Source organism: Crinia signifera, chromosome 6 (genome assembly GCF_055691185.1).
Source record: "Crinia signifera chromosome 6, ASM5569118v1, whole genome shotgun sequence".
Taxonomy (NCBI): Eukaryota; Metazoa; Chordata; class Amphibia; order Anura; family Myobatrachidae; genus Crinia; species Crinia signifera.
In genome coordinates, this window is record NC_139222.1 from 125,002,594 (window position 1) to 125,146,772 (window position 144,179).

The 144,179-nt window shown below is 43.9% G+C and overlaps 1 protein-coding gene, 1 long non-coding RNA gene and 1 pseudogene across 5 annotated transcripts; 2 read left to right on the forward strand and 1 right to left on the reverse strand.

Annotated features, from left to right (window-relative positions):
* Nucleotides 1-6,994: 6,994 nt before the first annotated feature.
* LOC146011761 (5S ribosomal RNA) lies at nt 6,995-7,113 on the reverse strand (annotated as a pseudogene).
* A 14,046-nt stretch (nt 7,114-21,159) lies between these two features.
* Nucleotides 21,160-97,531, forward strand: MATN4 (matrilin 4). 4 transcript variants are annotated; one of them, XM_083147033.1, is made up of 13 exons: nt 21,160-21,261; nt 62,263-62,364; nt 67,672-68,241; nt 70,479-70,601; nt 71,634-71,756; nt 74,815-74,937; nt 77,294-77,416; nt 78,833-78,955; nt 81,111-81,233; nt 88,462-88,866; nt 90,341-90,493; nt 92,672-92,774; nt 96,191-97,531. In XM_083147033.1, the coding sequence occupies exons 2-13, from the start codon at nt 62,292-62,294 to the stop codon at nt 96,249-96,251; spliced, it is 2,103 nt and encodes a 700-aa protein (XP_083003159.1). In that variant the 5' UTR covers nt 21,160-21,261; nt 62,263-62,291; the 3' UTR covers nt 96,252-97,531. The 4 variants fall into 4 exon arrangements, with proteins under 4 accessions (XP_083003159.1, XP_083003161.1, XP_083003162.1 ...); XM_083147034.1 differs by lacking the exon at nt 21,160-21,261 and adding an exon at nt 29,874-29,994; XM_083147035.1 differs by lacking the exon at nt 78,833-78,955.
* A 1,683-nt stretch (nt 97,532-99,214) lies between these two features.
* LOC146007054 (uncharacterized) lies at nt 99,215-102,299 on the forward strand. Its single transcript, XR_014444225.1, has 2 exons — nt 99,215-99,800; nt 101,474-102,299. It is a non-coding gene; the product is annotated as an uncharacterized LOC146007054 (long non-coding RNA).
* Nucleotides 102,300-144,179: the final 41,880 nt, after the last annotated feature.

Genomic DNA, 144,179 nt, shown 5'->3' on the forward strand with positions numbered 1-144,179 from the left:
GTGTCGACATTCGGATCAAAAAACAGTGAAAAACCCATGTCGACCTTATGACCAGTCGACCTTCCTCATGTCGACCTTCATGCAAATTCGACCTTAAGTCATGTCGACCTTGGCCCATGTCGACCTTAAGTCAGGTCGACCTTCCTGCCAGTCGACCTAGTGGGGTAGACCTAATGACTGTAGACCTAAATGCAGTCTGACGAATGATCCCATTCCGTTATCACACAGCTACTGTATGGTGAGGAAATCAGGTAAGTAAAAGAGACAATGTGGGACACAGATAAGCAAGGGGGTGGCTTGAGAGGAAAAGTAGTTAGTAGAGTGATGTGTGATTAAGAGATAGTGCGCAGAGAGACATGTGAGGGGAAATCTGAAAAGCAGTGGGGCATGTAACAAAAATATTGATGGGCAGTGTTAGGCATGTGGGAAAAATAATGATGGGCGGCAGTGGTGAAGGGATGAGTTGGCATGAGATAAAAGTTGGTGAGCAGTGATGACAGGTCAGAAAGCTTATATGCAGAGGGTATGTGAGATAGAATCTGGTGGGTTGGGACTACAAAAGAAAAGCACATGGTAATTTTCATGTTTTCATTCAACTTGTATAAAAATATATTACATTGCATGGATGGCAGATTTAAAATGTGCAAAAAGATTGAGGGCCAGATGCACCAAGCTTCAAAAGTGATACAATGGAGAGTGATAAACAACCAACCAATTAGCTCCTCCCTGACATTTTTCAAACACAGTCTGTGACATGGCAGGTAGGAGCTGATTGGCTGGCTGTTTATCACTCTCCATTTTATCACTTTTGAAGCTTAATCCATCTGACCCTTAAAGCTTGGAGGGGTGTGTCCTAACTTAGCAGAGTAAAAAGAAACCTTCCCCTCATATTGGGCTGTGTGCAACTGCTTACAATATTTACCCTGCTGACAAAAAAATAATGAAGGTACTTGTTTCCTAGCACGGCCACAATCTTAAGTAATCGTGTCCCTTAATTAAGGGACATGATTACCCCGATGGACCCGATTTCTTTTGAAATCAGGTCCATTTTGCCGGCTAGGAAACAAAAATCGGGTGCATCGCGTCGGTCGGGACCATTAACATTGGTCCCGACGCGACCGACGCGATGCCCCCGATATTTCCATTGACTTCAATGTTAAAAAAAATTTTAACATTGAAATCTTGTCGGGAAGTTAAAATATCGGGGGCATCGCGTCGGTCGGGACCATTAACATTGGTCCCGACGCGATGCGACGCGATGCACCCGATTTTTGCATAGGATTCAATGTTAAAAAATTTTTTAACATTGAAATGGTGTAAAAATGTCAAAAAATGTGAAATGGGTCAATATGACCCATTTCACATTATAAATGTCCCCGTCGTCGCCCCACGATACACGCCAACCCGAAGCGTGGCGAGCGCAGCGAGCCCGCGAGGGGCGGCGGTACGCGTCCTCCGACCTTTTCATGCCCTACTATCCACTAGGGCGTGGAGTGAGAATAGAATAGTGTGGCGAGCGCAGCGAGCCACCGAGCCCGAAGCGTGGCGAGCGCAGCGAGCCCCGCGAGGGGACGCGGATATCTTCACAGTTATACGCGTCCCTTCGCGGGCTTCACAGGTGTCCGTGGCGACGCGGACAGCTGTGAAGCCCGCGAAGGGACGCGTTTACCTGTGAAGGTATCCGCGTCCCCTCGCGGGGCTCGCTGCGCTCGCCACGCTTCGGGCTCGGTGGCTCGCTGCGCTCGCCACACTATTCTATTCTCACTCCACGCCCTAGTGGATAGTAGGGCATGAAAAGGTCGGAGGACGCGTACCGCCGCCCCTCGCGGGCGCGCTGCGCTCGCCACGCTTCGGGTTGCCGTCTATCGTGGGGTGGGGTTTACGCGCTTGAATTTGGGGGGGTTGGGAATTTTTTTCATTCAATCCAATGTAAAATTGGGTCCCAGGGACCCAATTTACATTGGATTTAATGAAAAAATCGGGTGAAAAATCGGTCGGTCGCGTCGATCGCATCGCATGCGACCAAATCGCATGCGATGCGATCGACCCGATTTTTTTCAGCACGATCACCCCGATCTTAATCGGTGTGGCCGTGCTAGGAAACAAGTACCATAATGAATGTATTGGCTCCCTGTGCCTTGCAGCATGATTTGTCCAAGTAAAAAGCTCCTTTCTTTCTTTGCTCCTAATTCTCAATATTCATTTGTGTATTGTGTATATACAAAATTACATAATTTATAGATAAGGAACAAATTATCACAAGTGTCTTTCACTGGCTGATGGTGAACAGAGGCAGATTTCCCAAAAGGCAACGTAGGTTCCTACATAGGGCCCATCTGGTATCAGGGGGACTTTAAATTGCACACAAGGACACTAAGCAAGTTACCAAAATGTTCTGAACACATAAAATATATAAAATATGAGAGTCTGTCGTATTTTTATGACATTATGGTGAATATCAGGAATTGCCTAAGGATGTGACTACCCCAGTATTATCTGGGCAATATTTGTTGTACTCATTTATAAAAGAAGGCATCGTACAAAAAATTAGTCCAGGATAACCTAGAGGGCAAACTTTAGAAGCAGAAGGATGGGAAGATGATCAGCTCAATCTTAAGCCGCCCATACACGGTCCGTTTAACGGATCCATTGTGTACTTATATAGTACGCATCGCATTCCTTGTGCATGCATAGTGCATGCAATGCGATGCGATGCGATGAACAGCTAGCGATGAACAGCGGGAGCCCACATCTCATAGTACATAACGGACGGTCTGGGAACGGACGGTATGGGCACCATGAGGAATATTAAGTTCTAGAAAGCATTGAGATATCCAGGAAGAGAGAGCAGAGAGACAGTTGGAGATAAGAGAGGGACTGTTGTCTGATAAGAAGAACAGACTAAGGATTTGGCAAGATGGGAAAGGTAGCAGGAGAGAGGAGGTAAATAAAAACTGGAGAGGAGGGGAAGGGAAATAGAGGAGTGATTGTATATAGAGTGGGAGAGAGAGGATGCAGTGTAAGAGACTAGAGACTAAGGCTAGAGGTGGGAACCAGTGGCACAATGAAGGATTAGGAAGACACTGAGTGAAGTGGGAGGGGACAGATTATGGATGACATTAGTAGGGGGAGGAAACCTGTATATAAACTGGGGCTACTGGATATGAGAGAATTAGAGAAGATGATTTACAGAAATGCATGTGAAAGTACAATGTCGGTAAATGTGTATGTTCCATTATAATAATTTAGTATCTAGCACAATAAAAGAGTATGTGGATGCAGAACTGAATTTTAACCCCTTGAGTGGTGGGTTTTGCTGGGGCAGGACAAAGCTACCAGGGCAGGTTTGTCCTGCCCCAGCAAAACCCACCACAGAGCGATGGGCCACCCAACCCCCCCCCCCCCCCTTGCTCCCCCCTCCTGTCGCTCCCCCTCATCTCCGTTCCGGGATTTGTGTGCTGGAGCTCCCAGGCCCTGCCACTGCCCCAGCCACCGTTCACAATAAGTTGCAGGCTTAGGGATGCTTGGGGTGTCCCGAACTCCTGAGCCGTGTCGAAGATCCCCGCGCCTGACACCTGCTCCCTGCTACTAATGGTGGCAGGGGCAGGGGAGCTCCGGCGTATGACCGATAGAGCGGAGAGGTGAGGGGGAGCAATGGGAGGTGAGGGGGGGAGTGCCCAGACAGGTGATGCCCCAGTGGTGGACAGCTGCAGGTACCACTGGTGCACACCTTCATATTGGTGGTATGCCCGGAAATTTTACGGGACAGCCCGATGCAGCAGCACAGTTGATTCCGGGCATACCTCTCAAGTGGTTAAGATACACTGTTCTAGAAATGAGAGGATGTGAGGGTTGGCAAAAAAGCAAAGGTAATTAGGACAGGATTTTCAAACGAATAAAGTCAAATTTATATTGGTGCAGCTGTGCATTAGATATTTGTTCAAAATTGAAAGTATAAATACATGTAATTGCAGGTGAAGTGGAAAGTTCTTTCAGTGTCTAATACAGGCAGTACAGTGCTGGGTCTCCAGGATAAACAGACAGGAGGTGTTTGTTGTGAAGAGTAAATGAAGTCACATTTGTTGTTGTTTTTTTGCAGTATTTCTGTATTCCTGATAGAATTTTTCTTCAGTTTAACGCCAATTTAAGCCCACGCTTCCTATTGAAGCAAATGTTCTTATCCTTCAGTACTACTTTTATGTTTAGGATTTCCTTCTTTGTTCAATTGGGTATTTTGACCTCAGGAAAAAAAACAGAAACAGATCTCATAGTGCAGACTAAGGCCCTTATTCTGATTGACGCGGACTTTACCGCGTACTTACGGATCGCGTCTTTACGGCGTCTGCGCATGCGTGGAGAACGCTACGCGCATGTGCCACGCCTTGACTCAGTACCAGTTCGGGCAAATCCCGTCCAAAACTGTTCACCGCTATCAGTCGGGAAATAGGGGCGTATTATGGGCGTCATGCGGAATGACACATGGGCGTAGTTTCAAAGTGGGCAAAACGGGGCGGAAACATGGGCGGACACGGGGGAGTACACTTATGTTGGGGGGCGTACATTCGGAAACCACTCCGAATGCACGCGATCAAAAAGGGCAGAAATGTGCGGTGTCCACAAGTGTACTATTGCTTTGCGGACACCACTCGTTCATGCGGTAGGCGAACGTACGCCTAATGACTACAAGCATTAACACCTGAACCCAATAGAATCTACTCCTTTACTCATTACTCACTAATAGGACGCTTGTCAGTGCTTTAATTGAAACCATTGCACTTGATTTGCTGTAAGGGTTAATGTGTGCAATGCATGTGTTAGGCATGCTTGTAAGGATATATTGGCATCTAATTGATTCCAATTCCAAAGAAGCATTTTTTTATGAGGATAGGTAATTGAATAAGTGGGTCATGTGATGTATTGCAGAATTGACATAATAGTGGGTTGTTTGGCGTAAATACTCCGCTTACGGGCGGTAGCACCGCTTGGCTCCCGTTCGGATGCGGTATTTCCGAGCATACTCTGTAATACTCTGTAATACCGTGCAGAATCGGAGTGTTTCTCCCGCACACGCATGGTTTGTATGTCGTCCGTAAACACGCCCTGTTCTTAAAGAGTGAGTCCGTCCGAATGCGGAGGACACGTGGGCGTTTCTACGGACGATGGCCGCACGCGGCAAAACACCGTGGCGTGCGGACCGCACCGTAAGAATGCGGGAATATCCGCACCAACCAGAATAAGGGCCTAAGTGATATAGATATATTTATATATTTATGATAGGGGCCTCTTCTAGGCCAGAAATCACATGTAGATCGGGGGTCACACACTTAATAGACCAACTTTTCAGTCCCTTCCACTTCCCTCAGAGATAAAAATATAGAGGGGAAAACTCATAGCGTAAAAAGTACATTTTAATCAATACACATACATAAACAAAAAGTCACTCTTAATAAAAAGCCTGGTACCGTATCTGGCCTTATAAAAAGGCTAAGCTTGGAGCTTAGTGTGGGGTCAGATGTTAAGACCCGGGTAGACCTCCTCACGTCGTCTCCACAAAATAGTTCCAATATCAGGTGCAGATAAGGATCCCAGGTACCTCCAATCCACCAAAGCGTTTCGACTTTCCAAGTCTTCCTCAGGGTGTATGGCGGTAACCTGCTAGTATCCATATTTATACTGTCCTTAGGTCAGCCCCTTCACTTCCTGTTTCTGTGTGGGCGTGACCTAAATGTACTGTTAGGACAGTTCTATTCCTTAATCTCCCATTGTAACGGTTTCCCAGAATCCAAATACATTAAATGATTTAAATCTATGAAAATGTTCACATATCAAATGAACAGACACTTATAAATTACTAAAGCTGCCAGCTGGCAGAAGGCTGCCTCTGAGCTGTGCAGTTCAGACAAACTACGTCTCCCCTTGTCTCCCCTGTCCTTGTCCTCGTTCATCACCCCCTTGAGTGTGATGACCCTGTCAAGGGTGGTAACCAAGCAAAGCAGAGAAGCCCTTCTGAAATGGAGCTCACCCCTTGAACAGACCACCCGTAGCCTGATGGAGCAGGATGTGGGCAGATCGGCAGCCCTCACAGTCCACGCTGCCCTTGCTTCCCTGTGCAGTAAGGATGCAGCAAAGTTGAATGTCAGTTGTTGGAGAGTGGACCGGCGACCATTCATAGAGGTAGCAGAAAAGTAAACCCCCAGGGCATTGTGGCAGTGGTCCCAGACCGAGCCGCAGCCCATCAGCACCCCAACACTGCCAGCAGAGGCCAACCTGGATTAAGCCACAGTGTGTACCTGAGGGTGGGTTTGTTTTGTATTTGCAAAGGTGCAAAACAAAAGAAAGTAAACGCTTTTTGGGCGCACTCTTAGAAAATGTAATATGTATTTAGTTTAAAACATAACTTTTATTGCGGACTTGTTAAAATAAGGTGGCATAAAGAATAAATGAAATAAACATTACTCTGAGAATAATTGTTTTTGTTTTTGTTGTGTGGTACTGGTAAGTAATAATTCATAAGTCATATACCAAATTTTGAGTTTACCACACATATAATTTACCATTTGTTGCATGTAGTCATCAGAGGTAAAGGGGGAAATTTACTAAAGGAAATTTGTAAAAAATAGGTGTATTTGTATCCAGAAATACACTTATTTTTGACATTTACTATCCCGAAAATATGGCAATTCGTAGTCGTATTGCTGTGCTATCAATACGAATGCGAATTGCCGTATTTTCGGGATAATAAATGTCAAAAATAAATGTATTTCTGGATACAAATACACCTATTTTTTACAAATTTCCTTTAGTAAATTTCCCCCAAAATGACCAAAGTGACCGTAGGTAGCAAAAATGAGTTTGTTGTCCCAAACTGGCAAGCAGATTTACTGAATAAATTAATCCTGTAAAATACAATAATTAATGCCAATATTGGCGAGGGTTTAGAATCGAGCAGTAGGCGGCTCCTGGGCTGCTGGTCTGTTGACTGGGATACCTATCTACGATACCACACCTGGACTTCTCCAGGGGTCCCCCACCTGGATACTGCCCTGGCCCTTCACTGCTTGGCTTCCAAGTTCGAAAAGGGTTTGGGCACTCCAGTGAGGTATGGTGGTATACTAGTTGTGGATTAAGTCCCGACCAAGCAGCTCAGGTTAACTGCTGAATGTTACCAGATGTATTGGTTTGTAACCCAATTAATTTGGGGCAGAAGTAATATATCCCAACAGTAGCCCTGTAACAATGTGCATACAGTATTGAAGTTGAAATACTCTTTTTTTTGCAATGAGTATCAGGGTAACATTGGTGTATTTTGGTAAAGGCTATCAACATCACCATAAAGATACCGTTATAAGCTTCTGACACACACACACACACACTTCTTGTGAGTGTTGTATGTCCTATCCCAGCTCCACATTTATTGTTATTCAGATGAAATCTACAATCCTACACATTTAATCCTTCTCTTTGTTCCACATATACACCCCTTGTGAGAACGGGAGAAGAAGGAGAACCAGACACAGACAGTGCTTTGGATATATCCTAAACATTATTGCTGCATTTTACATGTGTATACCCACCAAGACCTACCGCATCTTCAACAACAACAAGCCCTGGTTCAACGCCCAGCTCAGACAACTCCGCCGAGCCAAAAAGGAGGCCTACAGCAATAGTGACAGAGCACAATACAACCGAGCTAAGAACTCCCTAACAAAAGAAATCAGGCTAGCAAAAAAGCGATTATCTGACAAGCTGACAAATGACCTGTCCACTAATGACCCTGTATCTGTTTGGAAAGGAATGCAATCTATAACCAGCTACAAGAAAACACCCAAACCTACCGCCATGTACCAAGACATAGCTGATGAGCTGAACAACTATTGCAGGTTTGAAAAAGTAGTCCACTGAGAACCAAACCATACCCTCTGTGCTGCCCCAACCGTGGACAGCCAACTCCAGTCACTCCAGGTTACCCAAGTAGAGGTGGAGAAGATGTTCAAGAGGGCCAAGCCAAGGAAAGCACCAGGTTCTGAAGGGGTATCACCATCTGCCCTGAGAGTATGCGTTGGTCAATTTGCCCCCATATTCACCAGGATCTTCAACAAATCTCTGGAGCTACACAAGGTTCCCTCCTGCCTCAAAAGCTTCACTATTGTTCTGGTCCCCAAGAAATCAACTATTACAAATCTGAATGACTACCGGCCGATAGCTCTGACGTCTGTGATCATGAAAACATTAGCGTGCCTGGTACTGAACCACCTGAAAGCTGTGACTGACTACCAGCTAGACCCCCTCCAGTTCGCCTACCGATCTAATCGATGCATTGAGGACGCAGTCAACCTGGGCCTGCACTACATTCTGCAGAACCTGGATTTGCCTGGTACCTATGCAAGGGTCCTGTTTGTTGACTTCAGCTCGGCTTTCAACACAATCATCCCCAACATCCTCCACCCCAAACTACTCCGCCTAGGAGTCCCTGAAGCAATGTGTTGGATTGTGGACTTTCTGAATGATAGAAAACAAGTCGTGAAAGCGGGGGGATTCACCTCCCAAGTGCGGTCCATCAGCACAGGAGCCCCCCCAGGGCTGTGTACTGTCACCCCTGCTCTTCTCCCTGTAGACCAACGCCTGCACAAGGCACAATCAGTAAAGATAATCAAATTTGCAGATGACACTACCGTCATTGGCCTTATCAAGGACGGGGACGAATCAGCCTACAGACAAGAAGTGGACCGATTGGCCTGGTGGTGCAGAAGCAACCATCGGGAGCTCAACCCACTCAAAACTGTTGAAGCATTTCTGCACATGTGCAGATGCATGGTGCAAATTGGCAAAGTGAACTACATGTTCACCATCCCGCTCGCACCTGGCAGTGCAGGCGGTGGGGCGGGGGGCATAGCCCATGGGAACGCCTAGCATTTCAAGGCCGTTCCCATGAAAATGCTGGATGTTCCCATGCAAATCGCCTGGTGTGAGGGGGCGGACAGCTGACATCAGTGGCGCATGTCAGCTGCCAGCCTGCTTCCCGCACAGGGAGCTCGCAGATCAGAGACACCATAGAGGTGTCTCAGATCTGCAAGCACTGGAGAACTAATTAGATGGGCGCCGATCATCGAATGATTTCTCCCCTGAACCCAAGGCTACAAATGGATGATTATGCAAATTGCATAGTGAGAGGGGCGGTGGCCATCCATGCAGGTGGCATTTAGTCCACACGCAATGCTGTGAAATTCGGAGGTCCCGGAGCGCAGGCTTCTTCAACTTAGGATGTTGGCGGACAATTAAAATGCAGCACCGGCTGGTGAACCAATCAGAGCTTGCATACCGGCAGCTGCTCTGATTGGCTGCCAGTATACAAGCTCTGATTGGTTCAAAAGCTGGTGCAGCATTTTAATTGGCCGCCGGCATCCTGGAAAGAATAAGCCTGCACTCCGGGACCTGCTTTGTTCAGTGCATTGAGTGCAGCAGAGCATACCTCCCAACATGACCCTCTCCAGGAGGGACAATATGCTCTATTTCTGGACTTTCCTCTTAATTATTGATCGCCATCACCTGTTTTAAACAGGTTAATTGATAAGAAAGGTGTTTCAACAGAGGTGATGGTAATCATAAATTAAGAGCGAAGTCCAGAAACAGAGCATTGTTGGGAGGTATGGCAGAGGCAGTCGAGGCAAAATTAACTGCCCGGGCGCTTCCAGAGGCCAGGGCCTGGGACAGCTGTACCCACAGCACTAACCTATTGGCGGCCCTGCTGGTGATATTGTAACATTGAGCTGCACGTACAAATGTCAAGGGGAGTTAGCATCCTGTGGCATTCTTCCAGCGCTTACAACACGCTAAATAATACTTCCCTTTGTTAGTGGGATTTCCCTTCTCATCAGATGGACAAGGCAAAGGTCCTTGTGGTGAATTTTCACATGAGTTTGTCCATGAAAAAAGAATAAGAAACAAAAAATGGCATATGGTGAAGTATCTCCACACAGAATCTTGATGACACCCGTGCAGGAGATGAGGGACTATGGTGATGTTCCTTCCACCTGATTGCTACTGAATAACGTACCCAACTCACATTAATAATGTGGCTGGTAAAGCCTATCAAGGTATCTTTAAGTAAATTTGTACCCCAACTCACAGTGTACAGATGATATGCTTGCACATCAAGGTATCTTTTAAACGCACCAAGGAGAGGGGGGGGGGTGCCACCAAAACTGGGAATACAATGTGTACCCCAACTCACTGATATCAAAGCTGTGACGTTCTTATAAAGGTTTCTTTCTCAGACCATACGATGGATTGATCGTAAAAAACTATTTTAATGGCTTCCACATCAAAAACAATCACATAAGATAAAATCGATAAAATAGTGAGGATAACACTTGGACTGCTGGGCGGTCTACGATCTACAACCTGGAAGGCTTTTCTGGATTTTCTGACCAGGGAGTGAAAGATCGGGGTCCCAAACTGGATACTAGTAGTCCAAAGTGCGTCCTCCTCTGTTCACACAACGTGTTTCGATCCTCTCTAGGATCTTCCTCATGGTGTCACTATTTTATCCATTTTATCTTATGTAATTGTTTTTGATGTGGAAGCCATTAAAACATTTTTTTTACAATCAATCTATCGTGTGGTCTGAGAAAGAAACCTTTATAAGAACGTCACAGCTTTGATATCAGTTGGGGTACGCAGTTGGGGTACGCATTGTATGGCATTGTATAAATACAATTTCCAGTCGTATGGCATACAATGGCATGCAATGCAATGCGATGCGATTTTAAATTGTATAAGCACCCTAATGGGTTTTTTCAATGTTAAATGGTCCCCCTATACGATTTTTAATTGTATAAGCACCTTAATAGGTGCTTACAATGTTAAATGCACCCCCACGCCACCGCCACTATCAACAGCAACTCTAAGTGTGGCGAGTGCAGCGAGGCCGCGAGGGGCGGCGGTACGCGTCTCCGACCTTTTCATACCCCCACTATCCACGTCGGCGTGGAGTTGATTTTATATAGTGTGGTGAGCGCAGCGTGCCACCGAGCCCGAAGCGTGGCGAGCGCAGCGAGCCCCGCGAGGGGCCGCGCATTACTTCACATGTATTCCGCGTCCCCTGGCGGGGCTCGCTCCGCTGACCACGCTTCAGGCTCGGTGGCTCGCTGCGCTCGCCACACTATATATCGGCTAACATCGCATCGCATACAATCGTATGCCTTATGGTATGCGATGCGATGGGCGCCGTGCTAGTAAACAAGTACCCATAATTTTTATAACCCTTTACTTTAATGCAATTATTGTGTAATTAAACTCCTATTACAGAGAATATCATCCTTTCTAAAAAAAAAAAATAACATTATAAATATGAAAAATGTCCTAATAACCTCACAGCTATGACCATAGAAAAGTAAATAATGCTATGTTGAAAAAAAAAACGTTAAGCTAAGGGTAATGCAAAGGCAAATGATCTGGCAACAAGAAAGGGAAGGATTTCTTCTTTTGAAAAAGCACAGTAATACCTTAATCTGACAATTTATGAAAAGCAGATGGAAGACTGAAGACTGGAATGTATATAAGCATAGTAGAGGTCATTGGTTAGACTGAGAAACAGGAATGGGGTAAATAACCTGGAGTCATATCCATGGCCCTCAAAAGAATTTCACCTAATTGGATTAAATGTACTAAATTAAATATTGGTGCAAAAGGTTGCAGATTACAGAAAGTGTATACAGTCTGGATACAAGAAACCTACTGGGGTATGGTGAATTATAAAAGCTTATGTTCAGAAAAATGAAATGATTAAGAACTTCTGTAATGGTGGAAACCAGTGAGGATGAGCTAATATTAGGGCAGGTGTCTTAGGGCCAGATGTACAAAGCTTCAAAAGTGATAAAATGGAGAGTGATATACAACCAGTCAATCAGCTCCTACCTGACATTTTTCAAACACAGTCTGTGACATGGCAGGTATGAGCTGATTGGCTGGCAGTTTATCACTCTCCATTTTATCACTTTTGAAGCTTAGAACATCTGGCCCTAAAGCCTTAAAAAAAAAAGAAAAAATCATGAGGGGGATAAAGAGTGCTATATGTCCAGTCAATCAGGCGCAAATTTATTAAGCTTGGTGAAGTGATCCCGGCCAATCGCTTCCTAACTGTGAAGTTATAGGCTTGGTTTGAAAAATCACAGGTAGGAGCTGATTGGCTGGTGATAAAAACCAGACACTTTATTACTTCACCAAGCTTAATAAATCTACCCCCAAGTTCCTTACTGCCATTACAGCCTGTTACATGGCAATTACGAGCTGATTGGCTGGACATTATCACTCTTTATCATCCTTGCGTGTATCTCCTTTTAAGACTTAATACATCTGCCCCACTGTGAGATCATGATGAGGGTGAGGAATCGGTTGAGGAGAATGGCATTCTCCAGCTGTAAAGAGAATTAGCAATGTTAGCTGCCCAAACAAACCAAGCACTACTGTACAGCTACAAAAGTAGCAGTCCCTATTGCTGAAATGATTGGTTTGTTAAACTGTGTATGCCCTCTAATATACAACATAAGGGCCCAAAATAGTTGATTTTAGCTGGGGGTTTTTAACCATAAAAAAACTAAAACTAAAACAACGGGCCTGCTATGCGCCCCTGTCCATTACCGCATCCCGGCCGCTTCATACATGGGGGAGAAGCGGTATCAGTGCACATAACGTGCGCTAATACCCCTTCTCCTCCATAACGACCGTTCATACATCTGCCCCATTCTCCCGAACAGTCTGGGACTTTGGACCTTATTCTAACTGCCCGGGTTCATGCAGGGGAGCAATGGGGAGTGACTGCGCATGCACATATACTGTTATGCACATGTGCAGCCGCTTGGTGTGAGCAGATACGGTGAACGTGCAGGCGGGGGGCAGGGAGCGGCGCCGAAGAGACGCACTTACGGGAATGCCCAGTGTTTCATGGGCGTTCCCATGCTAACACTGGGCGTGTGGGGCGTGGGCAGCTGACGTCAGCAGTTGTCAGCTGCCCGCCCACTTCCCGTTAAGGGTTCCCGCAGATGTAAGACACCAGAAAGGTGTCTCTGGGGGGGAGGTATTATTCTTTGTACTGTCTGTGAAATTTCAGGATGATGAAAAGCAATGTTTCTGTTATGAAAATGACTGTTTGGCAGTGATATTCTAACAGTGTTGTATTTACTACAAAATAAATGTTATCCCCAAAATTTAGAAAGACATGTCAATCAGTCAGTTACATTTAACTCTGGGTCTAATGTTTTACTGTTCCAAAATATTGCGGCTGTATAGATTATCGGCTATAAGGCAGAACCTGCTTACAGATTCTGGGGATTATTTTGGTTGGTTTGCAAAAGCAGATTCCTTCTTTAATGGACAAAATCATGTGCAATCCAGGTGGGGCAGATGTAACATCAGTGGCGTAACTATAAATTTTGCTCCCCCCATCCAAAAAATTTATTGCGCCCCCCCCACACACACTGCCCATACACGTCCCGATCCCGGCGTGCGTTCTGGGATAAAATAGCATTGCATCGCATTGCGTGTGCATGCAATGCGATGTGATAAAAAGCAAGTACAAAAAGTATGTGCAGCACATACTGCGCATCTCAAAGCACACATCGCGGCGCTGGGATCGGGATGTGTATGGGCAGCCATAGATTCATTAGCACTTCTTTAAGCCTCTACTTAGTTCTATGCTAAATTAGTGAATTACAAGAAAAAAAAACCACCAACCCCAAAACAAGCTACTGGAAAATATTAGAATAATACCAAAAACAAGCAACCCTAAAAAAAATAAGCAACTCACAAAAATAACAAGCACAAATCCGCTTGTTATAAACTGACTATATGGGTAAAGGAGTGAGCGCAGTGTTCCTACCTTTATTCTATCTGGATTATTGTGGAACTAATGCCTGCGTGCTCACTGCTCACCTTCCCAATCTCGGTTCCTCTCCAGCGTGGCCTCTGTTCCCAGCGTGTGACGTCTGACGTGATGACGTCACACGCACTCATGGACGAATGAAGCAGCCCGTGTAACCAGCAGTCACTGCTGCTTTTCTGTCACTACGTGACAGGCCACGCCCACACGCCCTCCCACCCTTTCATTTGACAGCAGCCGCAGCCGGCCCGCCGAACCTTCCACCCATTGGTCAGCCGCCCGCCCATCAAGAAGAAATGTGACAGTCTGACAGTGAATCTGTCAGACTGTCATGGCTGCGCCCATGCCGCTGCCGACTAGCCTGTGCGGTAGCGGCAGGCGGCGCGACATGCAGCAGCACATCATGTAATAAGTGCTCATTGCGCCGGGCGGGAGCAGGCGCCCACGCAGCCCCCGCTCCCCCAAGCGGTGGTGAGGGCTGCCTTACGCAATCTACGCCACTGCGTAACATGTGCAGAGAGAGTTACATTTGGATGGGGTGTGTTCAAACTGAAATCTAAATTGCAGTGTAAGAAAAAAGCAGACAGTATTAACTCTTCTCTCTGCTAATGTTACATCAGCCCCATCTGCAATGCACATGGTTTTGTCCATTAAAGAAGGAATTTGCATTTGCAAACCAACCAGAATAACCCCCTCTGTGTCTGTCTCCACCTCAGAGATGACATAATGACTCCGGTAAATAGTAAAATCAAGGCCTGAACAGTCTAATGAAAGCCTTTTAAAATATTTTCATGTTCCTTACCTAACAAGAAGTCCTTAATTGTTGTTAATGGGATACATAGCACGTTTCCATTACGAAGCAACAAGACTGTTTGGTCAAGAAACATATGAAATGACAACACTTATTTTCACAAAGATTATCAAGTAGAATTAAGTTGCCAAAATGACTTTTCCTAATGTGAGCATTCAGCTATGAGAGTATTTTAGACAACATATTAGGGATTTCTCTTTATAATGGTTTTTATGTTATTTGGAGCACCAGAAATAAAATAATCTTCTGTATTTTCAGGCACTGTATTCTTCGCCTCATTACCTTGTCTAGCCGTGAGTGCAGTAAGAGGACACCATAATCGGGCCAAAAGAAATAGCTCTCAGATCAGTCTCCACATATATCTCATTTCATACTGTAGGAACAGATCACAATGCAGCATTTTATAATACTCCAATGGTTCTGCTCCTTAATCCACTAAGATTGCACCCTGCCAGATCATCCTGCAGGAGAAGTGTGCATGTTGTCCTGTGATGTTAAGTGGCTTTATGATATGCAAGTTCTCAGCACAGGCATTGGGCAGAATGGTTGGTGCTGTGGTTAGCATTACTGCCTCACAGCCCTAATGGCATGGGTCCAGATCTTGCCCAAGCCACAAACTGTATGGAGTTTTTGTAGTTGTCCGTGGGTTTCTTCCAGGTGCTCTAGTTTCCTTCCACGTTCCAACAACATACGGGTAGGTGGTTACTTGGCTCATAACAAAGAATTAACCCTAGTGTGTATGTGTGTTATATGGAAAGTAAGATCCACTGGGCCGAGACTGATGTGAATGACAGGGTATGCAATATGAATGTGCTATATAAATAACTGGTGAAATAAGATACATTTGTCATTAACCTTTTTAATTTATGTTCTATTATTGTCAAGAGATTACTGTTATTTTGAGTGGATTTGATTCCAACAGAATAGTTTCAAACTATTTTCAAACACAATAAAATAAACAAAAACTAAATAAAACTGCAACAGCCAATATCACGTTATCCAGTGGGTGGTTATACACTATAAATGCACGTGTAATAACTGAATAAGCAACAGAAAATCTTTATGCTTTCACTACAGGCACAACCAGGGGTGGATTGGTAACTAAATCTGGCCCGGGAGAAATCCTGAAGCAGCCGGGGCGGGGGGGGGGGGGGGTGAGAGAGGTGTGTGTGTGTGTGTGAGCGGCAGCCCAGCCAGGGGGGAAAGCGGCCAAATCCGTACCGGCATACTTGAAAATTGCCCCTGGGCACAACCAAATCTGTAAAAATGTATGTACAGCATTCAGCTAAATCACTCAATGCATTTGATCCCCGCTTCTGTCACTTCGGGGGTCTGAGAGATGCGGGCTGCCCCAAGATAAATTGCTCATTACATATGCACAAATCAATAAGCTGCTCTTTACATGTGCGCATATGAATGAGCCACTCATTACATATGCGCATATGAATGAGCCAATCATAACATATGCGCATATGTATTGAGCGGCCCACTAGTTCCCATTTGCAGCAGAGACCCCGCCGATGAAATCACACTCTTCTAACGGACCCATTTCTCAGCCTGAGCATGGACTGCGTTGCCCGGATCCCCCGGATTCCTGCCAGTTACCTGGGCATGGGGGGAGTGGGGGTACCAGGTACCAGGGGAGGGGGGGTACCAGCTGCAAGGTACCAGGTTAGGGGGGCAGGACAGGTACCAGGGAAGGGGGGAGATCAGTGTGGGATACCGTTTAAGACCCTTTCCCACTGCCAAAAAAACAGTGGGAAAGGGGTATTAGATTAGAAAATATGAAAATAAAATACACAAATGCATAAATAGAAAATTAGAATACCGCTTGCATCTCTGATGGACATTAGGTATTATATTTAATTGCTATAAACCATATCTGAATATTTTATTCCCTCATCAAAATATATAACGTGAGAGCACATTTGTGAATGAACTACATTATGGGAGGGATGTACTAAGCATCGCTTCCGATTCTTACAAATGCAATTAGTAGCACAAAGATGTACTGTATTAATGAATAAGAGAAATCATGTTTGTATTAAGAAATATATAATCATATTCAGCAGGCAGGGGAACGCTCAGCATTTCTATGGGCGCGCCCACCATTCTTGTCCAATGAAATGCAGGGTGTCCACCATTGGGGATGGGGACGAATTTGGACCTTAGCACATATGGGAAATGCATCCAAAGTCAGAAAACTACCCGGTTACTGGGTCCAATCACGATCACACCATACCAGTTTTCCATTCAGAAAAGTTAGTACAGTCTGCACAGGGCATCAATCAAGGACAGATTGGGCAGTATTCAATGAGAAAAATTCTCCTTGTTTTATGGAGAATTTTTGCTTTTTTCGCCTTGGACGGAGCATTTTGCTCTCCAAAAGAGAACCACCCTATTCAATGTGAAATATTCGCCGTCTTTCTAAGTGATTTTCGCCGTCTCTCTCCGTGTAGAAATTCTCCATCTTTTGATGGAGAGCTGGAATGTGAACTTTTAATCTAAAAGGGTTTTTTTTTTATTTTGTTGTCAAAAAATCAGGTTTTTTTTTCTGTGAAGGGGCATGTTATTTTTATTCATGTGCTTATAGCACATGCATATATATTTAATTAAAAAAAATATATTTTTTTAAATTTTTTTTTTTTTTTTTACACAGTGCAGCCAGCAGGGGGCCGGAGCGCTCGAGCCGCTCATTAGATATTCATATATTCACTGCACCCGATCGTTAATATGCACGAACGGGTGCAGTGAATACTGGGTCCCCCGCTGGCTATAGGGGGGGGCAGCCTGTGCTGCCTGGGTCCCGGGGGGGCCCCCTACCCTCCACATATGTTCTGGGGCATCCAGGGAGACTTTAATCTCCCTGGATGCCACCGTCCCACGGCTCCCTGTCAGCTCCCTGCCGCGGACGCTCGTCCGCTGCAGGGGTTAAGACTCGCCGCGAGTGGCGGCGAGTCTTAAATACGTTGAATAGTGGGAGCAGGAGGCTCCGGAACACGGAGAGTGCATGGTGAGAGAAAAAATCTCTCGCCATGCACAGAGAATTTTCCTCATTGAATACTGGCCATTGTCATAAAACAAAGTGGTGTATCTCTGCCAGTGACATCAAGGGCCTTTATAACATTTACAGTTCTGCAATATTGTAAAGTTGATTTTCCAGCTTCATGCTGTATTTCATATAAAAGTACCCCCCACGGATACTGTAATCCATTTCAAATGTTACTCTTTGTTCTTCAGCGGTGTACCCCCTGTGGAAAAGGCCATAGAAGTATTTTATCAGTGCTGGTTTCATAGTTTACAATTATTACTTATAGTCCCTTGGACATGGAAGCAGAGATTTCCCCCAGCTCACTCCATCTCTTAGATCAAGTGTACAAGTACAAAATTGCCAGGGCCTAGTGTTTTAAACTCTCTTCAGACATGATTTTGTCCAAAGCTCATAGTTACTGTATATGGAGCATGAGATAAAGGAGCTGGGAATTACAGTGCTACAGTTATTGACTCAAGTGGGACCCTCACTCGAGTATAAGCCGAGGGGGGCTTTTTCAGCAAAAAAAATGTTCTGAAAAAGTAGGCTTATACTTGAGTATATATGGTATATATATACTATGCAACTGGATTTCATTTTTGCTCAGCTTTGTAAGAACTGGAACTGGTCCTACAGTTTTAATGGACAGTACAATATATTGTTCCATCTCTTTTACCTTAAAGCCCAGTTTCTATGGGTGATTTACATATTACCACTTTTCCACTGACTTAAAAATCCTGTGTTTTTGCATGTGAACGTGCACTAGTGACCCAGGATTCTTAACCGGAAATCAAGCAGGGTTTTAGCGGGTTAAACCCAGGTAACGAGCCGTGGAAACAGCTCTTACCCAGGTTTTTCTACCTGGACAGGGGAGGCTGCCATTGTACAGGCACCTCCCGCTGCCCACCCTCCCACCACTGACAGCCCATACCCACACCGGTGACCCCCACCATCCCCGCCGGTGCCTACTTACCCATTGCTGAACCCCGCCAGTGCCCACCCGTTGCTGACCCCCCTGCCGGTGCCCACCCATCATTGACCTCCCTACCGGTGCCTGCCCACCACTGACCTCCTGGCAGTGCCCCCACACTGCCCTGCTTTCCCCAGTTTCCATTCTCTGTGGAAAAGGGATCAACCCGGGGAAAAATGGCAGTGGAATCAGGGACCAAGGAAGGGGATCCACCAAAATTCTGTGTCAAAATCCCAGGAATTTCGATGGAAAAACAGTATAATTTGACCTCTTTGCTGCTGAAGGCTTTCTCACACCTGCATGTGGCAATGTATCCATGTTTCTGAGCAACACATTCTATCAAAATTATCAGTGATTTTTTTTACATGTTTCCTTCTATTCAATCTGTTAAGTCACATCAGGACAGACAGAAAGCGCGAGGAAAGCTTTATTTAGCATCTCAGTAGCTACTTTTTTCCCCCAGAAATCTTTTCCCTCATTCCATCACATCAATTAAAAAGTAAATTGTTGTTGGCTTTTTTATTGAAACTTCAGAAAGATTACCACAAACAAACACAATTTATTTATTTTTTTAAACACCGCAAAAAAAATACTTTTTTGTGGTTTTTGCTTTGGCATTAATTCACTGCTCCAGAATTGCAGCCAGTATGAATCTCCATGTAGGCTTTCAATAAGCATACCATTTCTTTGCAAATGTTTACAGTCTCCATTTAAACAATAACCATGTGTACAATAACATTATAGGCCAGAAAGGGAACCTACCTCATAAATTGAAGAGACCCTTACATTTATTTTACATAAAATTGGCCAGATTCAATTAGATGCAGTCATTTTCCCCCACTGGGAAAAGGAAGGTAGTTTCAGAGTTTAACATCCAGGGCTATTCAATTACAGCCCTCTTTCCTTATGCAGTAAATTATACATCACAGAATCTCTGGGATAAGCTCCTTAACATCTTTGTCACAAGGCAATTAGGGAAAAAAACATTTTGTATCCCAACTGCACACAGTGAGAAATATACATAATAATCAGATAATACAGAGATCTTGGTTCCATATATCTGCAGATATAGGGTTAAGCCTTAAGGCCGTACGTCAAGGTGTATCTGGGTCACTGGGGGTCCCTAATATTGGGTATGGGTCTGGGGTATGGGCCCCCAACATGCCGGCACAGGCTGACTACTCCAAGGCAGCACACAAATGAAAGGGGAAAAACATACGTGTTAGGGTGTGCTAACCTGGAGCAGACCAGCCATACCAACAAAGGGGGAATCACACTCCCAAACCCATCCCATAAACAATAACATATATGTCTGGGTCTAATACCGGTAGCCCAGTGTAAGGCCACATGATAATGGCTTACAACATCTGAGAGCCAGCTTACCTGGCATTTAAACTGGATTTCTGTTTTGAGCCTCCATTAGGCAAAACCAAGAATTCATGTTAAGTACAGCCTTTAGACTGATCGTGGACTGCCATTGGTTCTAATTGAATAGCCCTGGCAGATCAATTACCCCACTATAATTAAGCACAGATAATTGAATGCCGTCCAATATAGGATTTATCTGCACTTTTGGATACCTTCTAAGGGTGACATTTGGGGTGAGTATGGGGTATATAAGGAACTATGGCCCTTATTCTTGTTCACTCCTGATGGCAAATTCCTTCTCAAATGGACAAAACCATGTGCACTGCAGGGGGACAGATGTAACTTGTGCAGAGAGAGTTAGATTTGGGGGGAGTTATTTTGTGAAGGCTGCCAGATCCAACTTTATTTTAAAGTCTGATTTGTTTTGCCCCCCACAGATTGTCAAATTCATGGCCATTTTTCGACAATCAGTGGCCTCTTTCACCGATCCATGGACTTTACAATACTCGACAGCTGGAACATTGAATTCCGACTGTCGATATGCTAAAAACCATCCTGGGATTCCAACTGTCAGGACATTCCGACAGTCGCAATTCCAAATTGAATACTCCCTAATAGACTAGTGATAATGTTGCCCATGGCAACCAATCAGATTCTACCGTTTTTATGTTGCATTGTAAAAAATTACAGACAGAATCAGATTAGTTACTATAGGCAACACCACCACTTGTCTGTTTTAAAAGTTGTAGTAAATATACTCCTTAGTGTAAAATTGTGTCCTTAAACAAAACAAAAAAAAATGCGCTATATAAGAAACTGTTAATAAATAAATACATAAATAATAATCATCATCATTAACTATCTTATTTTATGACATAGCAATCTCAAATCTTCAGCCTATTTTTGATAACCAACTTCAAATGAATGGTTTTAAATGTGAATATAAAAACTATCAACGGTATGTTAGGGCTCTAACTGACTTCCTCTACAGTGTAAAAGTGAAGTCTGCTTTTCCAAGCAAGAAAACTCCTGTGTAACTGAACTGTGACAACTTTAGTGCTAATCTGTGTTGTTCTTTAGGCTTACTGCAGCAGTTCCAATTTCAAGATGGGAGGGGCTCTTTTTGCCTCCCTGAATTAAAAATGTGCACAGTTCTCAGTACTCTTCAAACCAGGGATAGAAAAGAGAAGGTGGACAGGTCTACAGTAAGGAACTTATATTTACACTTATACAGTGACTTCTCTTTAAGAGCATAAAATATGTTATTTTTCATTTGGTTATGCATAAACCTATGAATATATATATATATATATATATATATATATATATATATATATATATGATATATTAGATTGTGCTGGTTTCAAATATTTCAAATAAGTTTCTTTTTATTTTATTTAATGAATGTTTTCTTTATTTTAAGAAACTGGTGCTATATAGGAATTATTAACTACAAGCAAAAATGGGTATTCTAACTGAATAGTCAATTACATTGTAGCTAGGTTGTGAATGGGGAGATGGGGGTACATACTGTGCAGTCTGCCCCAGCAGGATGCAAATGCTCTGGCTAACGTGATTGGTCAAGGCATAATAAGGGCTCAGGAAGCATTTAAACACATGTAGATGCTTTGGAAACATTGCTTCATTAATTCTGCTTTGATCATTCATTCATTCATGGCAGAAAGTCTGTGCTAATTTGCTATTTTGGCTGTTTTCATTTTATTACTACGAAACATCTCAGTTTCTACATTGCATGCATGTGGTATATAGAACGTGTCTCTGTAATTGTTTATAATATGCATACAGTAAGTGTTCTTGTTTTATAAATGCTGCAAATCTACAACCAAGGATTGGATTTGTGAGACATTGGAATCCCTCTACATCTATCTGTCCGTCTGTCTATCTATCTATCTATCTATCTATCTATCTATCTATCTAGTTGAACTAAAGTTCCCATAATGCTTTGCCAGAGGTGCAATCCAGAAGGTGACTGCATCAGTGCATCAGTGCTAGACAACCTGTCGTTCAAGCTGTCAATAAACTACAAGTCCCAGCAGATGAGCTGTACACCTTTAGCAGCAGATTGTCTTAATCATATATAAGTCAGCTTTAGATGAAATGTGTATGAAACAACAGCCTCATATTTGTACAGGAAACACCTTTATACATTCTATGAAAAGTATAATAAATAACATTTCACACACTTAAATTACTATTAATATTAACAATGATTGTATATTTTGTTGTTAGGATTATTATTGCTCTTCTTACATTTTATGTGCTATGGAAAGACAAAGATATGCAAATACATAGCAATAACTCATAATCTAAGTAAAGCTGGCCATACATCTACAGATTGATTGTCAGATTGGGCTATGGCACAAAAACCTGGTAGTGTCTGAATGACAGCTTTTGGCAGTCTTCCAGCATTTCAAAGCAAATGGTCAACTGTCATTTGCGCTCACCCATTACCATCTATCATATATATATATATATATATATATATATATATATATATATATATATATATATATATATATATAATTTTTTATTATACCCGGCCACTTCTCATTGGGCAGGTTGCTCATTGGTATAATAATTGCTTTGTATTATACATCCACTAATATGGTTTTCATTAGTGATAATAAAGTACAACTCCCATCATGCTCTAACAGACATACCAGATAGTACACGCTGTGAGTTTTAGCTACTCCTTAAATGTAGACGCCTTTGGTAACACACCCTGTTCTAAGTCTAATAGTAAAATGTTTTAGAAATTAATTAGTTACCCGCCTATAAAACGTATATGATACATGTTTTAACTAGTGTCACCTACATCTTGAATGTATGATTTTAAATGCACTGTACTTTATTACTGCAGAAATTCTTCCTATGAATTCTGTAGGGCCTACTTAAGATTGTATATATAGTGTCAATCGTTTCCTGTCTAATGCCATTACTTCTTTAATTGTAATTGAGCACATATAGAGTGTGTTATAAGAAACTTAAACCACTTGTAAGCAAATAAGACAAACAGTGGTCTGTACACTGGCGACATTGTGTATTATTGTTAATGAGCTGTGCCTACTACACTCACAGCATTCTGCTTTACCGTTTTGCTTTAAATACATCTTTGATATATTATATAAAGCCTCAGGGTAATTGAAAGTGACAGCAGAACTTCCATGGCCAAGAGGACATCAGAGAATGTAATAATTGTTTCCTTATGTTTTCTCTATATACAAACTATCCAGCTATTCATAGGCACACCATAGGCACTGTACAGATTTCTTTAGTGGGGTTTTCATTCATGTTGTGTGCAGTTGTCAATCAATTATCTTATGTCTAGCAAATATATAAAGAGACTTTATATTCTAACATAAATTCTACACATTTTGTTTCAGTATTTTTTTTTGGTGAAAGTATAAAAGCAGTTTTCTTCATTGTTTGGTATGTGGAACCCTTCAGCTATCCTAGCCAGATTTACAGACGGATTTAACACCCTCAGCTGTCTCCTGGTTGGGTATATAGACAGTCCATCTAAAGAAGTGATTTATCTGCATACGTTTCAATGGGTGCTTTTAACAGCAGGCGTCTGCAAATAGCTGGCTTAGACTGAAAGAACTTTATAGACAATATTTGGCAACTCATGTTACTATGACAACCACTAATTCACAAACATGTGTTCATGTTGCTAAATAATTAGGTATTATCATTAATCACAATAAAATTCTGTAAGTCTATTATGTACACAGTTGGGTGTAATACCTTCCACCTTTTACAATATTTTGTTTTCCACAAAAAAAATAATTATATGTCCATAACCTAATTTATGGTCAGAATGCAGAAAGTTATGAAGGACTGATATTGGCACTCTTACTCTCATTCAGTGAAATAAAACATTTAGGAGAATGGACACCATCAGCGGTGAATCCTAACTGCCTGCACTGTCCCTCCCTGCCACCAAAATCATCCAGATCCCAGCACATGAGCAATGTAGTTGACAAACGCTGGGCCCCTACAGGAAGCCATCTCTCAGCTTTCTGCAGCCTAGACTGGCAGTCCTGGAGGGAGGAACCACCTGCCAATGGTACTGCCTGTCATGCAGGTGACTGGCAGGTAGCACTTGCTACATGGACTGCATCTGGCTCACTGACATTCAGTAGGATGTTAGATTTTCTGGGATGATGGGCTGCAGCCCATAGGTAAAATCTGCTACTGGACATCATCCATCATTTTTGCAACCATTATGTTCAGAGTTTTAAATGATTCCAAACATATCGCATGGATTGGCTCCATTTGGAATATCTGTAAACATTGACACTTCGGGGTGGTACAGAAGTTCCTATTGGGTGAAAATAATGGCAATAATAAATTACAATCATTTGGTCAGAAATAATTGGTACATATGCAAAAAATTATTTAAACGGGTGGCAATATTCTGTGAATCAGAAGACTCAGAAGCCATTCATGTCCTTGTTTTAGGATCTATACAAAGGTTTTCCAAAGGTTGTACCATTTTTTCCTGCAAGACAATCTATAAAGCATAACTGTTAAGCATTGTATAAAAATGTAAGATAATTACAATGTTCTGTGACAGCTGCCAGGACATACACTAGTATTGTCAAAAACAGAGCTAGCACAATCTTAATTTGTATTGTAAGAAAATATAAATTTTGGCACCCCTTGATGGGCTACATTTTTTAAAAGGGTACTACATGTCAAAGGGGCATTCTGCAAAAAGGGTGTGGTCTCACAAGAAAGAGGCATGGCCACACAATAGTACCCCCAAGGGTACACAGAGATAGTGGTAGGGGATGACTGGCAAGGCAGAGGTGACAGCGAAATAGTGGGTAACTGGGAAGGTACTGCTAACAGGGAGATAGTGTGCTTGCAGCAAGATGGAGCCCACAGCGTGCAATGGTTTCTCTATCCTGCTCCCTACTTAGCTCACCCTACAGTCAGGGCTCTCTGCGGGCTGTGTGGCAAGGGTGTGAGCAAATCTCAGAAGTTGTCAGCAGGCGTCAGTGGACAGCTAGCAGTCAGAATGGAGAAGGCAGTAGCTGCATTCCCATCATAATTGTCAGACTGGCCCCCATGAAAAATCAGATAAGACCTGTGCCCTACTATCTCAGTGCCATAAATTATTTAGGCAATATTTTGAATTACTTAATTAAAAAAAGCTCATATGATCAATCAAAGCCAATGTATGTAATGTTGCCAGTAGGGTCTGATTAACCAATAGTCTGATTTGGCTGTGGCCTGGAGCATTGGGGAAACCTGTTGCCATGCCTTGTGCACTATGTGTCACTTTACTGACATTTTCAATACAGTAAATTCACATGCAATGCAATGCTGATATTTGTGTAAGTAGTCGATGCACATGCATTAGAGTCACACAGCACATGCGTCCCATGGTGTATACATTAAAGGCATGATTAAGAGGTATCTGAAGAGTACTGGAGATAAACTGGCCTTTCTGGGGTAGTGAATGGGAGATGGCTAATCAATTGCATGGAGATGGTCCGTCTTGTGGGTGTATTATGGGAATGTCACAGGTGTGTCACTGAATGGTTGCAGATTCAGGTGCCTAATAACTCACGTTGGCACTGGAGTATGTACTGTGAAGAGATTCTACACCTACCTGTAGCCTGAGGATGGTAGCAGTATTTGAGGAATCATCAAACGATGATGAAACCTATGGTTGTGTCTGCAGTAGCGCCAATCACTAGTTCAACATCTAAAGATGCTTATAGTGAGCATCTCACTCCTTGCACACGCAGGCTCAGGGAGGTGACCTTCCATTTCCTACGAGTGTCAGGAAAACCGCGTTCCCAGCTTCGGTCTCAATCAGCCTGGTTCTATTGCATAGTTGTCAAAGGCTCAGAGTTGCACACCCTTGAGCAGACTGGGAAAATCATTCCATGGTGACTGAGTTGCCTATGGATTTTGCAGCTGGCTGCCGATCTCATTTGCTGACTTGCACAGGGCAGAATTCTCTCTGTCTGGGTGGCGACTATCTGATCCTAAGCCTCAGCAAATTTGCACAGAAGCAATCAGGTCTGAATAACCCACAAAGTCAAAAATTCTACATTGGCATAAGACGCACATAAACAGCAGCACCGGACTCAGAATCAGCCCCATTGAGTGGCTCATTTGGGGGTTACAGCTTAAGATACACATTGCTGTAGCATCAATATCTTATTTATATTTAGACCTTCATAGTTTACTTAGTGTTAACCAACATGAGTTCGTGAAAAAGCCAGGCAAATTTACTAGGCCTTGATAATGGAAACGCTGTAGATGTGGTCTTCATAGATTTTTCTAAAGCTTTTGATACAGTGCCACACAAGAGGTTGATACATAAAATGGAGGACATGGGATTAGGGGCAAATATCTGTAGATGGGTAGGGAACTGGCTGTGTAATAGAGAACAGAGAGTGGTTGTGAACAGTGCAGTTTCAAATAAAAAAATAATAAAAAAATAATTTGACGTGAGTGATTTTCTCCCTGTGTGCATGGCTACGAGCGCACATGTGGGGTGGGGGCGGGGGGGGGGGGGGGCGGGGGATTCGTCGAGGTACCATTTACCTGCTTTTACTCACAGCCCAGTGAGCAAGTCTGAATTGGGCCCATTGTCCTCTCCAGCTGGAGCAACCCGATGGCCATGGAAAAAGTATTATGCTTTAAAAAATGGTTTGTATTTCAATACCTGGTGAGTCTTTTCAGCTATGTTTAATGCAGGATAGGAAGACATGTTGCCCAAAGATGTGAGGGCACTGCCAAAGTGCCTAAAGTCTGCCGAATTCAGCACATCGTAAAGGCATATATTGGTATATATAAAGTTATAAACCCCTGTGCATTCTTGTAATGTTTCTTTTAGTGCCTGTCCTTTGACCACGATACTGGTTTAAATTTCAAGCAAAAAAAAGCAGAAAGTTCGCCCAAAACACTTCAGGGCAAAATGTGCCAAAAATGTGCAAAATTCAGCAGCCAGATGCAGAAAGTGGAGAATGTTCCAGGGACATGTTGTGGAGATGTAGTTAGTCTCTAATAGTATCCAAAAAAGGCCTTTACACACAAAAACAGAAAATAAAACATTTATTCAATGAATCATATTCATGGGAAATATTACATGCATGTCTTTTAAACAACTCTCCCTGATAAGCAGGGAGACTCCCTGAAATATAGTAGCTGCGATCTCCCCGATATCACCAATTATGTAGCTGTTATATTCCTGGGAAAATAAAGGAAATCAGCAATAAATATACATTCAAATTGGGCCATCAGTGCCATGTCCCCAGGGTTGCCTACCCTCCCGGAATGGCTGGTCTTCTCCCGTGACCCCCCACCCCCCATTGGCAGCGGGGGTCCCTGAAATACAAGCATCGTATGGTAGGGGCGTGGCCGCAAGGACGCAGTCGCTCTTGCCCTGCCCCAAAACGTGATTTTCCATTGTAACTCCGCCCACATTCCACCCCTTTCTTTTCCCTTCAGCGGCCTCGCCCCCCTGCCCAAAGGAACTGGCTGCCCTGGCCAGCCATAATGTAGGCAAACCTGCATGTCCCTGCATTGGTATACTACACAATAATTAATACAGCTACATGCATTTTCAAATAAAATTTCTCATGGCCACTTATATGGAGCTACATGTAAAACACAATACATGAGCAAGCCCGGACACGTTTCATTGTCTGTTTATCAAGTAGATCTTACGCGACTCAAGAGGATGTGGCCTCTGTTAGCTGCTGGCCATGCCCCCAGTACCTCTGTCTCCTGTGAATAGATGCTGTGCACATGATGAACAGAGTGATAGGGGACCTCCTAATTGCCCCCACCCCCAAAGGGGGGACACTACTGTTCGTTGGCGGGACAGTCCCAAAGAAACAGGACTGTCCAGGAAATACAGGACAGTTGGCCGGTTTGTTTTTCATTTGGATGTAAGTAATTTTTCTGACATGCCTGTAACAGTACACGTCAACACTTCTAGGCGCTACTTTCACAATCTCCAAGAAAAGCTTTTTCAAAAGTACGGAAGCATGCCTTTAAGTGTAACATTAAACATTTAAATAATTGTACACATTACAGTGTGATTGTGTGTTTGCAATTCAAAATATATACTACCTCCCATAAGGCAGATATGATGGAAAAAAGGACCACTTTAGTTTATGATACAGTATATGAGTATATTTCAATTAATGTTTAAAAATGTCAAAATTAAGTAGAATACAAAAATCTCCCTAAATAAGTCGCCATAGCAAAGCCCACAGAGAGTCTCCTAACATATTTGTTCAGGTGGTCCTTACGTGGTCTGAGCTATTTTCTCATAAGGAATGAGTGAGATTTAGTAAACAGTTGGATTTTATGGTCTGTGCTAAAAATATCCAGCAGTGTGTCTATGGCTAGAATGGGTGATTGTTTGATAGGATTGGAATGTTGGTGCTGAAAACCTATTTTACGCTGGGAGCAGATGCTTGAATGCAGGTATTATTCAGTAAATGTCTGTGCACTGGAAGATATATCACACTGCTTCTACTGTTTACTCCTACTTGTGTGCTTTTCCTCTTGTACATATCCCTTGACCTGTACTCCAATATTTTACTTAAAAAAAAGCTTTCCTGTAGAATGACTTGAAGTCCACTGTATAGGATATTTAATTCTTAGAAACATTACCCTTTCTGGGGGAAATTTACTAAGATGTGTATTCTACTTCTCATGTGATGTTGCTATGGGCAACCAATCAGAATCGACTTCTTATTTATTTAGCACCCTCTATAACAGTGGTAGCCAACCCTAGCCCTCGAGAGCTAACAACAGTTTCCAGACAACCTAGCTGCTGCACAGCTGCACTCATTAATCACTGACACATTTTAAAAGATCCACAGATGGAGCTAATTAGCTCACTTGTGATTCTGTGAGGAGACCTGCAAAACATGCACTGTTGGTAGCTCTCGAAGACTAGGGTTGGCTACCCCAGCTCTAGAAGATAGTAGACAGGATCTGATTGGTTGCCCATAGCAACATCACATGTAAAGTAGAATACACATCTTAGTAAATTTCCCCCCCTTGTTTTTACTACAATTTTTTTTCTAGCAGTATGTATCACAGATGTAAAATTCTATAGAACGTAATGGTGTATGTAAAAATATTATCAGTATTTATAAGGTATCACAAAGTGCAGAACAAAACAACAATGAATTATGTAGTACAGAGCAGAGGATGAGGACAAGCTTGCAGTAGACCAGTGTGAGCAGGGACAAAGATTCAGCATACAACATAAGAGATGCTCTGGGTGTAGACATATAGAGTTGGCAGCAGGGGCGTAGCTAGGGTGGAGCCGGTGGAGCACTAGCTCCAGGCGCCGACATATCACCTGGCGCCGGAGCTGTGCTCTCTGCCGCCGGCTCCCCCGCTCCCCGCTTTGCCCGGCGTCAGAGCCTCCTGTTTAAGCACCGCCCCCCCCCCCTGCTGTTCTGAAATGCCCCCTACGCAGTGAGGCAGACCCGGCGAGGGGAGGGGGGGTACTGCCGATACCACTGTCCCGGCTGTCATGTCCCGGCGGGGGAGGAGGAGGCACGGAGCTCGCTAGTAACACACAGCTCCCTGGTGCTGCTGTGTGCAGTGTGAGATGAACTTCCTTCTCACACTGCAGTGCACAGCAGCATCAGGAAGCTGTGTGTTACTAGCGATTATTCCCTGCCCCAACAGAGTGTGTGAGACACCGCCGGAGAGAGACAGCAGCAGATTGCAGAGGGAGGAGAGAGCTCAGCAGCTGCCTTTCCATAACCGCAGTGCTGCTGCTGTGTGTGTGTGTGTGTGTGTGAGACCCGCCTCCTGCAAAGCACTACTGGGAGCAGGGAAGAGCTCTCCGTGTGTGCCAGCAGGCTCCTTCATGATCTTTGCTGCAGGAGGAACCCCCATGGCAACAAGAAACATAGGTAAACTGGCTGTAATGGCTGTTGAAGAACAAGCACTTCAATACCATACCCTCTTACAGCCTTCCTTTACTCCAGCGTTTCCTGCCCTGTGCCCCCCTAGCCTTGCCTTCCATACCCTGTGCCCCCTAGCCCTGCCTTCCATACCCTGTTCCCCCCAGCCCTGCCTTCCCTGCCATGTGCCCCCCTAGTGCAGCCTTCCCTGTGCCCTCCTAGCCCTGCCCTGTGCCCCCTAGCCCATCCTTCCATACCCTGTGCCCCCTAGCCCTGCCTTCTCTTCTCTGTGCCCCCTAACTCTGCCTTCCTTGCACTGTGCCCCCTAGCCCTGCCTTCCCTTCTCTGTGCCCCCCTAGCCCTGCCTTCCCTGCCCCCTAGCCCTGCATTCTCTTCTCTGTGCCCCCTAGTCCTGCCTTCTCTTCTCTGTGCCCCCTAACCCTGCCTTCCCTGCCCTGTGCCCCATAGCCCTGCCTTACCTTCTCTGTGCCCCCCTAGCCCTGCCTTCCCTGCCCCCTAGCCCTGCCTTCCCTGCCTCTTGCCCCCTAGCCCTTTCCTCCATTCCCTGTGCTCCCCTAGCCCTGCTTTCCCTGCTCTATTCCCCCCCTTGCCCTGTCCTCCCTGCCCCCTAGCCCTGCCTTCCCTGCCCTGTGCCCCCTAGCCCTTTCTTCCCTTCCCTGTGCCCCCCTAGCCCTGGTTTCCCTGCCCTGTGCCCCCCTATATATATGTGTATATATATATATATATATATATATGTTTGTGTGTATGTATATGTGTGTGTGTATATATACATATATACTGCCGCAAGAGCCAGCCTTATACAAATCGTGGGGGGGGGGGGGGCGCAAAACATGCCCTTGCTCCGGGCACCGTGGCACCTAGCTACACCACTGGTTGGCAGAATGTGCCTAGCAGAAGTGGGCACGAGGACAGAATCCCATGATGCAGTGCACTGATATGTGCTAATGAAAAAAATGAAGTTATACAGGGTGGATAGTCTGATAGGGTGCAGGAGTACACTTAATGGGTGAGGAGCAGCATGGGAGAAATCTTGGAGGAATGAGTGTGAAGAGGTTATCATTCGAGGGAGTATCAATGAACATGTGTAGGGCAGAGGAACGGCCGTAGCACTTATACTGTAGGTGGGTGTAATAAAAATATGTGCATATTTGGGTATATATCTATTTTTACTAAACTGGCATCTTAAACTTAACTTTAACCATCACAGAAAACTTCATAATGTTTCTTGAACATCCAATGATCATGTCAATGCAGGGCTGTAACAAGGATCGTGTGCATGAGATGCTGCCCAAGGCCCTTGCTCCTGACTGGCAGGATTCCAGGAACCAGAGCTTCCCCCCCCCCCCCCCCCCATGAACTTCTACACAAAAGCAAATGGGGACAAGTTGAATATGGAGACCTTTAGTGCACTTCACCATCTGAAAATGTATCTGTGTACTGGTCTACCATGACACAGAAATACCTAACAAGAACACACATCTTGTGTACTGCACTGTACCTATGCTGACAAACAACTATTCAATATATCTTTACTCTGAATTCTGTATGATGCATCCAGTTACAAACATGAGATATAGCAATATAAATAGAAACACTAACGAACAGAAACATTGGGAACCTTGGTATATCTACATTGACTGTTACAACTGTCTTAAAACAAGATACCAACCACGAGAAAAAATGTCTCCAGACCCAATAGTAGTTATTGGCTTCACATCCCATTTCACTGAAACCGTGTGTTCTTGGTTGAAAATGGGGGTATTTTGGGCATCCAAATTGGACAGCCCAAACAAACCTAACAGCAAATTGGAAAAAATGCAAAAACAGTCCATTTCTCGCACTGGTGATTTTCCTGCCCTAAATGAATATCAGCCTAATGGTGGGTACACCCGGTGAGATTTCCACTATTTTTCTATTCGATTTTGCTTATAGAAGCAAAATCAAATCAAAATTGAATGGGCATTTAATGATTTTTCCACATTCAATGCAGATTTGATCCCGATGCACGTTCAAGTATAGTGGGAATCGAAAAGAAAAACAGTCTTCCCATGCAAGATTATATAGTACAAATTGAATCGAAATCTAATCGAATGCAAGATCGAACCGCCCATTAGGCTTATTTTTAAATTACATAACTAAAAAAAGATTGTATAAGTCAAGTTATAAAATTTTTATCAATAATATTTGAAAGAAAAATAAAACTGGTACTTATGTAGTAACTGGGCTGCCGATTTTGAAATTGGGTCCATCGCATCGCATCGCACCCGACCATATCGCATGCGATGCGATGCGATGGACCCGATTTTTCCATAGGATTCAATGTTAAAATGGACTGAGTCCATTTTAACATGGAATTCAATGGGAAAAAGGGGTCCTTTTCATACCCTTACTATCCAAGTGGGCATGGAGTTGGATATAAACCTGTGGCGAGCGTAGCGAGCCACCGAGCCTGAAGCGTGGCGAGCGTAGCGAGCCGCGCGAGGGGACACAGAATACGGTCCCCTCGCGGGGCTCGCTTCGCTCGCCACGCTTCGGGCTCGGTGGCTCGCTACGCTCGCCACAGGTTTATATCCAACTCCATGCCCACTTGGATAGTAGGGGTATGAAAAGGACCCCTTTTTCCCATTGAATTCCATGTTAAAATGGACTCAGTCCATTTTAACATTGAATCCTATGGAAAAATCGGGTCATCGCATCGCATCGCATGCGATATGGTCGTATGCGATGCGATGCGATATCGCATCGCATCTGATTGTATGCCTTAACTTAAGGCATACAATCAAAAAATCGGCAGCCCAGATACTACATAAGTACCATAAAACTTTTTATATATATGTATATACAGTATGACATGTATGTATATACATATATGTATGAATATACAGTATATAAATATATAGAGAGAGAGAGAATCAAAGAGAGAGAATAAAAGTTATATAAGCACTCAGCAGACTTTCAGTGTAAAGGGATTAGTGAGTTAATTAACTCATAGCAGCAGTTCACAGGTAATTGTGATGATTGAATGAAAAGGTACAAACCCATCAGTGTGTGCCAATGGGTCTATAATATCTACCTTAACCTCCCACACATGCACTCCCACCGGAAATTATGTCATCAGAGAAAAAATGTTTTATTTACTTGAAATGAACTATACCACTACAGAAATAAAGTAGGGATAATATGTCTCTCTTTTCTGAGAAAACAGTGGGGCAGCTGTATTAAGCCTGGAGAAGAGATAAACTGGAGATAAAGTGGAGATAAATTGGAAGAGTTAACGCACCAGCCAATCAGCTGTGTTTGAAATATGACAGTTGGGATCTGATTGGCTGGTGCGTTATCTCCTTCCACTTTATCTCCAGTTTATCTCTTCACCAGGCTTAATACATCTGCCCCATTGTGTCTTACTGGAGGCATACAGAAAGAGCAAAAATCCAACTATGGCTACTTCCTGTTTGCTTTCTACCCGTGGAATGCAAAACCGGATATGCATTATAAACTGCCACCAGGCTCTACTCAGCAGCTGTGGGCTCTTTGGATGCTTACAGGGGCTAATTCTTCTGTGAATTAAAATAAAGACAACTTGTTCACTGCAAAAAAAAAAACACACTTTACTATAAAGCCAGTGTAATTTCAGGCACTTCCAGTGAGTTCCGCAGTGGAATGTATCTTTGTTTCTAGTTCTCTCTGCATATTATATTGTCCCCAGCAAGGGAGGAAATGCATTGGTGAAGGTCAAATAGTACAACTTCCTGTTTTAGTTCTATAGTGGAACACAAAACAGGAAGTATGGATCCTTATTGATAACAATATTGTTTTTATAGAAATGCCAATAATCATATATTAGGAACCACTACCTGGGCCAGTAAAAATAAAGATACTACCTTCTATACTAAATTACGCTCCATATTCACAATTTTACATCTATAGGATTCACCAGGGTGGGTGAATATTGGCATCATAGTACCCAAGATACATAATAAAAATGATTTTATTTATATAGTGCACTTTCTCCAAAAGGACTCAACAGAATTAACATAATACAGTACAGAAACAGTGAAGAACATGAAAAGCTTTTCAGAAAGTACAGAGAGCATAGATATATTACAGGATCAATTATGGAAGTGCTTGAATAAACAGCAAAGTCTAGAGTCTGTTTTTGAAGAATTCTAGAGTGAAAGCCTTTATCAAGTTTCATAGTGTCTGAGCCTCATGGAGCCACACGGAGCCACACAGAACCATATACAGTGTAGACAATAAAATGTTTGTATACAATAATTAAAAGCATGGCTGAAATCCACGTAGATCATCAGGTATTTCTCCTTAAATTTACTCAGTATTACTGTAAAACTGAAACAGTGGGATATTTTAAGGTGGGATTCAAATTTATGTCAATTAGTCATACAAATATATTATGTGAGTTGAGTTAGGTTCATTAGGTGCCACTATGTACAGTGCTGTATCCGTGTTGCCTCAAGTATCTTAAATGCTGGATCCGAAAAATATTAGACCAGTTTTTTGTACATTTCTGGGTTTGTTGTCTCCACAATACGGTGGTGGTTGAGGGAAAGTCATGCCTTAGGCTTTGAGGCAGGTGATGGACAGAGCAGGCTGCGTTTGGGGGCATTATAGTATGTAGGGGCATAGCATTAAAGTATTATAGTATGTAGGGGCATAGCAGACATTTTGCATGTGCTAATGGTGGCCACTGGAGGCTGGGTTTGGAAAGGTGGTCATGGACTGAGCAGGCTGAGCCGCTGCCGGCCATAGGAGCAGACTGAGTTTGGGCTTGGTGTAGTACAGTAGGTGTTCATATAAATATGGCATGCCAGGGTAGGTCAAGAGATGGTAGTCCTATCTCCCTAGTAGCATTCATAGTCTCTAGTCCCCATTTTACAATGCATTAACTCCATTTTTACTTTTTTTTTATATGGAATAATGTTCCTTTAGAATGTTGGAATATAATGTTACTGGCGTTTTAGGACTTTATTCTTAAACTAAGTTCACAGACAGCAAACTCTTATTCATTACAAGCAGACGTTAGCATACCTTTGTGGCCAATGTCTTCATTTGAAAGAATTGGATCTTTGTTTTGATGGCAAGAACAGACACAGCTTTTAAGTGTCATGTAACATTTTTCACCATTATGCCATGTAAAATAAGCTACATAACTCCCGTTGTTCTTACTCCACAGTGTTCCTGGCTTTGAGATTATAACACATTAAAATTCACAGTACTTATATTAGCGTGCATTCTAGTAGTACAGGAATGCATTGTGCGCTGCAGACAGGAAGACAGGTTTGTAGGGAAATGCATGGCTGGTGAGGTGTGACTTATAAAATATAGTTATTTCTCAGTGAGATACAGCGAGGCAAACACAGAGTAACAGTTTACCGCTCCGCATGCCTGCAGAGCTTACGTTCTGACAGGTAACTTATTCGCAGTGTTTAATGGTCTGTGACAATAATGTTTTTGTTAGCAACAAGGTGCTGGAAATGATATTAAAGAAATGTGATTTATACCTAAAGCTGTGGTGTAGTTAACATACAAAGAAGCTTTTACACTTTTATGCACTCCAGTTATACAGTATTGACAAGTTCTATATCATGCCATAGTTGGCTACTGTCCATAATTTCTAGGGAAAGTGCCAGGTTTTAAAGATTTGTACCAGATAATATTCCTGTTATTATATATTGACAAACTGCACAATGAAATTAACGTTTTTCTTATTTGGTGCAGTTATTGGAGGTTATTCTGATTCGCTTGGAAAGGCAAAATCACTCTCTAATGGACAAAACCATGTGCACTGCAGGTGGGGCTGATGTAGCAGAGCCAGATAGAGTTAGATTTGGGTGGGGGGTGTACTTCAAACCAGCCAGTATTTATCCTGCACAGAAACAAAATAAGGTACTTATGTATTATCTGGACTCCCATGTTAAATGCACCCCATTTTTTCATACCCCTACTATCCAACTACGCATGGAGTTGATTTTATATAGTGTGGCGAGCGGAGCGAGCCACCGTGCCCGAAGCGTGGCGAGCGGACATGGTCTCATATGAAAACAGGGAGTCCAGATATTACATAAGTACCCAAAATAACACTCAAATCTAATGGTGTGTACACACGGAAGATGTGCCTTAAGATCCTATCCATGATCCGATCAGATAGGATCGTGGATAGGATCTTAAGGCACATCCGATTTGCATCCTATCTTGACTATATAGTGCAGATCTGCACTATATAGACAAGGCAGCCAAGACTTTCTGGCTTCCGATACGTGAACGCGCATCGGGATCGCAAGGGTTAAAACCCTTGCGATCTGCATCCGATTCCGATCCGATGCCGATCCGATGTTGACTATATCGTCAACATCGGAAAGTAAATCGGACCGTGTGTACACAGCATAACTCTGTGAAAATTGCCAAGCAAACATTTTTATTTCATCATAATGATCTGTAATTTTTGCCTTATGAAGGAAATATAATCTTTTTTTACACAACATTTTTATTTGAATTTATATAACAAACATGAGCGACGCTGGCATTTTTAGGGAATATTTTGCACATCTATCACAGAGATGTTGGCTCACTGGACTGAATCACAGCCCTGATTCATCCCTCTTTATACATTAATATGTGAAATGATATGATGGGGCCTGTATTGCTCCATGTTTCAGTGGGACCAGTAAAGTATTCATGGAAACTGGTAATGTACAATGACAGTCTCTATTTCTAAAATATTATATTTGTATGGAGTAGAGATGTGTTTTATAAGAAAGTTACTGACTGTGCACTTCTGTATTCCCCACATTCCTAGTCACTGACTTGTCTCAATAAACAAACTGCTGAGTTAGTTATTGTTATTTTTTCTTTTTTGCCTTTTTTATATATTCTTTGCTTACAGTATTTCCATTGGGTTACCATTTATTTTTGTAATACAGTATGTACAGTATAAGTAAATAATCAACTGCCCCTTTCATGGAGTTTTATTGCAGTTGCATATGAAATAATGTGTGTTCATAGCTTAGTAGTAGTGCATTTTATAACCAATGATGTATTGGTCTCATCCATTGGTTTTTTGCCTCTGCAGTGTCAACCAGAGGAATTTGTCACCTATCGACATTGATTTATGTTGTGCAATCTTGCTAATGTGAGTTATTTCACAGGAAATCTTTTATTTTTAATACACATCAATGACATTCCTATAGGAATTATTCATATTAGAATCTATATAGTATGTACAGTAGTATTTCTTCTAATGTAAGCCTAGTTTTTCTGGGATGTCCATGAAGCTGCATGTCACTGTGGGATGCAGCTAAAATCCCAGTGAGCAGGATCACTTATGATGCCGGTGCTGTAATACCAACTGCTGGGATTCTGTATGGTAGGTACTGGCAGTGCTAATGTGTGGCTGAGGAAGGGAATTTAGGTTTAGGCACTAGTGGAGAGACTTAGGTATAGGCTGTTGGGGGGGTAGGAAGGTTAGGATTAGGCTACAGGCAGGTAGGGTTAGGTTAGGCACTTAGGGGTTAGGGTTAGGCTACGGGCTGGGGCAATCATTTACACGGCAAAACCAGTTTGATTGTGTATAAATGATTGCCGCTTTTAAAAAACTGGAGATTTCTAACCAAATCTCTCACTTTCTGATTCTCTCGCCCTATTACATTTCACCCCATGATTTTAAATGATTGCTTCTTTTAAAAAAAAATGTCCAAGTTCGTCCGGCGTCCCGAACCTCTGGCGAACTCAGACACTATTACATAAAGCCTTTTCATTAATTACTATTATTGCAAGATGTAATTCGATTAGATGCATGTCAACATGTAAACCTCCAATCCCTTGAAGTACTGTAGCCCTCTGGGTCTTCTCATCCTGTAAATCTTAATACTGGGAATTGTTACTGGGGACCAGTAACATACTATAAAGAGCATATTCTAACGTGTGCTTGTTTATTGACATTAGAATCCCCACATAAAGGGCAGATTTTAACAGTCTGATTTAAACTGTATGTCAATGTGCAATCCTGACAATTTTCCAGCATGTTAGTGTGATACCGTATATTTCCTCTCTCTGTGGGAGCCAGCACTGCACAAATATCTCTACAGTATGAAAACAGTAGAAGATGAATGGGCTGTGGTGGTAAGACTCATGCAGAGAAGAGTGCCATGACCAATATTAAACATAGATGCAAGACTGTTTTGTACAGTATATTTTCTTTGCAACCATTCACATTAACAATCATCTCAAATTTTAAACTATGTATTACTACAACACTTCATACAAGAGCATACTTGTATTGCTATCTTTTACAATATTTAGAATTATTCAAAACTAAATTTACACTTAATTAAGATCAAAGTTGAGCCTTGGAACACAGCTGGATTTAATAATAGGGATCAATAGTAACTTTGGGTGGAATACAATTGAATGTGATGTCGAATAGCACCAAAAGTGAGTGCCCAGAGCTATTCAATTGTCCGCATCATATCTGGGAAAATTCATTTCCTAATGCCACGGGTTCCGTCATGGTAAACAGCATTTTCTAAATGAAGACACAATGCTGTTAGCACATACGTTACCTGAAAATTGCATTGTGGCACTAGTTTAGGCGGATTTCTGCTTGCATCTCAGAAGGGTGTGAGTAGAAATTATCTAGTCGCAGGTTTACATCCAAGTCATTTGAATAGCTCCTGTCACTCATTTCAGAACAATAACTAACGCCAGACACTCATTCCAGGCAACTGGACACCCCCCGCACGCCTGTTTGCCTATGAAACATTGGAGTCTAAGTACTAAGATTTGAATAGATATAAACTTCCCCTATCCCTAAACCTGATCACAATCCTCAACCCTCACCTTTCCTCTAGTGCAGTGGTTCCCAACCTTTTTTGTCTCCCGTACCCCTTGATTAGGCTTTTCATTTAGGAGTACCCCCTCGTGAAATTTTCAGGGGGCGTGGCCTAAAAAGGGGTGTGGCTTAACAGGGGCAAGTCATACTGGCAATGACGGGAAAAAAAAAGTGCAACCACTTGGCCACAATATAAGCTCAGCCCATTCTGCGGAGGGCATATAAAATAACAGAACACTGTCAAATCTCTATTACTGAAGCAACAGACATTCCAACGGATCACGTTAGCCTTCCAATAGTGCCAGATACACATATGCCCCCAAAAGTGCCAGATACACATATGCTCCAATGGTGCCAGGTATGCCCGCACAGTGCCAGAAACGGGAATGCCACCACGGTGCCAGGTATGACCCCATGGTACTGGGTATGTGCCCACAGTGCCAACAATGCCCCTACAGTGCCAGCAACAAGTATACCCCCATAGTGCCAGCAACAAGTATGCCCCACAGTGCCAGCATTGCCCCACAGTGCCAGTAACAAGTATGCCCCACAGTGCCAGCAATGCCCCACAGTGCCAGCAACAAGTATGCCCCACAGTGCCAGCAATGCCCCACAGTGCCAGCAACGCCCCACAGTGCCAGCAACGCCCACAGTGCCAGCAACGCCCCACAGTGCCAGCAACAAGTATGCCCCACAGTGCCAGCAATGCCCCACAGTGCCAGCAATGCCCCACAGTGCCAGTAACAAGTATGCCCCAGTGCCAACAATGCCTCACAGTGCCAGCAATGCCCCACAGTGCCAGCAATGCCCCACAGTGCCAGTAACGCCCCACAGTGCCACTAACAAGTATGCCCCACAGTGCCAGCAATGCCCCACAGTGCCAGCAATAAGTATGCCCCACAGTGCCAACAATGCCTCACAGTGCCAACAATGCCCCACAGTGCCAGTAACAAGTATGCCCCCACAGTTTATATCTGGTTATTTTTAATTCACGTCCAGCATAGTCAATAAGGGAGGGAGAAGGCACCCCTACCCGACACCCCCCCTGCCATGATTAAAGATGAATACTCACCTGGCATAAATCCTCACATCCAGCGATGGCGATGGCGTCCTTCCTTCCAGGCGCGGCGGCAGGGCGGTGTCCTTCTCCAAGTCTGCGCTGCTCCGGGGGTCCTTCCAGGCGCGGCGTCTTTAGTCCAGGCGCGGCGGTCTCCTTCCAGCGCGAGTGCGCATGCTCCGGGGGTCCTTCCCGCTGCGGAGAATGAAATACAGGCGCGGCGGTCTCCTCACAGCGCGTCTGCGCATGACCATGGGGTTCTTCCAGCCGCGGCGGCGTGACCCGGCGTATGTGACGGGTCACGCCGCCGCCATTACCACCATCGGCGTCGCGTACCCCCTGGGAGATCAGCGCGTACCCCCCGTGGTACGCGTACCACGGGTTGGGAACCGCTGCTCTAGTGTCTAAAACTAACCCCTCTCTCACAGCCTAACCCTATCCTCCTCCTATTGCCTAAACTTAGCACTCCCATCACACAGCCATCACACAGCCTAACCTGAATGTCAACTTTCACACAAGTCGACATTGTTTACCTATGTTTATATATATATTTACATTGTCGAAATCATAACTGTACACCTTGAGGTGTTGCCAATATGAATGTCGTAATTGGTATTGTTGACCTAATGAGTATATCAACCCATTCCCTGACTGATTTGACCTATCTGAAATCCATTTCATAGTACTGTACAAGCATTTAATACTTGTTACTCTTAGTTAGCTGCTTTGTGGGTCTTGCTGGAGGCGGGGATCCCAGGTATAACTGCATTGGGAGTGGAGCAATCAATCGCTTCATCTTGGCCCTGCCCTTGCTGCATATTGCAGTGGCAGGTAGAACCACCGTAATATGAATCACAGCTAATTGTGCCATCACTGCAGACATGGACATGATGTGGGAGGTTTGTCTATTGTCTTGGAAGAGCTTCATAAATTTAAGAGTCTCTCCCACATTCAAAGAACAGGCAATTATATTTCTTCTATTAATGTTCATATAATAATATATAGTATACTTCAGCACAATCTGCGACAGATTGCACAACTTATTGCTGCCAAGTCTGAAAGCTTTTTAAATCAGACTTTAAAATAGTTCCCATAGTGAGCTAATTCAGTGTGCAGACTGCTTTTGCAAATGTAAAGCCCTTTTGTTATATACCCCCAATGAAAAAATAATGACAATACACAATAACCATTGTTTTAAGAAGACTGACCCCATTTTTTATGGTCTATGAGGTCTTAATAAATAGGCCTCATAGTCTTTACTGTGCCCAAAACATCTACCATTTAGATGGTGGGGAATAGACAACCACAGGGTTATAGTCATCCCTAGAATGCTTTTATGTTAATCCTTCTTTTTGATTCTCTAGGGCAGGCATGTCCAACGTTGGCCCTCCAGATGTTGTGAAACTACACATCCCAACATGCTTTGCCACAGTTTTTCTATTAAAGAATACTAAAACTATTGCAAAGCATGCTGGGATGTGTAGTTTCACAACATCTGGAGGGCCAACGTTGGACATGCCTGCTCTAGGGGGTAAATTTACTAAAATGTGAGGTTTTTTTGAAGTGAGAGATGTTTACCCTAGCAACCGATCAGATCCTGCTTATGATGTATCTAGCACCTTCTAGAGGAAAAAAAATAGAAGCTGAGTGGTTGCTATTGGCAATATCTCTTACTTCTAAAAACTCACACATAGTAAATATACCCCTGACATTCTAAAATGTTTATTTACAAAGCATCAGGTTGTAAAAGGGCATTGCTTTTACCAGCAAGCCATCACGAGTAATAAGAATGAACATTTCCATATTAGGCATATTAGGCATAAACACAATCATAAGCATCAGATTTATAAATAAACCCCAAAGTGATTTATTGGAGAGAAAAAAGTAAAAGCATTTTCCCAGTGGCAGCTGTTTTTTAATTTTGAATTTCTTTTTTCTTTTTTTTTCTTTTTTTTGAAAGGTAAGCTTAACCCCTTCCTGACAGAGCCAGTTTTTGCGTTCCTGACAGAGCCCTTTTTTTCAAATCTGACATGTCTCACTTAAGTGGGGATAACTTTTTTTTGCTTTTACTTATCCCAGTGGTTTTGAGATTGTTTTTTCGTGACACATTGTACTTCAAATTAGTGGTAAATTTGGGTCGATACAGTCTGTGTTTTTTTGTGAAAAATACCAAAATATCGTGAAAAAATGGAAAATTTAGCGATTTGCAAAATGTTAAATTTTCTGCTTGTGAGACAAATAATCTTACCACTCAAAATAGTGAATAACTAACATAGACCATATGTCTACTTTATGTTGACATCATTATTTCAACTTCCTTTTAATTTTTTGGGACACTAGGAGGCTTACAATATGAATAGCAAATTCTCAAATTTTCAAGAAAATTTCAAACACTGATTTTTTTAGGGACCAGTTCAGTTCTGATGTGACTTTGAGGGACTTGTATGTGAGACACCCCCATAAATGATGCCATTTCAAAAACTGCACCCCTCACAGTATTCAAAACAGCATTTTGGAAGTTTGTTAACCCTTTAGGTGTTTCACAGGAATTAAAACAAAGTGTAGGTGAAATTTCAAAATTTCTTTTTTTTTGCAGATTTGCAATTTTAATACATTTTTATAAGGAACACAGTACATTTTACTAGAGAAATGTGACTAAAAATTGATTCCCCCAATTCTTTTGTTTTCATAAATATCCTATATGTGGCCCTAGTGTGCACGGTGACCAAACCACAGGCTTCATAATAGAAGGAGCACCTACTTGATTTTGGAGCCTCCTTTTTATGAGATTATTTTTTAGGCACCATGTAGGTTTCAAGGCACCATAAGATGCTAAAAGTTAGGAACCCCCCCACAAGTGACCCCATTTTGCAAACTACACCCCTCAGGGAATTCATCTAGGGGTATAGTGTACATTTCAAACCCCCAGGGGTTTCACCAATTGTGGTACAACTGGGCAGTGAAAATGAAAAATTATTTTTTTTACACAAAAATGCAGTTCTGGCTCCAAATTTGTCATTTTCAGAAGGTATGAAGGAGACAAAGCACCCCAAAATCTGTGCCCCAATTTCTCCCGAGTACGGCAATGCCTCACATGTGACCAAAAAATACCAGTTGGGTGCATGGCAGGACTCAGAAGGGAAGGAGTGATTTTTGGATTTTGCAGCTCAGATTCTGGTGGAATTTTGGTGGGTGCTATGTCGCATTAGCAAGACCCCCCAAGCACCAATACAGTGGAACCCCCCCACAAGTCACCCCATTTTGCAAACTACACCCCTCAGGGAATTCATCTAGGGGTATAGTGTACATTTCAAACCCCCAGGGGTTTCACCAATTTTGATACAAGTGGGCAGTGGAAATGAAAAATTACATTTTTTTACACAAAAATGCAGTTCTGGCTCAAAATTTTTCATTTTCAGAAGGTATGAAGGAGAAAAAGCACCCCAAAATCTGTGCCCCAATTTCTCCCGAGTACGGCAATGCCTCACATGTGACCAAAAAATACCAGTTGGGTGCATGGCAGGACTCAGAAGGGAAGGAGTGATTTTTGGATTTTGCAGCACAGATTCTGGTGGAATGAATGGTGGGTGCTATGTTGCACCAATACAGTGGAACCCCCCCACAAGTCACCCCATTTTGCAAAGTACACCCCTCAGGGAATTCATCTAGGGGTATAGTGTACATTTCAAACCCCCAGGGGTTTCACCAATTTTGATACAAGTGGGCAGTGAAAATGAAAAATTACATTTTTTTACACAAAAATGCAGTTCTGGCTCAAAATTTTTCATTTTCAGAAGGTATGAAGGAGAAAAAGCACCCCAAAATATGTGCCCCAATTTCTCCCGAGTACGGAAATGCCTCACATGTGACCAAAAAATACCAGTTGGGTGCATGGCAGGACTCAGAACGGAAGGAGTGATTTTTGGATTTTGCGGCTCAGATTCTGGTGGAATTTTGGTGGGTGCTATGTCGCATTAGCAAGACCCCCCAAGCACCAATACAGTGGAACCCCCCCACAAGTCACCCCATTTTGAAAACTACACCCCTCAGGGAATTCATCTAGGGGTATAGTGTACATTTCAAACCCCCAGGGGTTTCACCAATTTTGATACAAGTGGGCAGTGAAAATGAAAAATTACATTTTTTACACAAAAATGCAGTTCTGGCTCGAAATTTTTCATTTCCAGAAGGTATGAAGGAGAAAAAGCACCCCAAAATCTGTGCCCCAATTTCTCCCGAGTACGGCAATGCCTCACATGTGACCAAAAAATACCAGTTGGGTGCATGGCAGGACTCAGAACGGAAGGAGTGATTTTTGGATTTTGCAGCTCAGATTCTGGTGGAATTTTGGTGGGTGCTATGTCGCATTAGCAAGACCCCCCAAGCACCAATACAGTGGAACCCCCCCACAAGTCACCCCATTTTGCAAACTACACCCCTCAGGGAATTCATCTAGGGGTATAGTGTACATTTCAAACCCCCAGGGGTTTCACCAATTTTGATACAAGTGGGCAGTGAAAATGAAAAATTACATTTTTTTACACAAAAATGCAGTTCTGGCTCGAAATTTTTCATTTTCAGAAGGTATGAAGGAGAAAAAGCACCCCAAAATCTGTGCCCCAATTTCTCCCGAGTACGGCAATGCCTCACATGTGACCAAAAAATACCAGTTGGGTGCATGGCAGGACTCAGAACGGAAGGAGTGATTTTTGGATTTTGCAGCACAGATTTTGGTGGAATGAATGGTGGGTGCTATGTTGCACCAATACAGTGGAACCCCCCCACAAGTCACCCCATTTTGCAAAGTACACCCCTCAGGGAATTCATCTAGGGGTATAGTGTACATTTCAAACCCCCAGGGGTTTCACCAATTTTGATACAAGTGGGCAGTGAAAATGAAAAATTACATTTTTTTACACAAAAATGCAGTTCTGGCTCAAAATTTTTAATTTTCAGAAGGTATGAAGGAGACAAAGCACCCCAAAATCTGTGCCCCAATTTCTCCCGAGTACGGCAATGCCTCACATGTGACCAAAAAATACCAGTTGGGTGCATGGCAGGACTCAGAAGGGAAGGAGTGATTTTTGGATTTTGCAGCTCAGATTCTGGTGGAATTTTGGTGGGTGCTATGTTGCATTAGCAAGACCCCCCAAGCACCAATACAGTGGAACCCCCCCACAAGTGACCCCATTTTGCAAACTACACCCCTCAGGGAATTCATCTAGGGGTATAGTGTACATTTCAAACCCCCAGGGGTTTCACCAATTTTGATACAAGTGGGCAGTGAACATGAAAAATTACATTTTTTACACAAAAATGCAGTTCTGGCTCAAAATTTTTCATTTTCACAAGGAATGAAGGAGACAAAGCACCCCAAAATCTGTGCCCCAATTTCTCCCGAGTACGGCAATGCCTCACATGTGACCAAAAAATACCAGTTGGGTGCATGGCAGGACTCAAAAGGGAAGGAGTGATTTTTGGATTTTGCAGCTCAGATTCTGGTGGAATTTTGGTGGGTGCTATGTCGCATTAGCAAGACCCCCCAAGCACCAATACAGTGGAACCCCCCCACAAGTGACCCCATTTTGCAAACTACACCCCTCAGGGAATTCATCTAGGGGTATAGTGTACATTTCAAACCCCCAGGGGTTTCACCAATTTTGATACAAGTGGGCAGTGAAAAAGAAAAATTACATTTTTTACACAAAAATGCAGTTCTGGCTCAAAATTTTTCATTTTCAGAAGGTATGAAGGAGAAAAAGCACCCCAAAATCTGTGCCCCAATTTCTCCCGAGTACGGCAATGCCTCACATGTGACCAAAAAATACCAGTTGGGTGCATGGCAGGACTCAGAAGGGAAGGAGTGATTTTTGGATTTTGCAGCACAGATTCTGGTGGAATGAATGGTGGGTGCTATGTTGCACCAATACAGTGGAACCCCCCCACAAGTCACCCCATTTTGCAAAGTACACCCCTCAGGGAATTCATCTAGGGGTATAGTGTACATTTCAAACCCCCAGGGGTTTCACCAATTTTGATACAAGTGGGCAGTGAAAATGAAAAATTACATTTTTTTACACAAAAATGCAGTTCTGGCTCAAAATTTTTCATTTTCAGAAGGTATGAAGGAGAAAAAGCACCCCAAAATATGTGCCCCAATTTCTCCCGAGTACGTAAATGCCTCACATGTGACCAAAAAATACCAGTTGGGTGCATGGCAGGACTCAGAACGGAAGGAGTGATTTTTGGATTTTGCGGCTCAGATTCTGGTGGAATTTTGGTGGGTGCTATGTCGCATTAGCAAGACCCCCCAAGCACCAATACAGTGGAACCCCCCCACAAGTCACCCCATTTTGAAAACTACACCCCTCAGGGAATTCATCTAGGGGTATAGTGTACATTTCAAACCCCCAGGGGTTTCACCAATTTTGATACAAGTGGGCAGTGAAAATGAAAAATTACATTTTTTACACAAAAATGCAGTTCTGGCTCGAAATTTTTCATTTCCAGAAGGTATGAAGGAGAAAAAGCACCCCAAAATCTGTGCCCCAATTTCTCCCGAGTACGGCAATGCCTCACATGTGACCAAAAAATACCAGTTGGGTGCATGGCAGGACTCAGAACGGAAGGAGTGATTTTTGGATTTTGCAGCTCAGATTCTGGTGGAATTTTGGTGGGTGCTATGTCGCATTAGCAAGACCCCCCAAGCACCAATACAGTGGAACCCCCCCACAAGTCACCCCATTTTGCAAACTACACCCCTCAGGGAATTCATCTAGGGGTATAGTGTACATTTCAAACCCCCAGGGGTTTCACCAATTTTGATACAAGTGGGCAGTGAAAATGAAAAATTACATTTTTTTACACAAAAATGCAGTTCTGGCTCGAAATTTTTCATTTTCAGAAGGTATGAAGGAGAAAAAGCACCCCAAAATCTGTGCCCCAATTTCTCCCGAGTACGGCAATGCCTCACATGTGACCAAAAAATACCAGTTGGGTGCATGGCAGGACTCAGAACGGAAGGAGTGATTTTTGGATTTTGCAGCACAGATTTTGGTGGAATGAATGGTGGGTGCTATGTTGCACCAATACAGTGGAACCCCCCCACAAGTCACCCCATTTTGCAAAGTACACCCCTCAGGGAATTCATCTAGGGGTATAGTGTACATTTCAAACCCCCAGGGGTTTCACCAATTTTGATACAAGTGGGCAGTGAAAATGAAAAATTACATTTTTTTACACAAAAATGCAGTTCTGGCTCAAAATTTTTAATTTTCAGAAGGTATGAAGGAGACAAAGCACCCCAAAATCTGTGCCCCAATTTCTACCGAGTACGGCAATGCCTCACATGTGACCAAAAAATACCAGTTGGGTGCATGGCAGGACTCAGAAGGGAAGGAGTGATTTTTGGATTTTGCAGCTCAGATTCTGGTGGAATTTTGGTGGGTGCTATGTTGCATTAGCAAGACCCCCCAAGCACCAATACAGTGGAACCCCCCCACAAGTGACCCCATTTTGCAAACTACACCCCTCAGGGAATTCATCTAGGGGTATAGTGTACATTTCAAACCCCCAGGGGTTTCACCAATTTTGATACAAGTGGGCAGTGAACATGAAAAATTACATTTTTTACACAAAAATGCAGTTCTGGCTCAAAATTTTTCATTTTCACAAGGAATGAAGGAGACAAAGCACCCCAAAATCTGTGCCCCAATTTCTCCCGAGTACGGCAATGCCTCACATGTGACCAAAAAATACCAGTTGGGTGCATGGCAGGACTCAAAAGGGAAGGAGTGATTTTTGGATTTTGCAGCTCAGATTCTGGTGGAATTTTGGTGGGTGCTATGTCGCATTAGCAAGACCCCCCAAGCACCAATACAGTGGAACCCCCCCACAAGTGACCCCATTTTGCAAACTACACCCCTCAGGGAATTCATCTAGGGGTATAGTGTACATTTCAAACCCCCAGGGGTTTCACCAATTTTGATACAAGTGGGCAGTGAAAAAGAAAAATTACATTTTTTACACAAAAATGCAGTTCTGGCTCAAAATTTTTCATTTTCAGAAGGTATGAAGGAGAAAAAGCACCCCAAAATCTGTGCCCCAATTTCTCCCGAGTACGGCAATGCCTCACATGTGACCAAAAAATACCAGTTGGGTGCATGGCAGGACTCAGAAGGGAAGGAGTGATTTTTGGATTTTGCAGCACAGATTCTGGTGGAATGAATGGTGGGTGCTATGTTGCACCAATACAGTGGTACCCCCCCACAAGTCACCCCATTTTGCAAACTACACCCCTCAGGGAATTCATCTAGGGGTATAGTGTACATTTCAAACCCCCAGGGGTTTCACCAATTTTGATACAAGTGGGCAGTGAAAATGAAAAATTACATTTTTTTACACAAAAATGCAGTTCTGGCTCAAAATTTTTCATTTTCAGAAGGAATGAAGGAGACAAAGCACCCCAAAATCTGTGCCCCAATTTCTCCCGAGTACGGCAATGCCTCATGTGTGACCAAAAAGTGGCAGGACTCAGAAGGGAAGGAGTGATATTTGGATTTTGCAGCACAAATTCTGGTGGAATGATGGTGGGTGCTATGTCGCATTAGCAAGACCCCCCAAGCACCAATACAGTGGAACCCCCCCACAAGTGACCCCATTTTGCAAACTACACCCCTCAGGGAATTCATCTAGGGGTATAGTGTACATTTCAAACCCCCAGGGGTTTCACCAATTTTGATACAAGTGGGCAGTGAACATGAAAAATTACATTTTTTTACACAAAAATGCAGTTCTGGCTCAAAATTTTTCATTTTCACAAGGAATGAAGGAGACAAAGCACCCCAAAATCTGTGCCCCAATTTCTCCCGAGTACGGCAATGCCTCACATGTGACCAAAAAATACCAGTTGGGTGCATGGCAGGACTCAGAAGGGAAGGAGTGATTTTTGGATTTTGCGGCTCAGATTCTGGTGGAATGAATGGTGGGTGCTATGTGGCATTAGCAAGACCCCCGAAGCACGGTGAAATTATGAACCTAATATTCCATAGATGTGTGGTATATTTTAAAACACTCCTTTATACATAGGCCGGGTTTGTCGGGGCAAGTGTCACACTGGAAAATAGTTTGCTTTCTTATTCCCTTTTTATAGCAAACTTTGCACCTTTTTTGTGTCCTGCCCTTTTTTCCAGTGGAGGGGATTTCATCAGGAAAATGCTGCCCTGGTACAATACGGGGGCCAGTACTAGAAGTACTGGGGCCCTCTGCCTGCTGGTTCCCAAATATTAGGCCCTTTATGACTTCCTCTTGAAAGTGCATAAATGTCCCCCTCTGGCCGGTAGAACGGAATAGCACGTAAGCGTTATACAGTGCCATCTGGATGATATACACGGCCACCTTCTTGTACCAGATTTTTGTTTTCCGCAGGGCACTGTACGGCTTCAGTACCTGATCTGAAAGATCCACTCCGCCCATGTACCTATTGTAATCCAGGATACAATTAGGTTTTGAGGTGTGGGTACTGGTACCTCGTACAGGGACGGAGGTGGTACTGTCTCCGTGAATTGTTGTCAGTATAAGGACATCCCTCTTGTCCTTATATTTGACCAACAACATATTTTCGTTGCATATTCCCCTGCTTTCACCCCTTCTCATTACTTGGGCAATGTGCGTTTTTGGGAGGCCTCTTTGGTTCTTGCGCACAGTACCGCAAGCTGCTGTACCTCTTGAACCAAGGGCCTTAAACAGGGGGATGCTGGTGTAAAAGTTATCCACATAGAGGTGATAACCTTTATCCAGGAAGGGGTGCACTAAATCCTAGACAATTTTCCCACTAACACCTACGAGGGAGGGGGGGGATTCTGGCGGTTCAATTCTTGAATCCTTCCCTTCATAAACCCTAAACCTGTGAGTGTACCCTGAGGTGCTTTCACACAGTTTATACATTTTTATGCCATACCTTGCCCTCTTACTGGGAAGGTACTGGCGGAATTTAACCCTTCCTTTAAAATGTATAAGGGACTCGTCGATACAAATAAATTTTTCAGGGATGTACACCTCTTCAAATTTGGCACTGAAATGATCAATGACCGGCCTGACTTTGAATAGCCGGTCAAAGGTGGGATCATCTCTGGGTGGGCACTGTGCATTATCGGTGTAATGTATAAATTTAAGAATTGTCTCAAATCGAGCCCGGGGCATGGCCATACGGTAAAATGGAGTACTGTACAGAACATCTGTACTCCAATATTGCCTAATTTCTGGCTTTTTTACTATGCCCATATGAAACACCAGACCCCAAAACGTCATCATCTCTACTGCATCTACAGGGGTCCACCTAGCAAATGATGACGTGGGGTTTTGAGCAATAAACTGCTGGGCATATAAATTAGTTTGGTCCACCATTAAATTTATAAAATCATCAGAGAAAAATAATTTGAAAAAGTCAATTTCTCTGAGACCTGTGGAATCAAATTGGATTCCTGGCATGGCCAAAAACTCAGGAACCTGGGGCTCAAAATTGTCTGGTGGTGGGGTCCATACGAGATCAATTGTTGGGGGGGGGGTCTCAGCTGCTCTACGGGGGCGTCTTTGAGGGGGTCCCTCATCACCAGAGGAGGAAGAGGAGCTTAAGGCGAATCCTTCAAATTCCCCGCTTGCATCACTGGCTGTGTCAGAGTCAGAAGCAAGCATGGCATATGCCTCCTCCGCTGAATACATTCTCCTGGATGACTGGGAGGACATTTGGGAGGACATTTGGGAGGACATTTGGGATGCCATTTTTATTTTTGTGTTACTGGTAGTGAAATGTTTTAACACGTGTATAGTGTAGGGGGGGGTACAAACTTTATTTCAATCCGGGGGGTATGTAGTGTGTAGTGTGTATGTGGTGCAGAAAAAAAAAAAATACTTTATACCAATAAAAAAAAAAAAAATGAAGGGGTTACAAATAAAAAATTTAAGGGGTTAAAAAAAAAAAAAGGTCCTGCGCCAAAAATTGAGCACAGATGTTGGTCAGTAACGTCTGTCACTGAACAGCGCTCAAAGGCAACAGGAATTTGATCAAAAAAAAAAAATATAGATCAACCCTGTGCCGAAAAAGATGATCAGTGATGTACGTCACTGATCAGCGCACAGCGGCCACAGGACACCCACAAAATCACAGTGTGTGTAAAAAAAAAATTAAAAAAAGACCCCACAGCACTCACAAAAAAAAAAAAAGGTGATCAGTGATGCGACACTGATTACCAGTGAGGTGCAGCAGGTGCACAACCTTTGGTGCAACTGACAGGTATATATAAAAAAAAAAAAACCTCTGTACCCCCAAAAAAGTTGCTGATCACCTCAGATATAGTGATCAGCACAAAAGGCGGGGGCAGCAGACACAAAATTTAGCACTCTCTATCACTCTCAGTCACTATCTCTCTCTATCTCTCTATCTCTCACTATCTATCACTCTATGACACTGCAGCAGCAGCACTGACAGGTATATCTATATATAAAAAAAAACCTGCGCCCCCAAAAAGTTGCTGATCAGTTAATTTATACTGATCAGCACAAAAGGAGGGGGCAGCAGTCAGTTATATCAAAAATATATAGCACAATCTGTCACTATCTCTCTCTATCTCTCTCTCTCTATCTCTCTCTATCTCTCTATAACTATCACACTGCAGCAGCACAAAATATAGCACTCTGTCACTAGGCCTCTCTATCTATCTCTCTCTCTCTATCTCTCTCTATCTATAACTATATCACACTGCAGCAGCACAAAATATAGCACTCTCTGACACTATCTCTCTCTCTATCTCTCTCTCTCTATCTCTCTCTATCTCTCTATAACTATCACACTGCAGCAGCACAAAATATAGCACTCTGTCACTAGGCCTCTCTATCTATCTCTCTCTCTCTATCTCTCTCTCTCTATCTATAACTATATCACACTGCAGCAGCACAAAATATAGCACTCTCTGACACTATCTCTCTCTCTATCTCTCTCTATCTCTCTCTATCTCTCTCTATCTCTCTCTATCTCTCTCTATCTCTCTATCTATCTCTCTCTCTATCTAGCTAGTACACTGCAGCAGCACAATTTCACAGGAAGGCACAAGTAGCAACAGGATCCAGGAAGCAGTGATGAAGCAGCGATCAGGTAAGTATGGAGCAAGTATGGAGCAAGGTTCTGGTCAGTATGGCGGCAGGGGGGTACGGTGACCGCACTGCACGCTATTCCAGACCGGAATGGCGTCTGCAGTGCAGTCACCGTTAGTTTAAATCCCCCTCCTTGGCTGTGATTGGTCCGTCGGTCCGACGAACCAATCACGGCCTTTGGGGGCGGGCGGGGTGAGGTGGGGTGACACCAGTGTCACCCTTACACCCCGCGGTGATTGGTGCTGTACTTTACAGCACCAATCACCTCTGATCCCGTGTCACCGGCGAACGTTATTCGCCGGTGACACAGGAAAACGCTGTAATTGGCTGTTCACACTGAACAGCCAATCACAGCGTTCGCCGACGGGGGGGCGGCATCGCAGCCCCCCCTGGGCATGCACGGACATGTCTGCTGTCAGGGACAGCAGACATGTTGAAACTGTCACCGCGTCTATAGACGCGGTGACAGTTTAAATCCATGACGTACATTTACGCCATGTGTCGGGAAGTGCTTCCCGACCATGACGTAAATGTACGTCAAATGTCGGGAAGGGGTTAAAGGTCAAATCAGGGCTTCCAGTTCCACTGTACATACACATATGCACCAACACCAGCAATGTCATCTGTCTTTGGTTTCGTATTTGCTACATCCAAAATATTTATCTCTTCTATTTTCCGAAGACACAAATGTACCTCCACTAGCAGCGTCAATAATTACAGGTCCCTGTTGCCCTTTACATAATGCTTAATCTTAAGGAATAAACAAAAAAAATGAACCCTAGAATGTCTGTGTGCACGTATACATGTGGTAGGGAATATAGATTGTAAGCTCCACTGGGGCAGGGACTGATGTGACTGTTCAACTATACTCTGTAAAGCGCTGCGTAATATGTATGCGCTATATAAGAAACTGTTAATAAATAAATAATAAATAAATCTTATGGAATACCAATACACTGGATTTTGAGGATCAATGGGGCAGTACGGATGGTGTAATGGTTAGCATTACTGCCTGACAGCATTGAGGTCATGGGTTCCATTCCCACCATGGCCCTAACTTTGCGGAGTTTGTATATTCTCCCCGTACTCGCGTGGGGTACTCCAGTTTCTTCCCACAATCCAAAAATATACTGGTAGGTCAATTGGCTCCCAACTAAAAATGACCCTAGAATGTCTGTGTGTACATGTGGTAGGGAATATAGATTGTAAGCTCCACTGAGGCAGGGACTGATGTGAATGTTCATACAGTACGGATGGTGTAATGGTTAGCATTACTGCCTCACTTCGCTGAGGTCATGGGTTCAATTCCCACCATGGCTCTAACTGTGCGGAGTTTGTATATTCTCCCCATACTTGCATGGGTTTCCTCCGGGTACTCCGGTTTCCTCCCACAATCCAAAAATATACTGGTAGGCTAATTGGCTTCCAAACAAAATTAACCCTAGAATGTCTGTGTGTGCGTGTATATGTGGTAGGAAATATAGATTGTAAGCTCCACTGGGGCAGGGACTGATGTGAATGTTCAACTATACTCTGTAAAGCACTGCAGAATATGTGTGCGCTATATAAGAAACTGTTATTAATAAATAATAATGATCAAAGCAAATAATGTCCCTGATTCAGGTCCAGTTGTAGTAGCGGCGCTTACCACAAAGTGTCTAGATCCTGTAATTGACAGTCTGATGGCATTTGGGGTCAGAGAGTGGAGCAGCAATGGCCTCCATTAATCAAAATGGAGGTACGTTGCCACCGTTGCAGGGGAGGAACAAGGACAGACTCTCTTTATCCGAGAATGGATATTTTTTGTTGCTGTGGCATCTGGCTTGTGTGACCCCATGGGGGGATTATCTGATATAGCATCCTAGGATGCACCTGGGATCAGTAATGCATGAATGTGACACTCCTGCTGCATTACCATACTAGCTCTTCCATGTAAGCAGCAGCAATAACAACTTCAGCCACATCAGAATCAGGCTCAATATGCCTCACACAAACCTACTTTCTGCATAAACTTAACATGTATAGATTTTATGTGGCACATGAAATATCCACATGGGTCCAGCATCTAGTGGGAATAGCATACAGTGTGTTCTAGTGATCCACAAGCATAAACCAAACTAAGGAGGTTATTCTGGTTGGTGCGTACATTTCCGAAATCTTTCAGAGCGGTCCGCACGCCACACTGTGCGGACATTGTCCGAAGAAACGCCCACCGGACCTCCGCATACGGACGGACTCACACTAGAAGAACAGGGCGTGTTTACGGACGACATCCAAACCTTGCATGTGCGGTGGACACACACATATTCTGCACGGTCTTACAGCGTTTGCACGGTCTTACCGCGTCAGAACGGACGGGAACCTGTGTAAAAAATGCAGCCGTGCTTTGAGCATATATTTGTGTGTTTTATAATGGTCCATTTAAGCTGCAATGGTTCCAATTGAAGTAATGACAAGAGTGTAATTAATGAGTAATGAGTAAAGGAGTGTATTGTATTGTGTTCAGCTGACATTGGTTCAGGTGCGCCCGTACTGATTGGGCGTTCCGAATGCCTAGCACATGACCGAGTGGTGTCCGCAAAGCAATACTTGCTTATGAAGACCGCATGTTTCCTGCCTTTATGCTCGTGTGCATTCGGTGTGCTGTCCGAATGCACGCCTACCAGAATTAGTGCACTCCCTCGTGTACGCCCATGTTTACGCCCAGTTTAGCCCACTTTGCCCCTGTGTACTTCCGAATGACGCCCATATTACGCCCATATTTCACAAGTGAATGCGGTGCACATTTCTGTACGGTATTAGTGAGAACGAGTACGGAGACCTTGCGTGGCACATGCGCATAGTGTTGCCCACGCATGCGCAGACGGCTAAAAAACGCCATCCGAAAGAATTCGGAAAATTACGCATCGACCAGAATAAGGCCCTAAGTGTTGTATAATATGAGGAGCTTACATAACTTTTGCAATGGCTACTCAATGTGGAGCTGGCACAACCCCCCCCCCACCCTCGTTTTTCTCCCAGTATTGGTCCTTTCCGATATGTTGGCAGCCATTTGCAAGATATAATTAGTCAACTGAGATTAACGGGCAGAAGATTTTTATTATTTAAAAGTAAAAAAAGACCCTGAACACCTTCACTTGTTGATAACCTACAGCTGTGCAGACAGACAAGAACGGGATGTATTACTTTCCTCAGACATATGTTTATCATTTCTCTTTCTCCATACACAGCCAGTTCCGAAGTTAAGGGTTTTCTAACTGTTATTCTTGTGTCTGAGTTGGAGACTAAAAATGAAACCTTGATGGTATTAAATTGTTTTTGTATATTTAACACAGGATAATATTGTCTGTCATCCCATAAAACAAAAATATGTGTTGGACCATTCATTCATGGTTCACCCTACATACCCTAACTAGGTTAAGAATGTGTTCTTTATTTCTGCATGTGGGACACCCGGGGCTCATTTTCAGTGTTTAGTCTCCGCGGCAGATGTGTCAGACTAGGACTACTGGAACCATATTGAACATCAGTATATTGCCCTATTGTGTATTGTAAGAGAGTGACTAATGTGACTTTGGTTTAATGAAAATACATGGACCAAGTAGTTCTAACATTCTGGTAACCAGGTCCTCCTAACTATCCACACTCTCAAAGCACACATTTACAGTATAACCAAAATTAGGGATGAAAGAAATTTTAAAAACTGTTCTGTGGAACACATGATGCACATGATGACTGACAGCTGGGCATAGTCAGGGTAATGCTGCCCATACATATGTCAGATATTGCATGCAATCATTCGATTTCGGCCACATCTGGCCGATAAATCGAATGATTGCATGCATTTTTAAGATGACATTCGCTGAATGTCGCATCAATAAATATTATGACCTGCACATAATATTTATCGAATTGCATGAGCAATCGCATGTGGTTGTTAACCACATGTGATTGCTCGAATGCAATCAGCTGCGGGAGCGGAGCAGGGATGGGGAGCGAGGCAGGGATGGGGACTGGAGCCGGCGGCGGACGAGGAGTGGGAGCCGGTACCTTAGCGGGAGCTGGGGACCGGAGCGGTGGAGCTTTCAGGCGGCGGGATTTTGCCGCGGCAGCAGATCACTTGAATAAGGCTGCCTGAATGTGAGACCGCTGATTGGCTGAGAGAGCTCTCAGTCTCAGCGGCCTCGGCCAATCAGAGGGCCGTCCAGTATTTCAAAGTCATAAGGTTCCGCTGCTGAGTCCCGCCGCCTGACAGCTCTGGTCCCCAGCCAGGTAGTACCCCGCAGCACCCGATGTCCGTCGCAGATGGCATACGACATTGGGTGCTGCACTGGGCACCACTTGATGCGATCAGATGCGATGGCCCATCGCATTGCGATGTCGCATCGCATCTGATCGCTTAAGTGTATGGGCAGCATTAGAGACAAGCCACTGATAATAACAGGCAGCAGACATGGGAGAAATCATGGTGCAGCACAAAGTCAGGCCAAAATTTATGAATTGCAAATTGTGGTTGGCTGGTCTACACTATAGGCCCTTATTCTGATCAAATGAACACATAATGAACACATCTACCATCGATTGTGCTTGGTCATATACCTATTCCCCTACTGCGTGAGTCACAATTACCCCAATGTAAGTGCCTAGCATATACTCATATCAAAAAGACATACAGGGCACACTTAGCTACCTTCCCCCTACTGGCATACTTAGTATGAGTAAACCCTTCCTTCCTTTACTGAGCACAGTTGGCACCATCATACATCCCCCCCCCCCGCCCCTTGCTCAGCACAATGATCTAGCAAACCCCACCACTTACTGTGTTCCTCCATATAAGCACACTAATCACCCCTTTCCCCCTTAGCAGACAGACTTAGCACCCCCCTCATACTGATAATACATAGCAACCCACCATCCATCCCTTGCCAGACACACACAGCACCCTATCATCCTCTCTTACTATGACTTGCAAGCCAGCCAGGTAGCCACCAGGTGCAAGCTGCATATTTCCTAGGGTTCTGTGACCACTCTTTTGTCAGCCACACAGAATGGATGCCCTAGACTCCTGTGCAATCACTTAGCACCACCACTGGCACTCCGTATCACAAGTCCCGCTGCTGCATGTGGTCTCTTTCCTGGTTCTATTGGCAAGAAGGTCCTTCCAGGGGACATATCAACGCTGTGAGGGAAAGCAGTTAGCATCCCAACCATTGGGATAACGGTAGTCAAAATAGTGATGCTGTAATCCCAACTCACGTGCAGAAGAGTGTCCGTGGGTATGCTGACATAGATGGAGATGCCAACCATGGAATCCAAACTCTTGGCATTCTTATCGTATGTATGTCAAGCGGGTTAGAGTTAGGCCAGGAGGGTTAGGTTTAGGCACTAACAGGAGACTTAGGGTTAGGTTGGAGCAGAGGTTATGCTAAGGCTGTGGGGAGGGTTAGGTACTTTGAAGGAGGGTTATTGTTAGGCTATGGGGCAGAAGGACTAGGTATGGGGATGGAAGGTTAGAATTAGGCACTTATGGTGAAGGTTAGGCTGTTAGAGGAGTTAGAGTTATGGGGGGCAGCAGTAAGGTAAACATACGTAACAGACCATTGTCATATTCCCTTTATCGGGAGGCCAACATTTGAATTCTGACTGCATGTCAACCATATTTATTCCCATGTGAGTGGGCACAGGAACCCTGTACAGCACTATGGATAATTCAGCAAAGGGGAGGGGGTTGCCTTGTCGGTATCCTTACTTTGATTCTAAATCCTGGCACTGGGTGCCACCCTACCCCCTCAGCCTGCATCCCTGACAAGTGCCATCCTGGCCAAAGAGTGAATATGTTCCTGCATCCTAGTTACATGCAGGGGGGTTAGGGTTAAGTTGCTTGGAGTGAGGCACTTAGAATGGGGGGGTTAGCTTTAGGCATCAGGTGGGGGTTAGGGTTAGGTGGCGGGGTCAAGTTAGGGTTAGACTGTATGAATGGAGAAGTAGGATTAGGGAGGGGGAGGAAGAAGTTATTGTTCCCTGACCTCTATCGGGATTTCCTCAATTGGGATACCGGCGTCGGTATTCTGACAGACCGCATTCCCCCGCCAGTCATCCGTATGTATTAAGAAATGGCTAAGGCATTCATTAAATACAGAAATTGTGCTCCTAAAATCCATGGGAGGGGAAAATAATGGTAATTTTTTTGGTTAATCTGCACATGGGCATCTTGTTAAAATATACAGAAGCCCCTGTGTTGATACATTAAATAAGTCCTCAAAATATATATATATCAGCAAGACGCACATTTGCTGGTATTGAGCCAGCTAAAATGGTAATCTGACTTAACTTTAACCTGGAACACAGTCAAAACACTGTTCAATGTTATAACATTATTTAAGCAAGATAAAATCATGTGCAATGCATAATATATTTATCTTGAAAGTGTTTAAAGGGAAACCAGACTCTTATTTGTACATTTTTAATTTTTTTTTATAAAACTTACAGCCATCCAACATTCTGAATAAATAACTTTAGTTACCTCTTCATTTATTTACTGATTTTGCTTGTGTGTCCGACCTTAGGTTTTAGAAGGTTACAGTATGAATCATAGGGTCAACATTGTCTAGGTCGACACCAAAATTGGACATGCACAGTCGACACAAGCAAAAGGTCAAAAATGTGTTTTTTTTCTTACTTTTTTTGGCGTCAATGTTGACAGCTGAGCACTTGGACTCCCAATAAGTGTCTTTATATATGACTTCAGTCAGGAGAAAAGTTGCATCATAGTAAAACTCAAAAATCGTTATTGTTCTCAGAATTTGATTTCAAGCAAGGATATCAATTAAGATCTAAATATGTTTGTTCCATTAGGACCATACTATCACTGTGCATGTCTTGCCAGAGCCGGCCTTAGGCATAGGCAAACTAGGCAATTGCCTAGGGCAGTGGTGGCCAACCTGTGGCGCTTGAGCCTCATGCGGCTCTCCCCCTTGTAAAGTGCGGCTCTTGCTCCCACTGCTGCCCGCCGCCCACCGTCTGTCCCAGTCCCCCCTGCTGCCGGTTCCCTGAATCCCTTCTCCTTCTGAGGGGAGGAGAGCGCGCATCGCGCATCTCTCCTACCCCTTACTGTGCATTCTTGTGACTGGGCTGTCCGCCAATCAGAGCTCGTGGGCCAGCAGCCAATCAGGAGCCGGACAGTGAGCTTTGATTGGTGGGCGGCCCAGTCACAGGGAAGTGAGGGGGAAGGAGACGCGCGGTGTGCTGTGCTCTCCTCCCATCGGTGACATGACAGGAGGACTGCAGGGAACCCCAGACTGTCCTCTCCCTGCCCGGCAGCAGCAGCAACAACGGTGAGTGCTGCTACTGCTGCTGGGAAATTTGCACTGTGGGGGCATAGCAGTTTGTGGCACTGTGGGGGCATAGCAGTTTGTGGCACTGTGGGGGCATAGCAGATTGTTGCACTGTGGGGGCATAGCAGTTTGTGGCACTGTGGGGGCATACCAGCTTATTGGCACTGTGGGGGCATACCCGGCACCGTGTGGTGCATACCTGGCACCGTGGGGGGGGGGGGGGGGCATATGTGTATCTGGCACTATTGGGGGCATATGTATATATGGCACTGCACTATTGGAGGCATATTTGTAACACCCAAGGGGTCAAAATAGACTACGCCCCTTTTTTTTGGCGCATGTGCCTTCGGCGCGCGCATGGTGTCGGCTCTTTAGCTTGACTACTGATATTTTTCGGCTCTTTACCTCTGACCGGTTGGCCACCCCTGGCCTAGGGCATTTGGAATACTTAGGGGAATCAGCAGCTTCTGCTGATTAAAATGATATGCAGCATGCCTATATTCTGTGTGTGAGTGAGACTGTATCTGCATATGAAATAGTGTATTTATGGAAATCACTGTAACATAGCATTCCGTATGCAGGTACAGCCACAGTCGCACACAGAATATATTCATGCCACATATAATTTTAATCATCGGAAGCTCCTTGTGTGTGCTGGTCATAACAATGCAAATAAGACGAATTTTCAGCAAAAAATGCACCCAACGTTAGCAGAACTGGCCAGGAGCTGCATGGCTTATTGAGGCAAGATGAATGAGGAAACATCTGTATCCAAGCAGAGGCAGAGGTCACAGTGTTAGCGTCTGTGCGAGTGCTGTCTGTGGGTGGGTTGGTTGTGCAATAGTGTTCGGCATATGTGTAAGGGGCATTATGTGTGTCATGTATAAATGCATTAATAATGTGCGACATATGTGTTATGTGTAACAGGCATTATGTGTGTCATGTGTATAAGGGCATTAATAATGTGCAACATATGTGTAATGTGATGTACATAATGTAAAGTGGTACTACTGTGTGATGTAACGTGAATAAGGGACACCATCGCATGATATAATGTGAATAAAGTTGCACTACTGTGTGGCATAATTTGAATTGAGGGTACTATTGGGTGGCCATGCCCCTTCCCAGCAAGAACACACCCCTGTTTGGGCTGCGCACCGAATGTGTGCACTGTTTCTATTTAAAATATTGCGGGTAGGAGCAACAAAATTATGACTGCTATGATGAGGGTTGATGGTGCTGGGAAAGGGGAGCAGGGTCAGAGGCGGAACTAGTGGCAGTGCTAGGGGGCACCAGCCAAAATCTTGCCTAGGGCTACATTTAGGCTAGGGCCGGCTCTGTGTCTTGCATGTATACTGTAGATATTTCCAGCATTTGTACTATGACCTTTGTCTGAGCCTTCGAATATCCCACTGAGACCAGAAATGTTGAACATGAGATGATACTCTGAGTGTACAGGACAACTAGTTATTCTAGAAAGTCTGGTGTTGACGACCTTTAAGGTAGTAAAGAAAATACAAAAGGTATCAATTCAATTATTGAATTAAGTCCCGTGAACCATTTAAACAGTAAATTCACATTCTGCGCCTGATTCAAACCTGTTCACTAGACTGGTAGACTCCGTCCCTAACCCTGCCGGACACCCTCCCCCTGACGGATACCCTGCCGCCCGGAGTCCGCTCACTAGCTGCAAGTTGATGTGTTCACATACACATCCACTCGCATGTGGCCGAATGGAAGAGAAATCATTCAATGGTCATTCACCATCAAATTATTTATCTTCCGTTCGCTAATAAAAGTCAGTCAAGTGTGACTTTTATTTTGGCGGGAGATGGACGTATTGAGGGCAGGAACTCTCTTCCCAGAGCAAACAGATCAGCGAGTGTTAAACTTGCTGAAGCTGTTCACTCCTGGGGTTTGTGCATGCGCAAACCCTGAACAACGGGGACGACTTTCGACCCTTACAAACTAGTCTGAATCGGCCCCTTTGTGCCCCCCCTGAGCAGAGTAAAGGTAGAGAATATGGATGTGAAATTGTTTTTTGAGCTTGCAGATGGAAGTTACAAGAGTTTTTGTCAACATTTAACAAACTCGTATAGAAACAGTGAAAAAACACATTAAACACCGCAAAGTAGCAGCAAAGAGTTTCATTTGTTGAAAACACATCCTGGCTATTATTTTTTGACCAGTAATACATTTTCTTTTAAAAAGTAACGGTTTGATAACTTTGATAAAACTCCAATAGTTTGATCATGGCCACTTGCAGTTTCTATATAGTTAGGTGTTTGGGAGGACTTCCCCATTTTTCATGAACTTCTGCCAGGTTGCATTTGTAGGGCAATTACACATGTATACTAGGGCCTGATTTAGACCTCAATGCAGAGTACACAGTGCGCATGCGCAGGGTCCCTCTGCGAACAAAGCCACCACTGGCAGTTTACAAGATGATTGACAGCCGCAGGCCCTTAGTTGGCATCGACCTGGTGTTTTCTGGGACTGACGTCAGCGGCAGCTGCACACAGGGGTAAATACAATCAATGAAGAGTGATTGCAAATGGATTTCCCCCTATCTACACAGCTGCAAATGCATTCGCGGCCATGCACAGGGGTGGGGATTCGCACTGGCAGGGTGGCATTTACCAGATTGCCAGGCTCTAAAGATTTGCAGCTCAGCGGTCAGGTCTGAATCAGGCCTATAATCTCTAAATTCTCAGTTGCATGCATTGGAAAGTTGAAATCCAACGGTGCAGGTTCAATTTCGCAAATTCCCAACTCGCATCTTACTGATCTGACTAAAAACTTTTTAGCCAACTTTTTGTTAGCGGTGTTTCAATTTCAATGATAAAACTTTCTTGTATTGTTTTTCCTTGCAGTAAATCTTAAGGATACCTGAAATTATAATATGAAGCTGCTGTACTTCTCAACACTATTTGCCATCTTCCTGACACAACTGGAAGCAAGACCACAAACGGAAGGTAGGAATGTTGAAATTCCTTATAGAGATAGTACCATAAAGTACAGTAATACCCCTCTCACACTACCATCCCTATTCCAAATTATTGCCTGTGAACATGCAGTAACCCAGGACATTGGGCCTAATTCAGGCTGATTTGTAGTTTTGCAAATAATCACAAAACTACAACTCCTGGCATTACCATGCCGGAGGCTGCCTAGCAAAGGACAAGGTTGCCCCGCAATCTCCTTGCTCCTCTACAGAACGGAGCCGGTCCACAACGGACCGTGTATGGGCAGCTTTACTCCTTAATCAAAGTTATTGTAAAACAAACAAATGTTTGCCTCAAAAAATTCAGTTATAGCATGCAAGCATTGCTGACAAGTGATTTTCGTCAGAACACAAACACAGAATTTTATTAAATGGAGGTTAATGTACAAAGAAAGTCACAATCCTTATTGTATAAAAACAAATGACACCAGATAATTACAAAATAGTTTTGAATAATTAATAATAAAAAAAAAGATCAAATCAATTGGAAAACATGAGAAGGCTGGACAGTATGCACAATCCATCTGTAGAAAAAGACGGAGCTTCACATTTTTTATTACCTTTTTAAATACACTTTCCACCTCAAGCCGATTTCTACTGCAAAATGTGTCCTGGTATACTGACTTATTTTAGACGGTTTTTATGGTGCTTTTCACACACACTTTCTGAGTGAGGAATTCAATAACTATGAGATCTTTTCTGTTAAATCTAGCAAATTATTATTATATTAAACAGAATAAGAATTTACACAAATAGGCATATGAAACATCATTATAAAATATAGATTGATCAGTAATATCTACAGTATGTTACTTATAATAGAGCATACACACAGTGAGTTATGCACATGCACTATATTTTCTATTCAATTTTGCTTAGAGAAGCAAAATTGAATACAAAATCAAATGGTTTTTCTACATTTGATGCAGATTTGATGCAGATTTGATACCAATGCGGGCTCCTGTGTAGTGGTAATCGAATAGAAAAATAGTCTTGGCAGCCAAGACTGTATAGTGGAAATCTAATAGTAGATAGTGCAAATCTAACGTGTTCACTACAGCATTCAATTCGATGTCCATCTCCTGCCTGAAGCCAGTGTTGATCTAATAGCAAATCTAATAGAAAAATGTAATATCAAATCGAATGCACATCGAATGAAAAATCGAATAGAAAATAGTGGAAATCAAAAAGGAGTAGAAAAAACTTCAGAGCAGGTTGAATAGTCCATATCTAATAGAAATCAAAACGGAATCGAACCGTGTGTACACACCTTAAAGGGCCCCTTAAACACTTGTGAGATTTTGTCAGATTTGATCCAATTCAGGTGGATTTAATCAATTTATCTGACAAAATCTTATGTGCCTAATGTGTAGGACCCAATGCACAATCCCGTGCCATTGGGTATAACCAAGAGATTGCAAGAGATTGATCCTCCTGCACATAGGATAAATCTCGAGTCAATCAGGTCCAACTTGTTGGGCAATAAGTTGGTCAAGTGTAAGGGGGCCTTTAGACATGTATTTATAGATCACATTTATCTTGTTTCATTGATTACAAATTGGCACAGAGATCTCAGAAAACATGGTTATGAAAATGTTTGTTTTAAGTGTCTTCATAAGTGTAAATAACATAAAGACCAGGGAGAGATCCCCAACCAATGTCCTATGTAGTCATAGCATCTGTGCTTGCCATAAACCATAGATGACATGCTGATCTTGTAGCTGGGTCCCAGGCATCTCTGCCTATAAACATACATCTGTATGACAAGACCAAGGCCTGTTAAATCCAGCATTCATTAACATCTAGTTTATATATACAGCAACTTAACATGTGGGTACATCATTACAGGTAGTAATGATGACCGCATTTAAATATTTCCTAAGTACTCAAAAACATTTTGATATTACCCATAATGTATACAGTAATAATTATAATAGCCCGGCCAGAACACACATATATGACATGCTTTCTTCCCACCTTTTTGTTGTATATAGATTTTAGCCAGGAGGACCTTGACCTTATCTCCACTAACATTCATGCAGCATTGCAGTGTGTGCATGTCCAATCATAGCCGGTTCTTAGTTGAAGAATCATGCTCAGCACACTATATTATGACAAATATTAATAATAAAACTAATTATAATGGAAAACAGTGGCTATTAAACAAAAATACAGGCAGAGAGATGTACAAATATGAAGTACTATATATGGCTAAAGAAAGAATAAGTTCTGATATAGGAAATGAGTTTATGGGGCTGTATAAATTAGATGCTAGTCTCTGTAGTGGCCTTGTACAGTGTGTGTCTGCACACATTAGTGGCAATTACGGTAACAACACAATTGATGTCTGCATAAGAATGAGTAAAGAGCATCACTTAAACCTTACAAGGAATCAAAACTCATGATACAGGATCTCAAGGCTAATTGATTTGAGTTCCTTAATCACATTATCTTTATTAGGTTGTTTTTTTTTATCACGCAACAAGAATAATCCTCTATTTGTGACAATTACTTTATTTTCTCCTTAGGAATGCTAGTATATTAGATAACAGTTTTTTCCCATTAGACAATACTAATTTATACAGTAAGCACTTTGTCATGGTAAGCACAGGGAAAATGTGCTCATTTATTTAAATCAACCTCATCTATCTATTTAGTAAAAAATGTAAGAATGCAAACATGCAGTAACCTAATTATCAATTGCCTTTGATTGTTCTAGAGCTATTTAGATCGTTGCAATTGTAAATATTAGAGTTCTAAACCACAGCACCAAATATGAGTAAAATAAAGGTAGGTTATGTGTGGCAGCAAATAGAATCCTCCTGATCCAGCATGGAAAGTGATCTTTGCATAGTAACAGTTGATAGATCTATCCAGGCTTACCAGATGTCATTCACTGTACTGTGTGAGACCCTGCAGGAAAAGTTTTGCAACCTCAAACATCTTTATTTATAGAGAACACTTTTGTTTGTAGTCACCACACTTAGGGCCTTATTCTGGTTGGAGCGGCCGGGCCGTACGCGTACGTCCCGGGATTTTTTATGATCTGCGCATGCGTACATTCGCTAATGCGCAGGCGCGAACACTCCACAACGTTTACGGCCGGGTCTCTACGTGCGAAAAAACCTGTACGCGAGTGTACGGGCATTGGGGGCGGCATAGGGGCGTGATGAGGGGAGCGGCCGAAATAATGAGGGAAAATGGGCGTAAATATGGGCGTACACGGGGGTGTGCACCAAAAATGAGCGGTGCTACTACCGCACGATCGACTAAAGCACCGTTCATTTCGGACACAAAACAGGCGGCCGCCAACCGCCATCTCAAACCACCCCTACAGATACCGCATGCCAGCGTGCGCCTGGGTTAGCTAATTTACGCGGATTACTACCAAACATATACACCTGAATGTAATAACCAATGCTGCAGTCTATTAAGTCCAAACCATGATTTCACTACCTGCAAGCCACACACAGCACTCTAACACATTGGAAGCTTATCTTTCTATACTTCTCTACATTTAAAGGTTTGTTTAATTTAAGGTAAGAATCTTTTTAAGACCTGCTTATATATGCTAAGGTAGGTATTTGTTAAACAGTTAGACACATTCACTACATGCTTTCATAGACTTTACACAGTAGCACACTCAATCTACACAAGTCGACATGTGTCAACGTGTTCACTCTAATACAAACATAGGTTTTGTATTTATGATACAATAACATAAACCACATCTAACACCTACAAAGGATGTTTCAGCAATGTTTTAAGCCCATGCCCACTATTTTGCACATTAATTAATTCAATCAATTAATTAATTTTCATAATTATAGTTGAAAGGGAAGATTTGCAGGTCCATATATGTGAAGGGTATGCCAGCGTACACGGACGTACGCTCACTCTCACGAGCGGTGACATAAACTGACTTTTTTAGTGAAAACAATAGGGACCCGTCCGTGCAAGCTGGCGTACGCTCAGATAGCCGCAAGAAGTCGGTGGGAAGACGGCCGAGAGACGTCCGTAAACGGTGGTGTACGCTCAATTGTACGCCAGTTGTCGGAGTGTAAGGGCTGGTCCGTCCGTGTACGTTGGCGTACGCTCAACTTTGCCGATGTTTCTGGCCGTATGAATGCGGCTGAGTTGTGGGTGGACCTAACCCCAACGGCCGCGTGCGGATAGCGTACGTTAATAGCGAACGTACGCACGTTTGGCCGCTACGATCAGAATAAGCTCCTTAAGCTGCAAGCAAACACAGTGTCAGGCCAAGTTTGTGTCAATAAAACAAATTTAACTTCCTTCCCTGATGCGGTTACATTTTGATGTCAGAACTAAGCTAAGTTATCCAGAACTGTTCCATTAGTGAGGGGAATAAAGTGTATTTTGTTTAAAGGTGAGAGTTGTTAAATTAATATTTAATACTAAGAAATGAATACCTTACATATCTTGAAGGATTATTGTACGAATAATGGGTATATACTTTATGGAGTAAAACATTTTTGAACGTTTTACTGTATATTGATTTTAGTTTCAAGCGATAAAGTAATTTCACAGCAGCGGAGGTGGAATATAATTTACTGGAGTGAATTTTTGAAAATTAACTTTTGGACTCTTTTGATTTTAAGATGCCAATTCATATTATAATGGATTTATGCTGATCTGGTCACATTTTTAAGTTAGTACACACAACTAAGCCCTGTTTTCCCTTAAAGATATAAAAAATCCATTCCACAGAAAGTTGCTAATCCAAATATTTCCCTGTACACTTCATACACAGATACATCCACAAATATGCCATGTCTCTGCCATGCAGTGGCTGGTGCCAGTTTTTATATTTGTGGTGACTGTCTCAATATTTGAATCTGCTTTGCAAAGATGTGATATGATATGTGGTGTACAAGAAAGGCTGACTTGGAAAAGGGATCTGTTTTGACAGATGTCAGTATGGGTTAGTAAATGATTTGTACATGAAAAGAGGTGATGTTTTTCATAGAAACCAATCACATTCTGTCTCTCATTTCTCTAATGCATCCTAGAAAATGATAGACAGAATCTTATTTGTTGCTTTGGGCAACATAACATCTTTTAATTTTTAGAAGCTTTAGTAAATTTACCCTTTCCACCAAGTGCAGGTTGAGCTTTGACAATGTATTATTTTATAAAAGGATACATCATATTAATGTAAGGATTTGTTTTCTTTTTATACTGTACTGTACTATACTATACTGTATACTGTATATATATCTGAGGTTTTATATTGTTATTTTTGTCTCCCTCTTTTCAGTGTCACAATGTAAAACTGGTCCAATGGATTTGGTCTTCATCATTGACAGCTCAAGAAGTGTTCGACCATTTGAGTTTGAAAGCATGAGAAAGTTTATGATCGATATGATTAATTCTCTTGACATTTCACCTAGTCATACAAGGGTTGGAGTGGTCCAGTACTCTAGCCAAGTGCAAAACGTATTTTCTCTAAAAACATTCACAAAAAAATCAGAAATGCACAAGGCCATAAATGATATCATTCCTCTGGCTCAAGGGACCATGACTGGCCTGGCAATACAATATGCCATGAATGTTGCATTTACTGTTGAGGAAGGAGCTAGACCACTTTCACAAAGAATTCCGAAGGTCGCAGTTATTGTGACTGATGGTAGACCTCAGGACCGTGTGGCAGAAGTGGCTGCACAGGCTCGAGATGCTCAAATTGAGATCTATGCTGTTGGTGTCCAAAGAGCAGATGTCAACTCTCTCCGGACCATGGCCTCACATCCTATTGATGACCATGTCTTTTATGTGGAATCATTTGATCTCATTCAGCAATTTGCAATCCAATTTCAAGACAAACTTTGTGGTGAGTCACAATATATATTGTCACAGAAGTAATGGAATGGACATCATTTCTGTAATGTGTCCTATTGCATTCTTCTCAGTTTTCACTTGTAATTAAATGGCCACTTCCTTGACTTAATTTAAGCTTGAAAATGCACCTCCAACAGCTATAAAGTACTAAACCCAAGTGTGCTTTAGCCTAAGAAAAACTAGTAGGCTTAGAATATCCAGCACAAGTGATTTCAGATACCGCAGAGTTCCATTTAGGGTAGACAATACCAGGATAAGGATCAGCAGGATCCTGGGATTTGGCCCCGAAAATGCAGGAATTTTGGGATTAGACTGCAGTCTAATGCTGGGCAGCGTCTGCCCGATGCTGCCCGACTGGTCCCAATGCCTGGCCTGCAGCACTGCGCAGCGTGATGGTCAGAGGTCACACTGCACAGGTTGGACAGCTGCACAGCTACTCTGTCCACCCACAGCTGCACTGCATGCCCCAGACACACCTCCAGCTCCCCAGACGGACAGATCCTAGCTGGTCCTGCCCGCACCTTGCCATAAAGGTAATGGAATGCATTTTTTTTTATTAGGGAAGCCAATCCCAAGAATCCTGGGATTGGGCATTTTTCAATTTTTCGAACTCAGGGATTGAAACAATGCCCCAGGATTGGTATCCCTAGTTCCAATGGAAAACTCCATGCATAGGTTTAATACATAATACTATATAATATGTTTCAAAGATACTAAAGTACAACTAACCAGTATCATGGTCTCCTTGAAGTATAGATAAATGAAACAATTGTAGCACTGTGTAGTCTACAGTTGTATAGGTTGTAATACTAGCTGTGGCTTATGGTTGTGCACTTTAGTAGGAGCGTGATCACAAGGAGCTTCTGTATATATCTGCATTTCACTACTATGTCATCTGAATGGCATCGGCAAGTGTGAAATGACTGTTCCAAATAACTTTCATACTGGTGATTTAAAGTTTGCTAATTTCAGATAGTAGTGACAGGAGAAAGCATGTGCAGAGGACTGAATGTGATGTCTGGCCATAAAGTGGAGAGTCCACCAATGCATAAAACATTAAATTATACTGCTGAAGAGTCCATCTGACCATCCACAAGAGCTAAGCTGGCCATACACTACTGCAATGTCTCCTTGAGCCGCCCGGGACCCTTCTGGGCGGATTCAGTATTGAATCCCGGCGGTCGGGATCCCGGCGTTCAGAATCCCGACGCCGGAATCCCGACAGCCGAAATGCCGACAAGGGGGGACGTGGATCGCCCCCCCTTGCGGGCTCGCTGCGCTCGCCACGCAGCGGGCCCGGTGCCTCGCTACGCTCGGCACACTAATTTATTCTCTCTCCAGGGGTGTCGTGGACACCCCAGGAGGGAGAAAGTGTCGGCATTTCGGCGGTCGGGATTCCGGTGTCGGGATTCTGAACGCCGGGATCCCGACCGCCGGGATTTTAACTGCATCCCTTCTGGGCGGCAGGATTGCACGCGGTCCCTTCACACGCGATGTATCGCATGTGACCCCATTCCATGCTGCCAGAAGGGAGTTCAAGTCGGAGGTCTGACCTGCGCATCAAATCGGATTGGATGTCAAACACATCTGATTTGGACCGATTTCTCAACCCGATCCATCTGAATTGGGTCAAATCAGACTAGTGGCTTTAAGGCCCCCATACACTACGCGATTTGGCCCCGATTTCACCCGATTCTGGAGGATTGGGCCGAGAAATCGGGTGAAATTGGCCAAATTGCGTAGGGTATGACATCTGATCTGATCCGATGTGCGGTCCCGTGCGCATCGGATCAGATCCAGATGTCGGACGGTCTGCACATAAGATTAATCATGTGCAGCCATCTGGGGGTGCATCAGGAGCAGGCTGGCAGTGGGGACTTGTCCTGGGAGCGGCAGGAGCAGGGAGTGGTCTGGGGAGCGGCACGAGATGTACCTGCAGGCAGGGAGCAGGGACCGCGGGGCAGTGTAGACTCAGAGCAGAGAGACCGGGGGCGCTGCGCCGTGGTCCCCGCTCCCTGCCTGCAGGTACATCTCGTGCCGCTCCCCGAACCACACAATTTGTGCTTTCAAACTAACTCACTGACAGTGGGTGTGGCTCCCCTTTTAAACTGTGCTGCAGCCCCTCCTCTGGAGCCAGCACTGGCTATAACCCTACCATTACCAGAATGTCCATCACAACGTGTTGCCCTATATTATATAAACTAGCCTTACTGTACCTTTCCTTTTCAGGTGTGGACATGTGCACTGAAATGGACCATGGATGTCAGCATACATGTGTTAGTGTGCCCAGCTCCTACTACTGCGAGTGTAAACCAGGTTATAGACTGAATGCGGATGGCAAGACGTGTTCTGGTACGTACATACAACATGCAATATTCATGTATATTTTTTTTAGTTTTAAAGTGTCACAATATTCTGGTGGTGCACTGTCTATTAAATGCTGGACTAAAAAGTATGGATAATAGTTACCCTAGGAATCAAGTGTTGGCAATTTTCAAACTATAATAACTTAAAGTTAAACAGATCACTATATTTGGGTACATATAATCATTTGGGTACATTTATGAACACAAGTAGCTGCAGCACATAGCAGCCAATCACATTTGGGCTAAATAAAAGTGATCGTTTGAATCTGATTAGTTGTAAATGTCATCATATTTTCACAATACATATTTTGCAAGTGTTCCTGGTGGTTGGAAGCCCTTATGTTGTATATTTCTAAATAATATCAAACAATCTCATGATTTATATGTGAGAAGTGCACATTGTGTAAAAGCCTATGATAATTCTTAATCATTGGTACAACTGTACCATCCACAGGCCAATGTACAGTTTTATCATACACCCCAACTCTGTCTGGTCTGAAAATTGTGGGGTGTAACCTCACGACTAGTGTTGTGTCATGAACGCAAATCACTCCTCTGTTCCCATTGTGGGGGCATACCTAATGTCCTGTGAGCTTCTGCCCATCCCCCCAGTCCCCCCTCTCCCTGTGAAGATAGCAATTGGGGGAATACACATTGCATCTATTCACCACTGCCCTGTAAGTGGCAAGTGAAAGTGTGTCTCCCCACTCCACCACCACCACCACTGTAGTGGGTGGGACAGTGGGACAATGTCCGACAAATGGGCTGTTCAGCCAAAATTGGGACTGTTGAGAGGTATCATTTTATGACAAAAAAAGCAGATATAAATGTACCCAAATAAATACACATTTTAACAGCTTGCAGAGTTGGGTGATCAGCAGGGGTATCATACATGGCAGTTTTACACTGCGCAGGAAATTGTGAGAGCATGTGCAGTACAAGAACATTTTATGTCTGCATGGAATAGCTTTTAAATATATAAATAAATAGACAATAATTTTTTGTTTTTCTATTTTAGCAATAGATCTATGTGCTCTAGGAAACCACAGTTGTGAACAGATTTGTATTAGTTCTCCGGGTTCCTATTCCTGCGCCTGTCAAAAGGGTTACAAACTAAACAATGATAAAAAGACATGCGCAGGTAAGTTAATATACTTATATTTAATATATTTTAAAAGACAATTAGAATAAAGACAAAAACTACATTGGATATGCTTTAAAAAATCTGTTGCTTCAAATCTAGGCCCTTATTCTGGTTGGTGCGGTAATATCCGCGTGCGTTCGTGCCGCCGATGTTTTGTGTCTGCGCATGTGCAGAGGCGTCTCTGCGCATGTGCGAACGGAACGCACGTCCAAATTCCGCATGAAATGTGTACACTACGAACAGGGGGTGGAGAGGGGCGTGAAGGGCTATTTGGGCTCATTACCATATGCATACGCCCCGCGTTTCATGGGCGTTCCCATGCAAACGCTGGGCGTACGTATGGTAATGCGGCCGGGGCGCACGTGTATGGGGCGGACATATGACATCGCCGGATGTCAGCTGCCCTCCCAGATCCCTGCTTTTGCACAGAAAAATGTCCGTGTGGTCTGAGGTTGCGGGAGCTGGTGGACCACTCGGTCCTGCATTCGATGGTCTGCGACCATCGAATGATGGGGTAGGTTCCCTGAGATAAAGGAGGCGTATTCCATGAGAAATACACGTGCGGTCCGTTCGGCCAGCTTCTTACCGCGTACGGACGGAGTTGGCGATCCGTATGGAAGGCGGGGTTTCGCACGCACGGTCCTGGCCGCATATTCGGATCCGGCCGCACCGATCAGAATAAGGGCCCAAGAGACTATCTCTCTGGCATCAGGGGGGGGTCGCCTAGTGTGTATGGGGCTTTAGGTGACTTACAGCAAAAATTGGGCATAGTGTGTGTAATTCAGATGCAGCATCAGAGTAGCTATTATATGCAAATCGGTCAATGTTTTTTTCACTGTGTATGCATCCACAGTAGTATGCGCCGCGATTGAATATCGATGGCGGAAACTGAGGAATTAGTCACAAATTGAGTGAAAGAAAGAGAGCATTTGAAGGTTGTAGCAATTGTGACCCATTTTGCCGATAGTACCTATGTATTAGCATTTGTATGCCGTGAGCTGGAAATATTCGCAATTGCGAACGTCAAAAGATAGCAACAGCAGTAGCAAGAGCAATCACATCTGAATCAGGCCCAGTCTGTACAGTATAAATCTAAAGGAAATGTGGGGAGTTAATACAATCTGTACAGAGGCAAGGCCACACCTCTACAAGCCGTGCTGTGGTTGGAGTAAAGTGACTATTGTATCTACCAAGCTGGTAGAACATGACAAATGCTTAATGTGCACTTGACGATTCATTCTAGAACGATATCCCTTGAAATTCCTGACTAAAGATATCATTCAGTGACATCACCGAGTTCCCACTCCGTACGATGTGCCAATTTGAGCTGCTTCATTTGCTGTTTCTTTTATACACATTGCACAATATTTTGAATGAGATTGCTGAGAGGGAACATATTGATTGATATCGTTCAATATAATGCCGTGTGTATGCACCTTTAGAGATGGCTTTGTAATGTAATATTGTATATTATAAAGTAACCTCACACAATTTGCAAAGTACCAATAAAGAAGAACTTTTGGTACTCTTTACCTAGAACGGCGCCAGCGATTGAAATCGCGGGCGTCGTGGGTAAAAATTGCGGTGATCGCGGTCATCGCGGGTAAATCGGGATGGCCGCGATGACCGCGATGACCGCGATTTTCCCATAGGGAACAATGTTAAAACGGCTGATTGACCGCGATTTTACTGTTAAATGCCTCAATGGACCCGATTTGGGGCCAAATAGGCCAAATTAACCCTTAAATGTCCCCCCAAATGTTTAACGCCACCCCACGATCCACGCCAACCCGAAGCGTGGCGAGCGCAGCGAGCCCGCGAGGGGCGGCGGTACGCGTCCTCCAACCTTTTCATGCCCTACTATCCACTAGGGCGTGGTGTGAGAATATAATAGTGTGGCGAGCGCAGCGAGCCACCGAGCCCGAAGCGTGGCGAGCGCAGCGAGCCCCGCGAGGGGACGCGGATACCTTCACAGGTAGACGCGTCCCCTCGCGGGCTTCACAGGTGTCCACCTCGCCACGGACACCTGTGAAGCCCGCGAGGGGACGCGTCTACCTGTGAAGGTATCCGCGTCCCCTCGCGGGGCTCGCTGCGCTCGCTACGCTTCGGGCTCGGTGGCTCGCTGCGCTCGCCACACTATTATATTCTCACACCACGCCCTAGTGGATAGTAGGGCATGAAAAGGTCGGAGGACGCGTACCGCCGCCCCTCGCGGGCTCGCTGCGCTCGCCACGCTTCGGGTTGGCGTGGATCTTGGGGTGGCGTTAAAAATTTGGGGGGACATTTAAGGGTTAATGGGCTCTGTGGCCCATTTAACATTGATTCCTATGGCCAAATCGGGTGGATTGAGCCATTTAACAGTAAAATCGGGTCCATCGCGCCTTTTAACATTGATTCCTATGGGAAATCGGGAGCATCGCGTCGCGGGCATCGCGGGTACATTTATGGACGGCCGCGACGCGACCGACACGATTTCAAAGTTTAACATTGGTTTCAATGGGAAATCGCCGGTCGCGTCGCGGCCATACATAAATGTACCCGCGATGCCCGCGACGGGCGCCCTTCTAGGTAAAGAGTACCGAACTTTTTGCTTTGGAAATGTCACACTGCCATGTAAAAAGGAGTACTGATGTACTAAATATGGGTGTGTTAAATATTTTTCACTTCTCATACAGTATGTTAGTCAGGATAGAGTTTCTGAGCACATGTAATCCTGCATTCTCAAACTGTCATGCAATTTAATTCAGTGGTTTTGCCAATCTGGACATGCTTTTATTGTGTCTGCATGAGTTTGTAGCCTCTTTCCTGATTGGCTAGCGATCTGGACAATGTCTTCTTACATGTGTGTGAGCATATTAGACTAGTATATGATAAATTAATATTATGTATTTGGTAGAAAGGCCCTATTCAGTCCGAGGCTGACGCTATTCATGATACATGTTCAAGAATTTTTTTTTAATATGGCAACACAAATTAATAGAATAGCTAAAATATTAACAGTGCATGCATATACATTAATGTTATAGTATGTGCTAAATACAATTGTTTTTTTCAGCAATAGACCTGTGTGCTGAAGGGAACCACGGCTGTGAGCAAATTTGTGTCAGCTCCCCCGGATCCTATTCCTGTGCCTGTCGTACAGGTTACAAACTAAACAATGACAAGAAGACTTGTGCAAGTGAGCTGATAATATATGTTTAATTAGCCATTATCTCTATATTTAACGGAAATGTTGTTACTTTACAGTATATTTATGTTTTGGAGAGTGCATTTCACCAGAGCTCTTAATTAAATCAATGTTCTATGCCTTAGATACGATTCCATGCAAGATATATCGGTACTTATGTAGTATCTGGGCTGCCGATTTTTTGATTGTATGCCTTAAGTTAAGGCATACAATCAGATGCGATGCGATGCGATGCGATGCGATGACCCGATTTTTCCATAGGATTCAATGTTAAAATGGACTGAGTCCATTTTAACATGGAATTCAATGGGAAAAAGGGGTCCTTTTCATACCCCTACTATCCAAGTGGGCATGGAGTTGGATATAAACCTGTGGCGAGCGTAGCGAGCCACCGAGCCCGAAGCGTGGCGAGCGAAGCGAGCCCCGCGAGGGGACGGTATTCTGTGTCCCCTCGCGGGGCTCGCTACGCTCGCCACGCTTCGGGCTCGGTGGCTCGCTACGCTCGCCACAGGTTTATATCCAACTCCATGCCCACTTGGATAGTAGGGGTATGAAAAGGACCCCTTTTTCCCATTGAATTCCATGTTAAAATGGACTCAGTCCATTTTAACATTGAATCCTATGGAAAAATCGGGTCCATCGCATCGCATCGCATCGCATGCGATATGGTCGGGTGCGATGCGATGCGATGGACCCGATTTCAAAATCGGCAGCCCAGTTACTACATAAGTACCGATATATCATTAGACATAAAAAAAAAATTAGGTTATCCCCCAATTCTATTCTTTAGGTTGAATTACTATAGCTCTACTCAGTGTCAGACGTGTGTAGGGGGTGTGGCCATTTACCACAGAGGCTTGGCCAAAAGTTAGCACAGTCTAGGTCCAACTGTACCCCAGTGGGCCGATTTGACCCTGGTTCTAATGTTTTAAATGACTGGAGGAAAGCTACCAAGGAGAGAACATACATAATAAGGGTCCTAATGCAGCTTCAGTTGTAGTTATGCGAATATTCACAAAACTGGCCTTCTCTAGCTGGTGGAAGGGGGGCAACACAGGGCAGGGCTGCCCCTAATGCAGGATCCCTCCCAGCTATTGCATAATTTTGCAACTGCATCACTAAAATACAAATGCTTTACGGAATAGCGAAGTGAATGCAGGTGCAGGGTCTCCATATTTTGGATCGCAGAAGGGTCTCCATATTTTGGATTGCAGCTGCTACATCCCACCACGCAAATGATCTGGACATGCCTCTGTTTTCCAGACTGCACCCACCCATTTCCACGTCAATGCCCATTAACTGCTACTCCTGCCAGCACTTAGACAGTGGTCACATTTTAGAGAATGCAACCACAGTTTGAGGGTTCGCGCCTGCTCATTGCGGCATGTGCAGAATAACAAAATATTAACTAATAGCGAACAACAGCAGAAGCTACTATGTAATAAAAAAAAATATAAAATAATAGTCTTTAAAAATCGAAACCAAACCAAAAAAAATGGTAAATGGAGAAATACCCTCATAATCAGGTGTTTGAAACAATTGTAATAATCCAGATAATTTACAACAACAAATTCTACATTAAAACAGACAACATACAAATTAATATTTGTTAAACGTTAAGGAAAAAAAGATGTATTGATGCCTATGGTAGACGTGGGAACAGGCAGCTGCTTAAGCAGTACTTTTTAAGTTTTCCATTCATTCATACAGCATAGAAACTAGGCCACAGAACCACTGGGCCCTAGTGGCCCACCTGTGCAACATTGTCTGTAATGTGACTGCTGTAATGTGGTAATTCCCAAAATAGGGAAATTGCAAGGGTGCCACTGGTTTGTGGTTTAGGACCAAATCAAATGGCCAATGTAATAGGCAAAATAAGTGCTGCGGCTACTAACTATAGAATGTGTGAACAGAAGCACAATCCTCTCCCCCATTACATAACTGAACCATGACAGGTTAGCATAATTTACTTTATTTAATATGTTTTTCCGAATTACCAAAATTAAACTTTTGGCCTAGGGCAGAGGTTCCCAAACGCTGGCACACCAACGGTCCAGGTATTAGGGATATCCATGGCTCAGCACAGATGGTTAAATCAAACTGACTGAGTTACTAATTGCCTGTGGCCAAGCATGGATATACTTAATACCTGGACCATTGGGGTGCCTTGAGGACCGTGTTTGGGAAACTCTGGCCTAGGGGATTCCGTGAAGAAAATGCTGACTCTATTAACCTGTGATTTGAGAAAGTTTTGGAACCACATTTTTAATGTCATGATAATCACATTTCTGGAATTCCCTCTTTGAGTCAGTAAATGTTTTGTTTGTAATATTCCTATGTGTTTCAGTGATAAACCTGTGTGCTCAAGGAGATCATGGCTGTGAGCAACTCTGTGTCAGCTCCCTGGGCTCTTACACCTGTGCCTGCCGGACAGGCTTCCAGCTAAACAATGATAAAAAGACTTGCACAAGTAAGTTAAACTGTGTGTGTGTATATAATGTCCACACTCAGTGGAGGTGTCACAGTTTAATATAGATTGAAAATAGATGTAGCTTTATTGAAGCAACACTACAGCCCTAATAAATTTCTCTCACTCTCTCTCTCTCTCTCTCTCTCTCTCTCAGAACACGGGCTTATGCAAATAATTTCAACAATATATTTAAAAAGGGTGGGATAAATATATTGTTGAAATTATTTCATCGTCTTCTGAGTGCCGTTTTTTCCCGGATTGGGATTGGAGACATGTAAAAGTACTACTCTGGCACCTCAAGCAAGTTTTTCCGTTATATCGAGTGCCAGCATGATGTGGATTCGTATATATATATATATATATATATATATATATATATATATATATATATATATATATATGCCACGTGCGTGGCTGGATTTTACTGATCTAGTCATTCAGATGTAGTAATGGGGGTCATTTGTCCCACCAACTATCAGATCTTGGTTAGATATAACAAACAATTGGTTGCCCATAGCAATAAATCGGATTCAAGCTATTATTTATCTGGTACATGCTATGAAGTGATAGCTACTGTAGAATCCGATTAGTTGCCATGGAAAACATCTCTATGTTTCATACATCTGACCCCTAAATTTTAACTTTATATGTAACATGATGGAGCCAACAAATGAAATGTGCTCCCAATGATTGACATGTTTAATAACGAAGAAATCCAGAAATCTTTCTATATACGGTCAGCGGATAAATGACCATATACTATTACTGATTAACTTTCATTATGTCCCTTAAATGTTTGACCAAATTGGAAAATAATTTAATCTGCCAGGAATGGCCTGTGTATGACCAGCAGAATAGATCCCATGAAAACATATCCAACGTAATACCTTTCATAAAGACAATTTGAGGAGTCATTTATCATTTTTTATTCTTTATGAACATTTTTATATCATAGCTTTGTACAGTAAACTATTATTGTCGGAATACTTTGATCTGCACCTTGGATTAATAAAGGAATGTCATAGTCAAGTGACTCTTTATAGACAACATTTTTCTGGTTTATAAATGATCTTGTTCAGAAGCCAGAAGAACATGAATAACGTCAACAAAGAGCTTTTATTCCAATCCTGAATGAAAGATATGTCTGATCTGGATACCGGTGTCTGTTCTATTAAAACAATAACTAGATGAACTTTCATGTTGATCTAATTTTAGCTAAAGCAGCCCAATTAACCTGACCTTTCTTTACAAAGATTTCTTTCTGAAATGTCAAATGATTGAGTTGTCTTCCATTGCCTCCGATGATATAAAGAAGTTATTGAATAGATTGTGCTGCTGCGGTTTGGGTCCTGCTGTTGTTGGAGGGAGGTCCAAAACTCATAATGCTGTATTATTAATGTGCATTCTGGATTGTAGTGATTGACTATTGCTCGTATGGGAATCACAGCTGTCAGCACGAGTGTGTTGGTATCCTGAATGGGTATTATTGTCGCTGTAATGAGGGCTATACTCTTCAGAGTGATGGCAAGACATGTCTGGGTGAGTAGAATCCAAAAGTGGTGTCTGAATTACTGGTGTCCCCAGACAGAGCAATCATTTGTACGTGTGTCTATGATGGGTTGTTTCATAAAAAAAAACAATGGTGAAAATTAAATGGATGGAATAGCTCCTGAGGACATAGATGAAATCGGATGCTTAGCAGCTTGGGATGGGTGTTGGGTGCACATACTGTAATCCTACAATCACACATGACATACAAAACTAATTTTGTATTTTCAGTATCCAGAGACAAAGTATGCTCTGTTTGCTTTGCAAACACCTTTGTGCTAAAGCTAGACAAGTTGTGTATATGGATAAAGGGATATACCGTACTATCTATATCCATAATAGGCAGTCATATCTGATGACTATATTTAGACTTAATTATCATGATATAAGACTAATACACTCTTAATTAAGTGTTTATTAACATTTTCTTACTGTATATAGTGCCAGAAAATTCTGTTTGGCTTTATTCTTATTTGTTTTGCTAAGATTTTGAGTAGCCCCCTATGTACCATGTTTTTTTGCATTGCATTTCTCTGACATTTACTTGAGGAAAACCATAGTTGATCCTTGTGAGAAAACTGCCTTGTGTGTACTATAATGACAAGTTTGCTATAAAAAGTTAGTTTCTGGCTCATTAAAGTTTGACAGAATCGCAATGAGATTTCATCTTATTGTACTGTACCGTATAATGATCCTAAATCACTGGATTAATCCTGTAAATTGATGAGACAATAAAATTTGATATATATTAGTCCTCCTAGGATTAGGTAGACATTTACATCCTATTTCAGTATATCCTATTTGATTTAGGAACCCTTATGGTTATAATAAGTGCCTGATGTAGTTTTTGTTGGCGAGTTTCATAGCCCAGAGTGCCTTTGGGCAGGAAATAGCAGTGAAACCAGTTAACATAGTTCTATATTTAAGTTTTAACTGGATATGGCACAAATGTTAATGCAGTCCATAGACAGTACTGTCAAGAGAGAAAATCACCAATCCAAGGAATGTCAAATTAGTTTATAGTCTGTTTTCATCTTCCCACTTTAGACATTTTATTCTTGCATGGTCTGCATTTATGGGATTTCCTGTAAGGGAATAAAAACTTCTAAAGTGATATTTTATTTGTTTTAAAGACAATTTATGAAAACTACAATGCAATAAGATTTGGCCAAGTATACTTTAGCCCCTTTAAATGCATTTTTATCTCCTTTATTTTTAGGATGCAACAGTTAAGCATTCTCTTCACATATCAGAAAGCGATTTACTACAGTATATTATGCCACGCTATTTCTAAAATACAGAATGACACATTAGTAATTTGGTAGGATACAATATGTTATCACAATGGAATCGACTTAATACACTGTGGGCCATTCTGGTTCATTCGCTCAGATGCGTGCACACACCCTTGGGAATACCCAAACCCCGCCTTGCAAATCGTTAGCCCACACCACCCATTCGCACACCAAATTCATTCGCAAGGCTTGTGAACGGATGTTTTACATGACCATCCATTCGCATGCCAGTAGAAACCTCCTCCATCTTTCGATGGTCGCTGACCATTGAATGGTGGCGAAGGCGCATGCATATGTAAGGGTGGCCCAGACCACTTGTACATATGAGCGAAGAAATGCAGGGAATTGGGCGGGCAGCTGACATCCGGCTATGTCAGCTGTCTCCTGCATGTGCGTCACGACGGCATTAGCATATGTACGCCCAGCATTTTAATGGGAACGCCATGAAACGTAATGCTCCAGCCCAGCACCCCACGGCCCTCTCCACCCCCTGCTTGCAAGGCTGGGAGCGTGCACTCGGCGACCAGACAAGTTTGCACGCACCCAGTGTATACACATGCACAGAAATGCTGCTGCACATGTGCAAACGCAACACATCGGTCCCCTTGTGAATGAGCGGCCGCTGCGAAGGAACCAGAATAAGGCCCTGTTATCATGGTAGCTCCTGTGGAGAGACTGTGTAGCAACATGACCACTAAACGCAATCATATTATAATGATATTATAACTTTGAAACTCAATTAGATATTCTTGTTTTTGCTCATGAACTATTGATCTGTATGGAGAGTTGTCTATAGGTAGATATTATTTAGTGCTTTGGTTTCCATATTGTATATCTTAATATTCTTTCAGTTAATGACATGTGCAATATTGTGGATCATGGATGTGAATTTAAGTGTGTCAGTACACCTGGATCATACCACTGCATTTGCCCAGAGGGACAAGATCTTGAAGCAAATGGAAAAACCTGCAACAGTGAGTAGAAACAGAAAAATATAGACACCACTTTTATTTAAGAAGGTTACGTTACCAGGCCATAAAACTGATGTAACAACAACAACATAATAGTAATGTTAGCACTGGTGGCTATGAATGACTGAATGGAGCAACACTTATTGGCCGCCGGTGAACATAACAATTGAATTCACCCCGTAGAGCTGGGGAGCAGTGTAGTGATAGATAGATTTTAAACAATATGTTCTTACAGTATATTATTTTTTTTTTTTTTTTTTTAATATTAATTTTTATTGAGTTTTTCAACATTACATAAAGTAAAATACGAAAATAGCAATAGTTAGGGTGAGAGGGTAAAAGGAAAACAAAAACAAAAGAAAAAAGAGGTAAGGTATGTAAGAAGGCATGAGTAACTTGTCAGGTATAGGACAATGTTTACAGGTATTATTTATATCCTAATAGAATGAGTAAAAGGGGAATGTACAATGTAGCTTAGTGGATTCAACAGTACATGCTCATGAGGTGCAATGATACAGCTACCCCGTAGTCAAAGGCATAAACATTTCAGGCGTGCGATTCAACTGGGTGAGTGAAGAACAGACAAGTCGTATGGTGTGTCTGAAGCACAGGTTTGTCCCAATGATTCCCTATATTCGCCCCACCCACGCCACCTCATGTGTACAGATGAGGCGGAAGAGGAGTACAGAGAGCCAGAGGATTCAAAGATAAAATGATTATGAATTCTACTTTCAATGGACTGAAGAGTAGGTATGGTGGCTGACTTCCACAATTGAGATATCGAGGTTTTGGCTGCTATCAATATCTGGCCCAGGAGATAACTGTCCCCGGATGTCTGTTCACCCGGGAGACAATGAAATAGGGCTGTTAGGGGACACATTCGGACTTGTCTGTGCAACACCTTTGATATAAGGCAGAACACATCACGCCACAGAGGTTGTAGGACAGGGCATGCCCAGAAAACATGTAGTATATCCCCCACTTCACCGCAGTTCCTCCAGCAATAAGGAGAGACACCCGGCCAGAACTTATGTAATAGTGCAGGGGTAAGATATGCTCTATGTAACAATTTGTAAAACATTTCAGAGTGGTTGATGTTTTTTGAGATTTTAAAACAAGAATGGGTGATATGTTTCCAAATTTCTTCAGTAAAGGTATTGGGTATATCCCTCTCCCATTTAGCTTGTGATGGGAATGCAACCTTCCCATTCTCCTCAATCAAGTATCGGTACCATCGAGAAATCCCCCCCCGGTCCGAACGAGACATAAAAAGAGAAGTAAGCATTTTAGGGAATATGTATTGCCGAGGAGGTTTAGGGGTAAAACTTTGGAACCAATGACGTATTTGGAGGAATTTAAAGAAGTCTTGCTTTGGTATACAAAATTGAGTTTGGAGTTGGGAGAAGGGGGCCAGATCTCTGTTAGAAAGCATATCCTGAAGGGTTAAGATGCCCAAGTTAGACCATGTATTAATATGAAGGTTTGGAATCAGAAGAGCTATAGCTTGTATTGATAAGTTGGGCGAAGGAAGGGTAATTGATGTATTAGAGAGGACCATTTTGTGCCAAACTGTAACAGTCATCTGAATAGCCTTACACCGGCTAATCCCAGAGGGGACTGCCGCGCGTGGAAGCCACAGCACATCTGGCAGGGTAAGGGGAAGTGTAATAGCTTGTTCCATGGCTACCCATGGCTTTGGATTGTCCTTTTGGAACCAGTCCCTGGCCTGGGCAAATATGCATGCTGTGTGGTACTTCTCCAGGTCAGGGTATGCAACCCCTCCTGTCGTTTTAGCGGTGATTAAGATTGATTTCGCAATTTTGGGTCTAGCGCCTCTCCAAATGTAACTGGATATAAGTCTATTGAACTTGTTGTAGGTGGTTCTAGGGAGGGGGCGTGGGATAGTTCGAAACAAGTACATTAATCTAGGCAGTAACATCATCTTGACTGCGGCTATGCGGGCCACCCAAGAGACCTCCTGCATCATCCATTCCTTAGTGAGCTGCTCAAATGCTCTATATAGGGGCTCATAGTTACAGGCGAGAAGGTCTGAATCCTTAGAAAGATTCACCCCGAGGTATTTCAGTGATTTGGATTGCCAGGCATATTTATAAGTATTTGATAGGTGTTTGAGTGTGGCATCTGGGATATTAAAAGGAAGAGCTTCGGTCTTAGTGGTGTTTAATTTATAGTAGGAGATTCTGGAGTATTGGTCTAGGACTGAGTGCACCTGGGGTAGAGAGGCCTCTGGGTCAAGGAGGCACAGCAGGATGTCATCTGCAAATAAGCAAATTTTATGGGGTAGGTCCCCTATTACTGGTCCGGAAATAGTGCTCTCAGATCTAATACGCTCAGCTAGAGGCTCAATTGCCAGGGCAAAAATCAGAGGGGATAATGGGCAGCCCTGACGGGTGCCGTTGGATATGTTAAATTTGTTTGAGTTACACCCGTTAGCAAAAACTTTAGCGGATGGGGAAGAGTAGAGGGCCAGAATAGAGTCTAGAATCTTATCCTCAAATCCAAATCTGCGCAGGGTGGCCTGCATATAGTCCCAGTGGAGTCTGTCAAAGGCCTTCTCTGCGTCAAGGGACAAGGCCAATAGGGGCAGTTTCTGGGCTTGACATGATTCAATAATATTGATAACTCTCCGGGTATTATCCGACGCCTGCCTACCCAGCACAAATCCCACCTGGTCTGGATTAATCAGGCCTGGCAACAAAGGAGAGAGCCGGTTCGCTATCATTTTAGCAAATAATATAATGTCTGTGTTCAGTAAAGCGATAGGACGGTAATTCTGGACAGCGGTAGGCGGTTTACCTTGTTTAGGGATAGTTATTATTTGGGCCTCTAGCATTTCCCCAGGGAAGCAAGCGTCGGAGGAGGCTTTATTAAAAAGTGCCAGTAGGACTGGGGCCAGAGTGTTTTTAAATTTTTTGTAAAAGTTTGAGGGATAACCATCAGGTCCTGGAGCCTTGTCAATTGGGAGGGAATCAATAGCTTTCTCAACCTCTCCCAAAGTCCAGGGGGCACCAAGCGCTTTGCAGGTATTTTTGTCAATGGAAGGGAGGGATAATCCCCTAAGGAATTTGTCTATATCTTCCTTGGACGGTTGTGGGGTATTAGGGTCGTCTTTCAAGTTGTAAAGTTGTGAGTAATACTCAGCAAATGCGTTAGCAATGCCAACAGGGTCAAATACCTTAGCGCCCTTGGAGGTGTGTATAACCTGTATTCTTTTCCGTGCTCTACAACCACGTAATTTGCGGGCCAAGAGACGACCGGCTCTATTACTGTGGACATAGTATGTTTGCTTAAGTCGTTGTATATTGCGGTGGACCTCGTTGAGGGAGAATGCATTGACCTTATCCCTAGCAGAGCGGAGTTGACGGTAGAGGGCCCCATTAGTGGGGTCCATTTTATGTGCCTCCTCAAGTATAGCTGCCTCCCTCTCTGCTGACGCAAATCTCTGCAGCCATTCCCTTTTGAGTCTAGAAGCAATCTGGATTGCAGAGCCCCTAATTACCGCCTTTAATGTGCACCAGTGTGTAAAGGTAGATGTATCCTCGGGACGGTTAGTTTCAAGAAATACATCTAGAGACCCTTGAATGACCTGCTGTGCCTCCGGTCGGTTAAGAAGCTGTGCACTCATCCTCCAAGAGCCAGGAGTGACCGAACGTTTGCTAGTGTCCCATATCAGCAAAAGTGGTGAGTGATCGGACCAGGTCATTGGTAATATATCTATTTTACTGATGGAGGGTAATGTCCATCTATCGACTAGAGCAAAGTCTATTCTAGAGTACGATTTATGGACAGGGGAGTAAAAAGTAAAATCTTTAGATGTGGGGTGCTTTGCCCTCCATGCATCATACAGGTCATATTCAGCGAGGAGATGACGGAACTGGGTAGAGGGTTTCTGAGTATGACCTGGGGTTGGGCCACTAGTGCGATGGGATTTATCAGTTTTTGGGTCCAAGACCATGTTGAAATCTCCGAGAATCAGCAGGGCCCCTCTAACATGCTTCTGGAGGGTAGTACAGAATCTCCTACAAAATGATATTTGTTTGGTATTTGGAGCATAGCAGGATACTATAGTAGTTTCTACATTATCTAATTGACCAACTAGGATCAGAAAGCGGCCTTCCGTGTCAGCATACATTGTGGACAATATAAAGGGGCAGTGTTGAGAAAATAGAATGGCCACTCCAGCCTTCTTAGAGGGCCCATTTGCTGTATAACAATGAGGATATTTTTGGTTAGTGAAGAGGGGGGGATTTTGGCGTTGGAAGTGGGTCTCTTGCACAGCAACAACATTCGCCCTAAGTTTATGGAAGTAATTTAACGCTAACTTACGTTTATGGGGTGAATTAAGCCCCTTAACATTCATAGAAACTAGTTTAACCATATCTGAGAATTAACAGGGGGTGCGTCATGTACGTTGAAGTAAATATATAGAACATATAGACCTGACATGTATAATAAAACACATACCTACATTGGGAAACAAAAAAAAACAGGGAAAAGACAGAACAGAACTGGCCTCTCTTGAGGCCACAACCAGTCGCCATGAAGTGGCGGCTGCGTGTGAAGGCAGGGGGTAGTGGACAATTTTCCTGCCATCCTGCGAAAACAGAAACTTATATGTGGCGAGTGCAAACAGCATATTACTAAAATTACTATGAGGAGGAACAATGTATATATTCAAACCTGAGCGGTGTTTCACCGATAAGAATTATCACTATAGTAAAGAACCCATAACTTTAGGATAACTTGAAGGAAGTCCGTTAGTATCTGCATATACAAACAAGAGAGGAACACAGGATCCTTATTAGCAGGTATTTACCAAGAGGGTATGTCTAGTAAAGATCCAAACAGGAGTAGCATTGCGATAGAGCAGCGAGGGAGGCACTCTCACTCAGCCGTAGACCAGTCCTGCCGAAGCCGACGGTCCGGGGGGGTCCCAGGTGGAGGGTTTGTAATGTTCCAAGATTTTAGCAACTTGACTCCTTCCTCAGCCTCGTTGATGATCGTAGTGGAGCCATCTCGTGAGATTAAGAGCTTTGTTGGGAATCCCCATCTATACGGGATATTGGCTTTGCGAAGGGCCAACGTGATGGGTTGGAATGTGCGCCTTTTGAGGAGTGTAGCTGGGGACAGGTCTCCAAAAAGTTGGAGCTCTCCCAGGGAGGATGAGGTGTCAGAGGAGGGTCTAGCCGCTTTCAGAATAGACTCCTTTATGTGGAAGTAGTGCATCCTCATTAGGACATCCCGTGGAGCATTATCCGGAGCTGACTTGGCCTTAGGTACTCTGTGGATACGGTCAATTAGCAAATCTGCGGATGAGGCCTGGGGCACAAGTTTCTTAAACACATTCACTGCGTAATCGTGTAGGCTGCTATTGGACACCAGTTCGGGTATTCCCCGCAATTTCAGATTATTGCGGCGAGACCTGTCCTCCAAATCTGCAACTTTGTCGCGTAGCATCCTCACTTCAGTAGCGAGCACATCGTGCGAGTCCAGGAGGCCATTGTGTGACCCCACTACTTCCTCCATTTTCGTTTCTAAGTGATTAGTGCGGTCCCCAAGTTCGTCAATGGATGTTTGACATTCACGGAGCGTGGTACGAAATTCCCTTGTCACTTCCTCTTTAAATTGTGATAATAACATCTTCATAGTGCCGACATTGAGAGCATCTGTGTCTTTGACAGCTGCTGAAGAGGGCACTTCACTAGATGGAGAGGCAGTAGCCCAGTATATTATTTTTACATTTCTTTATAATGGAGCTTTATGGGGGAGTAATTGGTACATGTTAAATTATCTAACACACTGTTCTTTAATTACAATTGATATTCTATAGTTATTTTGTATAAAAATGCATTTACCTAAAAGTTTGACTTATATATTTATAGTTATTGCTTTACCTTGAGCCACTTTTAATATTTCTGTCTATAAGAACGTGTTGGTCAACACTGCATGTTCTTCAGAAATGATCTACTGGTTTATAGAAATGTGCTACAGGTATATACATTACCATAAAATAATAAGTATATTGAAATATCACGCCCTATTTGAAAAAATGACAAATTGGTTAACTAGTAGCCCCATGTCTAAACTGCCTACCCAACTCTTACCTAAATCCATGACCAACAGGCTGTGCATTGTGTCATTATGCCTGACAAACTAAATCATCACCAAGGATAGGTTCTACCGAAACAGGACACACACAGAGAATATGGGCCCTTATTCTGATTGAGTCGGACTGCTGCGTGTGCGATGTTTGGTGTTTGCGCATGTGCAGAGGCGTTTTTTGCGCATGTGTGAACGCCTCGCACGTCAGAACACAGTGTGAATTCCGTGCAGAAAATGATCGGTCGGACCCATCCGAGCAGGGGGTGGGGAGGGTGGCGTAAAGGGATGTTTTGTCTCATTACCATATGCATATGCCCCGCGTTTCATGGGCGTTCCCATGAAAACACTGGGCGTACGTATGGTAATCCAGCCGTGATGCACGTGTGTGGGGTGGGCAGCTGACATCCGGCTATGCAGTTGTCCGCCCCACACACGTGCGTCATGGCCGGATCACCCTGCTTTCATATGGAAAAATGTCCGAGTGGTCTGGAGCACTCGCTGCTGCCTGACCACTCGGTCCATCATTCGATGGTCGGCAACCATCGGAGGATGGGGGAGGTTTCCACAGATAAGGGAGGTGTTTGCATGAAACATCCGCTCGTGGTCTGTTCGCTTGGCGATTTACTGCCTTCGGGCGGTGTGAGTGATCCGTACGGTAAGCGGTGCTAAGAACACTCGGTGGCCGTCCGAAAATACGCATCCCACCGAGTCAACTAGAATAAGGGCCATGGAACTTTTATTGGCTGGCTGCATCTACTGTATAATCAGGTCACACTGGCACATCTCTAGTCTTCATGCAAATGCCCAGTTCTCTATTGAAAATGTCAGCACATCTACTCTGCCAGCAGAAAACTCTGCAGTTAAGCTGTTTAGGATTATGTAATTATATAAGTATCAGGTAGACTTGTAACACAAACATAAGTAACAGGGGTTTTCCAATGACTGGCAACTTCAGAATAAACCGCCAATATATCTTCCTATTATATATACACCAAAACAGGCCCTGTACAGACTAAACCGTAAATGTGTGAAAAATAGCTAACATTTTTATTTTTCCATCTTCTATTTGGCAATAAAATGACTCTGTGCGTGTGTTTCTATATCCCAGAATGCTCCACTGGCTACATTGATTTAGTGTTTGTCATTGATGGCTCCAAAAGTGTCAGACCCCAGAATTTTGAGCTTGTGAAGCAGTTTGTTATAAAGATTGTGGACTCCCTGGATGTCTCTGCCCATGGCACACATGTTGGACTAGTTCAGTATTCCAGCCGGGTGCGCACAGAGTTTTCACTAAATCAGTTTAAGACTGCAAAAGATATCAATAATGCTGTGAGAAACATTGACTACATGGAGAAAGGCACCATGACTGGACTGGCACTGAAACATATGGTGGAGCACAGCTTCTCTCAACAGGAAGGTGCTAGACCCAATGTCCCTAAAATTGGTTTGGTCTTCACCGATGGTCGCTCTCAAGATGACATCTCAGAATGGGCTAAAAAGGCCAAGGAAGCCGGTAAGAATATACAACACTTAAGATTTAAGCTAGGTAATACAATCAAACTTTTTGATCACACTCAGCATTTAAAATTGCCTTATGGTGGGTACTTACATTTGTGTATTTTTTAAGTTATTTATAATATAAGTGGTTCTAAATTGACACTTATTATAGATTGCTATAAAGCCACAAAGCACTAAAACATATATCTGACTCTGGGCAGCACCACCTACCCGCCTTACCAAATGTACAGGAGCAGGTAGTTGGGCATCTACATATAAGCCTTCTCCTTAATACAACTGCTGCAGTTTGAATGAAGCTGCCGTGCTTTTATACTGTTAAAGTCAGCTATAAATCCCTGACCAGTAGGCAAATCCTACATGATCAACCAAGTACATTTCTTTAAAACTGTATTTTACAGAATCTATAGGTATATAACACACAGTATGAGTAAAATAGAAGAGATTAAGAAAATAAACCAATGTAATAAATATAAAGGGGATAGTATAAAAGAAATGATACAGCAAATATCGAAGTATATTAAACTACAGTACATGTGTCTTAAACAGAATATATATATACTTACCCTCTCCCCCATCCGCTCTAACCATCCCTACCTGATGCCTTACCGTAACTCTCATCCAACACAACCGAACCCTAACCCACCCAGTAAGTGCCTGACGCTTATCCTTCTTTTCTACAGTCTAACTGTAACCCTCCGCCCAACAGTAACCCCATGCCCTAACCTAGATAAAACACCCCACACAGTAATGCTAACAGACCCTGGCATACTTACAGGATGCTTGCTCTCAAGGTTTCCAACATCAGCATCTTCAGGGATCCTGGTATTCCAGCAGCTGTGTTGAGGCTGCAGGTTGGAAATCTGTTGATGGGATTTTGACTGCTGGCATCCCAATCACTGGCATGCTAAACATATCCCATCTTGAGCATGGGAATTTTCTACTCAACCTATAAATGTAAATAATAATTCACTCAAAAACTCAATGTTCTTTTGTCAAGCCTGGTCCCTATAGCGTTATTACCTGGCATATTGCATTCAGGGTCTCCAGTGGGGCCTCAGGCATCCTGCCTGCCTGCTGCTGTGCCCATTCTTCTGTAAGACTTCTGAATGCCCAGGGGACCTTCTGTACTGCATGACATCTGTACTGTATCGCCTCTGTACTGCATGTCCAGGGCAAGTAAACATGGTCAGAAAATGTGATAATAAATTACCGTGCTGTGGAGATACATTGAATAAAAGAGACATTGCATGCAAGACACTGTGAGTGCAGTGTCACAAAAACCCCAAATACTGTAATACATGACAGTATACAAACACTATTGGAGATTTCCTCTTCATTTATTTATTTAGCAAATGTTACAGAGACTTACATTTATCAGACCGGAATCACAGGGATTTGCTGAATTTCACACTGGTCAAGGACCAGGTCACTGTTACAAGGCTCTTACTCTCTCGCTCTTTGCATTGCAGGAATTACTATGTACGCTGTGGGCGTTGGGAAAGCGGTTGAAGATGAACTCAATGAAATTGCCTCAGATCCTGTAAATAAGCATTCTTTCTACACTGCTGATTTCACCACAATGAATCTAATTGCTGAAGATTTAAAACTTAACATTTGTCCAGGTATGTAGTACTACCAATGAGGCCCATATTCTGAACAATGACATGATACTTTCTGAACATAATTAGAATGCATACAGAAACGTACTGACAGAGAGTAAACTGTCAGAGGTTCATAGTACATTATAGCACAGCAGCTATGGTTAAAGTGAAGAAGAAAGGACATATTGGAGAAGTTTTTGAACCCTGTCCCCCTACCCACCTAATAATAACCCTCCTCACCGTAGCCTAACTCTAACCAATCCCTTATATACTTACGTGCGGGATGCTGACAGTTGGGATTACAGCGTTGGCAGTGTCAATGCTGTCGGAATTCCGGCTCTGGCCTTCTCACCAGTGTTGGAATTCTTAGCGCAGGGATGCCATCTGCATCCCATATATATTTATATTTATGGCCTATCCCACGCACCAAGAACAATGTGGGCCACATAATACGCCCTAAATTAAATTATGCTGAATAATGTGAAACCACCTACAGGTAATACTCCATAACAAAATGGAACACTGCGCACAGAAGGCACGCTGCAAAAACGTCACCATTCCCTACATCACGGTACACGTCCCTTTCCCATACATCACACCGCACATCTACGTACTCTACATCACACCGCCTACATCAAGCCATATGTCCTTGTCACCCACATCATGCTGTAACTCCCAGGTTACACTGCTCATGGTCATTCTAGAACAGCTGCCGCTACTTCCCTAGCTCCTGCCGCAGCTCTGCACTGCACTCCACTCAGCTGCTGGCATGTAAGGATCTCAGCCCGGGCAGCTACTTCTGCAGTCCCACCTCTGGGCCTCTCATCTATGCTGCAGTCCCTGCTCTCTCTGCTGATGTGGCCTGCAGTGACACTGTGAGTGGAGCTTTGAGCCAGCTGTACATTACTAGGCGTGATGCTGTCACCGTGACAGTCCCAGAGACACCGCTCCGCGGAAAGGTCTGCCCGTGCATACCAGCCAACCCCTGCTTTCGACGCCCCTGCCAGCAACACTACGTAAACTAGATAGCCGGGCAGAGTACTGGAGAACATGGTTGTCTCAGAGCACATCGTTCATACATCCGCGGGTGGTGGGGCTATTTGAAATGATGCGCAGACCAGCTGCCAATTAGGCAGCCGCAAACTGACGCGTCATTTGAAATAGCCACGCCGCCCGCGAATGGATGGATGACGTGCTCTGAGACAGCCGGGTTTTCCATACAGGCAGGCAGGGACAAACAGAGGGGGTAAGGTGAGCGGACGGAAGGCGGAACCATTCCGCCTCCAAAATGGAACTGACGGAACACAGTTACGCCCCGCTCCGGCTCACTTTAACCATATATATATATATATTCCCTGAGACGGCACTCCCAGACAATGGTGCATGTAGAATCCCTCCAAGGGACAGAGAAACAATGTGGTGCCCTCCGAGCTGGATAGCCGTGTGGGTAGCCAGGTGTATGCAAGTATAATTTTGCGGCGGCACTCGAACAAATAACAAAACAGCAGGTAGATGTACCAACGTTTCAGGACAGCGTCGTCCCTTTATCAAGGTGCTTGTGATGACCTTGATAAAGGGACGACGCTGTCCCGAAACGTTGGTACATCTACCTGCTGTTTTGTTTTTTGTTTGAGTGCCGCCACAAAATTATACTTGTGTATGTATATATATATATATATATATATATATATATATATATATATATACTGTATATATATACACACACAAAAGTTAGTGCGCAAAAAAAAGTCTGTGTCTCACAAATCCGGTCTCTGTGGACAACAATCTATCTATCTGAATATATATTGTCCAAATCTGCCGGCACTCAATAGAACATAGCAATGAGCCCCGGTGCCCAAAAGTAATGTAAACACCAACTCCAAAAAAGAATGGCACTCGGGAGGCAATCACAACCGTGAAACAAGGATGTGTATTTAAAAGCTGATCTTTCGGGGTTTGACCCCCTTCATCAGAGCACAATCCTACAGCCGGGGTCAAACCCCGAAAGCTCAGCTTTTAAATACACATCCTTGTTTCACGGTTGTGATTGCCTCCCGAGTGCCATTCTTTTCTGGAGTTGGTATCTGAAAATATAGATATACATATAATATCTAAACATTTTAAACAAAGCTCAATATGTATGTTTGATAAATGTAATTCTGGTACAATAAATTAATCTGTATTATGTCGTATTTGCAGAAGAGATAAAAGGTGAAACAGAGTTTAAGGATCCATGTGACTGCGAGCATCTTGTCAGCTTTCAGGCAAACACCCTAACATCACTAGGAAGTCTTGCAGAAAAACATATCCTTTTATGTACTGGAATTACTGGTACTGGTAGTATATTGGGCCTGATTCAGCTTGAGTTGTAGTTTTGCAAGGATTCATAAAACTAAAATGCTCCTCCACAGCATGCGGGGGGCCGCCCAGCACAGATCACTCCTTGTGATGCAATCGCAACATTTTGGGAATGCATTGCTATTGTGGGAGCACTTTGCTACATAGCGAAGCGCTTGCATGGCAGAAGTAAACCCCTGGCTGCGCAACCTAATGCGAAACCAGACGCAGGCCCGCCATCTTTTGGGTCACAGAGTATGATGTAAAGCAGCCTCTGCAGTGCCCACCCTATACGGTCCAGGCATTCTGTTGCCGCCCTCCAAACCTCACGTCTCCACCCCATCGCTAAAACCTGCCGGCCCTTACCCGCCGGCACTTACTTTGCAATGCAACCGCAGTTTCAGGACTTCTGCTGCACTGGCACATGTGCGCATGCCCAAATTGCTGAAAACCGCGTTTAGTGATTTATGACAATTAGCATATGAAGCTGAATCAGGCCCATTGTTTAAGATTTTCAATATGTGTAATCACAAGGTAAGAATTGGATAACAATAAACTGAACTCTCTATTGTATCACATTTGAAGCTTAGTACATCTGGCCCTATGTCTTGTCACTGAAAAAGAGTCCGATCTGGTGTTAGCCCCAGGTGCGGCCCGCACACCGCGCATCAACCTCGTGATGCTGCTGTTTAGTAATACACAGCTCTCCCTTATGTCCAGCATATGCTATAATTATTGCATACTGATCCTAAAACTTGGAACACGCTTGTCCAATCCTCAGGAGATCTGACTCCAGATCAGACTGTTTGTAAAATCTTACTGCAGACCAGGAGGTAAATGTAATAGGATCCAAATTTTTTACGTAACAATCATTTACAAGGCAAACCAATTCTTCATCAGACCTCCAATCTGCGTCTGCTGAAAAAGTAAATTTCGCTATTCGGGGAAGGGGGATTTATTAATGATAATCTGGTAAGGGAAAGGGACAAATGTATTAATAATAATGGTGAAATGAATGATTAAAATCATAGGGATGGTGACAAGAGATTTTAATGTTTCCAATTTTTTTTTAAAAATTGGGGATCTCCCCAAAAAATTAATGACCAGCACTAGACCCAATAGAAGTTAGGATCCTTCGACTGTACTTTCCAAAGCCAGCACTAGGCTGAAACAGCCAGGGGGATAATTCCATTTCAGACTGACATTAGCCAGTCCTAAATCCAACCAGCCTAGAGCTTTAATTCCCCTGGAACATGGGAACCCCACACAACAAACAGCTATTCACCACACCCCTGGTGACGGGGGATGTAAGATTCATAGTATGTTAATATTGTTTTTTGCAGGTGGCCTGCAGCTCCAGACAAACCTGCCCCAGCATGTCAGCACTTGAAGGACCACAACTGGCACCTGTAGTCCACATGTAAAGAAAATATTAAAATAAAGACAAGACACCAAGTAGATGATTTACCAACAAGTGATAAAACTCATTGTGAATTATAAAATTTGTGCACGGTAAATGATGCTCCAGCCAAACAGCTCCTGTCATTTGGATTTGTAGATTTTAGTACCAATTGTCCTGCGCTCCCTCTCAGGCTGCCTTTGGGTTATCATGTAAGGTCTCCCTCAGACCTTAAAACCTCTGGCGCCTGTAAATTATCACATCCAACCAGCTCCTGTCATTTGTTCAGCTCCTACCTATCATGCATTACAAAAGTTACAATTGGGGGGCTGATTGGCCGGGGCACCATTTAATCATACGCAATAAGTTTTGTCATTCACGAGATCAATTACTTGATAAATGGGCCCCCAATGTTGAAATAATTTATTATATAGCACCTTCACCCGAGAGCTGCAGCCTTTACGCTCTTTTGCTTGGCTTTCACCTCCACAAGACTTGCGCCACTGTCATCTTCTATCTCCACCAGTGGGCAGAGGCCTGTCAGCTCATTTGCAAGGCCACTGCCTCCCCATAAAATCCGACGTCTTCTGTCTTCAGGCAATCTTGCTTGCTCCTCCTATGCGGTCAGAATGACACCCGCTGCCTCACGCTGACTAATATTAGCTGCCACAAAGTGGCTGGCCATGGCACCGTGATGCAATTTTAAAAACAGGAAATTGCACCATAGTATGATCGATGCCAAAGTCTTCAGTAATGTCTGGTGAGGACTGAATCCTACAGAATCCATGCCTGCCCCCATGGATGCTACTTCTGTTTGGTTCAGACACCATACCCGCTGTGCCTGCCGCTGTGCCCATCAATGGATGGTGCATCAGTGGATGGTGCCAGGACCTCTCCAGACCTTTTACCATCACCATGCACACAGTGTGCAGAGCTACTGGGACTAAATATTCATTTCCAGTTCTGGTCTTAGCAGCCTACACACTGCAAAATTGGCCGGCTGGACAGTGGTCTGGTCTCATTGGGCCTTATTCTGGTCTGTACGGCCGGAGCCGAATATGCGGCCAGGACCGTGCGTCCTAAACCCCGCCTTCCGTACGTATCGCTCACTCTGTCCGAATGCGGTAAGCCGCTGACCGCACGGAGCATGAGTGGATTTCTCATGTATACACCTCCTCCATCTCTGGGAACCTCCCCCATCATTCGATGGTCGCATACCATCGAATGCAGGACCGAGTGGTCAGGCAGCTCCCGCGAGCTCAGACCACTCGGGCATTTCTCCGTGCAAAAGCAGGGATCTGGGCGGGCAGCTGACATCCGGCAATGTCATATGTCCGCCCCCTACACGTGCGTCACGGCCGCATTACCATACGTACGCCCAGCGTTTTCATGGGAACGCCCATGAAACGCGGGGCGTATGCATATGTTAATGAGGCCAAACAGCCCTTCACGCTCCTCTCCTCCCCCTGTTCGTAGTGTAAACAATTCATGTGGAATTTGGACGTATGTCCCTTTCACACATGCGCAGATATGCCTCTGCACATGCGCAAACACAAAACATCGGCGGAACGAATGCACGCAGACATATCCGCACCAACCAGAATAAGGGCCATAGTTTTTAATCATGTTTAAAAACCAGGAGACCCAACAGGTGTCCATGATTGGGTGTACATGTTGGAGCAAACTAATTCAGTAAATAGAAAAGAACAGAAAAACAAGTCACATTTACAGCGGTGGCCTATACAACCCAAAATATCAGTAGACTCCTCTTGTTCTGGAGATAAGTTTTAAGTTTATCCAGCAAATATTGTTTGTGGTTAGATTGCCAAAGAAACATAAAATTAGCTGCACATTCTCTGGTTCGGTGACCTGATTACAAGGTGTCAGCCTATTGTACATCCCAATATACATGGTCAGACAGTCCCTGTTGGCCTGCAGAATTCTCATTATTTGCAGCACATTATTACCACTTAACAGTCCTTACTAGCTCAGCTGACTGCAAGACTTGAATCCCTGGAAAACCAGCTGGCCGATAAAAAATGAAGAACTGAACATTGAGAACAAAAACAAGCTATGAAAAGATCTATGTGGCTTTCTTTGTCACGTGGTATTACTTTGTAATCCTTTTACAGAGGCATAGAGCGAAATGCCAAGCAGAGTTGTAAAACTATCTATATTATAAATAAATGTGAATAGATTGTTGTTGTTGTTTATTATTATTATAATTATTTTACTATTTCTAACCTAGAAATTGGAAACCATGTTAGTGGTCTAGACCCTAGAATGTTAGCACATTTTGTAATTTAACTGTTTTCCTTTTTGATAAAATAAAACAAAAACTATACAATATATTATGACAACAGTACATATTCTATAAATGCCTTCTTGGGAATTACATTTATTTTCATTGTTTTTACTTTGGTGGCGATTCTAAGGGTGCAAATTTTTCTAAAGTCATTATTTTGTCAGTTTCCAAGTAACCGCTTTGACATCTTAGACAGACATAACTTGGCTTACTGTTACCAAATAAAATATCAAATATCTTATTCTTGTTTTCAGTCATAGCAAATTATCTTAGCAAAAATTGGGTTTCAGATGCTGTCTTCACTTGGAGGATCAGACCATGTACCCCTTTGATGAGTATTGCCTTTTCCTCCGATTGTCCACCACTGTTGCCTGCACTGACAACTATGAGTGGAGAGGATTGTTGGGGAAACTAGGGCAGGTGGTTCAAACCCCAGCTCAGAATGTCATATTGGTTTCTAGAGAACATATAGTGAACAACTTTGAAGAATTTGCACAATATGGCGCATTGTTATAACATTCCAGCTATTAGGTGGCCACAATCAGAAATTAATTCCACAAATTATGTTGGTCCTTGGTGGATTAGGTGTCCTTTACAAAATGCTTAATGGTAAAGGATGACTTTAATTCATAGGAGTTGGACAATTGCTTTAAAAGTTAACTCTAGTTAAAATTATATTTTTTTAACTACTTTCCCCAAATAGCTAGACTTTCACTGCTTTATGTACAATTTGAAAGAACTCACTTAGCCAATGCTGCCATTTTCAATGTAAACTGCATTGCGGCAAAGCTATGTATCTAGATGTTGCCAAATACTGTATATAGGTAAATTGTCCGAAATTGCTCTGTAGCATAGAGACATCAGGGTTTTTGGGTGAACATTACATTTTAGATCTATTTACCCTTTATTGAATCCTGGATTAAAGGTTCCCTGAACACTACATTCTAACCTGATGTACAAAAGAAATTTGAAATGATATATCTTATTCTTTGTCTTATGTTGAATGATCATTAAAACATGAGAGCCTTTCATTTGTGTGTTTGGTTTTTTTATTGTAAGATTGAGGGTTTATTTACTACCAAAGTGCAAGATGGGCAGCAACCCATAGCAACCAGTCATTGTCTTGACATGTAAAGTTTGTCTACTTACTGATAAGTTGCTATGAGTTTTTACACATTTACACTTTTGAATTTGCTTAGTAAATAAGCCAAGTTGGGTTTGAAAAATGACACTAAGAAGCAGACATGCTGGTGCACTATCACCTTCCACTTATCCACCACTTTATCACTTCACCAATACATCACTTCACCAATACATCTGCCACTGTGCACTTAGGGGGTAATTCCGATTGCTTCGGTCCCCCGTGTGTTCACACAGGGGACCAATGTTTTGGGTTTGGGCATGTGCAGGTGCATTTCTTTGTATGTGCAGATGCAGGGTGTGAGCGAGCATGAAAAACTACATGTTCGCCATCCCGATCGCACCTAGCAGTGTGGGCAGGAGGTGTGGGGTGGCGATCACAGCCCACAATGATCGCCCGGTGACACAGGTGCTGGGGGTGGGCAAATCATCCAAATTTATGCAAATCATCCATTCGCAGCTGTACGGGGGATCTCGGCATGTGAGGGGGGTGCGGCAGGAGTTTATTCAACAAGCAACGCTGCAAATTTATAATAAATTAAGGTCCTTAGTTTCCATCTGTCTAGTACAAGGCAACAAAAGCAAATGTCTTGTTCATGGCAAGTTTGCACAATATAGAAAATTAGCTCTAGAAACTGAATTTAAACTTTTGATTCTGACACACATCACTGGCAGCCTTATAATTTTGTAGGTACTTGTTTAGTTTCACGGCGGCAGCATGGCCACGCGTCTGAGTCCGCTTGCGGGGCTTGCTGCGCTCGCTCACGCTACGGGCTCGGTGGCTCGCTACGCTAGCCACACTATCTAAAATCAACTCCATGCCAACGTGGATAGTGGGGGTATGAACTATCCATGCTGGCATGGAGTTTATTTAGTTTATTTTAGAAAGTTTGGCAAGCACCGAACCCGGATGTAGCTATGCTATGATGAGGGTTGATGGTGCTGGGAAAGGGGAGCAGGGTCAGAGGCAGAACAAGTGGCGGTGCTAAGGCGCACCAGCCAAAATCTTGCCTAGGGCATCATTTAGGCTAGGGCCGGCTCTGCACATTTGTCTGCTTGCAAATCATGCCACAATTCAAGGGGTGCAAATGCAAAATTTTTAACATGTGGTGGAGTTATGACATGCACTTACTGTACATGCTAGCAAGCTCTGCTTACTTTGCATTCCAGATTATGGCTAGACCACACACCCCTCATTACTCATTAAGGTACATAACCACCACACCTCTTCCTATTCAAACTAAAATCGATTTTCAGGTACTGTAATTGGATTTGCTCCTAACTGTTATAAGCCCCAGAAGGAGTATTACTAATAACTGTATATACACATACCTCCCAACATAAACCTCTCCAGGAGGGACACATTGCTCTGTTTCTGGACTTCCCTATTAATGTATGATTGCCATCACCTGTTTTAAACAGGTTAATTGATCGGAAAGGTGCTTCAACACCAGTGATACTAATCCTAAATTCAGAGAGAAGTCCAGAAACAGAGCAATGTGTCCCTCTTGGAGAGGGTCATGTTGGGAGGTATGTCTTACAGATCAACAAACTTCAGGCTTGCCTACCCTCCCGGAATGGCCGGGAGCCTCCCGGAAATCGGGTCCTTCTCCCGGCCCCCCGGGAAGGTGGGCAAGTCTCCCGCATTCTGGGATTTGCCCCGCTCCATCCTTGCCCGCTGGTTAAAATTACATGAAATCGCGGGTACGCGGGGAGGGGGCGGGGCTTAAATGACGCGATCGCGGCATTTCGCGTCATTTCGCGGCATTTAAGCCACGCCCCCTCCCTCTCGGCCCGCGAATCACGGAGGTTTTCGTCATGGGGGGCGGGGCCAAGTGCTGTCAGCCTTGCTCCCGCCCCCCTGATGTGTTGCCTCTCCGGGCTTCTCCCGGAAAGGTGAAGATAAAAGTAGGCAAGTATGACAAACTTCAAATGTTAGGTTGGGCATTTGAAAACAATCCAGGGACACTGCAAATTAGGGCTGTACATACTGTAGACACATTTCCAACTAAATTACCACTACTAGCAGCAAGCAGGAACCTTTATTCGTTGCCTTGTTTCCAGCGGATCAGCTAATCAGGCTACACGTGGGATTGTTACAGGAGCACAGCCCCAGGGGATAAAACATCTTAAATCCGGAGCATCTGGTAATACACGCACCTCTCCTGTGCCTACACACGGCCAGTGCCAGGATAGAACAGTTTTATTGCATTTCTTGCTGCTGCTGATAGCACTTGCATGCAGGCTGAGCTTGTCACATACTGTATTACTGACACACGGATCTTGCACTAAACATATCTTGCTGTGCTAATGCTTCTTTTGCTAATGTAAATATAATTGCTATGGACTATTAAGAAGCCCTGAATACAATTGAATGAGAACTATAGTTGCTGTAAGCCACAGTCTTCTAACAATTTTTCATAGAAATCTCTTGCTGGCACGAAGGTCTACTTTAACAATTACTGAGCTGGAAATGGGATCATTGGGTCAACCTAAAGATGGTCGACAACGCTGAGTCGACATACAGCAAGGTCGACAGGTGTCTAGGTTGACATGGGACAAGGTCGACAGGTACTTAGTTCGACACAAGTGTTAGGTTGACATGGTCTAGGTTGACAGTCAAAAGGTCGACATGGGGGTTTTTCCCTGTTTTTTTTACACAAATGTCAACACGGACAAAGTTTAAAGTGCACCACACCCCCTCGCATAGCTCCCTTCACTCGCCATGCTTCGGGCACGGTGCCTCGATACACTCGGCTCACTATTTTATTCTCCCACCACGCCCTAGTGGATGTTAGGGCATGAAATACCACCTGTCAGCACATGTGGGCTCAAAAAACAGTGAAAAACCCCATGTCGACCTTTTGACTGTTGACCTAGACCATGTCGACCTAAGCACTTGTCGACCTTGTCCCATGTCGACCTAGACACCTGTTGACCTTGATGTATGTTGTCCCAACAGTGTCAACCTAATGACTGTCGACCATCTTTAGGTCGACCAACCGACCGTATCCCCTGAGCGGGATACTAATTGTCCTTCATTTGAAAGCATACAAGACAATTGGTTAATGGAGGCCATGTTTCTCATATCCTGCAAAAGGAGAGCTTTTGTCATTGTAGGGGGGATGGGAGAGACATGAGGATGGGGCCCTTTCAATATGTTGCTATGGTGACATAAAAATGAACAAATCTGCAGACACAATAAAATCAGTTTCTCTTTTAGGGTAGTCAGAGGTCCACATACACAGAAATATTTGTTTTGTTTTTCATTACCTTCCAAGTATTACTGTTTTTATAAGCCAATGATTTTCTTTTAACTATGTTTATTAGCAGTAATGGCCTTAGGTCCTGACTCAGAGTTGATTGGAGATCAGCAAATTTGCAGTTCGGGCGATTATCAAATCACTGCGCATGTGTACAGATCATAGCGCTGAAGTCCGAATAGCGACAGAAATTGCTTATGGATCGTAAACTCAATGTGTCCAGACCTAGACTGACAGGAAGCTGGCCTTTTGGGGGTGTACATATTGCGTTTTCTGGTAGAGTCAGAAAAAACACAGGAGTGCCCTGGTGTTTTCAGGAAGAGTCTGTGACATCAGCGCCGGCCTCGATCAGTCGCAGATTTCTTGCATACCTCCCAACTGTCACGATTCCGTCGGGACAGTCCCGATTTTCAGGTCCTGTCCCGACGTCCCACCTGCGGCAGGCATTGTCCCGCTGCGGGGGGTGGCAGTTGGGAGACCCCCCAATCTAGTAGAATAGACGCTGTGCGCATGCACATTTTTTAGTAGATCTGATTTTCTTTGTATTTAATAAACAGATAATGGAGAAAGATCAGGAAAAGAACCAGGGGGGCATCTTGGGAAGTGCTGATGAGAGAGAAAACCATGATGCTACAGACGATGCTTCACAAGTTCCTTCTGAGGCTGAGCAGGACAGTGTGCCACAACTCCGTTTGGGGGGGAGGAAAGTGGATGATATGAGGTTTATGATCACATGCACTAACTGGTACTGAGCAAAGCTCTTCACTGCATATGCAAGGACTTGGAATTATCTTCCTGCTTTTTTTTTTTATTTTTGTAATGCTTTTTATCAACTAGTTTTGTGCATTGATGTCCTTCTAACAAATTCCACTCTTATAGGGCCTACACACATCCCGATTTTAGCCAGAGATATAGCATGCCAGATTTAGCATAGCAGATTTCCTTTGAGCACAAAATCATCTATATTGCTTAGAACGTGCAAAATGTGTCAACAATATGCCTCAGCGATTCTGCTTAGCGATTTAAGCATGCCAGATTGACACCACACAAAAGGCGCCCGATATGCAGGGTCTTGCTAAACGATTTTGCTAGATTGATGGGACATGCTCATTCTTCATCTTAATGCGATTTAGACGCGCGGGGCCGCGCATCTATATCGGTTTAGCCCCCACACACACACCGATGTATGCTTAGTTTCTAAGCGACCTTGCTAAATCGCTTAGAAAATGGCACAAAATCGGCATGTGTGTAGGCCCCATTAGAAGGACCGCAATGTAGAGAGGAGATTGCTTTTTAAAGGCTCATTTCATCCTAAGTAAATATCCAGTTTTGTTAAAAAATGCTTACCGGTAAATTAAACAATAGTCCACAATATATTACCTATCTACTGACCAGCATTCCATCTTATTTGGTTGATCCTATGTGTCTCTATCTTTTTCCTTTGCACCATCTATACTTCTTATGAGAACATCTGTTTGATTGCGATAAACGCTGAAACCACTGATTGCGATGCTGTTTTCACCATTGTGAAGGTAATGTTCATAGGCCGGTTTTAGTATCATCACAATATAGGTCAACAGGGGGCTGTGGGTGGGCTTTGTGGTAAGGTGTCTCAACAAGTCATCATCAAAGGGTGTATGTGCCTCAATAGGGATTGATCAGAACATTGTGGTACATGTGTACTGTGGGGGTGATTCTGGTTGGTTTGCAGAAGCAAACTCCTTCTTTAATGGACAAAACTATGTGCACTGCAGGTGGGGCAGATGTAACATGTACAGAGAGGGTTCGATTTGGGTGAGTTATTTTGTTTCTGTGCAGGGTAAATGCTGGCTTCTTACACTGCAAATTAGATATCGGTTTGAACACACCCCACCCAAATGTAACTCTCTCTGCACGTTACATCTGCCCCTACAGTGCACATGGTTTTGTCCATTAAAGATGGAGTTTGCTCTTTCAAAGCATCCAGAATCACCCCCTGTGTACCAATATAGAATGATTTGTAAGTACGCATTGTTAATTAGCACTTCTTAAGAATGGAGCAAGTATGACTAGTTCTAGAGCTAGAACATTTTTTAAATGGTTCATTTTTGTGGAAAGTTCACATTCCCTACGAGAAAATCTTCATGTGTATTGGAATTAATTAGTTGTAAACCGTTTTACCTATTTTCTACTGCAGAGGCTCTTGTGGCCCATGCATAGTCGACTCAAAATAAAAGTTGTTAGGTGGAATAGGTCACACCTACAAGAGATGACAGAAAATAGGGTGACTGCAGTAGCCTAAAGCTATGAGTAGGCTCCTAACATAATCAACAGATCCAAGTCTTTTTCTTAGCATCCACAAGCATACCAGGTGAAGCAGCCATGTTGGATGCCCAACCAAGGTTCTGCTGTTTGAGAAAAGCCATGCAAGGACTAAAACCCCATACACATGTTCAGATGTGTGCTTAGTGATGTGTGCTAAGTAATCCAGGGTAGGCGATTTCCCTGTGTCTAGATCGCCCATACACACATAGCAATCTGTGCTAACCTAATGTTTGTATACACTTGCTAGGCGATCTAAAGCTGTGTACACACGCTTAGATTTTTCCCTGTTTTCAATTCGATTTTGCTAATAGAAGCAAAATCGAATCCACATCGAATTGTTTTTAGTACACTTTCGATCTGCATTCGATTCGATGCGCGCTCCCGTTTTCTCAAAATCGAATAGAAAAATCTACTGTGCAGCCAAGTAAATCTCGAATTCGATCCAGTAAATCGAATGAGTACATTGTGCCTACATTGTGAAATCGAAACGAATGCAAAAGTACAGATCTAATGCCAAATCGAATGGGATGATCTAATGCCAGATGTAATAGAAAATCAAATCTAACATCAAATCTAAAGCAAATCTAAGCGTGTGTACAGGGCTTAACTTCATTTTGCCTTATCAAGATCTGAGCTGGTGATGGCCTCGCGTGGGACCGTGCATCGCCATGGGGTATACACAGAGCGATTTGTGCTAGACAGATCACTTAGAAAATAGTCAAAAATCGCCCTGTGTGTATGCAGCCAAAAGGTGTATATATAGAAAAAATGTGGGTAGTAGTAGTAGGATATACCCTGGATGAATAGAATAAAGTGTAGTACATCCAGGGCTGGTGCAAGGTTTTGTGGTACCCTAGGCAAAACTTCTGCCTTCTGTGCCCCACCCCCTCATTCCCACCACATCATCCACTACCCACTCTCAAAAAATAAGGTGAAACCACATAGGCAGCAACTTATACATTTCTTTGCCGACATTTATATACCATGCTGAAAATGGCTACAATACACATAGTTATCACATTAATGTTTGATTCCATGCATGCTATCTGGTCTAAAGCTCAGAGCAGACTATGCTTTTAAAGGTGAGCAGTTACCAACACACCTGTCACTAATCATCTAGGGCAGGGGTGGCCGGACTTTTGGAACCCGGGATCTACTTTTTGTAAACTTACTACGGATCTACCGGAATCTCCCCCTGTGCAAAATATTCCCCTCCCAGTGCAATACGGCCCTTACACGTTATGCGTGTGAGACAAAATTCTCATTACAGTATGCCACACGGAATGCGCCGAAATTCACATTCTGCCACATGAAATGCTCCGAAACTCACATTTCGCCACACGAATTGAGGCAAACGTCACATCCTGCCACACACAATGCGGAAAAATTCGCAATAAGTGACACAAAATGCACCAACATTCACAATAAAACACACGGAATGAGCCAAAATTCACAATAAATCACACGGAATGCACCAAAATTCACAATAAATCACATAGAATGCGCCAAAATTCACATTTTGCAACACCAGATTATGCAAAATTTGGTTATGCAGTGGGAGGAGGGTCTCTTCACAAGTGTAATGTTGACTCAGTTACTGCCTGTGATGGAGTTTTGTGCCCCATTAAAAATGTATATGTACTTTTAAGGGAGGCACTAAACTTCAATCACAAGCAGCGGATTCAGTATTGAATCCCGGTGGTCGGGATCCCGGCGTTCAGAATCCCGACAGCCGAAATGCCGATAAGGGGGGGACGTGGATCGCCCACCCTTGCGGGCTCGCTGCGCTCGCCACGCAGCGGGCCCGGTGCCTCGCTACGCTCGGCACACTAATTTATTCTCCCTCCAGGGGTGTCGTGGACACCCACGGAGGGAGAAAGTGTCGGCATTTCGGCGGTCGGGATTCCGGCGTCGGGATTCTGAACGCCAGGATGGTAACTGCATCCCCAAGCAGCAACTAGGACGACATTATACTTGTGAAGATGCCTACTCCGACAAACACACACACACTCACACCCCCCCCATATGTAAAAGCATAGCAGAAAGCACTGCTGTGAACTGGAGAAACCCCCCCACCCCAACCCCACATGTAGTACTTGTACGGATCCCCACTTTTATTGTACTTGTACGGATCCCCGATGCCGTTGAGACTACTCACAGACACTGCGGGTGCCCGAGTCCCACCGGTGCTTATCTCCCGGTCACTTCTCTTCTTCCTGCTCTTCACTTGCGGTGCGGGGGTGACGTCATGACGCCACCCGCGCACTGCTTCACTGGGAACTGTGAAGCCTCTGAGAAACTCTCAGAGGCTTCAGCTTACATGGACTCACTACCTGATCGCGATCTACCAGCGGCAGCTACACGATCGACTGGTAGATCGCAATTTACCTTTTGGCCATCCCTGATCTGGGGAAATGTTCAACATAAACTATGAAGTATAGGTTAAAACAGGGTGCATGAGAGGATGTGACCACAATAAGACTAATTAAAAAAATGGTACTTGTTTCCTAGAAGGGCACCCACGATTTTGATCTTAGGCAATTCATGAACTAAATCTCCACTATTTATTAATATCAGTTAATTTACTGAGTGCAGAGCCCCCTACAATTTCTGTTTAAACAATGTGGTGACTGTGAGAGAGGCAGAGACACACTATATATATATATATATATATATATATATATATATATATATATATATATATATATATATATATATATATATATATATATATATAGGATTCGAGAGAACTGGCACTCCTGGACTTGGGTGTAAGCCAAGGTAGCTTGCCCTGGTGCCTGCAATAAGGAACCTTGCAGTCCCAATGATAAGTAACCAAATAAAGGGCACACAGGGTCTTCAGATAGGTGAAAACAAACGGACTGGTTTATTACACAGACTGTGTAATAAACCAGTCCGTTTGTTTTCACCTATCTGAAGACCCTGTGTGCCCTTTATTTGGTAACTTATATATATATATATATATATATATATATATATAATTACACACACACTGCATTAAAATGGGTTGGGATCATTTGGTCTACAGCATGATGGTTGACATAAGTCTAGGTCGACCTGGTTCTAGGTCGAAAGGTCATTAGTTCGACAGGTCATTAGTTAGACAATGTCTAGGTCGACAGTGAAAAGGTCAACGGGGTTTTTCACAGGTTTTTTTTACCTGAATGTCAACACAGTCAACATGGACACAGTTTAAAGTGCACCGCTTCCCTTTGCATCGCTCGCTATGCGTCGGGCACGGTGCCTCGCTATGCTCTGCACACTATTTTATTCTCCCACCATGCCCTAGTGGATGGTAGGGCATGAAATACCGCCTGAAGGCACATGTTGGCTCAAAAAACTGTGAAAAACCCCATGTTGACCTTTTGACTGTCGACCTAGACACTATTGAACTAATGACCTGTCGACCGTTTTCCATGATGACCTAATGGTGTCGACCTAATGACTGTCTACCATCATGCCGTAGATCAAATGACCGCATCCCATTAAAATATATCCTCCCCAGGAGGTAACACATAATACTGTACTAACCCGTGGAGTAACTTCAGGCAACCACTACCTGAGTGCTGCAGCTGTGACCGTCGGGTTGACAGGGGCGGTGCTTCCAGTGTCTAATTAATGGTGCAGCGACCAGCCAGGTCACCGCTGCGCTGTTCAGGAGGTGCTGCCACTGATTCCTTCTTTTGCAACTGGTGGGGAGACCGTCCCTGCTGCAGCCGCTGACTGCATACCCTCCAACATGACCCATTGCATTCGGTACACAATGTTCTGCTCCTGGACTTCCCTGGTAATGTATGATTGCCAGCACCTGTGTGGAACTAGGTAATTGACGAGAAGGGTGTTTCAACACAGGTGATGACAATCATACATTACCAGGGACGTCCAGGAACAGCGCATTGTGTACCGAATGCAATGGGTCATGTTGGAGGGTATCTGACCGCATAGCACTGCAGCCGAGGTGGCACTGTTCCCCGCTGACGCCACTGGTGAGGGGCAGGCGGAAGTAGAAGGCAGGAAGACTCCCCTGGCCGCTGACATCCTCCGGCCCATCCATTTGCCCGGCCACCCTCAGCCCAAAGCAGCTGCTGACAGGCCTGCCCCGGGAGTGGTGCAGCAGCCACCGCCTGGGCCTGGTGATGCGCCCCGTGGTGAGGACGGCTACAACCCACTGCACAAGTGTCTCCCCTGCCAGTACCAATTATATTGAATTTAAATGTTGGGCTAAAGAGGTGCCCTCCAATGGCCAGCGACCCAGGCAGCTGCCTAGTGGTAGTGTTGGCCCTGAATAAATCCTACCCAGGCGACAGCGGCAGAGCTCTAACATGGCCCGATGTCCTCAGGGCATCGCGCTTCCTGTCCGAGTTACCTGGGAAGATGAGGGGATTTAATTCACTATGGCATAAAGGTAAGTGCACGTTTGTAAAATTAGTCATAACCCCTTGATTATGACTAATACCCCTTGCAGTTAGTACTGTAACATGTGAACCCAGGGGTGAATGTATAAGCAATGTATGTATGGACACCTTTCCTTAAGAGCTTTTTCAGGAATACCTTGTCAGCACTAAAAGATTAAAAATTTGAAACTTTTGGAAATCCCAATTTTTTTGCAGGTATAATATATATTTTTTTAACCCTTTCAGTGCCAACATCTCTGTGAGAGATGTTCAAAATGTTGTCTAAAAATGCCAGTGTAGTTAATGGTGTGTACACACGGCAGCTATGCCGTGCTATGCGAGTCCCGATGCGATCAGATCGCATCGGGACTCGCATAGCACAGCATGCATGGAGTGGCACAATTTAGACTATATAGTGCAGATCTGAACTATATAGTCTTGCCTGCCCTCTCTATTTGGCTGCGATTTGCACTCACACGGGAGCGCGCATCGGCAGCGCATCGGGCTCACAAGCCCTAAAAGCCATATCGCACTGTGTGTACACACTATAACATTTGTTATATAAATTCAAATAAAAAGTGTTGTGAAGACGTCGAAACGCGTTGAGCTTCCACTACCTCTGCTCCAGCTTGCACCTTGTTATACCAGTCCAGTAACTATCCCTGTTCCCGACCGGCTTCTTCAATTCAAGGATTCCATAACCTCAGCCATGTATGCAGTGACAAAGCCAGGTATTCATATACCATCCAGCCTGCCAAATCCGCTTTCTTTCACTGAGTAAATTTGGATCCTCATGCTGGGCAATCTCTGGGACAATCCTTCAACCTCCTCCAAATATAGGAGACATCGATGCCTAAGTCTCTTCTGGTAACTATACAATTATTCTGGTGCACATGAACTGCTTTTATACTATTTACTCACTGGAGCAATCACGCTAACAAAGACTCTCGTTTTCATTTTTTTCCCCATTTTTTATTTTTGTAATTTTTATTCCCCATTTTTTAGAGAATTCTCTAATAATTGTGATTGTCATGTTTGTCATAATATGTAATAAATACAATTCATTATTAAGATTGTTAGTGATTTTTTTTCAGTCAAACCTTAGTGCTGTATTTCCTTCTTTTTTTCATTTATTCAATACAGGGAGCTTTACACACTCCCCTATACAGCAGCTTTAACTGTACTTAAGGTTCCTGTTCTCTATTAATTGCTAAAGAAAGATTATATTTCCTATTTAAGGTAAACATTACAGGCCATTATAATGAATGCTTGCTTGGGAATTTCCACACCTACTGCATATTGATAAATTCAGTTGGCACTCAAAGGGCTAATGCTTTAATAAAGTAGAACATCACAAAAGTAGTTCTGATGTTGGGTCATACAAATTAAATAGTGACAGTCGATTTGGGGAAATCTCTGTATAAATTTGTAACCAGTGGAAATGGTCACATGACATGTTATATAGATAATACTGGTCCCATAAGGAAGCTGTAGGGATAATAGCCTACGGTACTGGTAATCCAATTTGCATGTCATGCATTTTCTCTGTGCATGCACAGAAATAGACTGTGGGCATATGTATTAGAATGCACCTGCCACTTGCACCTTTATTATACATGTATAGAGGGAGTGGCGGAAGAAAGATGCATGTTCACACAAATGCAGCTCTGCAGAAACCAACATATGTGCCTGTTAGGTGTATTTGTTGTGAGTATCTAAGATTGGGTACAAATATCAATATTCCCGCACTAGAACACACACCGTAGAAATGCCCACACCAAACAGACATGAGATGGTTCGGTATTCCCCTGGGGTTGCGTACCACTACAACACAATTCCCAGTGTCCTGCATGGCTCGATGGTCTTCCGATAATTGGTGCATCCCCTTGTAAGTGCTGGGGTGACCAGTTCCAGCAGGTAGTTGAAGGTAGCTCGTGACATCCGAAAATGTGCCAGCCACTGCTCAGGTGCAAAAGCTTCCACAGTCTCCCAGAAAGCTTCTCCATGCCTGCGGTCTCTGGCCCACAACGACCAGTTTGAGGCACTTGTAGACTTCAGGATGGAGATAACACTGGACAAAATCAGGACTCTCCTCCGGCGCAAATACCTGCGTCGAGTGGAAGCCCTCTCCACCAAAAATTGTGCCTTTCTCCTCCTGGCATAACACTGTGCCAGGTAGCACAGTGTAAGCATCTGCATAATGCTCTGATTTACTGTAAACAGCAAAACACACAGAGCACTCATGACTTTCAGGTTCTGCAACTTGTCAGCCATGTTTAATGCAATGCAGTGAGCAGACACCTCCCACTTTTCATGACCTTTTGCAGGGAAAATCCAGCTTCTGTGTGAAAGGGGTCGACACGGGAAATACCCGGGTTTTTGTTGCTGTGTGAAAGGAGGTCAGCACCTTTCAGTCTAGTTCTACCCAGGTTTTTGTATCCGGGAAACACCTGGGTTTTGGGGGATTTTCTGCCTTAAAGGGGTATTAGTTTATTAATACCACTCAGGTGCATGAGAGGGAGGGGTTAATACTAAGTAAAAAATACATTGTTTCCCCCAGCTCAATGAATGGTATTAGTAACCAGTCTTGAACACTACATGATAATAAATATTAGTGATAGGAAGCCGAAGCTATATATAGAAAGTGAGAGAGGAAAAAATTTATGTAAAGTATTAAAGAAATAGTCTTAGTGAGAAACAAAAATAAGATTTTGCTAAAGAAAAATATAATTACTTAATTGTCAGTTTTGTGTCTCCTAAGCATGCTCATTTGCAAGTTCATGGGGCAGATTTATTAAGCTTGGAGAAGAGATAAACTGGAGATTAAGCGGAGAAAAGGTAAAAGGAGATAAAGCACAGCCAATGAGCTGTGTTTGAAAAAGACAGCTGGGAGTTGATTGGCTGGTGCTTTATCGCCTTTTACCTTTTCTCCACTTTATCTCCAGTTTATCTCTTCTCCAAGCTTAATAAATCTGCCCCTTAGTCTCTAGTGTGCTCAGTCCATGTGCACCAGTCTCCAGCTGCCTTTGATCCTTCCTGATTGTTACCCATTAAAAAGGGGGCTTTGTATAAAAAAGTCACTGTTTGACGTTTGCATGGCTATTTCTGTGCTTGTTGCTGAATTTCTTGAATGCTACATTGGAAACCTGACCTTTAGTTTGATCCTGAACTTATGACCTTCTGGAACCCCTGACCTCTGCTTGTTATTGGACTATTAAGTCTCTTTTATCTCCTGGTTTCATCAGACAACTCTTGTCTCGGTCCCGACTGTTTGCCATTATATGGCTTCTGACCCCATGAAACCATCTATAATATGTGCAAGACAAGCCTGTTCATTCCTGTAGGTTTGCAACCTCATTATATCAGTGCCAATCTAATTCTTTTCTTGTCACCTCGGTCCTGTTACCAGAGCATCCTCTATACCAGCACAGCATTGTCTGTATATCCTACTGATATCTATCTGCTACATGCTGCAGTAAGATTTGCTATAGCAGTGAAATGACAACCTCTGCACTGTTGGAAGTACAGAACTTGTACAAACATTTCCGGTACTCTTTACTTAGTTGGGCGCCCGTCGCGGGCATCGCGGGTACATTTATGTCTGGCCGCGACGCGACCGACGCGATGCCCGCGATTTCCCATTGAAACCCATGTTAAACATGGAAATCGTGTCGGTCGCGTCGCGGCCGGCCATAAATGTACCCGCGATGCCCGCGACGCGATGCTCCCGATTTGCCATAGGAATCAATGTTAAAAGGCCCGATGGACACGATTTTACTGTTAAATGCCTCAATGGACCCGATTTGGCCATAGGAATCAATGTTAAATGGGCCACAGAGCCCAAATAAGCACAATTAACCCTTAAATGTCCCCCCAAATTTTTAACGCCACCCCACGATCCACGCCAACCCGAAGCGTGGCGAGCGCAGCGAGCCCGCGAGGGGCGGCGGTACGCGTCCTCCGACCTTTTCATGCCCTACTATCCACTAGGGCGTGGAGTGAGAATAGAATAGTGTGGCGAGCGCAGCGAGCCACCGAGCCCGAAGCGTGGCGAGCGCACGCGGATACCTTCACAGGTAGACGCGCCCCCTCGCGGGCTTCACAGGTGTCCGTGGCGATGCGGACACCTGTGAAGCCCGCGAGGGGACGCGTCTACCTGTGAAGGTATCCGCGTCCCCTCGCGGGGCTCGCTGTGCTCGCCACGCTTCGGGCTCGGTGGCTCGCTGCGCTCGCCACACTATTCTATTCTCACTCCACGCCCTAGTGGATAGTAGGGCATGAAAAGGTCGGAGGACGCGTACCGCCGCCCCTCGCGGGCTCGCTGCGCTCGCCACGCTTCGGGTTGGCGTGGATCGTGGGGTGGCGTTAAAAATTGGCGGGGACATTTAAGGGTTAATTGTGCCTATTTGGGCTCTGTGGCCCATTTAACATTGATTCCTATGGCCAAATCGGGTCCATTGAGGCATTTAACAGTAAAATCGCGGTCAATCAGCCTTTTTAACATTGTTCCCTATGGGAAAATCGCGGTCATCGCGGGCATCGCGGTCATCCCGATTTACCCGCGATGCCCGCGATGACCGCGATGACCGCGATTTTTACCCCCGACGCCCGCGATTTCAATCGCTGGCGCCCAACTAAGTAAAGAGTACCACATTTCCTATAGAAAATGACTATAGAGCACATGGGGGGAAAAGGGTGTGACTTGCTATTGCCACTGTTTAAATGCCAGCAGTCGCACCCATAGGCGAATCTAAGGGGTGGTCCGGGGGTGCAAAATTTAAAGAAATGACAGCCGGGCAGAGAGAGCTGTGCGCTGCCCGTCTGTTTAGTCTAAGGGGATTTGCTTGTTGCCAAGGGGGATGTCTCACACCTATAGGCGTGCAAACGGCACCCCCTAATGACCCCTCACACGATTGCAGCACCATAGTGACATGACATGTAGTGTCCCTAACACTTTCCCCCCTCTTCCGTGTCCCTAACACTTTCCTTCTCTCTCTAACACTCTGTTCCCCTGCCTGACACTCTGCTCTTCCTGACACTCTCCTCTCTCAGACACTGCCCCCCCTTTCCATGGCTCTCTGCCCCCCCCCCCCCTTCTCCATGGCACTATGCCCCCTCTCTCCCTGACACTGCTCCCCCTCTCTGACACTGCCCCTTCTCCATGGCACTATGTCCAACTCTCCCTGACACTGCTCACCCTCTCTCTGACACTGCCCCCACCCCTCTCCATGGCTCTCTGCCCCCTCTCCATGGCACTCTGTCCCAATCCGCTATGTGTCCAGTGCATGCACAGAAGCTACTGAAGCCAGGAAATTTGAATGAAATTTGAATGAATGAAAGCCCTGGCATCAAGCATGAAACCCCTAGCAATTAACAAGTAGGTAAGCCACTTATGTGGCATCATATGTGGGTGTGGTATGGGATTCCGACAGTCGGGATCCCGACAGTCATTATCCCGACGTCAGGATCCCGACAGTCATTATCCCGACGTCGGGATCCCAACTGCCCGGAGTCAGACAGCATGGCGAGTGCAAAGAAGCTCCTTGCGGGTTCGCTGCACCCACCACGCTGCAGTCACGGTGGCTCGCTACGCGAGCCACCTATTCTATTCTCCCTCTATGGGGGTCGTGGACCCCCACGAGGGAAAATAGCGGGTGGCCGCCGGGCACCCGGCTGTCGGAATTTTGACAGTCGGGATCCCGACGGCGGGTAAACGACTGTCGGGATCCTGACTGTCGGGAACCGGTCCAGCACCCTCATATGTAATAGCCATTACGGTGTGTGGTATAATATGTAATATAATGGGCATTACGGCATGTGGCATAATGTGAAAAGGGCATCACATGTCAAATAATGTAAAATGGGCATCACAGTGTGTGGTGTAATGTGTAATGGGCATCATGGTGTGAGGCGTAATGTGTAATGGGCATCACAGTCTGGGGCGTAACATGTAAGTGGCATCATGGTCTGAGGCATAATCGGCATCACAGTGTGAGGCACAACATGTAATGGGCATTATGGTGTGTGACGTAATATGTAATGGGCATTACGATGTGTGGTGTAATGTGCATCACGGTGTGAGGTGCAAAGGGGAATGGGCATCGCAGTCTGAGGCGTAACTTCTAATGGGCATCACAGTGTGAGGCGCAACATATAATAGGCATTATGGTGTGTGACGTAATGGGCATTACAGTGTGGCAACGAGCAATTCCCTCCCCCTTTGGCAACGAGCTATTCCCTCCCCCCCTTGGCAACGAGCTATTCCCTCCCCCCTTGGCAACTAGCAATTCCCTCCCCCCTTGGCAACACGCAATCCCTCCCCCCCCCCCCGCTTGGCAACAAGCAAATCCCCTCCCTCCCCTTGGCAATGAGCAATTTCACTCCCCTTTGCAATGGGCATTTAACTCTCTCTTGGCAACAAGCATGTATTACCCCTTGGCATCGAGCATGAAGCCCCCTTGGCATCGGCATGAAGCCCCTGGCATCAAGCAAGAACCCCCTAGCAATGAGCACGTAGGTAAGCAGCATTTATGTGTCAAATATGTAATGGGCATTACGGTTTGTTATATAGTATGTATTGGACATTATGGTGTGTGGCCTTATGTGTAATTGGTGTTATGGCGTGATGCTTTATGTGTAATGGGTATTACGGAGTTTTCTAAAATGTGTAATGGGCATTACGGTGTGTGGTCTAAAGTGTAATAGCATGCCCTGTTATGTGATGCCACGCTAGGATTACCACCTCATCCCTTTAATTCCGGACACATATTAATTACACAGGTTGATGTGGCTGTTTAACCCCTTCCTGACAGAGACAGTTTTTGCGTTCCTGACAGAGCCCTTTTTTTCAAATCTGACATGTCTCACTTAAGTGGGGATAACTTTTTTTTGCTTTTACTTATCCCAGTGATTTTGAGATTGTTTTTTCGTGACACATTGTACTTCAAATTAGTGGTAAATTTGGGTCGATACAGTCGGTGTTTTTTTGTGAAAAATACCAAAATGTCGTAAAAAAATGGAAAATTTAGCAATTTGCAAAATGTTAAATTTTCTGCTTGTGAGACAAATAATCATACCACTCAAAATAGTTAATAACTAACATAGACCATATGTCTACTTTATGTTTCCATCATTATTTCAACTTCCTTTTAATTTTTTTGGACACTAGGAGGCTTACAATATGAATAGCAAATTCTCAAATTTTCAAGAAAATTTCAAACACTGATTTTTTTAGGGACCAGTTCAGTTCTGATGTGACTTTGAGGGACTTGTATGTGAGACACCCCCATAAATGATACCATTTCAAAAACTGCACCCCTCACAGTATTCAAAACAGCATTTTGGAAGTTTGTTAACCCTTTAGGTGTTTCACAGGAATTAAAACAAAGTGTAGGTGAAATTTCAAAATTTCATTTTTTTTGCAGATTTGCAATTTTAATACATTTTTCTAAGGAACACAGTACATTTTACTAGAGAAATGTGACTAAAAATTGATTCCCCCAATTCTTTTGTTTTCATAAATATCCTATATGTGGCCCTAGTGTGCACGTTGACCAAACCACAGGCTTCATAATAGAAGGAGCACCTACTTGATTTTGGAGCCTCCTTTTTATGAGATTATTTTTTAGGCACCATGTAGGTTTCTAGGCACCATAAGATGCTAAAATTTAGGAACCCCCCCACAAGTGACCCCATTTTGCAAACTACACCCCTCAGGGAATTCATCTAGGGGTATAGTGTACATTTCAAACCCCCAGGGGTTTCACCAATTTTGATACAACTGGGCAGTGAAAATGAAAAATTACATTTTTTTACACAAAAATGCAGTTCTGGCTCAAAATTTTTCATTTTCAGAAGGTATGAAGGAGACAAAGCACCCCAAAATCTGTGCCCCAATTTCTCCCGAGTACGGCAATGCCTCACATGTGACCAAAAAATACCATTTGGGTGCATGGCAGGACTCAGAAGGGAAGGAGTGATTTTTGGATTTTGCAGCTCAGATTCTGGTGGAATTTTGGTGGGTGCTATGTCGCATTAGCAAGACCCCCCAAGCACCAATACAGTGGAACCCCCCCACAAGTGACCCCATTTTGCAAACTACACCCCTCAGGGAATTGATCTAGGGGTATAGTGTACATTTCAAACCCCCAGGGGTTTCACCAATTTTGATACAACTGGGCAGTGAAAATGAAAAATTACATTTTTTTACACAAAAATGCAGTTCTGGCTCAAAATTTTTCATTTTCAGAAGGTATGAAGGAGAAAAAGCACCCCAAAATCTGTGCCCCAATTTCTCCCGAGTACGGCAATGCCTCACATGTGACCAAAAAATACCAGTTGGGTGCATGGCAGGACTCAGAAGGGAAGGAGTGATTTTTGGATTTTGCAGCACAGATTTTGGTGGAATGAATGGTGGGTGCTATGTTGCACCAATACAGTGGAACCCCCCCACAAGTCACCCCATTTTGCAAAGTACACCCCTCAGGGAATTCATCTAGGGGTATAGTGTACATTTCAAACCCCCAGGGGTTTCACCAATTTTGATACAAGTGGGCAGTGAAAATGAAAAATTACATTTTTTTACACAAAAATGCAGTTCTGGCTCAAAATTTTTCATTTTCAGAAGGTATGAAGGAGAAAAAGTACCCCAAAATATGTGCCCCAATTTCTCCCGAGTACGGCAATGCCTCACATGTGACCAAAAAATACCAGTTGGGTGCATGGCAGGACTCAGAAGGGAAGGAGTGATTTTTGGATTTTGCAGCTCAGATTCTGGTGGAATTTTGGTGGGTGCTATGTCGCATTAGCAAGACCCCCCAAGCACCAATACAGTGGAACCCCCCCACAAGTGACCCCATTTTGCAAACTACACCCCTCAGGGAATTCATCTAGGGGTATAGTGTACATTTCAAACCCCCAGGGGTTTCACCAATTTTGATACAAGTGGGCAGTGAAAATAAAAAATTACATTTTTTTACACAAAAATGCAGTTCTGGCTCAAAATTTTTCATTTTCAGAAGGTATGAAGGAGAAAAAGCACCCCAAAATCTGTGCCCCAATTTCTCCCGAGTCTGGCAATGCCTCACATGTGACCAAAAAATACCAGTTGGGTGCATGGCAGGACTCAGAAGGGAAGGAGTGATTTTTGGATTTTGCAGCTCAGATTCTGGTGGAATTTTGGTGGGTGCTATGTCGCATTAGCAAGACCCCCCAAGCACCAATACAGTGGAACCCCCCCACAAGTGACCCCATTTTGCAAACTACACCGCTCAGGGAATTCATCTAGGGGTATAGTGTACATTTCAAACCCCCAGGGGTTTCACCAATTTTGATACAAGTGGGCAGTGAAAATGAAAAATTACATTTTTTTACACAAAAATGCAGTTCTGGCTCAAACTTTTTCATTTTCAGAAGGTATGAAGGAGAAAAAGCACCCCAAAATCTGTGCCCCAATTTCTCCCGAGTACGGCAATGCCTCACATGTGACCAAAAAATACCAGTTGGGTGCATGGCAGGACTCAGAAGGGAAGGAGTGATTTTTGGATTTTGCAGCTCAGATTCTGGTGGAATTTTGGTGGGTGCTATGTCGCATTAGCAAGACCCCCCAAGCACCAATACAGTGGAACCCCCCCACAAGTGACCCCATTTTGCAAACTACACCCCTCAGGGAATTCATCTAGGGGTATAGTGTACATTTCAAAACCCCAGGGGTTTCACCAATTTTGATACAAGTGGGCAGTGAAAATGAAAAATTACATTTTATTACACAAAAATGCAGTTCTGGCTCAAAATTTTTCATTTTCAGAAGGTATGAAGGAGAAAAAGCACCCCAAAATCTGTGCCCCAATTTCTCCCGAGTACGGCAATGCCTCACATGTGACCAAAAAATACCAGTTGGGTGCATGGCAGGACTCAGAAGGGAAGGAGTGATTTTTGGATTTTGCAGCACAGATTTTGGTGGAATGAATGGTGGGTGCTATGTTGCACCAATACAGTGGAACCCCCCCACAAGTCACCCCATTTTGCAAAGTACACCCCTCAGGGAATTCATCTAGGGGTATAGTGTACATTTCAAACCCCCAGGGGTTTCACCAATTTTGATACAAGTGGGCAGTGAAAATGAAAAATTACATTTTTTTACACAAAAATGCAGTTCTGGCTCAAAATTTTTCATTTTCAGAAGGTATGAAGGAGAAAAAGCACCCCAAAATCTGTGCCCCAATTTCTCCCGAGTACGGCAATGCCTCACATGTGACCAAAAAATACCAGTTGGGTGCATGGCAGGACTCAGAAGGGAAGGAGTGATTTTTGGATTTTGCAGCTCAGATTCTGGTGGAATTTTGGTGGGTGCTATGTCGCATTAGCAAGACCCCCCAAGCACCAATACAGTGGAACCCCCCCCACAAGTGACCCCATTTTGCAAACTACACCCCTCAGGGAATTCATCTAGGGGTATAGTGTACATTTCAAACCCCCAGGGGTTTCACCAATTTTGATACAAGTGGGCAGTGAAAATGAAAAATTACATTTTTTTACACAAAAATGCAGTTCTGGCTCAAAATTTTTCATTTTCAGAAGGTATGAAGGAGAAAAAGCACCCCAAAATCTGTGCCCCAATTTCTCCCGAGTACGGCAATGCCTCACATGTGACCAAAAAATACCAGTTGGGTGCATGGCAGGACTCAGAAGGGAAGGAGTGATTTTTGGATTTTGCAGCACAGATTTTGGTGGAATGAATGGTGGGTGCTATGTTGCACCAATACAGTGGAACCCCCCCACAAGTCACCCCATTTTGCAAAGTACACCCCTCAGGGAATTCATCTAGGGGTATAGTGTACATTTCAAACCCCCAGGGGTTTCACCAATTTTGATACAAGTGGGCAGTGAAAATGAAAAATTACATTTTTTTACACAAAAATGCAGTTCTGGCTCAAAATTTTTCATTTTCAGAAGGAATGAAGGAGACAAAGCACCCCAAAATCTGTGCCCCAATTTCTCCCGAGTACGGCAATGCCTCATGTGTGACCAAAAAGTGGCAGGACTCAGAAGGGAAGGAGTGATATTTGGATTTTGCAGCACAAATTCTGGTGGAATGATGGTGGGTGCTATGTCGCATTAGCAAGACCCCCAAAGCACCAATACAGTGGAACCCCCCCACAAGTGACCCCATTTTGCAAACTACACCCCTCAGGGAATTCATCTAGGGGTATAGTGTACATTTCAAACCCCCAGGGGTTTCACCAATTTTGATACAAATGGGCAGTGAAAATGAAAAATTACATTTTTTTACACAAAAATGCAGTTCTGGCTCAAAATTTTTCATTTTCAGAAGGTATGAAGGAGAAAAAGCACCCCAAAATCTGTGCCCCAATTTCTCCCGAGTACGGCAATGCCTCACATGTGACCAAAAAATACCAGTTGGGTGCATGGCAGGACTCAGAAGGGAAGGAGTGATTTTTGGATTTTGCGGCTCAGATTCTGGTGGAATGAATGGTGGGTGCTATGTGGCATTAGCAAGACCCCCGAAGCACGGTGAAATTATGAACCTAATAATCCATAGATGTGTGGTATATTTTAAAACACTCCTTTATACATAGGCCGGGTTTGTCGGGGCAAGTGTCACACTGGAAAATAGTTTGCTTTCTTATTCCCTTTTTATAGCAAACTTTGCACCTTTTTTGTGTCCTGCCCTTTTTTCCAGTGGAGGGGATTTCATCAGGAAAATGCTGCCCTGGTACAATACGGGGGCCAGTACTAGAAGTACTGGGGCCCTCTGCCTGCTGGTTCCCAAATATTAGGCCCTTTATGACTTCCTCTTGAAAGTGCATAAATGTCCCCCTCTGGCCGGTAGAACGGAATAGCACGTAAGCGTTATACAGTGCCATCTGGATGATATACACGGCCAGCTTCTTGTACCAGATTTTTGTTTTCCGCAGGGCACTGTACGGCTTCAGTACCTGATCTGAAAGATCCACTCCGCCCATGTACCTATTGTAATCCAGGATACAATTAGGTTTTGAGGTGTGGGTACTGGTACCTCGTACAGGGACGGAGGTGGTACTGTCTCCGTGAATTGTTGTCAGTATAAGGACATCCCTCTTGTCCTTATATTTGACCAACAACATATTTTCGGTGCATATTCCCCTGCTTTCACCCCTTCTCATTACTTGGGCAATGTGCGTTTTTGGGAGGCCTCTTTGGTTCTTGCGCACAGTACCGCAAGCTGCTGTACCTCTTGAACCAAGGGCCTTAAACAGGGGGATGCTGGTGTAAAAGTTATCCACATAGAGGTGATAACCTTTATCCAGGAAGGGGTGCACTAAATCCCAGACAATTTTGCCACTAACACCTACGAGGGAGGGGGGGCATTCTGGCGGTTCAATTCTTGAATCCTTCCCTTCATATACCCTAAACCTGTGAGTGTACCCTGAGGTGCTTTCACACAGCTTATACATTTTTATGCCATACCTTGCCCTCTTACTGGGAAGGTACTGGCGGAATTTAACCCTTCCTTTAAAATGTATAAGGGACTCGTCTATGCAAATGAATTTATCTGGGATGTACATGTCTTCAAATTTGGCACTGAAATGATCAATGACCGGCCTGACTTTGAATAGCCGGTCAAAGGTGGGATCATCTCTGGGTGGGCACTGTGCATTATTGTTGTAATGCAAAAATTTAAGGATCGTCTCAAATCGAGCCCGGGGCATGGCCATACGGTAAAATGGGGTGCTGTACAGAACATCTGTACTCCAATATTGCCTAATTTCTGGCTTTTTTACTATGCCCATATGAAACACCAGACCCCAAAACGTCATCATCTCTACTGCATCTACAGGGGTCCACCTAGCAAATGATGATGTGGGGTTTTGAGCAATAAACTGCTGGGCATATAAATTAGTTTGGTCCACCATTAAATTTATAAAATCATCAGAGAAAAATAATTTGAAAAAGTCAATTTCTCTGAGACCTGTGGAATCAAATTGGATTCCTGGCATGGCCAAAAACTCAGGAACCTGGGGCTCAAAATTGTCTGGTGGTGGGGTCCATACGAGATCAATTATTGGGGGGGGGGTCTCAGCTGCTCTACGGGGGCGTCTTTGAGGGGGTCCCTCATCACCAGAGGAGGAAGAGGAGCTTAAGGCGAATCCTTCAAATTCCCCGCTTGCATCACTGGCTGTGTCAGAGTCAGAAGCAAGCATGGCATATGCCTCCTCCGCTGAATACATTCTTCTGGGATGACATTTGGGATGCCATTTTTATTTTTGTGTTACTGGTAGTGAAATGTTTCAACACGTGTATAGTGTAGGGGGGGGTACAAACTTTTTATTTCAACCCGGGGGGTATGTAGTGTGTAGTGTGTATGTAGTGCAGAAAAAAAAAATACTTTATACAAAAAAAAAATTGAAGGGGTTAAAAAAAAAAAAAATTGAGGGGGTTAAAAAAAAAAATTGAAGGGGTTAAAAAAAAAAAATTGAAGGGGTTAAAAAAAAAAAAAAAAGGTCCTGCGCCAAAAATTGAGCACAGATGTTGGTCAGTAACGTCCGTCACTGAACAGCGCTCAAAGGCAACAGGAATTTGATCAAAAAAAAAAATAGATCAACCCTGTGCCGAAAAAGATGATCAGTGATGTACGTCACTGATCAGCGCACAGCGGCCACAGGACACCCACAAAATCACAGTGTGTGTAAAAAAAAAATTCAAAAAAGACCCCACAGCACACACAAAAAAAAAAAAAAGGTGATCAGTGATGCGACACTGATTACCAGTGAGGGGCAGCAGGTGCACAACCTTTGGTGCAACTGACAGTGCAACTGGCAGGTATATATAAAAAAAAAAAACCTCTGCACCCCCAAAAAGTTGCTGATCACCTCAGATATAGTGATCAGCACAAAAGGCGGGGGCAGCAGACACAAAATTTAGCACTCTCTATCACTCTCTGTCACTATCTCTCTCTATCTCTCACTATCTAACACTCTATGACACTGCAGCAGCAGCAGTGACAGGTATATATATATAAAAAAAAACCTGCGCCCCCAAAAAGTTGCTGATCAGTTAATTTATACTGATCAGCACAAAAGGGGGGGCAGCAGTCAGTTATATAAAAAATATATAGCACAATCTGTCACTATCTCTATCTCTCTCTCTCTATCTCTCTCTATCTCTCTATCTATAACTATCACACTGCAGCAGCACAAAATATAGCACTCTCTGTCACTAGGCCTCTCTATCTCTCTCTCTCTATCTCTCTCTATCTCTCTCTATCTCTCTCTATCTCTCTCTATGTCTCTATCTATAACTATATCACACTGCAGCAGCACAAAATATAGCACTCTCTGACACTATCTCTCTCTATCTCTCTCTCTCTATCTAACGCTATTACACTGCAGCAGCACAAGTTCACAACACAGGAAGTCACAAGTAACAGGATCCAGGAAGCATCCAGCACACTACAAGCAGTGATGAAGCAGTGATCAGGCAAGGTATTTGCAAGGATCAGGTAAGTATTTGGCAAGGTTCAGGTCAGTATACTGCGGCAGCTAGGCACGGTGACCGCACTGCACGCAATTCCAGACCGGAATGGCGTCTGCAGTGCAGTCACCGTTAGTTTAAATCCCCCTCCTTGGCTGTGATTGGTCCGTCGGTCCGACGAACCAATCACGGCCTTTGGGGGCGGGCGGGGTGAGGTGGGGTGACACCAGTGTCACCCTTACACCCCGCGGTGATTGGTGCTGTACTTTACAGCACCAATCACCTCCGATCGCGTGTCACCGGCGAACGTTATTCGCCGGTGACACAGAAAACGCTGTAATTGGCTGTTCACACTGAACAGCCAATCACAGCGATCGCCGACGGGGGGGCGGCATCGCAGCCCCCCCTGGGCATGCACGGACATGTCTGCTGTCAGGGACAGCAGACATGTTGAAACTGTCACCGCGTCTATAGACGCGGTGACAGTTACAAGCCATGACGTACATTTACGCCATGTGTCGGGAAGTACTTCCCGACCATGACGTAAATGTACGTCAATTGTCGGGAAGGGGTTAAAACTAACTAAAATTGAGTCTTGAAGTCAGCCGGCCACAGAACCTGTGTAATTAATATGTGTCCGAAATTAAAGGTTTGAGGTGGAAACCCTATGCCACGCCTCCTTCCCATGAGGCCATGCCCCTATTTCAGCGCACGGCTTCACCACGCAAAGGTTTACCCTCCTTGTGTATTTGTATTTAGGACCACCCATTACCATAATTACAGATTCGCCTATGGTTGCACCCCATCTCGCACCCTTTTGAATGTCAGATTCAGTCAAAAGTGGTCGTTATCCTATGGGGCGGCAAGATCATGCCGCCGTACAGTGCAGCTATTGTCACCCTGATTCAGCCAGGCAAAGGGATTTGTCACCTCTGTATTAAAGCTTGGAGAGAGATAAACTACCGACGAATCCGCTTTCTACTGCTATTTTTAAAACAGCTCCTAAACTGTCAGCTCATTAATTGGTGCATTATCTATCTCCAAGCTTTGATTCATAGGCCCCTGGGCACTTTCTAAGCGACCTCACGGAGAACACTGGCCCTGACAGATTGCTCAGCAGCACATCGCTATGCAGTGCTGTGTGCTAAGTGTTCTGTGTGATCTAGTATCGCTCAGAACGCTCTCGCAGCACATCTCCCTGTGTGTAGGCCCAAATATACTTTGTACTGATGTCTTGTGCATACCTTCTAGCATTTCTTCACATGTAGATTTTATATAGCGTACATTTGCTACAGCTTCTAGAAATGAACAGGGGTGACAGTGCCCATAGCAACCAATATTTGTTTAGGATGCAATAGAGAAATGACACAATCGGATTGGTTGCTATGGGCAACACCCCCCTTTTATTTTTAGACGCTTTAGTACATTTACCTCTATCTATCTATCTTAAGTATTGGGACTCTATTTAAACATAGCCCATACCTCCCAAAATATTCCATGGCAGAATCAGTACTCCTGCAAGCGCCTTGTTGCTTCTAAAAGGGGGCGTGTCCTTGGCAATATTGGTTGCATTCCAGCAATGCTGCATTCGCTGTAAAGATGGGGGCATGGCCAGTGCTCTGTGAGCTGTTGACATGGCTGCCATCTCCATGAAGAGATGCTCACCACATGCGCACAGCATTTACTCACCGCTACTCTGCTGAGCCACAGCAAGCGGTTATACTGTAGTGCCTCTTTTTCAAGTTATTAATGTAACTTGGATTCATTTCAGTTATAGTTTTGGTTTTGAATGGGTGAGGGTGTATGATAAATGGTGGCAGAACTGCATGTTAACTAGTTAGTGTGAGATAACATTTTGGGGAAAGATTTAAAATATTAAGCAGTATAATGGGGGTACTTGTTTCCTAGCACGGCGCCCGTCGTGGTACATCGCATGCCTTAAGTTAAGGTGCTTAAGGCATGCGATGGACGCGATGGACCCGATTTTCTGTCTTTAACTGGCTCAATTGCCGGTAAAAGTGAAAATCGCGTTGATCGCATCCATCGCGGCCCCTAATAAGGGGCCGCGATGCGACCGACGTGATCAACGCGATTTCCCCATAGGGAACAATGTTAAAGTGAAAATCAGGTTGATCGCGTCCGTGCCAGATGCGATCAACCCGATTTCACATAGGTGACAATGTTAAATGGGCCAATATGGCCCATTTAACATTGAATATGTGTAAAAAGCATGTTTAATGGCCCCCAATTTTAAACGCTACCCCGCTATTGACGCCAACCCGAAGCTTGGCAAGCGCAGCGAGCCCGCGAGGGGCGGCGGTACGCGTCCTCCGACCTTTTCATACCCCTACTATCCACGTCGGCGTGGAGTTGAGAATAGAAAGTGTGGCGAGCGCAGCGAGCCATGGAGCCCGAAGCGTGGCGAGCGGACGCGGATACCTGTAAAGCCCGCGATGGGTCACAATACCTGTGAAGGTATCCGCGTGCGCTCGCCGCGCTTCGGGCTCAGTGGCTCGCTGCGCTCACCACACTTTCTATTCTCAACTCCACGCCGACGTGGATAGTAGGGGTATTAAAAGATCGGAGGACGCATACGGCCGCCCCTCGCGGGCTCGCTGCGCTCACCATGCTTCGGGTTGGCGTCTATAGCGGGGTGGCGTTAAAATTGGGGGCCATTTCAAACATCAGGGGGGTTTCTATTACAATGGGGTGTTTTGGGTCATTTCATATTAAAATTAATGCAAAATCGCGTTGATCGCATCGCATGCGATTTGGTTGGTATGCGATGTGATCGACGCGATTTTTTCTGACGCGATGCTCACAATCAAAATCGGTGGCGCCGTGCTAGGAAACAAGTACCATAATGGGCCCTACACATCTGAATATGTGGAATGTGTGGGGGACTATATGTTCCTGTTGGTATTGTATACTCTGCCTGAATTATGAGGCAGTTCCCGGGTGCTGTATTTGTAATATGGGGCAAATGGTAAGATGAAAATATTCACTTGTATTATACTGTATATGGAACATCCAATTTTATTTATTAAAATGTTCTTCATAACTCTAGATTCAAGGTGGTAGGAAAAACTGAGGTTAGCTGTGCTCAGCCATTCACAGCTTGTGGTTAATAGCAAAACTGCAATCCAACCATCATTAATTATATAGTACATAAGCAGCTATATTCATAAAACCCAGCACATGCCAAAACCTGTGTAGACATACTGTAAGTGACAGTTTCCCTGCAGAACATTTTTAAACCTGTCCATTTATTTCATCTGTCAAACTTGCAGTATACCTACGAATCTCCCCTTGGTCTTCCTTCAGCAGCAGTTATTGCACACTTTCTGCAATACTTCTCACATAAGACCCCACACCCTTTTCCCATGGGCAACCACAACATATTTAAAGGAATTCTTATCTACTTTGCGCCTTGTGTGAGAGCATGCCAATTTTTACTGGTGTAATTGTTTATACATTTCCAGTATTGAATAGCTATAAATAATCTCATGGTTTAGAAATGTATCTGCTGCAACAACCTTCATACTGCCAGTTCCATTTACATGCACAAATGATTATTATAATTTTATTTATAAGGTGCCACAGGTGTTTCACAGCGCCATATGAGAGAGACTGGGCCAACTGGTTGAATTACTGGGAGATGACAGGCAGCAGGATTTCTTGACACACCTTTGTTATGAGCATGGCGTTTGCGTCCTACTGTGTCTGGCTTTTTTCATTTTTCAATTAAGTTTACGAGCTAGAAGAAACAAAGTGATTCTCCCATGGATTTTGATGAGAAATAATGTGGTGAACAATTGTATGTGATTGTCTTTTTCTTGTAATAAGGTGTGTTTATTTTACTGTGGGTTTTTCTTAGTTTTTTGCAGATGCACAGTGTGTCCCACCAGGCCTTCACTGATAAGGAATGTTGATCCTTCTAAAGGCCCCCATACACTATGCGATTTGGGCACGATTTCACCCGATTCGGATGAATCGGGCCATGAAATCGGCCCAAATCGCAGTTTAAACATCCCCTCCGATCCGATGCACGGTCCCGTACGCATCGGATCGGAGTCCCAAATCTTATGTGCAGCCTCCGGGCAGCAGGGTCAGCGGGCGGAGGACACTGCGAGGGCAGTGAGAGAGGCGGGCAGTAGCAGCGAGCCGGGGACGCCGGAGAGCCGGGCAGAGTCATTGGCGGCAGATGCTGGGGACCTGCAGGGGGGGGATCCGGGTATGGTACGCTGTCAAATAGGCAGCGGGCGGGGGGCGCTGGAGAGCCGGGCAGGGGACACAGAGGCAGCGCGCGGGGGTACGCCGGTGAACCGACGAGGGAGCTGGGCAGGAGGATCGGGGACTCACTCTGTGGCTGCAAGGATAAAAACCAATACAAATGAATGGGCAGTCAGTGATTGGCTGAGAGCTCTCTCAGCCAATTGCTGATTAAATGAGAGCTCTCTCAGCCAATTGCTGATTGGCTGAGAGAGCTCTCAGCCAATCACTGGCTGCCCATTCATTTGTAATGGTTTTTTATTTTTCCTCCCTTGCAGAGTGAGTTCCCGATCCTCCTGCCCATCTCCCTCATCGGTTCACCGGCATACCCCCGCGCGCTGCCTCTGTGTCCCCTGCCCGGCTCTCTAGCACCCGCTGCCTATTTGACAGTTTACCATGCCCGGCTCCCCCCCCCCCTCCCCCCCTGCAGGTCCCCAGCATCTGCCGCCGCTGACTCTGCCCGGCTCTCCCCCTGCCCGCATCTTCCACTGTAGCTCCCCGGGAGTTGCATATGATAAATCGCATGATTTATCATATGCAAAACTTGGCACATCAAGTGCCTAATCGTGTCCTCCCCTCCCGGGGAGCTGCCGGGGAAAGTCAGGTCCGACTTGTCCCTAGGACAAGTCGGGATAATGTATGGGGGCCTTTACTCTCACAGTAATGGGCACACTGGCACGTCTACAAGCACTACACACATAGGCATGCCAGAGCTTGCTGGAACAAGTAGTGCACCAGCCCAAAACAGCTTTGTGGATTTGCCGTAGTGCTTTGAGCACCAGCAGATGGCAGGAGCAGATTTTTTTCTTTTTTTTTTAGTAACTAATGACCAGCTCAGCTGTAAATGTTAGTAGCTGGCTTTGTTCGCAGGGGGGGGACATAGCGCTTGAGCACTAAGGGGGTTATTCTGGTCGAATTGGTCCGCTACGTGTGCGGACGGAATGCATTTTTTCCCACTGCGCATGCGTACCTTACGCAATGCGAATGTGCGACGACAGCACGCCACTATCGGACGGGACTCACCGATCAAAAAGACGAGTCCTATCAAAGTGGGCATATTGTGGGCGTTTTTATGGGAGAGGCTAGAAAACAGGGTGAAACTGGGCATATCCCTGGGCGTATACGGGGATGTGTGGTAGGTAGTATAGATTGTAAGGTCCTTTGGGGCAGGGACTGATGTGAATGTTGAAATATTCTCTGTAAAGCGCTGCGGAATATGTGTGCGCTATATAAGAAACTTAATAAATAAATAAAAAATAAATGTGTACCCAAACTGCACGTAGGTGAATCCGCTTGGCCCAGCGAGCGGTCGGGACACTTTTGCCTCTAAACTATCGGTCCGGCAAAAAACTGCTCCCTGGCACTCTTAGCCGCAATTGGTCGGTTAATTAACGCACACCACACCTAAAATACTGACACGTGAACGCAATACTAAGCCATGCTGATTGGCCTTTTCAATAAACAGTCTAGTCGTTGGTGGCTAGAATAGTAGATTCCTTCAAGGTCAATATTAACTTAAAATATTAATGACAAACAAAATAATGCATGAATACTGTGCCTGAAATACAAAAAAAAACAATGGAAAAATATATAGAACAAATATTGGAAAAAATCTGTTGTGGCATGAATTGCTCGTCGAATATATTGTATGGTGTGTACACTCAGATTGGATGTTGTGTACACAATATTGTCTTAATTTCTCAATGAATTCTTATATTCTTGCGGTGTGCAATAATGAATCGGCGTCCCACTATTTGTAATCCTTTTGGGTAATTTGTCCTGAAAAAGAATGTCGGTACCTGTGCGCACAGTGCTTCGTGTTCGGGAGTGTTTTTTTCTGCTTGAGGTGGCTGGGGAACCTCGAGTCCCGGACTCTGGGTGCTATGTCTGTGTCCTGTTCACGGCTGACCGGGCTCCAGTAACCACAGACGCTGCTCCCTGTCTGTATTAGGTGTCACAGCTCACTGCTTCAGGATGCCTCGCTGTCCTTTGCGGTGACCGCTTGCCTCGTTACAGGACCCTGCTGGCTCACCCTGCTCCTCCTCGTGCTGGTACTCACCACTGCCGTTACACCTGCTCCGTGTCAGTCTCTCTCCGGCTTCTGGTTGTAGCGGCGTGTGCACCCGCCGCTCTCCTTGTCGTGGGGTTTTCACAGGTACTGGTTCTCTGGTTTATTGGAAGTGTTGGTGATAATGGTCTGGACCCTCCAATGCGTTTCGGCTCATATGCCTTCTTCGGTACTTTCAGGCCGGTCTCTGCCTCCAGACAGGTCCTGCAAGCCGCTGCACGTCCAGTACGTGAGGACCAGCCAGGGGGCGCATGTGAGCAACACATTTTACAGTTTGAGAAGGATAAACCTGTAAAGCATCAACAATATTATGATCCTTACACTGCATAGCTTAGTCCAGAGGTTTGACCTGTTTTCCCCAGCACAAACCTCCCAAATGTGATGCTGCATACATTCAGCAAAGAAGGCGAAGGCCACTTATTTGAGGTCATGTCATATGTATGTGTGTGTCAACATCATAGTACAGTAGTTTGTAACATCTTCACAGCGGGTCCCTCTTCAATGCTCTTTTAAAATGTGTGTTGCCTTCACATTTCACTGACAGCTTATTAATCATTAAAAAGTGACCAAAAATTTGTGTTAAAGTTTAAAAATTTCACAGCACCAGGAGGAGTTGGCCCACACAGTGAGACAACTGCAGCAGAATTTTGAAGAAGCTGCCACTTCTTTAATTTTATTTTCAAAATTTTAAATAAAAGTTTCTAAATAGTTAGAAGTTGTCTGTGGTTTTTATAGTAATATGTTAGAGTGTTTCTGAGGGCAGGTGGACATAGGTACATGGAACATGTGTAATGTAACTTATATATGTTATTTAAAGTGAAGGGTAAGTAATGAATGTTGTGTGCATGTGTGGGTTTTACTGTAAATGCATGAATGTTAGTTGTTGGTGGAGTAAAACATCACACATATCATTAGGGTAGCGAGACATGTAAATAAATCGGAACATAATAATTAGTAACATTATTTACAGCATGCACACAAACACCAAAATAAAATGAAAAAAACAAAACATTGGGGACACATAGATAGTGAGGAAAGTGCCACATTAGAACACAAAAAATATACATGTAATGAGGGATCAATTGTAGATTAATTAAGGGAGAGAAATGAGTTAATATAAACCAATCAAAAAATCAAAAAGATAAGTGGGTAATTGGTAGAAGGTAACTTCAAAAGGAATAATTACTGGACCATATATCTAAAGCGTACGCCACCGTGCTCGGCCATACGCTTCTTCTTACGATCGGAGAGGCACGCTCAGTTTCCGAGTGAAAAACCTCAGATCCATCCAAGCACAGTAGCGTACGTTCATATGCACACCACTCCCCTTTCCCAAATTGTTCCTCCGACCGTGTGCGGATGTTCTGTGGGCGGATTCACGCTCACTGAAAGAGTGAGTGATCCGTTCTGACTGTCCAGTAGCGCACGAAGGGGGGTTTCTGAGTACCCAGAACCCCCCCAGGAGTCTAAGGGTGCTAGTCTGAAAGCTGATGGTCCCCTCTTTCCATGGGTACAAGAATTTTAAAAATCGGCCCTTGGAAACCAGAGATATCTGACTTCAAAGCAGTGGTACCCATCTAAGCCTGTTAATTGCAATTACCAGTCAGATATTTCAGGTTCTGTCTAACGTAGAGTTTTTCTGAGGGTATATTCCAAAAGCTGGGACTCTCCCCCTTTGATGGAATCTAGCAGCTTGTCTCTACTGTTCCCAGAACCAGAGATATCAGCCTTCCAGCAGCTGGTTACTGCTCCAGCTCCACACACCTGGTATGTAGTTTTATATTCTCGTTGGCGGATTGCTCTGCCTCCTGAACTCGGATCCCCTAGTTGCCAATACCATTTGGTAGGTGGGATTCTCTCATTTTTAATTCCATTAAAATCTAAGAAATCTATTTTCGGGAACTGGAGATATCTGCAGTCAAGCAAGCTATCCTCCCACCAGACAATTATGAATAATAAGCTCACTCCACTATATATATCTATATATATATATATATATCTATATATATATATATATATATATATATATATTTATTATTATTATTATTATTTATATACATTTGGTCTATCTATAATACTTTAACTGACCCGGCTTTGCTCCGCCCCTCTGGAAACCCCCTTCTAAAAATCCAGTGTTTGCCCCTGCTGTCCGTCCGCAAACGCGGCTGCCCGATCCAACCTGAATAAGGTCCAAAGTACCATGCGCATGCGTGGTCATATGATAATCATTTGGGATGCTAATTCGCAGCACAGTGATCGATACCTGAATCGGGCCCATTAACCTGTGCCGAAAATGACTCTGTGTGTGTCTCCAATTCTGCCACTGCCAGAATAGACTGTGACACTGCAAATGCTCTGGAGGGGATACTTTATAATTAATATAATTATCATATTTATACACATTTATTTTTTTTAACTTTTCTTTTACTACTGCATTTCCCAAGCTATTCAGAGATACAGAAATTGTACATACATGTACACAACTCAAAGCTAAAAACAGTAGCTGAGTACAACCAAAGAAAAGTATGAGAGAATTCAATTAGCTGCAGGCTTTACTGCACGGCTTTACTAATACCCTTTCACACCAGCCTAAATTCGTGGGTATTTTTTACTGTTTGCTACCGGTACCAGCCCGGGATACAGGTCGGTGTGAAAGGTAGTTACCTGGCTGCCCGGCTTGCTGACACTCCCTTCCGACGGCGGGCAGCGGGGTCAAAATGTTGTCAAATTCAGCAGCGCTTCCTGCCCCGCTAGCCAGAAAATAGCGATACAAGTTCCGAGCTGTCGCTGTTCTGATTCCCACTGCCTGGATGCCGATGCCCAGACTCCATGGCCTCGATGCCACTGCCCAGACTCCACTGCCTGGACGCCGCTGCCCAGATCCCCACTGCGTGGACCCGCTGTTGCACATAGGTGTGGGGGGGGGGGATTTCTCTCCCCCCTCACACCAGAAAATGCAAGGACTAGGTTGGTGTAAAAGGGGCCAACCTGGAAATGTTCCTGCTTGATCCCTGGACTGTATTCCTGGGTAAGTCTGTGCATTTTCTGGTGTGGAAGGGGTATAATAGGAAAAGTGCCTGCAGCTATTCAATTAGTAGCCTGCAGTAGACCAGAGGCAGCAGAGGTATTTGCTTTCCAATATATGCATTGGTTCCTTGTATGGCTCGTCCCTTACAGTGTAACCTTTGTAGTGTGCCCACCATGGCTGCCTCATCTGGTGCACTTGTGAATGGGATGAAAAATACATGGACCTGAGTATACATTGAAATCATCCATTTTGGGTAATTTCTTTTAGGGGTAATCTATTTAACCCTGGGTAATCCTACGCAGAGCGCCTAAAATTACTGCCACACCTAGTACCTTGTCAGGGTGGAGTACACAACCCATGGAAATTATTATCCATAATGCTGCACCACTCCTGCATTATGCTTACTGTGTGCTCAAGGATTCTTTTGTCTGTGACTTGTCTGTTACTGTACCACCAACATCCTCTGCAGAGGCAGAAGATAATGGAGTCATCTGCCGCCGGGCTCCTGCCCTCAAGGGGGCACCTCTCCACCAATGCCAGTTTAAATCCATTTATTGAAAGCCATCAAAATCTCTTCTGTGGCTAAGGGCCTTATTCTAGTTCACTCTTTCTGATAAAATCCTTCTTAGATGGACAAAACCATGTGCACTGCAGGGGGGCAGATGTAAAATGTGCATAGAGACTTAGATTTGGGTGAGTTATTTTGTTTCTGTGCAGGGTAAATACTGACTGCTTTATTTTTACACTGCAATATAGATCTCACTTTGAAGTAAAACCCCACCCAAATCTAATTCTCTCTGCACAAGTTACATCTGCCCCACCTGCAGTGCACATGGTTATGTCCATCTAAGAAGGATTTTGTCAGAAAGAGTGAACTAGAATAAGGCCCTAAGTTCTGAAATATATATGTGTTATCCCTCTCTTTCTGTATATACATACAGTATACAATATATATTTCATAACAGGCTATATATATTTTGAATAACGTGTGTGGGGGGGGGGAACCAATATTCATCTTGCCTCCGGGCAACTGGGACAAACTTACGCCACTGATCCTCTGTATTATGTACATTGCTTTTTAATGACTGCAAAGCGCCTTGAGTCCTGTTGGAGAAAGTGCGCTATATAAATTAAACTTACTTACACTTAACACAGACTTCAGCTCATACCCTGTAGGATTTACAGAAGGATTTTGTAATATGTAATAGTTATGTAATATTCTGATCACCTTTATGTCATGTTTCACAGACTCTTCTGGGCATAGCGGGCAATTATCAATACACTGCGCATGCATCTGCGAGGCCATCAGACACTTGCAGGGGTGCCTTGGGTAGGTGGTCCAGGGCTAAAACAAATTATTTTTTGTCAAAGTGATAGGAAAAACCAGTGTTAGTGGCTACCAATCATAAAATATGTAGACAATTAAGCTGGCCATACATCAGAAAGATCGATCTTAAGATCGATTGCACTCATGATTGTGTACAATTTCCCTTGAAATCCCCGGCAGTCCTTGGTGGTTTTTGGACACACAATCTACACACAATCCATCATACAATCAGTCATACAATCCATCTGCTGCATGATTTTGTACACAAGATGTGCACACAATCTGCATACAATCCATCATACAATCAGTCATACAATCCATCTTATGATTGATTGTATGATTGTGTACACAAGATGTGCACACAATCTGCATACAATCCATCTTACAATCAATTGAGATTGTATGATTGGGTACAATATCTTTCTGATGTATGGCCAGCTTTAGAACCACAACTATGTCCACCACCAAATACTGTAATTGAGCCTAAGGGGGACATGTAAACACAAATTTTTTAATATACAATACTGTGCAAAAGTTTTAGGCAGGTGTGAAAAAAATGCTGCAAAGAATGCTTTCAAAATGTGTTCATAGTTTATTTTTATTAAATGTCAACATGCCAATGTCATTATCCCTTTGAGTGCCAAGTGAATTTGTTAATATAGGGGCAAATATTTTTATTTATCATAATGACCGGTAATGTTTGCCTTATATAGGAAATCTATTCTTTTTACACAACATTTTATTTGAATACATATAACAAATGTGAGCGACGCTGGCATTTTTACAGGATATTTTGCATCTCTCAGAGATGTTGGCACTGAAAGTGTTATGAACTCTCTTAAGTGTAAAAAAGAACAAGGAGTCCTGGAAGTGATGATATGGTACCCGCAGAGCTCTGATCTTAACATCATTGAGTTTGTCTGGGATTACAAGAGAAGGATGGATTTCTTGGAACAGCCTCCCTGCTGAATTCCTTCAAAAACTGTCTGCAAGTGAACCTAGAGGAATTGATGCGGTCACAGCAAATATTTATTTATCTTTTGTTATTTTACTTAGCATTGATAAAAATGAACCATTAAAGGGGCATAGACACATAGAGATGTGTAGCTAAGCTAGTTTGCGAAGTTATTTAGGGTAGGTGATTTCTCTGTGTCCATGGAGAGCCCATACACATGCAGTGATTTTGGTAAGCAATTTTTTAGCAAGGGTAGTGGTTCAGAATGAGAGATCGTGATCAGTATCGCTCATTCTCCACACATACAGCAATTTGCAGTCACTCGCTAAGCAATTTGACTAGATTTTCACTGCCTGCACTGACTTAGCAAGGGGATAGCAGAGCGCGGGATCGCGCATCACCATCACTCAGGGGTATACACACACGGAGAGATCTGTGCTTACCTTCAAAGTGATCTAGTCAGATATCTCAGAAAATCACTCATTGTGTATGCCCCTTTTACACTTCTATTTTTAAAGCATTCTTACTTTGTAGCATTGTCTCCACACCTGCCTAACATGTTTGCATAGTAAAAAAAAAATTTCATTTATCAATAAGAAACTTTTGGACTAATAGTGCCTTGATATAGTGGGTGAGGGTGCTGTAATCCAAGAAAGGTTGGGACATGACATGACATCAGCACCCACTCCCTTTCAGGGACGGATTTAAGTCTCAGGCCGCCCCTAGGCACCACATTATTTGCGTCCGTCCCCCCCCCACACACACCTATTATAGGGAGTGAAATAAAATGATGGGGGGGGGGGGTAGAGACTGAAAGTGGGATCCCTGTCCAAACCAGCACATGTACCTTCTTCAGGCAGCAGCGCAGGTAACTTTAACTGTGTGGGGCTGCAGGTCTTCAGCTCCCTCTCCCCAGCATCGAAGGGCGCCATCATCTCTCCAGTGCCGGGTCTTTAGCAGCAGACACGCAGGCACAGGGCTGCCTCTATCACCAGCATCACAGGGCTGCCTCTCCGGCGCCGGAGATCGGGTGCTGAACCCGGAGAGAGGCCGCCCTGTAATGTCAGTGAAAGGAGATTCTGCTTCCGGCGCCGGAGATCTAGTGCTGCTGAAGACCCAGAGTCTTACAGTATTTTTTAAATAAAAAAAAATCACACCACTGCTAGCCGTTGCCGCCCCCAGCAGGTGCTGCCCATAGGCCCGTGCCTCACAGGCCTAGTGGGAAATCCGGCCCTGCTCCCTTTTCGTAAATCTCCGATGGTAATAAAAGTCAGTTCTGACTGACTTTAATTACCAAAGGGGAGAAAAATCATTAGATGGTCGGCGACCATCGAGTTAATTCTCTCCCCTTCGGCTGCATGCGAGGGCATTTGTTCTTGTACACATGCAATTGCATGCGGGGGGGGGGGGGGGTTGCAGGCGTTTGACGGGGGTGCCGATCTGTTCACTAGGCTGCGAGTGTAAGCAGCCTAGCGAACAAGTCTGAATCAGGCCATAAGCACGGCACGAATAGGAAATAATCGTTTTTTAATTTTTGCTGAAGCAGAAATCTATCATAGGAAAGCTAAGACTGCCACCTTGTGACAAGTTTTATACATTACAGACAAAAGTTACACTTGGAAAAAAGTCTTAATTGTAATTATTTTCCTTTTTTATGTAAAACATCAACATGATACACAGCCATGTACAATGGGAATAGTGTAATTCTATCAAGTAATGAATTTAGGAACACAACGTGTGGTTTTAGTTAGTGGCCTGGTAAACATCTGTTTTGCATAGGAAAGGAAGTTAGACACAAACACTAGCTAACAATGCTGTGCCATTTTCCCAGCTGTAATATGCTGATTGCAGCCAGACCTATGTTTGCACATAATCACATTATGGCAGTACGTAGCATTTAAATTGCCATTGAGTCTATCACACATTATTTTAGTAACTATAAGGTTCTGGAATAGGAGATTAAACGTTACTGGAACCGGATTGCACAGAATTGTGGCATTAACATTTGTTCAGATTACATACAAATCAGGGATTTCCTTGCTGCTAGATTTCTCTGTCTACTCCAGGAAGTTGCTTCCAGTAATGCTGATTTTTGTCTTATATTTATTTAAACAACAATTAAAGCCACTATTTCACAATAATGTGTGAGAGATCATGTGAGTGGAATCATATAAACTAGCTCATGTGCTAAGTTTCAATTGGGCAAGGTTTGCTGGGAGGAACATTTTACCCCATTTCACCCCCTTACTGCCCGTAGTATCCTTGCTTAGTGGGTGGCTCCTCATAACTGTGACAGTTTCCAGACAGGTCACATGTCAAAGGTCATCTGGCAGGAGCACATTGAGGGTTGAACAATGGTCACATTTTTAAAGAGCTCCGTGGTGATGCATTGTGATTGGCTGGTGGACATTTTGCCTCATAACTCCGAAATGCAGCAACCAATTACAACACTAATTTCATTCTCTCCACTTCATCTCTCTGCAAGGGCTAGTAAATGATTCCCTTAGACACCCAGTGGCATATTTCCCACTAGGCACGCGAGACACATGCCTATGGCATACTTGCCTACTTTTGAAAATTAGTTTCAGGGAGATAATAGTTGGAAATAGAAGGGCGTGTCTAATTCCATATATGGAGAGATTGTGAAAAGAGATTGTGAACGTGGCACCTAGTGGGTGTGTACTGCTTCAACTGAGAGGAAAAAAGGGAGGGTGTGCCAGCGCTGGCTGTAATCAAATGTAACAATACACGGTTCTCAAAATATGTATACAATTTATTAATAACAACAATAAAAACAATTTATATTAAAAAGAATGAGTCGCTCTGGAACATATAGTCCATAATACACAATCATGAAGGGCTATCTCAGGGGATAATCAGGGTTTTTGGTTTTGAGCTGTTTAGCTAGTGAAATAAATGAAGGGAAGCTGTATATTACCATCCCATTGTGCCTGGTTGATTTGGAAGCCAGGATCTGTGACGAAGTGTCCTTGGATTGTCCTATAATTTCAAGGACTCAGAATATCCCAATTTGAATGTCCTCTTTGGTTTAGGCTGGATGAATTAGGGATCAAGCAATATCCCAAATGATTCTTAGGTCCAGAAATTTTTGAGGGTCATCGATGGGAGAATGGACACGTCACTTGGCAGATGGAGGGATGGATGAAAGTTCAAAACAGCATTTTTCACTGGTGCTCAACGCGTTTCCCCGGAATCTCCGGATCATCAGGAGCAGATATGTTTGTTGTGAGCTCTGGGCATGGTTTTATACCTGGTGGTTAATTGTCTAGGTGATTCACCTGTGCGCTCATTAGTATCTAAAAACATTTTAGTCATATGAGAACCGTGTATAAAATACAATATTCTTCTAGTTTTCTCTATATAGGAGGCAATACATTAAATTATAATATAATTTATTAAGAATAGGTACAAAAAATCAAACAAATAGATAGATGAACCCGTTTGTGTGGGTAACATGACCCGGAAGTAATTATGGCGGGTGGATCGTGCAGGGGACGCACACTCAGTTGCCGGACACGGCGCGGGTCACGTGACATCACGTGACCGTGTCCGTTGCCCGGCAACGCGATAGATACACACAGAGCTCGGGACGTGATCCGCCGTCGGTAATGCCGATACCGGCAATCGGCTTCCAGCGGTGGGACACGCCTGATGCTTGTAGTGTGTGGCCTGGTCCCCCATTATTATACATCACGTATATATGCCCATATTCTCGCATTCTCAATCCATTCAATGGTGCATAATTACTTCCGGGTCATGTGACCCACACAAACAGGTTAATCTATCTATTTGTTTGATTTTTTGTACCTATTCTTAATAAATTATATTATAATTTAATGTATTGCCTCCTATATAGAGAGAACTAGAAGAATATTGTATTTTATACACGGTTCTCATATGACTAAAATGTTTTTAGATACTAATGAGCGCACAGGTGAATCACCTAGACAATTAACCACCAGGTATAAAACCATGCCCAGAGCTCACAACAAACATATCTGCTCCTGATGAAGCCGGAGATTCCGGGGAAACGCGTTGAGCACCAGTGAAAAATGCTGTTTTGAACTTTCATCCATCCCTCCATCTGCCAAGTGACGTGTCCATTCTCCCATCGATGACCCTCAAAAATTTCTGGATCTAAGAATCATTTGGGATATTGCTTGATCCCTAATTCATCCAGCCTAAACCAAAGAGGACATTCAAATTGGGATATTCTGAGTCCTTGAAATTATAGGACAATCCAAGGACACTTCGTCACAGATCCTGGCTTCCAAATCAACCAGGCACAATGGGATGGTAATATACAGCTTCCCTTCATTTATTTCACTAGCTAAACAGCTCAAAACCAAAAACCCTGATTATCCCCTGAGATAGCCCTTCATGATTGTGTATTATGGACTATATGTTCCAGAGCGACTCATTCTTTTTAATATAAATTGTTTTTATTGTTGTTATTAATAAATTGTATACATATTTTGAGAACCGTGTATTGTTACATTTGATTACAGCCAGCGCTGGCACACCCTCCCTTTTTTCCTAATTATTATTGGGTCTGACAAACCCAGTGCCAGCAGCTGCTGATAGCGCACCACACATCATTCTTTTTCTTTATTTTCATCTGAGAGGAATCTTTTAAAATTTATATCCAAATGTAAATGAGCCCCAAAGAAGTTACTAAGTTCTACTATACTTGCTAAACTGCTGGGAAATGGTGCAGATGATTCAATGTTAATGTTTATATCTCTCATTCCTTTCCCCCCTCAAAATGTAACAGTGTAATGTGAGCTAGGTGAAATGAGGGAGATTGCTAGACTTATGAGGGAGAGAGGGAGATTGCTGCTATTTCAGGGAGTCTCCTGCAGAATGCAGGAGGGTAGGCAACTATGGCCTATGGGTGCCACCTTCTGAAGAGGTTGTAGGTGGCAATTTGCATGCAGGAGGTGCAGAGTGGTTGGGGATTAACCAGAGCCAAAAGTGACACTATAATGATATCTATATAGAGACAGATCTGCAGCTATGCTTAACATCCATGACTGCTAAGGCTATGTTCTTGTTCTAGATCAGATGTCTCTATGCCTATGAGATCTTGGTATTCAACAATACAGGGGAGCAGAGCTCCATATAGTGAAGGATTCCAATGCTTTTATGTTCTGATTTTCTACACTCTTCTCATCTTTTTGTTTACTGCAAGTCAATATAAATCAAGTTATAATTAATGTATAAAAATGTATATGTATGATAGCTGTAACTGTAAATCATACATCTAGCCTATTGTCTTCTGAGTGATCTTCAGAAGGAAACCAAATGCCATGCACCCACTCATAATATCTGACAGAGTAGTGTCGAGGGTCGACTCCTTCAAATTCCTAGGAACAAAGATTTCCTGTGACCTCAAATGGGGTCCCAACATCATTACAACTGTCAAGAAGGCTCAGCAGCGGTTATTCTTCCTGAGGCAACTCAAGAAATTCAACATCCCGCAGGAGCTGCTGCTCATCTTCTACACTGCCATAGTAGAGTCTGTCCTTTGCTCCTCGATCACAATCTGGTTCGGAGGAGCAAACGAGAATGACAGACGAAAGTTGCAAAGAGTGGTGAGGATGGCAGAAAAGATCATTGGGGCGGAGCTCCCCACTGTCCAAGAACTATACCTAGCCAGGGTCAATAAGCGTGCAGGAAAGATCTTGGCGGACAAGCTACACCCTGGCCACAACCTGTTTGAACCCCTTCCATCAGGCAGACGTTTTAGGTCCATCCCAGCAAAGACGACAAGAACTACAAAAGGCTTCTTCCCAATAGCTGTCCACCAACTAAACCGTATTGAACATACCAAATACTAACTCGAACTTTTCTAGATACATGTGAAATGTATGTGATGTATGTTTATGCCTCTCTTCCCACCCCCTTTGTGTTCCCTGATTGATGCTGCACTGTTACCACAAAAAATTCCAAGCATACGCAAGTATACCTGGCCAATAAAGATGATTCTGATTCTGATTCTGATCTGTGCTGAGCGATCTGAGCGATTCAGTGTCGCCCAACACAAAGCTCAACAACTCACCCTGTGTGTACGGGGCATAACAGTGGTTGATGCAGATTGAGGAAGGCAGCATAGGGATCATTAGTACAGGTTGAGTATCCCTTATCCAAAATGCTCGGGACCAGGAGAATTTTGGATAACGGATTATTCCGTATTTCGGAATATTTTAATATTTCAATGATGTATTTTGAAGTATCTTGCATTTATGCTGTATAAACACATAATATACACACAAATATATTTTATTACCACATAAAATACAGGGACAGATACGTCCATTTGTGTCCTCATATATCATTGCTGCAGTCACACCAAACAGCCCCTATCAGTGCGACTGGTCTCATGAGACCCTGCTAATGTTGGGCATCTTTTTTTTTTTTGCCTAAAATGTGTCTAAGTCACAATGAGATGCATTTAGGACACGCCAGAACAGTGCGCTGATTAATTAAATGTGTGCGACGTTGAATCTGTAAATGAAGTAACACGATGCATCTGCTGCGGCTCTTATCCACACCAAGTACAGTTGTGTTTCTCAGTCACACACAGATATACACATTTTGCATATGAACATAATCAGCGTTGCAGCTGCATTTTCCGTGAATAAAAAAAATGACACCGAAAGGTAGTGGAGGTGCACAGGATCTGCTCATTTACCACAGACATCAGGCTAAATCTGTAGTCTGAGGTTAATGTGCTTAGCTTGTAATAACAGTAACTGTATACTTATGTGGGGTACACACCAGAACAACCACAATCGTCCACGTCCGATAGACGACCATGGAACGATTTCCCATGGACTGCCCGGGAGCTCCTGGCCAGTCCCCAGCTAACGATTTGCAAAAAGTGTGTTTCTTTGCACAACAATCTTGGGGGGTTATTCTGGTTGATTCGCAAGGCTGCGAAATTGCAGCCTTGCGAGTCCACCAAACCCCACCCGGCGAACGACTGCCCCCCCCCCCCCCGCGCGCAACCCCCTTCACCCAAACAGCTGCGAATGGATGTTTTGCATATGGGTGGGCAGCTGACATCCGGTGATGTCAGCTACCTGCCCCCCACACCCGCGTCACTGCCTCATTACCATGAGAACGCCCATGGAATGCTGGGCATTCCCATATGGTAATGGGGCAGCCCGGCGCCCCCCACCAATCTCCGCCCCCCCCCCCCCCCACGCCGCCATGGGTGCGTGCACCCGGCGTACCGAAAGGTCGCCGTGGGTGCACGCACCATATGCCTGCACATGCGCAAATACCCGCCTGCGCATGCACAGACGCGCAACATTGGTACGGCGTGCGAATGCACGCCGTACCGATGAGATCTGATGAGGCCCTGGGTCCGATCCCGATGCGAGCATGATGATCGTAAAGACGGTCGGATCGCTGGTTTTTGTTTTGTACAAAGAACCCCATGCGACCATCGTCAGATTGTCCTTTGAAATTAAAATAAAGGGGCTGTACTAGCTGAGGGGATAGGAATAGCAGCAGCCATTTTAATCCAATCATTACAGCCATTTTAAACCAGCCTGCCATTACAAAGTGTCTTTTAACCCTGCACTGACACTGTCCACTATGGAGAACACAGTGATGGGTCATCACCAGCAAGATTACCTGCTCTAATATGCTGTGCTGAAGCTCAGGCGTCAGAGGGCCCAGCGTAGGAGAGGAAGATCATGCTGGACAAAGCAGTGGCTACTGAGTCGTCAGACTCGGTCTCACATGCCACTGCTCAGGGATATCAGGAAAAAAAATTTTTGCGGATAGATGATGCCACCTTCATGAATTGCTGCGTCTGGTGACTCCCCACATCAAGAAACAGGATACCAAGTATCGCATTGCTATCCCTGCTAAGGAACGGCTGGTGGTGACTGAGGTTTCTTACGACAGGACGGTCTCTTGCTGACCTGAAGTTTGGGTCTCTCATCTCCCGGCAAGCTTTGGGCCTCATCATCCTGGAGACCTGCAAAGCCATTGTGAAGGTGCTGCAGTACCAGTATTGCAAGTTAAGGATGAAACATTAGAGATGAGCGGGTTCGGATCCTAGAGATCCGAACCCCCACGAACTTACCTGATCCGAGGCCGGATCCGAGGAGTTCGCCAGTTCCCGCCATCTTTCTTTAGTCCAAATCGAGTCCAAATCGAATTCTCGTGAGACCTGGGGATATATAGTTCCCGGCGGTCGGCGCCATTTTCTGGTGGGGTGTGAGGGGGAAATCTGCTGGGCGAGGGGGGGTGATTAATGCATAGAGGGGGCTGCTAGTGCTACAGAGGGGACTTCATTGTTTTAATAAATAAAAAAATTTAAAGCAATTTTTTTTTTTAATTACTGCCGCCAGTGCCCAGGGTGCCCGCATGTGTGCTGCATCATCCTAGGGGTGCCCACATGTGTGCTGCATCATCCTAGGGGTGCCCACATGTGTACTGTATCCATCCAGGGGTGCCCACATGTGTGCTGTATTTGTCCAGGGGTGCCCACATTTGTGCTGTATCAGTCCAGGGGTGCCCACATGTGTGCCGTATAATTCTATGGCTTCCCCCATGTGTCCCGTATCAGTCCAGGGGTGCCCGCATGTGTGCCATTTAATTCCATGGGTGCCCCCATATGTCCTATATCAGTCCTGGGGTGCCCGCATGTGTGCCATATAATTCCAGGGTTGCCCCCATGTGTCCTGTATCAGACCAGGGGAGCTGCCCTTTTTTTAATGAAAATAAAAATAAGGTGTTTTTTTTGTTTTTTTTTTTTTACTGCAAGGGCTGCTAGATGTGCTGTAGTCCAGGGGTGAGCCAAGACTGCTGTATAATTCATGGGGTGTTGCTAAATCTGCCGTATAATTCCAGGTGTGCTGCTCTTTTTTATAATTAAAAGAATACACATTTTTATTTTGACTGCAGAAATGTGTCTGCCGTATAGTTCCATGCCTGCCGCCATGTGTGCCGTATCAGTCCAGGGGTGCCGCCATCTGTGTAGTATAATTCCATGTGTGCTGTATCAGGTCAGGGATGCCCGCATGTGTGCCGTCACAGTCCAGGGGTGATGCTAAGTGTGTGTATCAGTCCAGGGGTGAGCCAAGTGTGCTGTATAATTTATGGTGTGCTGCTAAATCTGCTGTATCAATCCAGGGGTGCTGCCATTTTTTTATTAAAATAATAACTCTTTTTACTGCAGGAGTGTCACTATGTGTGCCGTATAATTGCATGTGTGCTGTGTCAGTCCAGGGGTTCCGCCATCTGTGCCGTATAATACCATGTGTGCCATCATGTGTGCTGTATCAGGTCAGGGGTGCCACAATCTGTGCCGTATAATTCCTGGGGTAAGCCAAGTCTGCCGTTTTGCCTAATTCATGGGGTGCTGCCAAGTGTGCTGTATTAGTCCAGGGGTTATGCTAAGTGTGCCATATCAATCCAGGGGTGAGCCAAGTCTGCCAAATAATTCCTGGGGTGAGCCAAGTCTGCCGTATAATTCATGGGGTGCTGCCAGGTGTGCCATATCAGTCCAGGGGTGATGCTAAGTGTGCCATATCAGTCCAGGGGTGCTATTAAGTGTGCCGTATCAGTCTAGTGTTTGTGCCGCCCACTTTGTGTCGCTTATCATAGTTATCCAACTACTTCCGTGCAACCTTTTGGAGTAAAAAACAATAGTGTGAGGTGTTCAGGATAGACTGGAAATAAGTAGAGATGAATGATATTGAGGTTATTAATAGCGTAGGAGCCAAAAAAAAAAAATTCAGAGATTTTAGCAGTTTTTATGATAAAAAAAAAAAAAATCAGAACCCAAAACCCAAAAATCCAAACACAAAAGGTTTAGGGGGTGTTTTGGCAAAACCCATTAGAACCCAAAACCTGAAGGTAATCGGAACCCAAAACACAAAACACAAAAAGTGGCCGGTGCACATCCCTATGAAAAATACACCGTACACTTTATTGTGAAAATAAATCTGTTTTATTGATAATTTAGGCCTAGGACAGAAACAGGTTTTTTAGACCTTTTTTTTTTTATTGCGTCTTTATTTAATTTTCAATATCAAAAACACATAGACACCATACAGTACATAAAATATTATCCGTGTTCCAGACCAAGCTTGTTGCACAATTCTTTTGTACCGTATACAAAACAAATACATAGACATTAACATGAACAAGAACACAGCATAACTACCCCTTCTCCCCCTGAAAAGACCTCTCCTATTAAACCTCAAAATTTATCCCTGACCCATTGCACACAGCCCGTTTTACGCCCTCGGAATCAGCACCGCTCTTTTGCTCATTTGTCCAAGTTATTTTTCTTTAGGAGCCCGCACTATCTTGGTTATTTTTGCCCTCCTATCTATGCAACCTACATTTCTTTTTGCGTGCACTGGGCCACCGGGG

Coding starts and splice junctions, on each gene's coding strand:
- MATN4 (XM_083147033.1), top strand. CDS start 62,292: ATGAAGCTGCTGTACTTCTCAACACTATTTGCCATCTTCCTGACACAA. Junction 62,365..67,671: donor AGCAAGACCACAAACGGAAG/GTAGGAATGTTG, acceptor CCCTCTTTTCAG/TGTCACAATGTAAAACTGGT. Junction 74,938..77,293: donor TGACAAGAAGACTTGTGCAA/GTGAGCTGATAA, acceptor TATGTGTTTCAG/TGATAAACCTGTGTGCTCAA.